The sequence below is a fragment of the Hypanus sabinus genome, chromosome 9, assembly GCF_030144855.1.
Source record: "Hypanus sabinus isolate sHypSab1 chromosome 9, sHypSab1.hap1, whole genome shotgun sequence".
NCBI classification, from domain to species: domain Eukaryota; kingdom Metazoa; phylum Chordata; class Chondrichthyes; order Myliobatiformes; family Dasyatidae; genus Hypanus; species Hypanus sabinus.
Window position 1 is genome coordinate 75,208,274 of NC_082714.1, and position 144,179 is coordinate 75,352,452.

At 44.3% G+C, this 144,179-nt stretch overlaps 16 non-coding genes across 16 annotated transcripts; 12 read left to right on the top strand and 4 right to left on the bottom strand.

Moving 5' to 3' along the window:
- Nucleotides 1–6,359: 6,359 nt before the first annotated feature.
- trnav-aac (transfer RNA valine (anticodon AAC)) lies at nucleotides 6,360–6,432 on the top strand. Its single transcript has one exon. It is a non-coding gene; the product is annotated as a tRNA-Val (tRNA).
- A 1,397-nt stretch (nucleotides 6,433–7,829) lies between these two features.
- On the top strand, nucleotides 7,830–7,902 carry trnav-aac (transfer RNA valine (anticodon AAC)). The gene has a single exon. It is a non-coding gene; the product is annotated as a tRNA-Val (tRNA).
- Nucleotides 7,903–23,309: 15,407 nt separating this feature from the next.
- trnav-aac (transfer RNA valine (anticodon AAC)) lies at nucleotides 23,310–23,382 on the top strand. The gene has a single exon. It is a non-coding gene; the product is annotated as a tRNA-Val (tRNA).
- A 9,689-nt stretch (nucleotides 23,383–33,071) lies between these two features.
- trnaw-cca (transfer RNA tryptophan (anticodon CCA)) lies at nucleotides 33,072–33,143 on the top strand. Its single transcript has one exon. It is a non-coding gene; the product is annotated as a tRNA-Trp (tRNA).
- Nucleotides 33,144–37,778: 4,635 nt separating this feature from the next.
- trnav-aac (transfer RNA valine (anticodon AAC)) lies at nucleotides 37,779–37,851 on the top strand. The gene has a single exon. It is a non-coding gene; the product is annotated as a tRNA-Val (tRNA).
- A 2,106-nt stretch (nucleotides 37,852–39,957) lies between these two features.
- trnav-aac (transfer RNA valine (anticodon AAC)) lies at nucleotides 39,958–40,030 on the top strand. Its single transcript has one exon. It is a non-coding gene; the product is annotated as a tRNA-Val (tRNA).
- A 5,510-nt stretch (nucleotides 40,031–45,540) lies between these two features.
- trnav-aac (transfer RNA valine (anticodon AAC)) lies at nucleotides 45,541–45,613 on the top strand. Its single transcript has one exon. It is a non-coding gene; the product is annotated as a tRNA-Val (tRNA).
- A 16,987-nt stretch (nucleotides 45,614–62,600) lies between these two features.
- Nucleotides 62,601–62,691, bottom strand: trnar-ucu (transfer RNA arginine (anticodon UCU)). The gene is given in 2 exon segments: nucleotides 62,601–62,636; nucleotides 62,655–62,691. It is a non-coding gene; the product is annotated as a tRNA-Arg (tRNA).
- Nucleotides 62,692–72,285: 9,594 nt separating this feature from the next.
- On the top strand, nucleotides 72,286–72,358 carry trnav-aac (transfer RNA valine (anticodon AAC)). The gene has a single exon. It is a non-coding gene; the product is annotated as a tRNA-Val (tRNA).
- A 1,774-nt stretch (nucleotides 72,359–74,132) lies between these two features.
- On the top strand, nucleotides 74,133–74,205 carry trnav-gac (transfer RNA valine (anticodon GAC)). Its single transcript has one exon. It is a non-coding gene; the product is annotated as a tRNA-Val (tRNA).
- A 1,320-nt stretch (nucleotides 74,206–75,525) lies between these two features.
- trnav-aac (transfer RNA valine (anticodon AAC)) lies at nucleotides 75,526–75,598 on the top strand. Its single transcript has one exon. It is a non-coding gene; the product is annotated as a tRNA-Val (tRNA).
- Nucleotides 75,599–80,875: 5,277 nt separating this feature from the next.
- Nucleotides 80,876–80,948, top strand: trnav-aac (transfer RNA valine (anticodon AAC)). Its single transcript has one exon. It is a non-coding gene; the product is annotated as a tRNA-Val (tRNA).
- Nucleotides 80,949–95,049: 14,101 nt separating this feature from the next.
- On the bottom strand, nucleotides 95,050–95,122 carry trnav-uac (transfer RNA valine (anticodon UAC)). Its single transcript has one exon. It is a non-coding gene; the product is annotated as a tRNA-Val (tRNA).
- A 19,158-nt stretch (nucleotides 95,123–114,280) lies between these two features.
- On the bottom strand, nucleotides 114,281–114,352 carry trnaw-cca (transfer RNA tryptophan (anticodon CCA)). The gene has a single exon. It is a non-coding gene; the product is annotated as a tRNA-Trp (tRNA).
- A 19,574-nt stretch (nucleotides 114,353–133,926) lies between these two features.
- On the top strand, nucleotides 133,927–133,998 carry trnah-gug (transfer RNA histidin (anticodon GUG)). Its single transcript has one exon. It is a non-coding gene; the product is annotated as a tRNA-His (tRNA).
- Nucleotides 133,999–137,675: 3,677 nt separating this feature from the next.
- Nucleotides 137,676–137,748, bottom strand: trnav-cac (transfer RNA valine (anticodon CAC)). Its single transcript has one exon. It is a non-coding gene; the product is annotated as a tRNA-Val (tRNA).
- Nucleotides 137,749–144,179: the final 6,431 nt, after the last annotated feature.

Sequence of the window (144,179 nt, forward strand, 5' to 3'; positions counted from 1 at the left end):
CATAGAGCCCCCATTCTGTGTTGTTGGTCAAGAGTTGAGTGTGAGTCTTATCCCTGTATGGTTGTTCCGTTGCCTTGATGACTTTGCGCACATCGTAGCGGCATTTCTTGAGTTCCTACGGATTACCGGCAATGTAAGCTATGTGTCGCGCGGTAAGAGCTGCTCGCACGGAAATATTGACCCAGGGTTTCTATTTTGGATAGATCCTGATCGGATTTCTGGGGGACAACATCCTCGATGCAATACAGGGATAAGATCCACACTCAACTATTGACCATCAACGCACGTAGCTTGTGGCAATGTGTACACACCATCGCAGATTCAAAGCTAAACACAGCGGAGTTTCCAGCATTGTCCCCTTTCTCCCAGACCAGCTAAATATTTTTTACGCTCAATTCGATGTCACTAGCACTGTTCTCCTAAGACCTACAGCTGATGAGACCTGCAGCTTGGTCATCTCTGAGGCCGAATTACGTAGGTGGATAGTCGCACGGCGGGTACACAGGGTGTGCGCGGCACAACTGGCTGGTGTGTTTATAAACATTTTAAATCTCTCCCTCTCCCAGTGTAGAGTGCCTTCCTGCTTCAAAACATCCGCCAGTGTTCTGGTACCTAAAAAGACCAAGGTAAAATTTCTGAATGACTGGTGTCCAGTCGCACTCACCTAAATAATAAGCGAATGCTTTGAGAGGCTAGTCAAGGACTACAACTGCAGCATGCTACCACCCACACTGGACCCCTTGCGATTGGCCTACCGACAGTAGCCACAGCTCTACACATCGCCCTTACACACCTGGAAAAGAGGGATGCTTATGTGAGAGTGCTGTTTTTGGATTACAGTGGACCAATCCACACCATAATTCCCTCCAGACTGGACAAGAAGCTCAGAGTCCTTGACCTTCACCCTGCCTTGTGTAGCTGGATCCTGGACTTCCTGTCAGAACGCCGGCATGTGGCAACAGTGGGGTCCCTCATCTCTGCCTCTCTGACCTTCAACACAGGTGCCCCTCAGAACTGTGTACTAAACCCCCAAATTTACTCACTGTACACCCATAATTGTGTCGTCACCCACAGCCCCAATCTGCTAATTAAATTTGCTGACGAAGCTACATTGATTGACCTAATATCAAGCAATAACGAGGCAGCCTACAGAGAAGTCATCATCCTGAAACAGTGATGTCAAGAAAACAAGCTCCCCCTCAATGTCGCAAAAACAAAGGAGATGGTTGTGCACTGGATGAGGAATGGAGACAGACTAACCTCGACAGACATCAATGGATCACGGTTTAAGAGGGTGAACAGCTTCAAGTTCCTCAGCATAAACATCAGCGAGGATCTCATGTGGTCTGTACACAATAGCGCTCTTTCACCTCAGACGGTAGAAAAAGTTTGGTATGGGCCCCCAAACCCTAAGAACGTTCTATAAGGCCACAATTGCGAGCATCCTGGCGGGCTGTATCACTGCCTGGTATGGGAACTGAACTTTCCTCAATCGCAGGATTCTGCAGAGAGTGGTGCGGACAGCCCAGCACATCTGGAGATGTGAACTTCTCACTATTCAGGAAATTTAAAAAAACAGGAGTGCAAAAGGGCCCGAAGGACCATTGGAGACCCGAGTCACAACAACAACAAACTGTTCCAGCCGCTCCCATCCGGGAAACGTTACTGCAGCATAAAAGCCAGGACCAACAGGGTCCGGGACAGCTTCTTCCACGAGGCCTTCAGACATCTTAGTTCTTCCTGACGTAGCTGTATTTCTATGCTATTCTGACTATCCTGTTGTACATAATATCTATTATAAATTACTAAAAATTGTAGATCGCACATTTAGACGGAGATGTAAAGATTTTTACTTCTCGTGTCTATGAAGGATGTAAGAAATAAAGTACATTCAATTCAAAGTGCCAGGCAGACTTGAAGGTCGTAAGGTGCATAAGTCACCTGATTCAGATGGAATACATCCTAGAGTCCCGAAATGGTTGCTGAAGAGATAACGGACAAATTGGTCATGATCTTTCAAGAATCACTTGACTCTGGCATGGTTTCGGAGGACTGGGAAATTGCAAATGTCACTTCAAGAAGGGAGGGCGGCAAAAGAAAGGAAATTATAGGTCAGTTAGCCTAATCTCAGTGGTTGAAAAAGTGTTGAGGTTTCTTATTCAGGATGAGGCTTCTGAGTGATTGGAGACTAATGATAAAATAAATCAATATCAGTGTGGTTTCTAAAAAGGGAAATCTTGCCTGACAAATATGTTAGAATTCTTCGAGGAAGTAACAAACTGTCATGGACCGGTTTGTAAAATCTGCATTCTGATTCATGGTCCAGTCCATGTTCCTTACTCCAGGTTTCCCAGCTTTCCCCAGTTTCTGTTGAGGCAGCTGATTCTCGTTTGGACTGGCTGCATAAATAGTTTCAGGATTCAGCCTCTGGATGCTCGATTGTTCCTGTCCAAACCCCCTGTCTGTATCCCTTTCCTTCACCTTCCCCCTGGAGCCTTGCCTCGCCTCGCCTTGCCTGTAACCCTTGTCTTCACTGCTGTCAAGTTCAACCACCAAAGCAAGATAGGAACTGTCTTTCGTTGTTTTGAACTGTTTCTGTGTCCACGTCTTCGCTTGGTAGATCCGGCGGTTTGCCGCTACCTAGTGTTGAGAACTGTCTGTGTCCAGGCCTTCGCTAGCTAGGTCCGGCCGTCTGCCGCTGCCTTGTGTTGGGAACCGTCTGGTCGTCCTCTGTGAATGAGTCCCGGCCCCTCGTCCTGTACCCAAGGAGGGGTCCCGGCTTTGTTTTCTGTGTATGCGTCCTGGGCCTACATCCTGTTCCCGTAGGTCCCGGCTTTGTGTTCCATGTTCCTGTCTCTCCCTCGACCAAATATCTTGCGTTCCTGCCTCTTCCTTGACCAAGACAAGGCTTCAGGGGTCACATCCAGTCCTAGCCACGTCCAAGTACCTTGTCCTGTTCAAGCCACGGCTTTGTATTCTCGTCTTCTCTATGTGCCTCGGCCAAGCGCAGGAGCTCCTTGCCCAGCCCGGTGCTGGGGTCCCCTCGTCCTGCGCTGGGGTTCCCTTGTCCTGTCCAGGAGTCTCACGTCCAGTCCTGTTGTCTCTCCTCGTCCTGTATGACTTCATGACTTCCTCCTTTTCTGCAGTAGTGATACAATCTCTGATCGGCAGTGCCGCGCCCCCATCTGTCCAGTCTCTGGCTCGGAGTCCAAGCCCAGGCTTCTAGTTACCAGTTCCATGTCCTGGTACCGCTATCCTAGTCAAGTCCTAGCCCACGCCCAGAATTGTTCTCTCGTCCAGGGCCTGTGTCAGGTCCAGCGTCGTTTCTTCCCCACTTTCCTTGCTTCCTTCTCTCGCCTAGTCCTGTTCCTGGTAGTTCAGTGTCTGTGTCTTGCATTTGGGTCCGTTCCCATCGCCCACCGTATGACACAAGTAGGGTGGACAAAGGATAGGCAGGGGTGTAACTTTCTTGGATTTTCAGAAGCGTTTAACAAGTTGGCACAAATGAGGCTGCTTAACAGGATAAAATTCTATGGCTTTGCAGGAAAACCTGTGCTGAAAAGCAGGAGGCAGCGAATGGCAATAAAAGGGGCTTTTCTGGTTGTCTGCCAGTGACTAGTGGTTTTCCTCAAGGGTCAGTATTGGGATCATTACTTTACATATTGTTTGTTAATGATTCATATAACCATATAACAATCACAGCACGGAAACAGGCCATCTTGGCCCTCCTAGTCCGTGCCGAATTCTTAATCTCACCTAGTCCCACCTACCCGCACTCAGCCCATAACCCTCCACTCCTTTCCTGTCCATATACCTATCCAATTTTACCTTAAATGACACAACTGAACTGGCCTCTACTACGTCCACAGGAAGCTCATTCCACACAGCTATCACTCTCTGAGTAAAGAAATACCCCCTCGTGTTTCCCTTAAACTTCTGCCCCCTAACTCTCAAATCTTGTCCTCTCGTTTGAATTTCCACTACTCTCAATGGAAACAGCCTATTCACGTCAACTCTATCTATCCCTCTCAAAATTTTAAATACCTCGATCAAATCCCCCCTCAACCTTCTACGCTCCAATGAATAGAGACCTAACTTGTTCAACGTTTCTCTGTAACTTAAGTGCTGAAACCCAGGTAGCATCCTAGTTAATCGTCTCTGCACTCTCTCTAATTTATTGATATCTTTCCTATAATTCGGTGACCAGAACTGCACACAATATTCTAAATTTGGCCTTACCAATGCCTTGTACAATTTTAACATTACATCCTAACTTCTGTACTCAATGCTTTGATTTATAAAGGCCAGCGTTCCAAAAGCCTTCTTCACCACCCTATCTACATGAGACTCCACCTTCAGGGAACTATGCACTGTTATTCCTAGATCTCTCTGTTCCACTGCATTCCTCAATGCCGTACCATTTACCCTGTATGTTCTATTTGGATTATTCCTGCCAAAATGTAGAACCTCACCCTTCTCAGCATTAAACTCAGCATTAAAGCATTAAAAAACAGAATTGATGCCTTTGTGGCACAGTGTTCGGATGATATGCAGATAGGTTTGTGGGCAGTCAGTGTTGAGGAAGCAATGCGATCACAGCTAAATTTCGACAAATTGGAAGCATGGGCAAACAGGTAGCTGGTGGAATACAGTGTTCAGAAATGCACGATATTATGCACTTTGGTAAATAGAGAAATAGTGCAGACTATAATCTAAATGGGGAGAAAATGTCAGCATAAAAGGTGCGTGGATCTTCTTGCAAGACTCCCAGAAGTTAAATTTACAGTTTGAGTCTGTGGTAAAGAAGGTAAATACAAGGTTGGCTTTCATTTCAAAGGGAATAGAATATAAAAGCATCAGATAACGCCCAACCTTTATGAGACACTACTCAGGCTGCAGTATTGTGAACATTTTAGGGCTCAATATCTCAGGAAGGATGTGTCATCATTGGTGAGAGTACAGAGGAGTTCACGAGAATGTTTCCAGGATTGAAGGGACGAACATATGAGGAGAGTTTGGCAGCTTTGGGCCTGTATTCACAGTAATTTAGAAGAATACGGGTGATCTCGAAAAAAAAGGCAAGATGGATGCATGTGGACAGAATGCTTTATTTCGTGAAGGCATCCATAAGTAGAGGGCACAGCCTCAAATTTGAGAAACGACATATAGAACAAAGATAAGGAGGATCTTGGATGACCAGAGGAGTTACTCCACTATTGTGTGCGTATTGTGACAGGAATTCGCAATTCACAAGATTTCGTAATCTGGATCGGGGAGTAACACGTTGAAACATTCCACCAGATTCCTCTTTTTCTCACAGTCGGCAGATTCACTGAAATGGCATTCTTCCCCTTACTCTTCAACGCCCAGAAAGTTTCCACGCTCTGTGTAAATAGGTCTTGTTTTTTACACACCGGTGATTTTTATAGTGCGCTGGTTATCAAAGTGACATTACACGACAATAGTTCCCAATTCGATAGAGGACGGCAACGTAACGGCAGGAACAGTTCAATACGGCGCATATGATATGAACAGAATTACCACCGCTATTTACTCTGTGACTGAATCTCTCGTTCAGTCTACGTTGAAGCTTTCGCCTTCTGGGGCGGCTGTCTGTATCTTCGCCTTTCCCCCATTTTCTCAGTAACGGCCGTTGTTGACAATTTGATTGTGTTTATTTACTTTCTTCGCGTTGAAAACTCTATTTCGCACACACGAGTGAAGTCACAGGACGATACGAGGAATTTTTGTACATCCTCATATGGACTCAGCAGGAGCCAGTTTCAGTTCTGGCGGCTTCATGAGGATTGTCACGACTTATTCTTCGTTATATTCACTATGGAATTTAAGTCACAGCTGCATCCCCTCCCCACACCTCAGTTTGTACCGCCTAGTTTGTATGTAGCAAGAAACACAAAGTGCTGGAGGAACTCAAGAAAACAAGAAATTCCGCAAATGGTGGAAACGTGAGGGGAATTCAAGATGTCAGACGGCATCTCCGGAGGAAAATGAACAACTCACAAATCATACCAAGACACTTGTTTGATAGTTTCTTTACACTGATACTGAGGTCTCTGAATCGCAGCGGGGCTGTTTCTGTTCTGTTCGTTCTGTTTCACCGGCTTAGCTTGATGAACTTCAGCACCGGACTGCTTGTTTAAAACTACCTCGCACCCATATTGAAAATATACGGTGAGTTTGTTGTACCACTGATCTCTTCTCTTCAGGCGCTGTCAAAACCACCGACGGATTCTGTGGTGCGGTGGTTAACGGTTCGACAGATCGTTGCTCGGATAAAGAATGTTTAGTATAGGTCCATTTGTATCCCCTGCATGTGGTACATGATACGCAGCCGTAGCGTTTCTGTAGTGTAGTGGTTATCACGTTCGCCTAACACGCGAAAGGTCCCTGGTTCGAAACCAGGCAGAAACATTTTCTCATATTTTTGCATAAATCAAATCTCTGGAAAGGGACGCAAACTGAGCATGACCGCACCCAGAAAACGCTGGACAAAGAGAAGTCAGCATTTCTGTCGTGACCGTTTAACAGGAGTAGAAAAGATGGGGTACGGAGCAGAAATAGAAGTTTGTATGTTAAAAACAGTGCTAGAGGAACTCAACAACACAGGAAATTCCGCAAATAGTGGAAATGTAATCAACAAGTCAGACGGCATCTCCGGAGGAGAATGAACAATTGACAATTCATGCCAAGACACTTGCTCCCTACTTTATTTACACTGATACTGAGATCTCTGGAATGCAGCGGGGCACTCGGCCTTCGGCCCCGCCAAACTGCGTAACTGCGTTTGTGTGAATGTTGTGTAATGTATCCCCAGTTACAAACACACAACGCAAAATATCAGACAGTACACCATATGCAATTAAATGATTGACTTTATGTATCCTGACATGAATATAAAACAAGGCCCCAAGTCAAGTCAAAGTCACGCTGGACCTCACACCATCCTTCTTCCACCATCGGTCTCGTCCGAGCGTCGACGACTTTCGGATCTCAGATCCCAGTCCACGCCTTCCGGTTGTCTACCAGCTCTCTCCACACGCGTATTCCCTCTTGATTTCTCCTCGACAAAGACCGCGAAAAAACATCTATCCAGCCTCACAAGGCACAGCAGCAATCTGTTACTGTCTAATATGCATCCTGTTATCTCCAGCCATCAACCATGCTGCTGCAGCGAAACCGTTACCTCAGAAGAGAACATTACAAAGAAGCCATTGCATTGGCAGTGAAATCTTACAGCGCTTTACATATGTAAATTGGTCTTGTTTTTTTACACCCCAGCGGTTTTTATACGGCAATGGTTATCGCGGTCAGATTAGACGCCCATGGTTCCAGGTTCGATAGAGGACGGCAAAGTAAATATTGCTCGTGGCCCAGTTAGTCAGTAAAAGCGTGATTACTGAAAGCTAACGGCCTTCCCCCTCTCAGGCCCTGTCTCCATCTTCGTTTCTGCCCCCATTTTCTCAGTATCTGCCGTTATTGACAATTTTGTAATTATTTGTTTTCTTCGCGTTGAAAACTCAATTTGCACCAAACATGATGGAAGCGAAAGCGCGACACGCTGATTTTGAAATACGCGGTGCGTTCCTACAGCCCCAACTGGAGTCAGCGGGAGCCAGTTACAGTAGGCGCGGGATTCGTGAAGATTGTTAGATGTTTAAATGAGACCTCCATTTTTAATTGATATGATATCTGATTTTAGTATATAATTCAGTCGTTGCTGTCGAGTTTCTATTAGTTGGAAGTGAATGCTTTGTATAAGTCCATTCCTATCAGGTGTATGCGGTAAAGGCTAGCTAGGCCACCGTAGTGTTTCTGTAGTGTAGTGGTTATCACGCTCGTCTAACACGCGAAAGGTGTCTGGTTCGAAACCAGGCAGAAACATTTTGTCATGGTTTTGTATAAGTCCTTCGAAAGGACGCAACCACACGTTTATTCAATGGCGTACTTCCGTTACTCGTTAAATAAACAAAACATCCCCTCACCCCCTAAACGCTGAAGACAGAGCAGTTAACATTTATGTCCTGACCATTCATTAGGACTGGAAAAGAAGGGGCACGAACCAGAATGAGAAGATTGCTGAAGGTGTGTACACGCTGGCAGGTGATAGCCAGAGACAATTGAGAGGGAAAGAATGATGTAGGGAGCCTTGAGTGGAATTGTGTAAATTTCTCAGCTGAGACGCTGTTAGCGGTGAGACACTCTGTCCCACGCTGTGATCTCTTCTGAACTGCGACTCTTCTCATCCCAGGTACGTGCATTCGATTAACTCAGCACCCAGTTTGTCATTTCATCCCCAGTCTTCCGCAATATTCAGGGGAACAGACAGGAGGATCTATCAGCGTGATAGAGATACTCGCATGGTGTGTTGCCACCCAAGTGCCAGGGTAGGGGATATCTCGGATCGGCTGCAGAGTATTCTGAAGGCAGAGGGTGAAGAACCAGAAGCCTTGGGTCAGGTTGGTACCGATGACATTGGGAGAAAAAGGGAAGAGGCCTTAAGTGAGATTTCGGGAAATTGGGTAGGATGCTGAAAAGCTTGTATGATATGATCAGGCATATTAATGCGTGGCCGAGAGAGCGGTGTAAGGGGCAGGGCTTCAGTTTCCTGGATCCCTGGGGTCTCTTCTTCGGAAGGTATTATATGTACAAAAAGGGCAGGTTACATCTGAATCCAAGCGGTTTGATATCCTAGCAGGCATGATTAATAGAGCTGTTAGGGAGGGTTAAAACGTATTTGGCAGGAAGCCGGAGTGATAGGGCTGAGGAAGGGGGAAATGGATTAAATCAAAGATAGCGTGCCACAGAGATGATGAAGGACAGGCAGGACATGAGACATAATCACATCTGGTGGGATGATTTACAGGAAACAGAGGCATGTTGCAGTTAAAACAGAAAGCAACTAACACTGGACAGAAAGTTTTATATTTGAACGTATGCAGCAAAAGAAATAAAACGTGCGATCTTGAAATTCAGCTACAGATTGGAAAGCACGACGTTGTGGCCATCTCTGAAACTTGGCTAAAGGATGGCTGCATGTCCAAGGATATACGGTGCATTGGAAAGATAGGTTAGTAGGCAGAGGGGGTGGTCTGGCCCTGTGTATAATAACAATATTAAATCATTAGAAAGGTATTACATTGCATTGGAAGGTGCAGAGTCCCTATGAGCTGACTTAAAAAATGACAAGGGTAAAAGGATCCTAATGCCAGTTCTATACAGGCCTCCAGACAGCAGCCTGGGTGTAGATTACAAATTACAGCAGGATATACTTAGAGCGTGTCAGAACGGCAATGTTATGATAATCGTTGGAGATTTTAACATGAAAGTGGATTGGGAAAAGCAGGCCTGTACTGGACCTCAAGAGAGAGAATTTGTAGAATGTCTGAGGGATGGCTTTTTAGAAAAGCTTGTTGATGAGCCCACTAGGCGATCGACTGTGCAGGATTGGGTGTTGTGCAATGATCCGGAGGTGATAAGAGTGCTTAGGGTTAAGGAACAGTGATCACATTTCCTCAACACTACCCGCTCCTCCACCTATCTTTGTATCATCGACGAACAAGTCCATTAATCCCATAGCCCAAAGCGTTTACATACATCGTAAAAAGTAGCGGCCGCAACACCGACCCCTGTGGAACTGCACTCGGTTAAGGAGCAGTGATCATATTATCATCGAGTTCACTTTGAAATTTGAGACGGAGAAACTAAATTCCAATGTTTCGGTATTTCAGTGGATTAAAGGAAATTACAATAAATGGCCAAAGTTTACTGGAAAGGAACACGAGCAGGAAGGACAGCACAGCAGCAATGGCTGGGGTTTCTGCGAAAAATGAGGGACCTGCAAGACAGATATATTTCATTTAATAAGAAATTTTCAAATAGAAGAAGGACACTACCGTGGCTGACAAGTGAAGTCAGACCCAAAGTAAATGCAAAACAGAGGCATACAAGGAAACCAATGATAGTTGGAAGATAGGGGAAAGCTTCTAAAAACTTGCAGAAGGAAATTAAGAAGGGCATCCGGAAGAAACAGATGAATTATGAAAAGAAGCTGGTGACTAATATCAAAGAAGATAGTAAAAGTTTTTTTTATTTCAGACCTCTTTCAGAGTCGATGCCTCCAGAAGACACAATACATCATTAAAAACCCCTCACACCCTCTCCATGAACTGTCTGCTCTTCTGCCATCAGGTATACGTTACAGAAGCATCAAAACTAAAACCACAAGGCTACTAAACAGCTTCCTGCCACAGGCTGTCAGACTGCTAAATAGCTGTTCTACCTGACTCTGCTTTGGACACTTTTAACTTGCACTGGACACTTATAACCTGTTTTTAACAGACATGTGGCTGTTGTGTTTTACTATTTATTGTTATGTTTACTATTTAGTGTTGCGTTTGTTATGTAATGATTACACTGCTCCTGCAAAACGCTCTCATTCTGCCCTGCAGAGCTGATGTACGGTTAGAATGGCAATGAAGTTTTTGAATCTTGAATCTTATGTATAGAAAGGGTAAAAGAGAGTTGCGGATAGATATGGGATCAATAGAAAATGGCGCTAGAGATATTATAATGAGCGACGCTGAGACGGCAGAGGAACTCAATGTGTATTTTCTATTGGTCTTTACAGTGGAAGTCCTCTGCAGTATACTATATATTCAAGAGTATCAGTGAAGTAAAGTATGTGCAGTGAAAATTACGACTGAGAAGGTGCTCGGGAAGATTAATAGTCTGAGGGTGGATAAATCTCCTGGAGCTGGTGGAATTGACTCTCGGATTCTGAAGGGAGTAGCTGGAGAGTTTGCAGAAGCATTCACAATAATCTTTCAAGAATCGTTAGATTCTGGCATTGTACCAGATGGCTGGAAAATTGCAAATGTTGTTTCGCTATTTAGGAAGGGTGTGAGGCAGCTGAAAGGACACTATAGACCTGTTAGTCTGACATCAGTGTTCAGGAACATTTTGGAATCCATTGGGATTATGGAGCACCTGGAGGCACATGACAAGTTAGGCCAAAGCCGGCATGGTTTCTTGAAAAGAAACTCCTGCCTGACTAACCTACTGCAATCTTTTGAGGCGGTTATGGGCAGGGTAGACAAAAGAGATGCAGCGGATGTTCTTTACTTGGAATTTCGGAAGGCCTTTTGTAAGGTGCCGCACATGAGGCTGCTTAGCAAGATAAGAGCCGATGGAATAACAGCGGAGTATTCAGCATGTGTGAAACATTTGCTGATCGGCAGAAAACTGAGAGTGGAAATACAGGGATCTTATTCTGGCTGGCTGCCAGTTACCAGTGCAGTTCCACAGGGGCCGGTGTTGCGACCGGTGCTTTTTACGATGTATGTCAATGCTTTGGACTAGGGGATTAATGGACTTGTTCGTCGATTATGCAAAAATAGGTAGAGGAGCGGGTAGTGTTGAGGAAACAGAGACCCAGCAGAGAAACGCAGATAGTTTAGGGGAATGGACAAAGAAGTGGCAAATGAAATAGACTGTTGGAAGGTGTATAGTCATGCACTTTCGTGGAGGAAATAAACGGGTCGACTATTATTTAGAGGGGTAAAGATCCAAAATACAGGGATGGAAAGCGACTTGGGAGTCCTTGTGCAGGGCACCTTAAAAGTTAACCTCCAGGTTGAGTCGGCTATGAAAGGAGAAAGCAATGTTAGCATTCATTTCTAGAGGTATAGAAGATAAGAGCAGACATGTGATATTGAGGCTCAATAAGGCCCTCGTGAGACCACACGGTGTATTGTGTGCAGTTTTAGGCTGCTTATTTTAGAAAAAAGATATATTAACATTGGAGAGGGTTCAGAGAAGATTGGCGGGAATGATTCTAGGAATGAAACGGTAAACGTATGAGGAACGTTTGGAAACACTTGGACTGTATTCCCTGGAGTTCAGAAGAATAAAATGGGGTATCTCATACAAACACTTCGAATGTTAAAAGGCCAGAAGAGATTAGATATGGCAAAGTTATTTTGCATGATAGTGTAGCCAAGGACAGGAATTCACGATTTCATGATTGAAGAACGCGCATTTAAAACAGAGATGCGGAGAAATTTAATTTGTCAGGGTGGTAAATCCGTGGAATTTGTTGCTACGAGCGGCTATGGAGGTCAAGTCATCTAGTGTATTTCAGGGAAAGATAGAAATGTTCCTGATTAGCCAGGGCATCAAAGGGCATGGGCCCAGCCTACTTCTGCTCTGGTGTCTTGTGGTCTTGAGAAGTAGTTCTGTTACTCGTTCTATAATGAAAAGCATCCGCTCATCCAGACGCTGGAGGAAGATTTGTCAGCATTTATGCCGTGACCGTTCATCAGGACTAGAGAAGAAGCGCCACGAAACAAAATAAGAAGTTTGGTAAATGTGTCTACACGCTGACCTGTGATAGGAGGAGATGAGAGCGAATGTAAGGTGTAGGGAGCGTGGAGAAGAATTGTGCAAAAGTCTCGTCTCAGACCACTGACACTGGGACACACTCATACTGTCCCCCACTGTGATATCTGCTGAGCTACGACTCTTCTCATCACAGGTACGTACAATCGATTCACTCACCAGCCATTTTGTCATTTCAACCCCAACCTTCCCCTATCTATGTGCCTTCTAGTAGCTGGCGTAACTGATCGTCAAATGGCAGGAGAAGGATTCGGATGTTGCAAATGCACTATTTAGCAAATCAGGAGTAAATTCCACTGGGAGGAATCAGTCTCTGAACAGGGTTATGCAACTTTTCACGTCAGATGAAATAAGGAATTCGAGGAAATTAGCAGAAGCGGAAGCAATTCCATCTCTATCGGAGGATCAGAGCAAGTTTCATCTCATCAGTACAGCTCGAGGACGGTGCGAATGCCAGGTAGCATAACTGATCAAGACGTCTGTCCAGTGAATCGTAGACGGCGGTTTGGAACCCCCAGAGTCGCTGTTAGTTTATAGAGGGAACCTCATTTTTAGGGGGTTCCATGCAACAATCACCATTCCCTGATTTGTCACACTGGTGTTGCCGTAGGGAGGTGACCTATCCCTGCCTCATCAGCGCAGGGAACCTCTTTTCCTTTTCTGACTCAGTCCATCCGATTATGGCAGCCAGTATTTTTCTGACATGACTTAATCTCCATTATAATCCGCAAATTGAATTTAACTCAAAAACGCATCCCCTCACCCGACCCCCGTTCGTTCCGCCTAGTTTGTAACTAACAAGAAAGACAACGTGCTGGAGTGACAATTCATGCCAAGACATTTGATCGATACTTTATTTACACTGATACTGAGATCTCTGGAATGCAGGGTGGCGGCTACTTATAATTCACCAGCTGGGCCTCAGGAACCTCAGTCCCCGGCCTGCTTGTTTGAAACTGTCTCCCAATCCGCACTGAAAAATTACGGTGAGTGTGTCGTTCCTCTGATCCCTTTCCTTAAAGCGCCGTCAGCACCACCAATGGATTCAGTGGAGGGGTCATGAACAGGTTCGCCAGATCGTTGCAGGGATAAAGGTTCTTCTCCCAAAACATTGCCGGCGAATTCCTCTCTCTCGCTGCTGCATGACCAGAGGAGTTAGTCCACATTCGTGTGTGTATTGTGACAAGAATTCACAAGATGGATCGGAGAGAAACATTTCACCAGATTCCGTTTTCTCTCACAGACGACATTCACTGAAATGGTATCATTCGATTTCCTCTTCAGCGCCCAGCAAGCTTCCACGTTCTCTGTAAAATGGTCTTGTTTTTGACACCCCAGCAGTTTTAATACGACAGTCGTTATCTCGGTCACGTTACACTCCAATAGATCCCAGTTCGATGGAGGACGGTAACGTAAATATTAGTCGTGCTCCAGTTTCTCAGTAAGGACGTGTATACTACTACTGAAAGGGAAACCTGCTGCCCAAGTTATTTTTTGTACTTTGCAAGCAACAGGCGGGATGAACGGCAAGACCATTTAAAATGGTGCACATGGGATGAACAGAATTGCCATCGCTATGTACGCTCTATGTCTGAATTTCTGGTTCATTCTACTCTGAAGCCTTTCCCGTCTCGGGCGCCTGTCTGCATCTGCATTCATTTCCCCACTTTCTCAGTATCGGCCGTTATGGGCAATTTTGACAATTTTTCCTCCGCATTGAGAACTCTATTTGACGCAAACACATGAATGAAGTCACAGGACAATAGGCGGATTTTGAAATACGTGGTTCATTTCTCCATCCTCATCTGAACTCTGCGGGAGCCAGTTTCAGTTGTGTCGAGATTCGTTTAGATTATTACGAAAGGAAATGAATACTTGCATTCATTTTTATTGATATTCTGGGTGATGTTGAAATATAAGTCAGTCGTTAGTGTTTTATTGCCACAGGTTGCAAGTGTGTGCTGTGTAATGTATCTGCCTTATGTGCTACATGCTAGGCAACTGCAAGGTTTCTGTAGTGTAGTGGTTATCACGTTCGCCTAACACGCGGAAGGTCCCTGGTTCGAAACGACGCAGAAACATTCGCTCATGCTTTTGTATAAATCAAATCATTGGAAGGGACGCAACCATGTTTATTTAACTCGTCTATAAACTGAGCATAACCTTGCCCACTTAACGCTGGACAAAGATAAGTCAGTATTTATGCCCTGACCGTTTATCAGACTTAAAAAGATGGGCCACGAACCATAATAAGAAGTTTGTTAAAGCCGGCTGCTGGTATAAGGAGGCAGATAAGAGGGAAGATAACATGTATGGAGCGAGGAGAAGAATTGTATAACATTCTCATCTGAGACCACAATGCACGGCGACACGTGCCCTCTGTTACACAGTGTGATCGCTTCTGACCTGCGACTCTTCTCATCTCAGGTACGTGGCGTTTGATTCAATCATCGGCCAGTTTGTAATTTCGTCTCCAATCTTCCCCTCTTTACGTGCCTTCTAGCACCTGTCTTCACTGATCTACAAATGGCGGGAGGAGGATTCGGATTCGGATTTTGCAAATCAGGAGAACATTGCACTAAATCGGATTTTGAACAAGGTTATGCAACATTTCATATCATATAACCATATAACAATCACAGCACGGAAACAGGCCATCTCGGCCCTCCTAGTCCGTGCCGAACTCTTAATCTCACCTAGTCCCACCTACCCACACTCAGCCCATAACCCTCCACTCCTTTCCTGTCCATATACCTATCCAATTTTACCTTAAATGACACAACCGAATTGGCCTCTGCTACTTCTACAGGAAGCTCATTCCACACAGCTATCACTCTGTGAGTAAAGAAATTCCCCCTCGTGTTTCCCTTACACTTCTGCCCCCTAACTCTCAAATCATGTCCTCTCGTTTGAATCTCCCCTACTCTCAATGGAAACAGCCTATTCACGTCAACTCTATCTATCCCTCTCAAAATTTTAAATACCTCAATCAAATCCCCCCTCAACCTTCTATGCTCCAATGAATAGAGACCTAACTTGTTCAACGTTTCTCTGTAACTTAAGTGCTGAAACCCAGGTAACATCTTAGTAAATCGTCTCTGCACTCTCTCTAATTTATTGATATCTTTCTTATAATATGGTAACCAGAACTGCACACAATATTCTAAATTTGGCCTTACCAATGCCTTGTACAATTTTAACATTGCATTCCAACTTCTGTACTCAATGCTTTGATTTATAAAGGCCAGCGTTCCAAAAGTCTTCTTCACCACCCTATTTACATGAGACTCCACCTTCAGGGAACTATGCACTGTTATTCCTAGATCCCTCTGCATTCCTCAATGCCCTACCATTTACCCTGTATGTTCTATTTGGATTATTCTTCCCAAAATGTAGAACCTCACACTTCTCAGCATTAAACTCCATCTGTCAACGTTCAGCCCATTCTTCTAACCGGCATAAATCTCCCTGCAAGCTTTGAAAACCCACCTCATTATCCACAACACCTCCTACCTTAGTATCATCGGCATACTTACTAATCCAATTTACCACCCCATCATCCAGATCATTTGTGTATATTCTTTATGTATATCAGATGGAATAATGAATTTGAAGAAATTAGCAGAAGCTGAAGCAATTCCATCGCTATCAGAGGACATTACACTAAGGAGAATCCGTCCCTGATCACGGTTATGCAACATTTCAAATTAAATAGAATACTGAATTTTAAAAACTTAGCAGAATTTGAAGCAACACCATCAGTCAGACGGTACAGAACCAGTTCCATCTCGTCAATACAGCTCGAGGACGGTGCCAATGCCATGTAGCTTAACTGGTCAAGAAGTCTGTCCAGAGAAAAGGAGAATGTGGTTTGGATCTCGCAGAGCCGCCTTTAGCTTTCAAGGTGAACTTACTTTATTGAAGGGCCGTTACTTGCAATAATCGCCATTCCCTGACTTGTCACGCAGGTGTTGCCGTAGGAGAGCGACCTATCTCTGCCCGAGCAGCGCTGGGAAACTCTTTTCCTTTTCTGACTCAGACCATCCGAAGGTAGTAGGGCGCATTTTTCTGACACCACTTAATCTTTGTTACAATTCCTGACTGGAATTTAACTCAAAACCGTACCCCATCCTTTGGTCCTGCCCAGTTTGTATGTAGCAAGAAACACAAAGTGCTGGAGGAACGCAACACAAGAAAATCGGCAAATGATGGAAACATGTCGACAAATTGACAAGTCAGACGGCATCTACGGAAGAGAATAGACAATTTGCATTTCATGCCAAGACACTTGATCGTTACATTAATTACACTGATACTGAGCTCTCTGGAATGCGGCTAATTATGATTTCCACGGCATGACTTGAGGAACTTTAGCACCCGGCCAGCCTTGAGGCTGTCTTCTAATCCGCACTGAAAATATACGGTGATTGTGTAGTTCCTCTGATCCATTCCCTTAACGCGCCGTCAACCCCACCGGCGGATTTAGTGGAGCGGTGATGAACAAGTTCGCCAGATTTTTGCACGGATAAAGGGTCTTCTTCCAAATCATTGACGGCGAATTCCTCTGTCCGGATGCTGCATGACCAGAGGAGTTGCTCCACTATTGTGTGCATATTGTGACAGGAATTCACAATCTGGATCGGTGAGAAACACGATGAAACATTTCACCATATTCCACTTTCTCCCACAGCCGACAGATTCAGGGAAACGGTATCTTTCCATTTACTTTTCAACGCCCAGCAAGTTTCCACATTCTGCGTAAACTGGTCTTGTCTTTTAAAATTCCAGTATATTTTATACTGCAGAGGTTATCACGGTCAAATTTCACGCCATACTTTACAGTTCGTTAGAGCAAATAACGTAAATATTACTCGTGGCACCAGTTTCTCAGTAAGAACGTGTGTACTGAAGGTTACTACTCAAGCGGACAACTGCTGCACCAAGGTATATTTTGTGCTTTGCAACTACTCGGTCAATTTTGTTTGCCCATCGCAGGCGGGAAGTGAGCAGGACCGGTTCAATACGGCGCACATGTGATGAACAGAATTACCATCGCTATGTAATCTGAGTGTCTGAATCTCTCGTGCAACCTACATTGAAGTTGTCTCCCTCTCGAGCACCTGCCTGCATCTTCCTTTCTGTCCCCATTTTCTCAGTATCCGCCATAATAGGCAATTTTGAAAGCGTATATTTTTTCTTCGCGTTGCAAACTCCATTTCACACAAACATGAATTAAGTCAAAAGACGGTAGGCGAATTTTTAAACGTCTGATGCATTACTACATCCTCATCTGGACTCAGCGGGAGCCAGTTTCAAGGAAGACATTTACATTCAATTCAGAACAGAGTAGATATGGGAAGGAGTAGGGGGAGTCAAGCGGAAGGAGCAGGTAATTATAAGTAGACTGAGAATTGGGCAGAGCAACCTTAATGGTACTCTGGCCATCATTGAAATTTATGTCAGGAGATTGAAACAGTAGAGAATATCCGTATTTCATGCAGGACATTTGCACAGGAAAGACAACAAATGAAACAATTACACAAAATAGGACTGGTAGAGAACAGTATTAAAGGTTTATTGGAATGTGGGGAGAGTGATCAGGGAAGGAAATGGTCGTTTAGTTTTTTAAGGGCGACAGGACTGGAAAGACGTCCTTAAGCAGTCAATTGAATGGACAACGAGGGACAGAAAATCCTGAAGATGGCAGTAATGCAACAGTGTGGATGCCAACTGCCGTAAAAACTCAAGGAAGAAGAAGAAGAAGAAGAAGAAGAAGACGAAGAAGAAGAGCCAGTTTCAGTTGTGGCGGGGTTCGTTAAGATTATTATCAGAGGAAATGATTCATTTTATTAATTCTTAATTGATATTGAGGTTGATGTTAGAGTATAATTTAGTCGTTATTGTTTGGTTTCTATTGGCTGGAAGAGTGCGTTGTTCGAAAGTTTCTGTAGTGTAGTGGTTATCACGTTTGGCTAACACGCAAAAGGCCCCTGTCTCGAAACCAGCGAGAAACAGTTTCTCATACTTTTGTATAAATTAAATCATTGGAAGGGACGCAGCCACATTTATTCAATAGAGTGCTTCTGTTATTCGTTCCATAAACTGAGCATAACCTCATCCACAAAACGCTGGACATAGAGCACTCGGCATTTATGCCTTGACCATGCTTTATGTTTTTCAGGAGTAGAAAAGATGGGGAACGAACCAGAAAAAGCGGTTTATTAAATCTGGTCGGTGATAGGAGGAGGCAGATTACAGGGAAGGGAAGGTTTAGAGTGCGTGGAGAAGAAATGCGTTGTGAATCACTTCAAATGAGAGGAAACATTGAATTTGAAGAGGTCAGCAGAAGCTGAAGCAATTTTATCGCTATCAGACGATGCAGAGCAAGTTCCATCTCATCAAAACAGCTCGAGGACGGGCCAATGCCACGTAGCCTAACTTGCCAAGAAATCGGTCCAGTGAAAAGGAGCCGGGTTTTGGAACTCCCAGAGGCGCTTTTAGTTTATTGAAATGGCGTTACTTGCAAGAATCGTCATTCCCTGCTTTGTCACACAGATGTTGCTGTAGGACAACGGCCTATCTCAGCGCTAGGAAACTCTTTTCCTTTTCTGATTCAGTGCATCCGCAGGTAGTAGAACGCAATACGGCTTAATCTTCGTTATATTCACCATGGAATTTAAGTCACAGCTGCATCCTCCCCCACACCTCAGTCGTTCCACCTAGTTTGCATGTAGCAAGGAACACAAAGTGCTGGAGGAACTCAACAGCACAAGAAATTCCGCAATGCTGGATATGTGAGGGGAATTCAAGATGTCAGACTGCATCTCCAGAGCAGAATGAACAATTGACAATTCATGGCAAGACACTTGATCCGTACTTTATTTACACTGATACTGAGATCTCTTTGAACGCAGCGGGGAGACTAGCTCTGATTCACCGGCTTGACTTGAAGAACTGCATCACCGGAATGCTTGTTTGAAACTGCCTCGCACCCCTTACTGAAAATATACGTTGAGTGAGTCTTAACTCTGATTCCTTCTCTTCAGCCGCCTTCCACTCCACCGATCGTTGTTCGGATAAAGGGTGTTCGCCCGAAACGTTGACGGCGTATTCCTCTCTCTCACTGCTGCATGACCAGTGGAGTTACTGCACATTTGTGTGCATATTGTGACAGGAATTCACAATCTGAATCGGGGAGAAACACGTTGAAACATTTCACCAGAATCCCCTTTCTCTAACAGCTGGCATATTCACTGAATTGTTATCTCTCCATTTAATAGATAGATCAATAGACAATAGGTGAAGAAGTAGACCATTCGGCCCCTCGAGTCTGTACCGCCATTCTGAGATCATGGCTGATCATTCACTATCAATACCCAGTCCCTGCCTTGTCCCCATATCCCTTGATTCCCCTATCCATCAGATATCTATCCAGCTCCTTCTTGAAAGCATCCAGAGAATTGGCCTCCACCGTCTTCCGAGGCAGTGCATTCCACACCTCCACAACTCTCTGGGAGAAGAAGCTCTTCCTCAACTCTGTTTTAAATAACTGACCTCTTATTCTCAATCCATGCCCTCTGGTACTGGACTCTCCCAACATCTGGAACATATTTCCTGCCTCAATCCTATCAAATCCTTTAATTATCTTAAACGTTTCAATCAGATCCCCTCTCAATCTCCTCAATTCCAGCGTGTACAAGCCCAATCTCTCCAATCTCTCTGCGTAAAACAGCCCTGCCATCCCAGGAATCAACCTAGTGAATCTACGCTGCACTTCCTCAATTGCCAGAATGTCCTTCCTTAAACCTGGAGACCAAAACTGTACACAATATTCCAGGTGTGGTCTCACCAGGGCCCTGTACAAATGCAAAAGAACATCCTTGCTCTTGTATTCAATTCCCCTTGTAACAAAGGCCAACATTCCATTTACTCATCGACGGCCAGCACGTCCTGTGTAAACTGGTTTTGTTGTTTACACCCCAGCGATTTTTATACTGCAGTGGTTATCACGAGCAACTTATACGCCAATGGTGTTCCCAGTTCCATAGAGGACTGCAACGTAAATATTTCTCGTGTTCCAGTTTCTCAGTAAGAGTGTGTATACTGTGGGACTCTATTCAAAACGCACAAACTGATGCCCGAAGGTATCTTTCTACTTTTCAAGAATTCGGACGTATGTTTGCTCATCACAGATGGACAGTAGGGCAGGACCGGTTGAATACGGAGCAAATGGGATGAACAGAATGACCATGGCTATGTACTCAGTGTGTCTGAATCCCTCGTTCAGTCGACTTTGAAGCCTTCCCCTCGACCTTGTCTCCATCTTAGTTTCTGCCCCGGTTTTTCAATATCGGCCGTAATTGACAATTTTGAATTTGGTTGTTGTGTTCCTTCGCGTTGAAAACTCTACATCGACCACACACGAAGAAGTCAAACGGCGACAAGCGTATTTTGAAATACGTGATGCGTTCCTACAACGCTAACTGGACTCAGCGGGAGCCAGTTACAGTTGGGGCGGGATTCGTGAAGGTTGTTAGGAGTGGAAATGAGCAATTGCATTCATTTTTTTATTGATATTGAGTTTGATTTTAGAATACAATTCAGTCGTTAGTATCGGTTTTTCATCAGCTGGAAGTGAGTGCTTTGTATAGGTCTATTCGTATCCGCTGCTTGTGGTACATGATATGAAGTTGAAGGTGTAACATGCTTCCGTTTCCCATTCCATAAACCAAGCATCCGCTCACCCTCAAAACGCTGGAGCAAGGGCAATTATGGTTTTTGTCGTGACCGTTCATCAGGAGTGCAAAAGAAGCGGCACGAACCTGAATAAGAAGTTTGGTAAAGGTGTTTACACGCCGACAGGTCATTGGAGGAGGCAGTTGATTGAGAAGTTAAGATGGAGGGAGCGTGGTGAAGAATTGTGTAAAATTCTGATCTGAGACACTGTTAGCGGTGAAACACACTCTCGGTCCCACACTGTGATCTCTTTGATATGCGACGATTTACTCAGCACCCAGTTTGTTATTTCAACCCCAATCTCCCCAATATTTATGCGAACAGGTAGGAGGATATATCTGTCTGGTAGAGATATCCGCACGGAGTGTCGTTTCCCAGGTCCCAGGATGCGGGATGTACCGGATCGGGTGCAGAGTATTCTGTAAGCAGAGAGTGAACAGCTAGAAGTCTTGGTACACGTTGGTACTGCCACGTGATAACAAGCCCAAGAATAGTATGACCAAGCATATTAATGCCTGGTCGAGAGACTGCTGTAAGGGGCGGGCTTCGGGTTCCTGGATCACTGTGACCTCTTCTGGCGGAGGTATGACCTGCACAAAAAATGAATGGTTTGCACCTGAACACAAAGGCGTCCAGTATCCCATCAGGAAGGTTTAAAGGAGTTGTTAGGGAGGGTTTAACCTAATTTGGCAGAGGGGTGGGAACTAAGGTGATAGGGCCGAGGAAGGGGAAAATGGAACTAAATCAAAGATAGCGTGCAACAGAGAAGATATAAAGCACAGACAGGAGATGAGGAATAATCACAAACTGTGGGATGATTTACAGGACAACAGAGGCGTTGAGCAGTTGAAAAACTAGCAACAAGTAGTGCACTGAAAGTGTTATATTTGAATACACGCAGCTTAAGAAATAAAATGCAGGTTTTCGAAATTGAGCTACAGACTGGCAGCTATGACGTTGTGGCCATCTCTGAAAAGTGGCTAAAGGATGACTGCCATTGGGAGCTGAGCTTCCACGGATATCCGAGGTATCGGAAAGATAGGTTAGTAGGCAGATAGAGTGATTTGGTCCTTACTTACACTGATATAGAGATATTTGGAATGCAGAATGACGGCTACTTATAATTCACAGGCTTGACTTTAAGAACTTCAGCATCGGGCCTGCTTGTTTGAAACTGTCCGCCAATCTTCACTGAAAGTATACTGTGAGTGCGTTGTTCTTCTGATCCCTTCTCTTCAGGAACCGGCAAAACCGCCGAGGATTCAGTGGAGCGGTGATCAGCAGGTGCCAACCATTGTTGCTCAGATAGAGTTTTCGCCCGAAACGTTGAGGATGTATTCCTCTCTCTCTCTCACTGCTGCAAGACCAGAGGAGTTACGCCACTATTATGACAAGTATCCACAATCTGGATCGGGAAGAAACACATTGAAACATTTCACCAGATTCCCCTTTCTTTCACAGCCGACATATTCACTGAAATAGTATCCTTCGATTTACTCTTCAACGCCCAGCCGGTTTTCACCTCCTATCTAAACTGATCTTATGTTTTTCTTATAGCCCAGCGGTTTTTACACTGCAGTGGTTATCACGGTCAAATTACACGCCAGTAGTTCCCAGTTCGATAGAGGACGGCAAATTAAATATTTCTCGTGTTCCACTTTGTCGCTACGATCGTGTATACTGTGGGTTTCTATTTAAACAGACAACTGTTGGTCGAAGGTATCTTTGTACTTTGGAAGCATTCCTAAAAGTTTGCTGCCCATCGCAGGTGGGAAGCAGGGCAGTCCCGGTTCAATACATCCGACGAACATAATTACCATCGCTATGATCGAATCTCTCGTTCAGTCGACTTTGAAGCCTTCCCCCTCAATATGCAAACTCTATATCGACGACTCATGAAAAAAGTCAAAGGCGGAGAAGCGGATTTTGAAACACGTGGTTAGTTCTTACAGCCCCAACTGTACTCAGCGAGAGCTAGTCACAGTTAGGGCGGAATTCGTGAAGATAGTTACGAGTAGAAATGAGCGATTGCATGCATTTGTTATTGATGTTGAGTTTGATATCAGTATACATTTCAGTTGCATTCACTGGGAGTGAGTGTTTTATATAGGTCCATTCGTATCCGTTGGATGTGGTACATAACAAGCAGCCATAGCGTTTCTGTAGTGTCGTGGTTATCACGTTCGCCTAACACGCGAAAGGTCTCTGGTTCGAAACCAGGCAGAAACACTCTGTCATACTTTTGCATAAATCAAATCTCTGGAAAGGGACAACAAGCCTTGGAAAAGGAGACAACCACACGTTAATTCGTTAGAGTATTTCTGTTACTCGTTCCATAAGCAGAGCATCCCCTCACCCACAAAACTCTGGAGCAAGAGCAGTTAGTATTTATGCCGTGACTGTTCATCAGGACTGAAAAAGGCACAAACCAGAATAAGAAGATTGGTAATGATGTGTACACACAAGTGATAGGAGGAGGCAGTTGAGAGGGAAGGTAAGATGTAGGGAGCGTGGGGAAGAATTGTGAACTGAAACAGTGCTAGCGGTGACACATACTCTCTGGCCGACACTGATATCCTTTCTCATCCCAGGTACATGCGCTCGATTCACTCAGCACCCGGTTTGTCATTTCACTCCAATCTTCCCCAATATTCAGGGGAACAGGTAAGAAGTTGTAACAGCCTGATAGAGATACCCGCATGGTATGTTGCCTATCAGGTGCCAGGGTGCGGGATGTCTCGGATCTGCTGCAGTGTATTCTGAAGCCATGAGGTGAACGGCCAGAAGTCTTGGTACACGTTGGTACCAATGTCATTGGTAGAGAAAGAGAGTTGGCCAGAATAGAGAATTCAGGGAGCTGGGTAGGAAGCTGAAAAGCAGGACCTCCAGGGTAGTAATCTCAGGATTGCTGCCTGTGCCACGTGCTAACGAGCGCAAGAATAGTATGATCAGGCATATAAGTGCGTGGCTGAAAGACGGTTGGAGGGGGCGGGCTTCAAGTTCTTGGATCACTGGGGCCTCTTCTGTGGAGGCACGACCTGTACAAAAAGCTTGGGCCCAGACGGGTCCAGTATCCTAGCAGGCAAGTTGAATAGAGCTGTTAGGGATTGTTTAAATGAATTTGGCAGGGGAATGGGAACCGGACTTAGAGGGCTGAGGAAGGGGAAATAGAAATAAATCAAAGATAGCTTCCAACAGCGATGATAGAAAGGACAGGCAAAAAATAAGGCATCATCACTGCCAGTGGGATGATTTACAGGGCAACAGAGGCGTGATGCATTTAAAACAGAAAGCAAAATCTATTGGACTGGAAGTATTATATTTAAAAGCACGGAGCATAAATAAAATGGACAAGCGTGAAATTCAGCTACGGATTGATAAGTATGACGATGTGGCCATCTCTGAAACTAACGTCCAAGGATATACGGTGTATCGGAAAGATAGGTTAGTAGCCAGAGAGGGTAGTGTGCCCCTGTGTACAAGAAATAATATTAAATCATTAGAAAGGGATGACATATGATCGGAAGGTCTGGAGTCTCTATGCGTTGAGTTAAGAGATGGCAAGGGTAAAAGGACCATATGGCAGTGGTATGCAGGCCTCCAAACAGCAGCCGGGATGTGCATTACAAATTGTAGCAGGAGATAGAAAAGGCGTGTCAAAAGGGCAATGTCACAATAATCGTTGGGGATTTCAACATGGAAGTGGACTGTGAAAACCAGGCCAGTACTGGACCTCAAGAGAGAGAATTTGTGGAAGGTCGAAGGGATGGTATTTGCTATCTTGAGGCAAATCAGAGTAGATAAATCCCCAGGACCTGACAGGGTATTCCCTCGGACCTTGAAGTAGACTAGGGTTGAAATTGCAGATGGAGTTGAATACAGGCAAGTGTGAGGTCCTTTATTGCACTTTAAAAGGAAAAGCAAGGTAGATCATACAAGGTAAATGGTAGGGCACTGAGGAGTGCAGTAGAACTGTGGGATCTGGAAATACAGATTCCAAATTCCCTTAAAGTGGTGTCACAGGTAGAAAGGGTAGGAAAGAGAGCTTTTGGTACATTGGCCTTTATAAATCAAAGTATTGAGTATAAGATTTGGAGTGTTATGGTGAGGTTGTATAACGCATTGGTGAGGCCGAATTTGGAGTATTGTCTGCATTTTTATCACTGAATTACAGGGAGGATATTAATAAGGTTGAAAGAGTGCAGAGAAGGTTTACAAGGATGTTGCTAGGACTTGAGAAACTGAGTTACAGAGAAAGGTTGAACAGGTTAGGACTCTATTCCCTGGAGCGTAGAAGAATGAACAGAGATTTGACAGAGGTATATAACATTATGATGGGTATAGATAGGGTGAAGGCAAGCAAGCTTTTTCCACTGAGGCTAGGGGAGATAAAAAAACAAAGGACATAGTTTAAGGGTGAAGAGATAAAAGTTTAAAGGGAACATGGGGGCGGGGGAGCTTCTTCACACAGAGAGTGGAGGGATTGTGCAATGAACTGCCAGATGAAGTGTTAAATGCAGCCTCTCTTTTAACATTTAAGAAAAACCTGGACAGGTACATGAATGAGAGGTGTATAGAGGGATATGGTGCAGGTGCATGTCAGTGGCACTAGGCAGAAAAATGGTTCTGCACAGCCAAGAAGGGCCAAAAGACCTGTTTCTGTGCTGTAATGTTCTATGGTTCTCTGAGGGCTTTTTAGAACAGCTTGTTATTGAGCCTACTAGGAGATCGAGTGTGCTGGATTGGATGCTGTGCACTGATCCGGAGGTGATAAGAGAGCATAAGGTTAAGGAACACTTAGGGAACACTGATCACAATATGTTCGAGTACACTTTGAAATCTGAGAAGGAGAAACTAAATTCCAATCTGTCAGCATTTCAGTGGAATAAAGCAAATTACCATAACATGAGAGGGGAACTGACAAAAGTTCACTGGAAAGGCTGGAATATCTTTCACTGAGGGTCCGAAGACCCAAGATCTTTGCGATCTTCGACACAAGAGTTCGTAAAAAGCAACAAAACGGACTTTTTAACGTTGCTGTTATGTCTCCCGTTCGCTGCGAAAATGGGGAACAACTCCCTCTCCCTTATTAGGGAGGGAGAGAACCTGGTGGTTGGCGTATGTCGGATGAATGGCGATAGTCTTTGGGGTAACTGCAAGGTCTAAATATTTTGTTTTGCCTGTGGGGGGAGGGGGGATTGTTGACCGCCGCCAATTGTTGCCTGGCACTTCCCTGTTGTCTTGGATGTTTTGCGAAGAAGAAAAAGCATTTCAGGATATATATTGTATACCTTTCTTTTGACGTTAAATTGAACCTTTGAACCTTTGAATCTTTGATCTTTGCGGTGGGGACAGGAACGTTCACAAGCCAAGAAGCAATTTACACTCCAAGGTGCCTACGTATGTAACACAGAGCGAGACAGAGAATGAGGCGGGACTCATTTCCGCAGATACAATCCTGAGCTCGTCCCAGCAGAATGCCAATCAGTTGCGGACACCCGAAACAATAACGGCGACAGAATAAATAAAGAGGCGTTTCTCCCCTTTCCTGCTTCTTCCATTTCCCACTCTGGGCTCCTTCTGACCTCCTCTCCTCCTCAGCTGCCTTCTCGCATCCCCCTGGTCCTCCTCCTCCTCCCCTTTCTCCCATGATCTACTCTCGTGACCTATTAGATTCTTTCTTCTTTAGCTCTTTACGTTTTCATCTAGAGCCTCGTTACTTCCTCTAAGAGGACCACGCCCATGTAGTTGTCTAGAGGCTTCCGTGCCTGAATTACTCTGGGAACATTGCTGGCCGGTTAAGAGCTTTTATTTTGGCTCTTGGAAAGCTCACCGTGCCAAATGGGTTAAAGGACAGAGGCCAGGCTAAAAGTGGTGTACCAGTCCTCCAGGTTAGGGGGTTCATCACAAGGCTAAAGACCCTGACTGGTCAAACAAAATCGTTATGAAAACGGCAAAGAAGAATTCTTCTCCATCTGATCAGTCAGCAGATATACTGCTCTCTGGCAAGTACATCTCTCCCACTACAGCAAATCATCGAAGTTCCTTCTATGCTTGTACCTCGTGTCGCAATGGTAGTGCGGCTAACTCCAGAACATTGACAGCATTTTCAGTAATCACGTCTTCATTGGAACTATGCACGGAGGGAAGATCGAGAAGGACTAAACATTCAGCAAACATGAAGGTTATGGGAAAATGGAAGTAGATCCAGGTGAATCACAACACAATAGTCTTAGCAACGATTGCGTAAATAAACCGCTGTTCTAGCTTCAAACATTTTTTCGCATTTTCCGTCTTTGCACTAATAATTATCACGTCGGGATGCCAATTGAAGTGATAAATTCGAGAAAGTACTTCATTGCAGAGATCTTAACTGAGGTTTCACTAAAAAATTAATCAATCGAACTCTGACAGAGACCGGGACCATAAGCAGCGATGCGCTGGGTGTTCTGTTTCAAATGTTATACTGCGGAGTTTGAACTGATTCCCGAATTCTGCCGTCAAAGTGCAAGATGACAGTGTGCTCACAGCAACATTAATCGGAGTGCCCCGGTCTGTTCTGATTCTGGAGATGTTCAGCTCGCTTCCCTCGGCAGGCGAAGAAGTGTTTGCAGGTCTCTCGAAATAGAAATTCAGGGCGTACATTCGCTTTCAAATGTTTATTTTTCATCATCTAGAGATACAGCACGTCCTTCCGCCACAAAGAGCCGCGGCGCCCAATTCACCCAGTTGACCTAAACAATAACTAACCTTGCGACTTGGAATCGTGGGAGGGATCCTACCAAGAGCACGCCGTCACGGAAAGAACGTACAATGGCCTTACAAACCATGACGGAACTGAACGTAGGTCCGCAGCACTGGACACCACCGTGTCACCCACCGATAGTCCCCAAATCAAGGTCTCCCGACGAGGGTAGGATTCCTATCCATGCGTAGAAATCACAATGGCTTAAAAATCCGTCGTCTTAACCAATCCGTCAAATAATCTGGCCCAAATATTGTATAGAAATCTACTGCGGCAATATGGCGGGTACTGATGGACTAGTTTTGTCGGTTGAAGAACGATTGAGAGTGGACGAATGCCTACAATGGATAAATTACAATTTCTTGTGAAATAATTTTTCCCAACAGTATCGACTACAGGCTCAGTGGCGCAATGAATAGTGTGTTGGACTTCTAGAATTGTGTGAAGAAGTACAACAAAGATTGTGGGTTCGAGTCCCACCAGAGCCGGTTCCGTCTGGATTCAATTATCTAGCGATAAAGGACTTCAGAATTCCAGTAAACGATGGCGGAGAAGGCATCAATGAATCAATAATATATCAATATTATTGATAAATAATCAATAGCGTATCAATATAATCAATAATGTATCAACAATATATCAATAAATTAGAGAGCGTGCAGAGACGATTTACTAGGATGTTACCTGGGTTTCAGCGAAAGAGAAAGGTTGAACAAGTTAGGTCTCTATTCATTGGAGCGTAGAAGGTTGAGGGGGGATTTGATCGAGGTATTTAAAATTTTGAGAGGGATAGATAGAGTTGACGTGAATAGGCTGTTTCCATTGAGAGTAGGGGAGATTCAAACGAGAGGACATGATTTGAGAGTTAGGGGGCAGAACTTTAAGGGAAATACGAGAGGGTATTTCTTTACTCAGAGAGTGATAGCTGTGTGGAATGAGCTTCCTGTAGAAGTAGTAGAGGCCATTTCAGTTGTGTCATTTAAGGTAAAATTGGATAGGTATATGGACAGGAAAGGAGTGGAGGGTTATGGGCTGAGTGCGGGTAGGTGGGACTAGGTGAGATTAAGAGTTCGGCACGGACTAGGAGGGCCGAGATGGCCTGTTTCCGTGCTGTGATTGTTATATGGTTATATGGTTATATGGTAAGTAAAACAGGTCATTGTTTGAAATACTCAACTCCTTCAGTCGACACGTGAATCAATTACTTTAATGTCCTAATTGTGACAAGCCCTTTGCATCATCTTCATGTGACTCAACCACTCTCTGGACAAGATCTATACATTTGTTCTCTATATTTCAGAAATAATTTCGCTTTTCTACCTGGAATCTGTCGCCTCAATAAATATGCAAGAGTCTATTTGCAAGAGCCCACTTTCACTGGGATCTGGACCCCGCATAAACCTTCCTAGGAAATGGTCATGTTTATACTTCAAGTGAAAAGTCTGCTCTTGATATATGACATCCATTCGAGTAATTCAATTGAAAACAGTCATAGACAGCTGATGTGAAATCCAGTGGAGTTTCTGCACACAGATTCAAAACACTGCTCGCAGCTGGTTTCCATTTACCTTAAACTGAAGATTTAGGCTTCCACAAAGCACTTACCCATCAGATTACGTTGCAGTTCTAAACACCGGAATCATCAGGCGATTTTTAATCATTGTAACATATAAGCAGATAAATTGTCAACGTAATTCACACCTGTTGGTGTGAAGATCGATTATGACAGGATTAGGGAACTACGGTTGACGAGGGACATGAGGAGTGTCGTAAAGGGAAAATAAAATGCATGTATGATGAACTGGCATAAATAATGTCCCACTTTTCAGGACTTTTACAGAGACAGATGCGTAAAAAGGGCCCGAAGGATCATTGGGCACCCAAGTCATCCCAAGCACAACCTGTTCCAGCTGGAAAATGTACCGCAGTATAAAGGCCAGGACCAACAGGCTCCAGGACAGCGTCTTCCACCAGGCCATCAGACTGAGTAATTCACACTGATACAATTGTATTGCTATACTGTATTGACTGTCGTGATGTACATACTATTTATTACAAATTGTAATAAATAGCATATTGCACATTTAGACGGCGTCGTAAAGTAAAGGTTATTATTCTCACGTGTGTGAAGGACGTAAGAAATAAAGTCAATTCAATCCTACAGAAATACCTCACAGCATTAGCAACAAAATCTTAGCGGTAAAATCTGACCAATGGCGTTACATGTATATGAATTACTGTGAATTAATGTTCAAAGCTTTAGAGATTGTAGAAAATAAAGATTTCCAGAACGATTTTAATGAAGAACATGACCAGAAGATATTTGACAAAGTAGCTACTTCAGTTTTACATCTATCGCAATAGTTACCTATACTAGGAAATACTTTAGATAGTCTGTCCTTGGTTAAGTAATAACGGTGTACAATTTTAAATTGAATTAAAGAATGGTTGGCACATACAGAAGAATAAATTACGTTTTTCAGAACTCGAAGCCAATCTTCATTAACAAATGTCATATTCAGTTCTCTCTCCCAATCGTGTTTAATCTTTGGTGATACGTTTTCTTTTTGTAACAAAAATAAATTATAAATTCTACTAATGGAACCTTTCACTAAGGGATTCAATTTCAAAATGGAATCCAACAAATCAGATTCTTATAAATATGGAAACAGGTAAATATTGTTGTAAAAAATGTCTAACCTGAAAATATTGCAAAAAATGTGTATGAGCGAGAGAATATTTGTTAATTAACTCCTCAAAAATCATCAACCGACCATCACAAAACAAATCGGTAAAAGAATGAATTCCTTTATTTTTCCATAGAAGAAAAACGGGGTCATTTGTTGAAGGTTTAAATGAAAAGTTTCGATATAAAAAACTAGATAATTTAAATTGTCTAAAAATTTTTTTTAAATGACGAAACTGAACCCAAATCCGTAGGCATTGTTTGATTACCGGATAGAGACTTAAATCTGGAATTTTAGAGAGCTGTAAAGGTAATGGAGCTCCTAAAATTGAAGTTTAAAGAAATTGTTTCACAGCTTTTAATTCCAAATCAACCCATAATGGTTTTTGGTTCTTATCAAGCCAATATAACCAAAAACATAATTGTCTAATATTCACAGTCCAAAAATACAGTCTTATATTAGAAGTGCAAGTCCACCATCTTTTCTTAGATTTTTGCAAATGATACTTATTAATTCTTGGTCTCTTATTGTTCCAAATAAAGAAGAAATAAGAGAGTCAATTTGATCGAAAAATTTTTTAGTTAAAAAGACAGGTATATTTTGGAAAATGTATAAAACTATCCACTTCCGTTGCATATTTTCAGATAGTTTATTTTCAAATTCATTCCTTCACTTTCAGTTTCTTCTATATTATTCGAGCATCGCTTCGGAATTTATTTCGGGTTTAACTTCGCTAAATTACAAATTAGTTTACGCACACCTCTCCGTTATCGATCATAGTAAGCACCACTTCCATTATGGTATGTGACCTCTATTTAAATATTTCAGTGCGAAGCTGTGATGTCCGAGTGTTTAAGGCGTTTGATTCGAAATCCAATAGGCCAGGTTCGAACCCTGCTTCTATCCGGTTTCCATTTACCTGGGGAGTTGCACTGACAGAATAAGCTGGAAAACATCGGTTTGTGCTATTAATCCTCGTGCCTTCTTCTGTTCCTGTGAGGTGAGGGGGTGGGGCGGCAGGAAATACGGTCTACAGATGATCAGACTCTGTGATTCCATTTACATATTAAGAGGAATAGGATAATCAGGAGAGATGGTTACCCGACAAGGAGCATCGCAGACCTCTTTATGTGGAGCTCAGAAGAAGGGCGAGATTCCGAAGAATGAAAAAAAGCGGGGAAATTCACTTGTTTCCTGACACCGAAAGAAAACGAGGAATACGATTTTGCTCAAGACAGTGATTTACCACATAACCACGATCTCTGATAGTTCAGTAACGCTAAAGTTGTTTATATTTATACTGGCTGTCGGTCTGTGACCGTATTGCACTTTAATTTTTATTTCAGTGCATTTCCACATTTGATCTGGCGTACATGGCTGTTGGTTCCTTAATGGTGTGCGAGCCAGAGAAGGTAGTGGGGGCGAGCTCTCATTATCTGCTGCATGCATCTGAAATAGCCTCTGTCAACGAAGTGCAAGTAAGTCCCGTTCTTCAGACGTGGTTCAACTACTCCCAGCGGAACTGTTCCTACTGACAGGATAAGGGGCAAAACTGGCGCCTTAAAACCTATTGCTTCGGTATTATAGGGCTCGAAGGACGGGCTTGGCAACTCATCTAGGAGGATGCAAATTCTAATCTCAATCTTCCTCTGCCTTACGGATATAAACATTCATGGGCGAAATCTTCTGGACTAAACCCGAGGAAAGATCCGGAATAATGTCCCACGTACGCGCACTGAAACGGCGGGAAGTAGGTGAAGAAACGTTGATGGTAGTGGAAGGATCAAAAGCTGCATTTAATTGAATATATGTCTGGTGTCAACCTTTCCTGGTACTTGAATTAGAAAAAAATCGGGATAGTTCTGTTGTATTAGCAGGAAAATTTCACATGTGAGGCGAACGTGATTACCACTGCACTACAGAATGAGTCCTGACGAAGGGTCTCGGCCCGATACGTCGACTGTACTTCCTCCTACAGATGCTGCCTGGCCTGTTGCGTTCCACCAGCATTTTGTGTGTGTTGCTTGGAATTTCCAGCATCTGCAGATTTCCTCATGTTTGCTCTAGAGAAATACTGACCGCCGATTATCCTGTACCGCTTGAGCAGACGCGTACATCCATTGTCCAAAGCACACTGCCGATGTTTGTCCAGCTCTCCAGCATGAAAGGACGGCTAAAATATCTTTAAAAGTCCGAAGGTCAAAGGAAAAGAAACAGAAATTATCAATATAGGCCGTACTGTGTAAACGGAAAGAAATAAACGGTGAGAGAGCTACTCCCGATGAGACGAAGTGGGGATTGCAGGCGGGTCTAGAGACTCAGGCACAATGCGAACACAGTAGGATTAATTGTGTACATTTAAGATTAATATATTTGTCATTACACTAGTCCAGTACTTCGTCCAGCCAAAGGTGGTCGTAGACGTTTGAAAGTTTGTTGGAATGTTTTGAAACTGTAAGTGTGTTTGCAATGTTCTAGTATCGTTTGACTTCGTGGCGCAATGGTAGCGCGTCTGACTCCAGATCAGAAGGGTGCGTGTTCGAATCACGTCGAGGTCACAAGCGCTGCGACGAATTTTGTAATTAAAATGTTTGCTGCGTTTACGCTCAGTTGATCTTCCCAAAATTAAATGCACTTTACCCTTCGGAAAACGGAAGTGTGTCTAAATTGAAGTACTGTGTCGAAATACTAAATCTTCTTTCTTTTATTCCAAAAACTACGTTGCCCAAAATTTGAAATAAAAGAAGAAAATTATGCAAACATTCAGAAGGTCATTCAGCATCGCTGGTAAGGAGCTACTTTTTCAAAACATTCAGCGTTCCCATCATCTCTACATTATTAATTTTCTTTCTTCATAAAGCGGAATGAAGCCACCGCCTGTCCCAAAGCAAATTTCCCAATGTAACATATCACAGAGAACAGTACAGATCTGTAACTCGGCCGACAATGTTGTTCTAATCTTTTCTGCTACTCTAGGATCATTCTACGTCTTCCTTCTGACAGAGCCCCATTCTGTGTTGTTGGTCAGAGTTGAGTGTGGGTCTTATCCCTGTATTGCTGTTCTGCTGCCTTGATGACTTTGCGCACATCGATGCGGGATTTTTTTTTAGATCCTGCGGATTACCGGCAATGTAAGCTATGTGCCGCCCGGTAAGTGCTGCCCGCACGGAAATGTTAACCTAGGGTTTCTATATTGGATTGACCCTGACCAGTTTCTTGGGGACAACTTCCTCGATGCACTTCCAGATGAAACAATACAGGGATAAGATCCACACTCAACTCTTGACCAACAACACAGGCAGCTTATGGCAACGTGTACACACCATTGCAGAATTCAAAGCTAAACGCAGCGGAATTTCCAACGTTGCCCCCTTTCTCCCAGACCAGCTAAATATTTTTTACGCTCGATTCGATGTCACTAGCACTTTTCTCCTGAGGAGACCTACAGCTGATGAGACCTGCAGCTTGGTTATCTCTGAGGCCGAATTACGTAGGTGGATAGTCGCATAGTTCTGGTACCTAAAAAGACTAAGGTAACATGTCTGAATGACTGGTGCCCAGTCGCACTCACCTAAATAGTAAGCGAATGCTTTGAGAGGCTAGTCAAGGACAACATCTGCAGCATGCTAACACCCACAATTAACACAATTAACACCCCTTACAATTCGCCTACCGACAGTAGCCACAGCTCTGCACACCATACTTACACACCTGGAAAAGAGGGATGCTTATGTGAGAATGCTGTTTCTGGATTACAGTTGGACATTCCACACCATAATTCCCACCAGGCTCGACAAGAGGCTCAGAGTCCTTGACCCTACCTTGTGTAGCTGGATCCTGGACTTCCTGTCAGAGCGCCGGCATGTGGCAACAGTGGGGTCCCTCACCTCTGCCTCTCTGACTCTCAACACAGGTGCCCCTCAGGGCTGTGTACTAAACCCCCACCTTTACTCACTGTACACCCATAATTGTGTCGCTACCCACAGCTCCAATCTGCTAATTATATTTGCTGACGAAACTACATCGATTGGCCTAATATCAAGCAATAATGATGCAGCCTACAGAGCAGAAGTCATCATCCTGAAACAGTGATGTCAAGAAAACAAGCTCCCCCTCAATGTCGCAAAAACAAAGGAGATGGTTGTGCACTGGATGAGGAATGGAGACAAACTAACCACTACAGACATCAATGGATCACGGTTTAAGAGGGTGAACTGCTTCAAGTTCCTCGGCATAAACATCAGCGAGGATCTCATGTGGTCTGTACACAACTGCGCTCTTTCACCTCAGACTGTAGAAGTTTAGAATGGGCCCGCAAACCCTAAGAACTTTCTATAAGGGCACAATAGCGAGCATCCTGGCGGGCTGTATCACTGCCTGGTATGGGAACTGAACTTTCCTCAATCGCAGGACTCTGCAGAGAGTGGTGTGGACAGCCCAGCACATCTGGAGGTGTGAACTTCCCACTTTTCTGGACATTTAAAAAGACAGGTGCGTAAAAAGGGCCCGAAGGATCATTGAGGACCCGAGTCACCACAACCACAAACTGTTCCAGCTGCTCCCATCCGGGAAACGTTATCGCAGCATAAAAGCCAGGACCAACAGAGTCCGGGGCAGCTTCTTCCACGAGGCCTTCAGACCTCTTAATTCATGCTGACATAGCTGTATTCCTATGCTATATTGACTATCCTGATGTACATAATATCTATTATAATTTGCTATAAATTGTAGATCGCACATTTAGACGGAGACGTAACGTAAAGATTTTACTTCTCGTGTTTATGAAGGATGTAAGAAATAAAGTACATTCAATTCAAAAGTGCCAGGTAGACTTGAAGGTCTTAAGGTGGATAATTCACCTGGTTCAGATGGAATACATCCCAGAGTCCCGAAGTGGTTGCTGAAGAGATATCGGTCATGATCTTTCAAGAATCACTTGACTCTGGCATGGTTTCAGAGGACTGGGAAATTGCAAATGTCACTTCAAGAAGGGAAGACGGCAAAGGAAAGGAAATTATAGGTCAGTTAGCCTAACCTCAGTGGTTAAGAAAGTGTTGAGGTCTCTTCTTCAGGATGAGGCTTCTGAGTATTGGAGACTAATGATAAAACAATTCAATATCAGTATGTTTTCTGAAAAGGGAAATCTTGCCTGACAAACCTGTTAGAATTCTTCGAGGAAGTAACAAGCAGGGTGGACGAAAGAGAAGCAGAGGATGTAACTTTCTTGGATTTTCAGAAGCGTTTAATAAGGTGGCACACATGAGGCTGCTTAAAATCCTATGATAAATCATAGGATAAAATCCTGTGGCGTTGGGAAATCCTATGCTTACAGGCAGGAGACAGCGAACGGCAATAAAGGAGGCTTTACTGCCAGTGACTAGTGGTGTTGTTCAGGGGTCGGTATTGGGATCACTACTTTTCATATTGTTTGTCAATGATTTAGATAATAAAATCAATGGCTTTGCGGCAAAGTGTGCGGATGATATGCTGATGTGAAAACGGGTAGATAGTGTTGAGAGGCAATGCGATTACAGATTGATTTCGACAAATTGGAAGAATGGGCAAAAAAACTAGCAGGCGGAATACAGTGTTCGGAAATGGACGATACACTTTGGTAAAAAGAACAATAGTGCAGAATATTGTCTAAATGTGGAGAAAATTGCAACGTCAGAGGTGCGTGGATCTTCGTGCAAGACTCCCAGAAGTATAATTTACAGCTTGAGTCTGTGGTAAAAAAGGTAAATACAAGGTTGGCATTAATTTCAAAAGGAATAAAGTAGAACAGGTCAGATAACACTCAGCCTTTATGAGACACTACACGTGGCGTATTGTGAGCAGTTTAGGGCCCAATATTTCAGGAAGGATGTGTCATCATTGGTGAGAGTACAGAGAAGTTCACGAGAATGTTTCCAGGATTGAAGGGGGCGAGCATATGAAGAGCGTTTGGCAGCTTTGGGCCTGTATTCACTGTAATTTAGAAGAATACGGGTGATCTCGTTGAAACCTACAGAATGATGAAAAGGCAAGATGGATGGATGTGGACAGAATGTTTTCTTTTGTGGAGAGCACAGCTTCATAATTGAGGAACGACCTTTTGGAACAAATTTAAGGAGGACCTTGCATAAGAAGAGGAGTTACTCCTTTATTGTGCGTGTCTTGTGACAGGAATCCACAATTGACAAGATTTCGCAATCTCGATCGGGGGTTAACACATTGAAACATTTCACCAGATTCCTCTTTTACTCACAGCCGACAGCTTCACTGAAATGGTATCCTTCCATTTACTCTTTGACGCCCAGCAAGATTCCACGTTCTATGTAAACTGGTTTTTTACACACCAGCGGTTATTATAGTGCAGTGGTTATCAAGGTGATGAACGGGTTCGATCCATCGTTACTCAGATGAAGGGTCTGCACCCGAAATGTTGACAGCGAATTCCTCTCGCTCGCTGATGCAAACCAGTGGAATTACTCCACTATTGTGTGGGTCTTGTGACTGGAATTAACAATCAGAGTCGGAGAGAAACACAGTGAAAATTTTCACCGGATTCCACTTTCTCAAACAGCCGACAGATTCACTGAAGTGGTATCCTTCTACTTTCTTTTCAACGCCCAGCAAGTTTCCACGTTCTATGTAAATTAGTCTAGTTTTTTACACGCCAACGATTTTTATAGTGCGGTGGTTATCAAGGTCACAATACATGCCAATAGTTCTCAGTTCGATAGTGGGCGGCAACGTAACGGCAGAACCAATTCAATACGGCGCACATGATATGAGCAGAATTACCATCGCTATGTGAGTCTGAACCTCTCGTTCCATCTATGTTGAAGCTTTCGCCTTCTCGGGCAACTGTCTGTATCTTCGCCATTTTCTCAGTATCGACCGTTACTGACAATTCGACTGTGTTTCTTCTCTTTCTTCAAGTTGAAAACTATTTCGCACACACATGAGTGAAGTCACAGGACTTTTAATACAACCTCAGCGAGACTCAGACGGAGCCAGTTTCAATTCTGGCAGGTCCATGAGGATTACCATAACCGGAAATGATCCATTGCATTGATTTTTTTATTTACATTGATACGATTTTAGTAAATAAATCCGTCGTTAATGACCGGTTTTTATTAGCCAATGGTGCGTGTTTTGTATAGATCCGCTCGTATCCGCTGCATGTGGTACATGATACGCGGCGGTGCGTTTCTGTAGTGTAGTGGTTATCACGTTCGCCTAACACGCGAAAGGTCTCTGGTTCGAAACCAGGCAGAAACATGCTCTGATAATTTTGTACAAATTAAGGAACCACACGTTTAATGGACTACTTCCGTTATTCGTTCCATAAGCAGAGTGTCCTCTCATGTACAAAACGATGGAGCAAGAGCAGTAAGCATTTATGCCGGGACCGTTCATCAGGATTCAAAAAGAAGGCGGAAGAACCAAAATAAGAAGGTTGTTAAAGGTGTCTACACGCCGGCAGGTGATAGGTGAAGGGAGTTGAAAGCGGAGCTAAGGTGTAGGGGAAGTGGCGCAGAATTGTGGAAGATACTTATCTCAGACGACTGTTTACGGTGACACGGTCTCTCTGCTGCCACACTGTGATCTCTTCTCAGCTGTGACATTTCGATCCAAGGTACGTGCGTTCGATTCACTCACCACCCAGGCTGTCATTTCGTCCACCTTTTTTACCACCACCACCACCCCCCCCCCCCCCCCGAAAATACGGAGAATAAAGAATTGACAATTCATGCCAAGATACTTGATCGATACTTTATTTACGCCGATAGTGAGATCTCTGGAATGAGCGGGGCGGCTAGTTCTGATTCACTGGCTTGACTTGAAGAACTTCAGCACCGGACTGCTTGCTTAAGCTGCCTGGCACCCCTTATTGATAATATACGGTGAGTGTGTCGTACCTCTGCTCCCTTCTCTTCAGGCACCGTCAACACGACCGACTGATTCTGTGGTGCGACGGTAAACAGGTTTGACCGTTCGTTGTTCGGATAAAGAGTGTTCACCCAAAACGTTGACGGTGAATTCCTCTCTCTCGCTGCTGCATGACTAGAGGAGTTACTCCACTGCTGTGTGCGTATTGTGACAGGAATTCACAATCTGGATCGGAGAGGAACATGTTGAAACATTTCACCAGATTTCTCTTTCACTCACAACCGACAGATTCACTGAAATTGTATCCTTCCATTTACCCTTCAGCGTTCAGCAGGTTTCCACGCTCTATGTGTAACCCTCAGGCTTGCCCAGTTCGTGTTCGTCTGGGGAAACAGCCGTCGCCCCCGCCAAACTGGGTAATCGCGTTTGTGCGAATGCTGTGTAATGAACCCCCAGTTAGAAACCCACGAAGCAAAATATCAGACATTAACCCATATGCAATTAAATGACTGAACTTTATGAATCTTAATATGAATATAGTGTTATTAAAGAAATTTTTTTTAAAAAACCCAAGTCAAGTCAAAGTCACGTTGGATCTTACACATAGTCTTTCTTCCAGCAGCGGTCTCCTCCTAGCGTCGCCGACCTTCGGACCCTCAGATCCCAGTCGACACCGTCCAGTGGTCTACCAGTTCTTTCCACATGCGTCTTCCCTCTTCTTCTCTCCTCTACAAAGACCACGAAAAAACATCATTCTAGAATCACAAGGTACAGCAACAATCTGTTATTGGCTAACATGCATCCTGTTATCTCCAGCCATAACCCAAACATCGCTGCTGCAGCGAAACCGTTACCTCAGTAGAGAACATTACAAAGAAGCCATTGCATTAGTGGTGAAACCTTACATATGTAAAATGGTCTTGTTTTTTACACCCCAGCGGTTTCTACACCCCAGTGGTTATCGCGGTCAGAGTAGACGCCCATAATTCCCAGTTTAATAGAGGACGGCAAAGTAAATATTGCTAGTGTCCTAGTTTGTCAGTAAGAGTGAACAGAATTACCATTCTGTGTACTCTGTGTGTCTGAGTCTTCCCCTCAGTTGACTTATTAAACTTCCCCCTCTCAGGCCCTGTCTCCATCTTCGTTTCTGTCCCCATTTTCTCAGTATCTGCCGTTATTGACAATTTTGAAATAATTTGTTTTCCTTTGTGTTGAAAGCTCTATTTGGACCAAGCATGAAGGCAGGTAAAGGGCGACACGCTGATTTTGAAATACGTGGTGCGTTCCTGCAGCCCCAACTGGAGTCAGCGGGAGCCAACTACCTTTGAGGCGGGAATCGTGAAGATTGTTAGGAGTGTAAATGAGCCATTCATTTTTAATTAATTTTGGTATATAATTCAGTCGTTACTGTCGAGTTTCTATTAGTTGGAAGTGAATGTTTTGTATAAGTCCATTCCTATCAGCTGCATGCGGTAAAGGAAAGGAAGACACAGTGTTTGTGTAGTATAGTGGTTATCACGTTCGCCTAACACGCAAAAGGTTCCTGGTTCGAAACCAGGCAAAAACATTCTGCTATACTTTTGTATAAATCAAGTCCTTCGAAAGGACGCAACCACACGTTTATTCAATGGAGTACTTCCGTAACTCGTTCAATAAACAAAGTATACCCTCACACTCTAAACGCTGAAGAAAGAGCAGTTAACATTTAGGTCATGACAATCATCAGGGCTGGAAAAGATGGGGCACGATCCAGAATATGAAGTTTGCTGAAAATGTGTAGGCGCTGGCAGGTGATAGGAAGAGACATTTGAGAGGGAACGTAAGAGGCAGGGAGCGTGGAGAAGAATTGTGTAAATTTCTCAAAAGAGACCGCTGTTACCGGTGACACACTCTGTCCCACGCTGTGATCTCTTCTGAACTGCGACACTTCTCATCCCAGATACGTACGTTCGATTCACTCAGCACGTAGTTTTCATTTCATCTCCAGTCTTCGCCAATATTCAGGGGAACAGACAGGAGGTTCTATCAGCGTGATAGACATACCCGCATGGTGGGTTGCCACCCAGGTGCCAGGGTACGGGATGTCTCGGATCGGCTGCAGAGTATTGTGAAGGCAGAGGGTGAAGAACCAGAAGCCTTGGTACAGGGTGGGACCAATGACATTGGTGGGACATTGATGAGGCCTTAAGTGAGAATTCAGGAACTTGGACAGGAAGCTGAAAAGCAGGATCTCCAGAGTAGTAAATCATTAGAAAGGTATGACATAGCACTGGAAGGTGCAGAGTCCCTATGGGTTGAGTTAAGAAATGTCAAGGGTAAAAGGATCCTAATGGCAGTTGTATACAGGCCTCCAAACTGTAGCCGGGATGTAGATTACAAAATACAGCAGGATATACATAAGGCGTTTCAGAAGGACAATGTCATGATAATCGTTGGGGATTTTAACAAGAAAGTGGATTGGGAAAAGTAGGCCCCCACTGGACCTCAAGAGAATTTGTGGAATATTTAAGGGATGGCATTTTCGAAACTCTTGTTGCTGAGCCCATTAGGCGATCGACTGCTGGATAGGGTGTTGTGCAATGATCCGGAGGTGATAAGAGAGCTGAAGGTTAAGGAACCCTTAGGGAACTGTGATCACAATATGATCGAACTCACTTTGAAATCTGAGACCGAGAAACTAAATTCCAATGTTTCGGTATTTCAGTGGATTAAAGGAAATTACAATAAATGGCCAAAGTTGACTGGAAAGGAACACGAGCAGGAAGGACAGCACAGCAGCAATGGCTGGAGTTTCTGAGAAATATACGGGACGTGCACGACAGATATGTTCCATATATGAAGACATTTTCGAAAGGAAGAAGGAAACTACCGTGGCTGACAAGTGAAGCTACACACAAAGTAAATGCAAAAGAGAGGCATACAAGGAAGACAAAGATAGTGAGAAGATAGTGGGAAGCTTCTAAAATTTGCAGAAGAAAACTAAGAAGTTCATTAGCAAGAAAGAAATGAATTAAGAAAAGAAGCTGACAACTAATATCAAAGAAGAGAGTAAAAGTTTTTTTTAAGTATATAAAGGGTAAAAGAGTGTTGCGGGTAGATATGGGAGCAATAGAAAATTGAGATATTGGAATGAGAGACGCTGAGACGGCAGAGGAACCGAATGCATATTTTGCATTGGTCTTTACAGTGGAAGTCCTCTGCAGTACACCGGACATTCAAGAGTATCAGTGAAGTGAAGTATGTGCAGTGAAAATTACGACTGAGAAGCTGCTCGGGAAGATTAATAGTCTGAGGGTGGATAAATCTCCTGGAGCTGATGGAATGGACTCTCGGATTCTGAAGGAAGTAGCTGGAAAAGTTGCGGAAGCATTCACAATGATCTTTCAAGAGTCAATAGATTCTGGCATTGTACCGGATGACTGGAGAAATGCAATGTTTTCCCGCTATTTAAGAAGGGAGGGAGGCAGTAGAAAGGATAGTATGGACCTGCTAGCCAGATATCAGTGGTTAGGAACATCTTGGAATCGATTGCTAGGGGTAGGATAATGGAGGCACCTGGAGGCACATTATAAGTTATGCCAAAGCCGGCATGGTTTCCTGAAAGGAAACTCCTGCCTGACTAACCTACTGCAATCTTTAGAGGAAGTTATAGGCAGCGTAGACAAAAGAGATGCAGTGGATGTGCTTTACTTGGAATTTCGGAAGGCTTTTTGTTAGGTACAGCACTTGAGGCTGCTCAGCAAGATCCGATGGAATAACAGCAGAATTACTTGCATGTGTGGAGCATTAGATGATCAGCAGAAAACAGACAGTGGAAATAAAGGGATCCTATTCTGCTGGCTGCCGGTTACCAGTGGAGTTCCACAGGGGTTGGTGTTGGGACCGCTGTTTTTTTACGATATATGTCAATGATTTGGACTATGGGATTAATGGACTTGTAGCTAAATTTGCCGATGACACAAAGATAGGTAGAGGGGCGGGTAGTGTTGAAGAAACAGAGAGCCTGCAGAGAAACGTAGATAGTTTCGGGGAATGGGTAAAGAAGTGGCAAGTGAAATAGAATGTTGGAAATTGGATGGTCATGCACATTTGTGGAGGAAATAAACGGGCAGACTATTATTTAGATGAGGAGAGTTCAAAATGCAGGAATGTAAAGGGACTTGGGAGTCCATGTGCAGGACACCCTAAACGTTAACCTCCAGCTTGAATCAGTTATGCAGAAGGCGAAAGCAGTATTGGCATTCATTTCAAGAGTTATAGAATATAAGAGCAGGGATGTGATGCTGAGGCTCTATAAGGCACTCGTGAGACAACGCAGAGTATTGTGTGCAGTTTTAGGCTCTTTATTTTAGAAAAGGACATATTGACATTGGAGAGGGTTCAGAGAAGATTCGCGAGAATGATTCCAGCAAAACGCATGGGGAACATGTGGAAGCTCTTGGGCTTCAGGAGAATGAAGAGGGGATTTCAAAGAAACATTTCGAATGCTAAAAGGCCTGAACAGAATAGATATGGCAAAGTTATTTCCCATGGTAGGATAGCCAATGACAAGAATGCACTACAAGGATTGAAGAACTTTGCATTTAAAACAGAGATGCAGAGAAATTACTTCTGTCAGAGTGGTAAACAGAGTGGAATTTGTTGTCAACGAGCGGCTCTGGAGGCCAAGTCATGGGGTGTATTTCAGGTAGCGATAGATAGGTTCCTGATTAGCCTGGGCATCAAAGAGTATGGGGAGAAATCAGGGGAATGGGGATGACTGGAGAATTGGATCAACACAAGATTGAATAGCAGTGCAGACTCGATGGGCCGAATAGTCTACTTCAGCTCCTATGTCATGTGGTCTTGAGAAGTAGTTCTATTACTCGTTCCATAAACAAAGCATCCGCTCATCCAGAAAACTCTGGAGGAAAATCAGTCAGCATTTATGCCGTGACCGTTCATCAGGACTAGAAAAGGAGCACCACGAACCAAAATAAGAAGTGTGGTAAACGTGTGTACACGCCGGCTGGTGATAGGAGGCGATAGATGAGAGCGAATGTAAGGTGTAGGGAGCGTGGAGAAGAATTGTGCAAAAGTCTCATCTCAGACCACTGACACTGGGGCACACTCATACTGTCCCCCACTGTGATATCTGCTGAGCTACGACTCTTCTCATCACAGGTACGTACAATCGATTCACTCACCAGCCATTTTGCCATTTCATCCCCAAACTTTCCCTGTCTACGTGCCTTCTAGTATCTGGCGTCACTGATCGTCAAATGGCAGGAGAAGGATTCGGATGTTGCAAATGCACTATTTAGCAAATCTGGAGTGAATTCCACTGGGAAGAATCTCTGAACAGGGTTATGCAACATTTCATATAATCTGACATATGGAATTTGAAGAAATTAGCTGAAGCTGAAGCAATTCCATCGTTATCAGAAGATCAGAGCAAGTTTCATCTCATCAGTACAGCTCGAGGACGGTGCGAATGCCAAGTCGGTTAACTGATCAAGACGTCTGTCCAGTGAAAAGTAGACAGCGGTGTGGAACCCTCAGAGTCGCTCTTAGTTTATGCAGGGAAACTCGTTTATTGAAGGGGGTTCCATGCAACAATCACCATTCCCTGACTTGTCACACTGGTGTTGCCGTAGGGAGGTGACCTATCCCTGCCTCATCAGCGCTGGGAACCTCTTTTCCTTTTCTGACTGAGTCCATTCGATGATAGTCGAGAGTGTATTTTTCTGACATGACTTCATCTCCATTACATTCACTAAGTTGAAGTTAACTCAAAACCGCAAACCCCTCCCCACACCTCCGTTCGTTCCGCCTTGTTTGTATGTAACAAGAAAGACAACGTGCTGGAGTGACAATTCATGCCAAGACATTTGATCGATACTTTATTTACACTGATACTGAGATCTCTGGAATACAGAGTGACGGCTACTTATAATTCACCAGCTGGGCCTCAGGAACTTCAGTCCCCGGCCTGCTTGTTTGAAATTGTCTCCCAATCCGCACTGAAAAATTACGGTGAGTGTGTCGTTCCTCTGATCCCTTTCCTTAAAGCGCCGTCAGCACCACCAATGGATTCAGTGGAGCGGTGATGAACAGGTTCGCCAGATCGTTGCAGGGATAAAGGTTCTTCTCCCAAAACATTGCCGGCGAATTCTCTCTCGTTGCTGCTGCATGACCAGAGGAGTTACTCCACATTCGTGTGCGTATTGTGACAAGAATTCACAAGATGGATAGGAGAGAAACATTTGACCAGATTCCGCTTTCTCTCGCAGATGACATTCACTGAAAAGATATCATTCGATTTCCTCTTCAGCGCCCAGCAAGCTTCCACAATCTATGTAAACTGGTCTTGTTTTTTACACCCCAGCAGTTTTTATAGTGTAGTGGTTATCTAGGTCACATTTCACTCCAATAGATCCCAGTTCGATGGAGGACGGCAACGTAAATATTAGTCGTGCTCCAGTTTCTCAGTAAGAACGTGTATACTGACGATTACTACTCAAAGGGAAACCTGCTGCCCCAGGTTTTTTTTGTACTTTGCAAGCATTCGGTCAATTTTGCTTGCCCATCACAGGCGGCATGAACGGCAAGACAATTTAAATATGGTGCATATGGAATGAACAGAATTGCCATCGCTATGTACGCTCTATGTCTGAATTTCTCGTCCATTCTACTCTGAAGCCTTTCCCGTCTCGGGCGACTGTCTGTATCTGCATTTATTTCCCCAGTTCTCAGTATCGGCCGTTATGGACAATTTTGAAAGTATATATTTTTTTCCTCCGCATTGAGAATTCCAATTGACACACAAACATGAATGAAGTCACAGGACAATAGGCGGGTTTTGAAATACGTGGTTCATTTCTACATCCTTATCTGGACTCAGCGGGAGCCAGTTTCAGTTATGGTGGGATTCGTTAAGATTATTATGAAAGGAGATGATTCACTGCATTCATTTTTTATTGGTGTTCTGGGTGATGTCAGTATATAAGTCAGTCATTAGTGTTTTGTTTCTATTGGCTGGAAGTGTATGTTGTGTATTGTATCTGCTTTAAGTGGTACATGATAGGCATTCGCGATGTTTCTGTAGTGTAGTGGTTATCACGTTCGCCTAACACGCGAAAGGTCCCTGGTTCGAAACCAGGCAGAAACATTGGCTCAGACTTTTGTACAAATCAAATAATTGGAAGGGACGCAACCACGTTTATTCAATGGGGAGTACTGTACTTCTGTTTCTGTAAACTGAGCATAACCTCACCTACTTAACGCTGGACAAAGAGAAGTCAGTATTTATGCCGTAACCGTTTATCAGGACTGAAAAAGATGGGCCACGTACCAGAATAAGAAGTTTGTTAAAGCTGGAGGCATATAAGAGGGAAGGTAACATGTCTGAAGCAAAGAGAAGAATTGTGTACTATTCTCATCTGAGACCACTGTGCAGGGTGACACACTCCCTTTGTCCCAATCTTCCCCTGTCTACGTGCCTTCGAGCACCTGTCTTCACTGATCGACAAATGGCGGGAGATGGATTAGTATGTTCCAAATGCACTATTTAGCAAATATTTCGTACATTGCACTGGGGAGAATCGGTCCCTGATCATGGTTGTTCAACTTTCAAATTATTTTCCTTTTCTGACAAATTCATTGGCAAATTTACTAACCCATCCCTACACTTCCTCATCCAGGTCGTTTATAAAAATCACGAAGAGTAGGATTCCCAGAACAGATTCCTGAGGCACAGCACTGGTCAACAACCTCCATGCTGAAAATGCCCCGTCTCCAGCCACTCTTTGTCTTCTGTGGGCAAGCCATTTCTGGATCCCCTTGGATCTCATGTCGTCTTACTCACTCAATAAGCCTTGTATAGGGTACCTTATCAAATGCCTTGCTGAAATCTATATACACTACATCTATCGCTCTACCTTCATCAATGGGTTTAGTCACATTCTCAAAAAAACCTATCAGGCTCGTAAAACACGACCTGAATTTGGTAAAGCCATACTGACTATTCCTAATCATATTATACCTCTCCAAATGTTAATAAATCCTGCCTCTTAGGATCTTCTCCATCAACCTACCAACCACTGAATAAGACTCACTGGTCTATAATTTCCTGGGCTATCTCTATTCCCTTTCTTGAATACTGGAACAACATCCGCAAACCTCTAATCCTCCGGAACCTCTCCTGTCCTATTGATGATGCAAAGATCATCGCCAGAGGCTCAGAAATCTCCTCACTAGCATGCCACAGTTGCCTGGGGTATATCTCGTCCTGTCACGCTGACTTATTGAACTTGATGCTTCGCGAAATATCTACATGTTCAAGCTTTTCAGTGCGCTATACGTCATCCCTACAATCGCCGAGATCGTTTAATGAATGTGTGTGTAATGAATGGGGTAGACATACGTAGCCCCAATAAATTGTTAATTCCGACTTTAAGGACCGTTAAAGCATTGGGATCAGTTACGATCATTAAATGGATGTTGATAAAATGGCGGGCAAAGACTTTGTTTTAGTTCAGACTAGCGCTGAACAGAGGTGGCGGAGGGAGGAGGTGGGAGCGCGCGTACGTCGGCTGACAACACTTTCTGGAAGGAAGAGTGGGTAGGCGAGGGTGCCGAATTGGAAGCCGGGTTTCTCATAGCTGCGGGCCGGAGACTTTAAAGACAAGTTGCTCGCATTTTTGCGGAGCGAGAGAAAGGAGATGTCTGACGTGGAAGGTCTAAAGAGTCCTCCAGCGAGGGGTGACAATTCTGGGGTGGTATTGGCGCTTACATCCTGGTGAATAAATAGCTATGTGCCCAGTTCCAAAGTCCCTGTTATCGTAGGCTCAGCAAGCTGCCTGGAATATTGCGCACCCCGAGGGAAAGAAGAAATATGAGCCTTGGGCGCAGCACACCTCTCAGATGCTGGTTGAGTGGCAGTGCTCTGATGACGTAAAAGACATCGATTGGTAGATAGGCTGAGGGGCGGCTGTGACGTATTGAGAATCCTGGAAACTGTAAATCCCTTTGCTACTTCTGCCGATTACATGCAAGCGCTAGAAAATGTTTTTGCCGCGACAGGAAGCCCAATGGAACTTATGACGAGTTTTCGGAATATGTTTCAGGAGAAGGGGGAGAAACTTTTCACCTACATTTTTCGGCCAGAGAGGCAGCTGACTTGCTTAGGGGGTGGGGGGTGGGGGGTGTCATTCAAACGGCTGAGGTGAATCAGTTAAGAAAGGACCATGTGGCGAAAGGCGCACAGTCACAGGTCAAGATCGCTGGGATCTCCGAATGTCTCGTAAGACGCGCTCCCCTCCCTAGTTTGTCGAGCTGATCAGAGAAGTAAGAGTGAAGGAGAATGCGACGGAAGCGCGGGTGGCCTCCGTTGGCACGGTAGAGTCCTCGGTTGTAGCTGCCTTGGCTGAAGTGGCCACTGATAGCTCACCCCGGGGAGTGGTAAATGAACTTGTGGCAGAGTTCAGAACTGAGATGTGCGGCCACCTCGCACGACTAAGCGGACATGGAATCGGAGCACCTGAGGGCTGCTATGAACGGCATCCCGCGAGAAGGGGAGCGACTGGTGCTGGCGACAGTTATACTAGCGATTGTCATTGAAGGCTCGGAGTGATCGGAGGCAGTTGTGGGAGTAGCTGAAGTCCTTGATTCATCAGTGTTGGTTTGTCCAGACTCGGTTCAGAAGAGCGAAGCATCAATTTTTGTGAGAACAAATACTCCTTTTGTGAGGAGGCTAATGGGAGCCTGCAAAGAGAGAGTTGCAGAGAGCTTGCCTATTCACCCTGTGTTCCGAGCCGCTTTTGAGGAAATTCATGGCCACTGAGCTGAATGATGAGCATAAGCGAGGAACCGTGTTGTACACCCAGTCCAAACCTGTATAAGTAGCTAGCCTAACGGGGAACCCCAAATTTCCCAGAATGCCTGATTCCGATGCTCTCTTGCCGAATGCTCCGGCCGACCACGAGAAGGAGTCATGAGACGTTAATGACTAGTGCTCCTGTGAGTAAAACCGGGAAGACACTATCTCCGAAAATGGGAAAGCTGACTGCTAAGTCATTCAATTTTAGGGACTCCCCGGAGGTTGGAAGAGGAGCCTGATAAGAGAAGATGTTGAAGCTGGAAGGTGCCTTTTCTACTGACGAGTTTATGTGGGTTGCTCCAAGTCTACTTGCCACACCATCATCCCGTTCAGAGGAAGTTCACGCCGACCAGCGGATGCAGAAGTGGAAGACGTTCGGCAGCATCTGCAAAAGCTGAAGGAAATTGGGATTATCACTGAGTCCAGAAGCCCCTATAAGTAATAGTGGTGGACAGCATGAAGAATGGGGAAGTACGAATGTGTGTGAACTATTCGATTCTAAGCAGCCATTCAGTCCCCGATCGAGGACGCACTGGCCTATCTAGGTAGTGCGAAGTGGGTCAGTGTGCTGGACATGAGAAGTGGATATTATCAGATCCCCATGAGTGAAGACGGCATTCATATGTCCACCGGGATTCCTCCAGTTTGAAAGGGTGCCCCAGGGTGTATCGGGTGCCCCGGCGACTTTCCAGCGCGTCATTGAGAAAACGGTGGTAGATATGAATTTGCTAGTGGTGTTGGTGTACCTAGACAATCTCATAATGTTCGGGTCCACCTTGAAGGAAGATGAAGCGAGGCTACTGAACAGGCCGCCTGAAAGTTGAAGGGATAAAACTTTCCCTGAATAAGTGCCAGTTTTGCAAAACGTCTGTCAATTATGTCGATCACATAGTCTCGCGAAATGGAATAACTTCAGTGCCGTCTAAGATAGAGGAGGTGGCCACATGACTGTGAGTGTCCTGTGCTCGTTCCTTGGGCTCTGATATAATCGGAGGTTCGTTAAGGAATTGTCTAAAGCGGTTACCCTCCCTTGGGAAGGAAAGGGTAGAGGACAAAATGAGAGGAGGGTAAAGAGTGTCGTAGCCTTTCAGAGCCTTTTTGACCGAGGTGGGATGCGAAATGTGAAGAGGTCTTCAAGTTGGTGAAGGAGCTGCTGACGAATGCGTCTGTGCTGTCCTTTACAGTCCCCTGTTTGCCATATGTATTGCTTATAGATGCCATCAGAGAGCGCTTAGGGTGTGCATCAGGACCAGCGCATAGGGTAAGACCTGTCGCATTTGTCAGCCTGAGTCTTTCGCCCTCTGAGCGAAACTACGCCAACGACAAATTGGAGTTCCTGGCATTGAAATGGGCTGTGGTGGATAAGCTAAGTGATTATCTATATGGTGTCAAGTTCGAGGTGAGGACGGACAACAACCCATTAACGTATATCCTGACCTCGGCAAAATTGGATGTCACAGGCTATCGGTGGTTAGCGGCGTTGTCTGCGTAAGATTTCAGACCAAGTACCGGCCGGAGGAGTCGGAACGTTGATGCTGGTGCTTTGTCCAGACGTGTACATGAAGGGCTGGCAGGGGCAGAGAGTGGGAGGGCAATCCTGTAGGTAAAGTGATGTGCTGGATTTCCGTCATGCAAAAGGCACAGGAAATACAAGGGCAGAATCAAGCAGTAGATCATTTGTGAGCTTTTGATGGTGTCATTCCACAAGCTTAGTACAACCTGACAGCTCTCGAAACAAAGTAGTTGCCAGAATTGAGTCCCGGGGAAGTGGCAGCCGCTCAACGAGATAACCCAGACCCTCGCTGACCATCGTATCCTTCGGTCAGCGGTTGCGAAAGGGTACTTGGCCCAAATGCACAAGCTGAAAGACTGCGCTGTCTGAGTGAGTGGCCCAGACTGGAGTTGAGGAAACAGATTTTATACCGTGCCACGTCGCCTCCAGACAGGTCTCGGCGTTCCCAGTTGGTTCCGCCTGAGAAGAGTCCGAGGATTGTGTTGAAGGCACCTCATGATAATTCCGGCCATTTGGGGGGTTGACAAGACTTATCGATTGCTCAGAGATCGGTTCGATTGAAACCGAATGAAGCTGGAGGTCGAAGAGCACTGTAAATCATGTATTCGATGCATAGGGATGAAGACGCTACCGACGCGGGCAGCTCCGTTATCCCATTTGCAGAGTGCGGGGCCACTTGATCTGTTGTGTATGGATCTCCTATCAATAGAGCCTGATGTCAGCAACAATGCGAATGTCTTGTTTTTCCTGATTACTGCAGATATGTGCAAGCCTGTCCCGCCAAAGATTAGAGGACGTCCAGGGTGGCCAAAGTGTTATGGGTTAGGTATTCAGTTTATTTTGGCCTCCCCAGGTGGATACATAGCGACGTGGGACGGAATTTCTAGAGTAGGCTCATACATATGATACTGAACATGGTTGGAGTCGAGAAGTGCAGAATTATGCCCTATCAGCAGCATGGTGATACCCAGCCCGAGGTTCCATCGGACTTTGCTAGATATGCTCAGAACCTTGGAGATCAGTAAAAAGAGAAAATGAAGTCAACACTTTGGATATCTGATCCACTGCTGCAACTGTACACAGAATGAAAATACCGAGTACTACCCGTATTATCTGATGTTTGGGCACGAAGCGAGGTTGCCCATTGACCTCTGGTTTGGGACTGGCGGGGGAAGATCTACAACAGAAGATTTATCTGAAGTTTATGGCTGATATGAGGAGGGAACTGTAAAAGGCTACTGAATTAGCTGAGGTTTATGCTACGTAGCAGAATCAAGCAAATAAGAGCAGGCATAATCAAAAGGTTAAGTTATTCCAATGTCATGAAGACATGACTAATTTTACTGGGGGGGGGGGAGAGTGGAACACCCTGGGAGAGCTTCACTGCTGACGTAATGGTCTTACTGTAGAAGCTGTGTTTCTGTTATACTAGAAGTAATGGTCGCTTTGGGCTGCGAGCTGCGTCTTTTCTTAGGCGACATATGAAGAGAAAAGACCCTGCAGAGAACCTGTCGTAAGTTGCTTCCCAGTGAGGGACCGTGATTCGATAGAGCCGGGCGCCAAGGTCGACTGAGGATCGATGAATATGAATTTTGGAAAGAGTTGAACTCCAGGTTGTGCGCATTTGACCGTTCAAATATAATGGGCCCTTTTAGGTTTTTTTTTTGTTTTTTAAACTAACCCTTTAATATAATTCCTTTAATCGTATGCAGTGTGCTGTCGGTTATTTCGTGGCACTGAGTTGTAACAGAGTAGCAAATTACACAGCACCCACACAAATCGGGGTTTGCGGTGGGAAAGCCGTTTAAGTCTCACGGGCTTGGCGGGACTGGAGGGTTTCCTCACTAGACTTACGCAGCTAAAGAAATCAGCGGGGTTTTAGAAAGATGACACAACCGTGGCTAACAAGAGACATCAAAACCATCATTAATGCCAAAGAGAAGGCATATAATACAACAATATTAGTGGGAAGTTAAGGATTGGGAAGCTTTTAAAAACCAACAGAAGGCAACTATAAAGTTATTAAGAGTGTAAACGTGGAATAAAAAGTATTCTAGCCAATAATATTAAAGCTGGTAACAAAGGTTTCTTCAGATACATAAGGTGTAAAAGAGATGTGAGAGTGATATCGGAACGCTTGTATAAAGTATGGTCGGTCGTATGGTCTTATGGTAACTCATAAGCAGATAATGTGTAAAATTAAACAGACCTATTGAGAATCACAGCTGCCGGGGGATATTGTGCATGTAGGGAAGAAAAAGGGCACTTATGTCAGGTATAGTGAACTGGCGTAAGCAAACTGACCGAACTTGGCCTGCTGAGTTCCTCCAGCATTTTGTGTGTGTTACTTTAAATTAAGACTGCGCTTACATAGTAAAGGCCAGGGCTCTGCAGAGTGTTGCAGATCAGCGAGACCTTGGGTTGAAGGACCCGTTGATAGTAAGGCGAAGAAGACGGTTGGCATTCTTGGTGAGATATCGTGAGATATCGGGCCATGACATTGATGAGATAACTTTGTAGCCAGTTGAACTGAATTCAAACAGTTCTGCAGCCCTCTTCGACACATTGCAAAAGGATTCCACAGAAACAAATGTGCCAATCTTGTATTTTAAAAAAGTGCAGACAATGCCCCTGTTTGTAATCTATATCAACATTCTGGAAGATGCTGCCGTATACTGGATCAGCAAGTTTACAGATGACATCAGTATTGGGTGTTGACTGGACACCCACAGCATCATCTAGAAAAAATGGGCTGAAAAAATGTCAGATGGAATGTGATGCAGAGAAGTGTGAAGTGTTGCGCTTTAGAAGAATCAACCAGGGTACATCTTACACTTTGAGTGGTAGAGCACGGAAGAATGCGGTAGAACAGATGAATCAGTGGCGTCACATGAAACAGGTTCGTAAAGAAAGCACTTTGGCCTTATAAATCAATGTTTTGAATACTGGGGTTGGAATGCTATGTTGAAACTGTATACGACATTGGCGATGCCTAATTATAGGCAATAGACAATAGGTGCAGAATTAGACCATTCGGTGCTTCGAGCCTGCACCGCCATTCTGAGATCATGGCTGATCATCTACTATCAATAACCGGTTCCTGCTTTCTCCCCATATCCCTTGATTCCCCTATCCATCAGATATCTATCTAGCTCCTTCTTGAAAGCATCCAGAGAATTGGCCTCCACCGTCTTCTGAGGCAGTGCATTCCACACCCCCACAACTCTCTGGGAGAAGACGTTTTTCCTTAACTCTGTCCTAAATGACCTACCCCTTATTCTTAAACCATGTCCTCTGGTATTGGACTCTCCCAGCATCTGGAACATTTTTCCAGCCTCTATCTTGTCCAATCCCTTAATAATCTTATATATTGCAATCAGATCCCCTCTCAATCTCCTTAATACCAGCGTGTACAAGCCCAGTCTCTCTAACCTCTCTGCGTCAGACAGTCCGGACATCCCAGGAATTAACCTTTTGAATCTACGCTGCACTTCCTCTACAGCCAGGATGTCCTTCCTTAACCCCGGAGACCAAAACTGTACACAATACTCCAGGTGTGGTCCCATCAGGGTCCTGTACAAATGCAAAAGAATTTCCTTGCTCTTGTACTTAATTCCCTTTGTAATAAAGGCCAACATTCTATTAGCCTTCTTCACTGCCTGCTTCACTTGCTCAGTCACCTTCAGTGACTGAAGAACAAGGACTCCTAGATCTCTTTGTATTTCTTCCTTACCTAACTCTACACCGTTCAGATAATAATCTGCTTCCTGTTCTTACTCCCAAAGTGGATAATCTCACACTTATTCACATTATACGCCATCTGCCAAGTATCTGCCCACTCACCCAGCCTATCCAAGTCACCGTGAATTCTCCTAACAACCTCATCACATGTCACACTGCCACCTAGCTTAGTACCATCATCAAACTTGCTGATGTTATTCTCAATGTCTTCATCTAAATCATTGATGTAAATCGTAAACTGCTGTGGTCCCAATACCGAGCCCTGTGGAACCCCACTAGTCCATGTCAATATCTTCCCCCCAATGCCATGAGCTCTGATTTTACCCACCAATCTCCTATGTGGGACCTTATCAAATGCCTTCTGAAAGTCGAGGTACACTACATCCGCTGGATCTCCCTAGTCTAACTTCCTGGTTACATCCTTGAAAAACTCCAATAGATTAGTCAAGCATGATTTAACCTTGATAAATCCATGCTGGTTCGGCCCAATTCTATCACTGCTATCCAGATATGCCTCTGTTTCATCTTTAATAATGGACTCTAGCATCTTCCTCAGTACTGATGTTAGGCTGACAGGACGATAGTTCTCTGTTTTCTCCCTCCCTCCTTTCTTAAAAAGTGGGATAACATTAGCCATTCTCCAATCCTCAGGAACTGATCCTGAATCTAAGGAACATTGGAAAATGATTACCAATGCATCCGCAATTTCCAGAGCCACCTCCTTTAGTACCCTAGAATGCAGACCATCTGGAACTGGGGATTTGTTAGCCTTCAGTCCCATCAGTCTACTCATTGCCGTTTCCTTCCGAATGTCAATCTGTTTCCTTTCCTCTGTTACCCTATGTCCTTGACCCATCCATACATCTGGGAGATTGCTTGTGTCTTCCCTAGTGAAGACAGATCTAAAGTACTTATTAAATTCTTCTGCCATTTCTCTGTTTCCCATAATAATTTCACCCAATTCATTCTTCAAGGGCCCAACATTGTTCTTAACTATCTTCTTTCTCTTCACATATCTAAAAAAAGCTTTTGCTATCCTCCTTTATATTCCTGGCTAGCTTGCGTTCGTACCTCATGTTTTCTCCCCGTATTGCCTTTTTAGTTAAGTTCTGTTGTTCCTTAAAAATTTCCCAATCATCTGTCTTCCCACTCACCTTAGCTCTGTCATACTTCTTTTTTTCTAATGCTATGCAATCTCTGACTTCCTTTGTCAACCACTGTGGCCCCTTTCCCCCCTTTGAAACCTTCCTTCTCCGGGGGATGAACTCATTTTGCACCTTGTGCATTATTCCCAAGAATACCTGCCGTTGCTGTTCCACTGTCTTTTCTCCTAGAATATCCGTCCATTTAACTTTGGACAGCTCCTCCCTCATGGCACCATAGTCTCCTTTGTTCAACTGCAACACTGATACCTCCGATATGCCCTTATCCTTCTCAAATTACAGATACAAACTTATCATATTATGGTCACTACGTCCTAATGGCTCCTTTACTTCAAGATCGCTTATCAAATCCTGTTCATTACACAACACTAAATCCAGAATAGCCTTGTCCCTGGTCGGCTCTTGTACAAGCGGTTCCAAGAATGCATCCCATAAGCACTCTACAAACTCCCTATCCTGGGGTCCAGCACCAACCTGATTCTCCCAGTTCACCTGCATGTTGAAATCCCCCATAACTACTGCGACATTACCATTGCCTTTGCCACATGCCAATGTTAACTCCCTATTCAACTTGCACCCAATATCCATGCTACTGTTTGGAGGCCTGTAGACAACACCCATTAGCGTCTTTTTGCCCTTACAGTTCCTCAGTTCTATCCACACAGGATCTACTTCTCCTGATCCTATGTTCCCCCTTTGCAAAGGACTGAATCTCATTCCTCACCAACAGGGCCACCCCACCCCCTCTGCCCGCATTTCTGTCCCTACGATAGCACGTATACCCTTGTACATTCATTTCTCAGGTCTGTTCTCCCTGCAGCCATGTCTCCGTTATCGCAACAACATCATAGTTACCCATTCGCACCCGAGCTTCACGCTCATCCGCCTTATTTCTGACACTTCGTGCATTCAGATATAGAATTTTTAGCCCATTTCTCCTCTCTCTGTTTAAACCGCTGCCTATTGTGCTTAACCCAGCTCCCCGAACTCCCATCGGGCTATACGCCCCTTGAATTTTGTTGTCCTTCCTAAATTTACTTATTCTTTCTGCACATTTAACTCCATGTTCCGTCAGACCATCCTTCTGTACACGAGTCCTCCTTATCACTTGTTCCGCCTCACCTTTCTCTACTGCACACTTAATATTCCGGAACCGTGTAGTCCCCACCTGTCCCTTATTCTTCCTCCCGCTATCCTCTCTCACATTCTGGATCCCTGCCCCTCGCAAATTTAGCTTAAACCTCCCCGAGCAGCACTGGCAAACTTTCCTGCAAGAATGTTAGTACCGCTCCAGTTCAGGTGTAAACCGTCCCGTCCGACCAGATCCCACCTGCCCTAGAACTAAGCCCAATTATCTAAAAACCTGAAGCCCTCCCTCCTGCACCATCCTCTCAGCCATGTATTAATCTGTATAATCCTTCCGTTCCTTGCCTCACTCGCACGTGGCACAGGTAGCAATCCTGAGATTGTTACCCTGGAGGTCCTGCCCTTCAACTTCGCACCTAACTCCCTGAATTCACTACACAGGACCCCCTCACTCATCCTACCCACGTCGTTGGTCCCTACATGGACCACAACATCTGGGTTCTTGCCCTCCCTCTCGAGAATAACCTACACCCGATCTGAGATGTCCCGGACCCCGGCACCAGGGAGGCAACATACCATCCGAGACTCCCGATCTTCCCCACAAAATCTGCTATCTGCCCTCGTGACTGTAGAATCCCCTATCACTACCGCTCTCTTCTCTTCCTCTCCCCTCCCCTTCTTAGTCGAGGGTCCAACCTCAGTGCCAGAGACAGGACCACTGCAACTTGTTCCTGGTAGGTCATCCCCACCAACAGTATCTAAAACGGTATACTTTGTTGATGGGAACGTCCACAGGGGTGCTCTGCTCTCTCTGTCTGCTCCCCCTGCCTCTCTTGACTGTCACCTATTTGCTACCTCCTGTCTTTTCGGTGTGACTACCTCCCGATAACTCTTATCTATCTCTGTCTCTGCCTCCCGAATGATCCGTAGTTCATTCAGCTCCTGCTCCAATTCCCTAACTCGGTCTGATAGGAGCTGCATCTCCCACACATAGTACCTCCCACATACTGCATACAGAGCACACCACTGCTCTAACTGTCTCCCCAATTACCTGATCCCAGATTAGTCAGAATAAATGAAAAAAGTACCTACCGACCTTACCTTTTTACCTCAGCAAGCACGTATTCAGGCTCACTGATTTCCTCTCACCGAAGTCCCCTTGCGCCGAAGCCCGCTGAGCCAAAGCCCTGCAATCTGCTCCCGCGCAGTCCGCTGCCCGCTCCAAAAAGTGGGCCTCTTTTTAAACTCCGCGCTCGCCGCTGACGTCACCCGCGCCTGCGCAGTTTTACCTTCCTCCTCAGGTACTGTCCAGGTAGGTCCGACAGTCTCGGCCTACCTACAACGGCTGATCCTCCGATCCTCCGATCTCCAGTCGTCTGTCGACCTCGAGCACTCCTTACTCCCGCTCCGCTGCCCACACCGACGCCCGCACCGACGCTGCCTGCTCCTAAAAGTGGGCCTCTTTTTAAACTCGTAGTAATTTTAAATTTGTAGTACTGTATCAAGTTTTGATCACCATTCTACAGGAATGATGTAAATAAGATTGAAAGAGTGTAGAGAATAAACACAATGAAGTTTCCGGGATCTGAGAACCTGAGCAAGACGGGAAGATTGAATATGTTAAGACTTTATTCCCTGGAACGTAGAGAATTAAGGGGAGATTTGATAGATGTATACACATTTATTAGGTGTATAGCTATGGTAGATGGCAGCAGGTTCTTGCCAGTGAGGTTAGAGAAGACCACAACTAGAGGTCATGGGTTAAGAGTGGAAGGTGGAATGTTTAAGGGAACAACTCTTTGTTCAGAGGTTGATAAGTGTGTTCACTGTGTTGCTAAAGCCAGTGATGGATTCGGTTTCTATTACAACATTATAAAGAAAATTGGATAGGTACATAGATGGCAAGCTTATGGAGGGTTATGGTCCGGGTGCAGATCGCTGGCAATAGGCAGATTAGTGGCTGGGTATGTAGCTTGCTGACTACAGCCTCTTTTATCTTGTGCCTCCAAGTACACCGAAGCCACAGACTAATAAATCGACTCAAGCGTCTTCCCAGCCTCTTGAGGTCAGACTATATAGCCTATAATTCCCTTTCTTCTGCCTCTTTCCCTTCTTGAAGACTGGAGTGACATTTGCAGTTTTCCAGTCTTACCAAGCCATTCCAGAATCTAGTGATTCTTGAAAGATCAATTCCAACGCTTCACAATCTCTTTAGCCACCTCCTTCAGAACTGTGCGGTGTACGGCATCTGGACCAGCTGACGTGTTGACCTTCAGAACTTTCAGTTTCCCAAGAACATTCTCCTTAGTAATGGTAAGCTGACACTCTGCAGAAACTTACTCCATACTGACACATACAACATCCTCCATACTGCTTGTGTCTTCCACAGTGAAGACTGGTGAAAATTTTTGTTCAGTTCGTTCGCTATTTCCTTCCCTCGAATTACTATCTTTAAAAAATCGTTTTCAGGCGGTCCGATATACACTCTCGCATCTCTTTTACATTTTATTTATCTGCATAAATGTTTTGTACACTTAGTAATATTATTGGCCAGCTTACTTTCCTATTGCATCTTTTCCCTTTTAATGAACTTTTTAGTTGCCTTCTCTTAGTTTTTAAAACCTTCCCAATCTGACTCCCAACTATTTTTTGGCTTATTCTATGCCCCTCCTTTAGCTTTTACGTTGTTAGCTTGTTAGCTTGTTAACTTCTCTTGTTAGCCTCTATTGGGTAATTTTGCCTTTAGAATTCCTCTTCCTCTTTGGGGTGTACATATCCTGTGCCTTCTGAATTGCTGTCAGAAATTCCAGCCATTGCTGGTCTGCCCTCATCCCAGCCAGTATTAGTTTCCTGTCAATTCTGGTCAACTCCTCTCTCATGCCTCTGTAATTCCGTGTACTCCACTGTAATACAATACATCTGACTGTATTTCCTTCCCAAATTTCAGGGTGAATTCTATTATGTTATGATCACTTTTCCCTAAGGGTTCTTTTACCTTGAGCCCGCTGAACAATTCCGGTACGTTGCACAACACTGAATCCAGAATAGCTGATCCCCTAGTAGGCTCATCCACGAGCTGGTCTAAAAAGCCATATGGTAGGCATTTCAGAAGTTCCCCCTTTTGGAATCCAGCTCCAGTAAGACGTTCTCAAATCTACCGGCACATTGAAATTCCCTTTTGAGTATTGTAATATTGCCCTTTTGGCATGCATTTGCTATCTCCCGCTGTAATTTGTAATCACATCCTCATTACTGATTGGAGGTCTACAAACATCTGCCATCAGGATCGCTTTACCCTTGCAATTCCTTAGTTCTACCCACCATGCCACCTCTTTCTAATTCTAATAATTGATATTCTTTTATTATTATCAACAGAACCACGACAACAACCACCCTCCCACTGCCCACCTCTCTGTCCTTTCGATACAATATGTATCCTGGGAAGTAAGCTCCCAGCTGCAATTTTCTTTTAGCCATAATTCAGCGATGCCTACAACATCATACATGCCAATAACCACAGGTTTTCCGATAAAAGAAGGATAATCGAGTTTTTCGAGACAGCATTTCATTGCTAAACTTGGCCATCTGCGGGTTGTTTTCTAAGAACAATGCTAAGTTTTTAGTGAGTGAATGATAGGGGAAAGTGCTTTTAATTGCGGAAAAGAACGACTGTGCGGAATCGTCACAAACCCTTTTGATGCCGACGTGATAATTTGAACACTCAGCCTTCTGATCTGGAGTCGGACGCGCTACCATTGCGCCACGAGGTCAAACAATGCCAGAAGGTTGGGAATGCACTTACAGTTTGAAAACACCCCCACAAACTTTCAGAAGTCCATGACCAGCTCTGGCTGGACGTAGTAATGGACCAGTGTAATGCCTCATATACTAGTGGTAAATGTACGCAATTAATCCGATTGTGTTCTCATTGTGCCTGAGTCTTTAGACCTACCTACAATCAGCACTTCGCCTCATCGTGAGATTCTCTCTCACCGTTTATTTCTTTCCGTTTACACAGTACGGCCTATATTGATAATTTCTGTTTCTTTTTCTTTGCCTTTCGGATTTTTAAAGATATTTGAGCCGTCCTTTCATGCTGGAGAGCTGGACAAACATCGGCAGTGTGCTTTGGACAAAGGATGTACGCGTCTGCTCAAGCGGAACAGGATAATCGGCGGCCACTGTTTCTGTAGAGCAGTGTCATCAAGTTCGCCTGCAAGTGAAATATTCCTGCTTCGAATGCAAACAGAACTACTCTGATATTTTCTAATTGAAGTGCCAGGAAAGCTTGACACCAGACAAATATTCAATTAAATGCAGCTTTTGATCCTTCCGCTACCATCAACACTTCTTCACCTACTTCCCGCCGTTTCAGTGCGCGCACGTGCGACATTACTCCGGATCATTCCTTGGGGTTTAGTCCCGAAGCATTCCCCATGAGTGCATATAGCCGCAAGGCAGAAAAGGATTGAGATCAGAATTTGCCTTCTCCTAAATGAGTTGCCAACACCGCCCTACCTTCCCGTAGCAATGGGCTTTACGGCGCAAGTGTTCTGCATTTGCTCCTTCTCCTTCCGTATTCCTCGTTTTCTTTCGGTGTCAGGAAGCAAGTGAATATCCCCGTTTCTTTTCATTCTTCTCCCTTCTCCCTTCTTTCGCCCTTCTCCTGAGCTCCACATAAAGAACTCTGCGATGCTCCTGGTCGGTAACCATCTCTCCTGATTATCCTATTCCTCTTAATATATAAATAGAATCTCAGACTCTGATCATCTGCAGGTCGTATTTCCTGCCGCACACCCCCTTCACGTCACGGGAACAGAAGGAGGCATGAGGATTATTGGCAAAAACTGATGCTTTCTAGGTTATTCTGTCAGTGCAATTCCTCAGGTAAATGGAAACCGGCTACAAGCAGGTTCGAACCTGTTCTATTGGATTTCGAATCCAGCGCCTTAAACACTCGGCCATCACAGCGTCGCGCTGAAATATTTAAGTGGAGGTCGCATACCATGATGGAAGTAGTGCTTACTATGGAGACAACGAGAGTGATGCATCTGTAATTTAATTTGTAATTTAGCTAAGATAAACCCGAAATTAATTCTGAAGCGAAGCTAGAATAATATAGAAGAAATCGAAAGTGAATGAATGAATTTGAAAATAATCGATCTGAAAATATTCATCGGAAATGTATATTTGCTTTTCCTTAAGTAACACAGTAATTCATATACATGTAAGGCCATGGGTCAGATTTTACTGCTAAGATTTTGCTGCTAATGCAGTGAGGTATTTCTGTAGGATTGAATTGACTTTATTTCTTACGTCCTTCACATACATGAGTAATAATCTTTACCTTATGACGCCATCTACGTGTGCAATATGCAATTTATTCTCATTTGTAATTAATAGTATGTACAACACGAAAATCAATATTGTATCAGTGTGAATTAATCAGCCTGATGGCCTGGTGGAAGAGGCTGTCCTGGAGCCTGTTGGTCCTGGCCTTCATACTGCGGTACATTTTCCAGCTGGAACAGGTTGTGCTTGGGATGACTCGGGTGCCCAATGATCCTTCGGGCCCTTTTTACTCATCTGTCTCAGTAAACGTCCTGAATAGTGGAACATTATTTATGCCAGTTCACCATACATGCATCTTTTTTTTCCTTTACGAGACTCCTCAATATCCCTCGTCAACCGTGGTTCCCTAATGCTGTCATAACCCATCTTCACATCAACAGGTGTGAATTAGGTTGACAATTTACCTGCTTATATGTTACCTTAACTAACGATCGCCTGATGATTCCGGTGTTTCGAACTGCAACGCAACCTCATGGGTAAGTTTCGACTTGGACAATATATGATCAATCCGTTTTCTTTCGCAGAAACAATTCATTCATCGCTGGTTGTCTATTCATCGCTGGTTGTCTATTCATCGCTGGTTGTCTAATTTCAAATAAAGTTGAATCATCCTCAATCTCCTTGAATGCTGCTCGATGTGTTGAACATCCTGATATTGATGAACATCGCACAGGCCGTGTTGCACACTCTCCTTCACGTCAGTGTCGCAGATGAGACACTCAGTTCAAGGGTAAAAACTGGTACTTTTCAATCTAAATCTTCAGTTTAAGATAAATGGAAACCAGCTGCGAGCAGGTTTCGAATCTGCGCGCAGAGACTCCATTGAATTTCGCATCAGTTATCCGTGACTGCTTGCTTTTCGAATGGATGTCATATATCAAGAGCAGACTCTTCACTTGAAGTATAAACATTACCAGTTCCAAGGAAGGTTTGTGCGGGGTCCCGATCCCAGTTAAAATGGGCTCTTGCAAATAGACTTTTGCATATCTATTGATGTGACAGATTCCAGGTAGAAAAGTGACATTATTTCTGAAATATAGAACACAAACTGATAGATCGTCGTTCAGAGAATGGTTGAGTTACAAGAACATGATTAAAGTAATGAAAGAATTTAAGGAATTTGAAGGCAACCATTGGTATAAAATATATTCCTACCCACAAACGTCCGTGCCCTTTGGTAAGACTGACAAATCAGAATCAGAATGTTTTGCGGCAGCTGTATATTGCAATACATAGTATATATTTTTAATATATAGCCGATGATATACTATAATATATAGTGATATATCTATATACAGTATATCACTTATAATATACTATAAGTGATTCACGTGTTGAGTATTTCAAGCAATGTTTTTCATACTTTCTCCGCCACCGTTTAGCGATCTATATATCGCTAGAAAATTGAATCCTGACTGAACAGCGACTCTGGTGGGACTCGAACCCACAACCTTTGAATTACTTCTTCCCACAATTGTAGAAGTCCAACACGCTATCCATTGCGCCACAGAGCCTGTTGTCGATTCTGTCGGAGAAATTATTTCACTGTAAATTGCAATTTATCAACTGTAAGCGTTCGTCCACTCTCAATCGTTCTTCAACTGAAGAACCGACAAAACCAGACCATCAGTACCCATCATATTGCAGCAGTATATTTCTCAAAAACACTTGGGCCATATGATTTGAAGGATTGGTTAAGACGACGGGCTGTTAACATTTACATATCGTTCGGGTCAAATTTGGCCCTTTTTGACATTTGACAGTAATAAAAACACCCTAAAAGCCATTTTTTTAGCCGAAGTTTGATGTCTTTCCGTAAAGTGATCCAAAATGCGCAAAAATGAAAAATTTTTAATTTTATACTTTTGTACAGGTGCTGCAAAAGTTTGTACATCGAGGCTGTTCCGGGTCAAATTTGACCCGTATATATCGAAATGGATTTTAGATCTCTGAAACATTAATTAAGGATTAATCACCCATTTAGTAATCTCAGATAGGCCATTCTAAACAGATTTGTGGTTCGAAATTTGGTATAGACACTTGTTATGAGGGTATTCTTAGGCCGGGTCAAAATTGGCCCGGATCATACTGTGAAGGTGTAGAATATGAACAGGTTGCCTGGGGTAAGCCGTTGTGATTTGTACGCGTGGATAGGTATCCCACCATCGGCAAGAGACCTTGATTTGGGGACAATCGGTGAGTGGCACAGTTGCGTCCAGCGCTACGGACTGATGTTCAGTTCTGCCACGGTCTGTAAGGTCATTGTCCGTTCTCTCCGTAACGGCGTGCTCTTCGGTTCCCTCCCACGATTCTAAGTCGCAAGGTTGGTTATTGCATTAATAACATCAGATGTCTCTGATCACGTGCACAGCATTCTGAGGTGGGGGGGTGATCAGCTAGATGTCGTGGCACACATCGGTACCAATGACATAGGTAGAAAGAGTCGGGAGGTCCTGAAGAGTGAGTACAGAGAGCTTGGTAGGAAGTTGAAAAACAGTACCTTGAGAGTAGTAATCTCCGGATTTCTGCCTGTGTCACGTGCCAGTGAGGGTAGACAATAGACAATAGACAATAGGTGCAGAAGTAGACCATTCGGCCCCTCGAGTCTGCACCGCCATTCTGAGATCATGGCTGATCATTCACTATCAATACCCAGTCCCTGCCTTGTCCCCATATCCCTTGAGTCCCCTATTCATCAGATATCTATCTAGCTCCTTCTTGAAAGCATCCACAGAATTGGCCTCCACCGTCTTCCGAGGCAGTGCATTCCACACCTCCACAACTCTCTAGGAGAAGAAGTTTTTCCTCAACTCTGTTTTAAATAACTGACCTCTTATTCTCAATCCATGCCCTCTGGTACTGGACTCTCCCAACATCTGAAACATATTTCCTGCCTCAATCCTATCAAATCCTTTAATTATCTTAAACGTTTCAATCAGATCCCCTCTCAATCTCCTCAATTCCAGTGTGTACAAGCCCTATCTCTCCAATCCCTCTGCGTAAAACAGACCTACCATCCCAGGAATCAACCTAGTGAATCTACGCTGCACTTCCTCAATTGCCAGAATGTTCTTCCTTAAACCTGGAGACCAAAACTGTACACAATATTCCAGGTGTGGCCTCACCAGGGCCCTGTACAAATGCAAAAGGACATCCTTGCTCTTGTACTCAATTCCCCTTGTAACAAAGGCCAACATTCCATTTGCCCTCTTCACTGCCTGTTGCACTTGCTCATTCACCTTCATTGACTGATGAACTAGGACTCCTAGGTCTCTTTGCATTTCTCCCTTACCTAACTCTACACCGTTCAGACAATACTCTGCCCTCTTGTTCCTGCTTCCAAAGTGGATAACTTCACATTTATTCACATTGAATGACATCTGCCAAGTATCTGCCCACTCGCCCAGCCTATCCAAGTCTCCCTGTATTCTCCTAACATCCTCTTCGCATGTCACACTGCCACCCAGTTTAGTATCGTCAGCAAACTTGCTGATATAGTTTTCAATGCCCTCATCTAAATCGTTGACATAAATCGTAAAGAGCTGTGGTCCAAATACAGAGCCCTGTGGTACCCCACTAGTCACCTCCAGCCAGTCCGAGAAACACCCATTCACTGCTACCCTTTGCTTTCTATCTGCCAACCAGTTTTCTATCCATGTTGAAACCCTGTCCCCAATGCCATGAGCTCTGATTTTACTCACCATTCTCCTATGTGGCACCTTATCGAATGCCTTCTGAAAATCTAGGTACACTACATCCACTGGCTTACCCTCGTCTAACATCCTTGTTACACCCTCAAAAAACTCCAACAGATTAGTCAAGCATGATTTGCCCTTGGTAAATCGATGCTGGCTCGGCCTAATCCTATTACTGCCATCAAGATGTGCCACTATTTCGTCCTTAATAATGGACTCAAGCATCTTCCCCACGACTGACGTTAGGCTAACAGGGCGATAGTTCTCCGTTTTCTCCTTCCCTCCCTTCTTGAAAAGTGGAATAACATTAGCCATTCTGCAATCTTCAGGAACTGATCCTGAATCTACGGAACATTGGAAAATGATTACCAATGCATCCGCAATATTTCCTGAGCCACCTCTTTTAGAACCCTCGGATGCAGACCATCTGAACCCGGGGATTTATTAGCCTTCAGTCCTATCAGTCTACTCATCACAGTTTCTTTCCTAATGTCAATCTGTTTCAATTCCTCTGATATCTTATGACCCTGGCCCATCCATACATCTGGGAGATTGTTTGTGTCCTCCCTGGTGAAGACAGATCTAAAGTACGCATTAAATTCTGTTGCCATTTCCCTGTTTCCCATAACAATTTCTCCCAATTCATTCTTCAAGGGGCCAACATTGTTCTTAACTATCTTCTTTCTCTTCACATAGCTAAAAAAGCTTTTGCTATCCCCTTTTATATTCCTTGCTAGACTGAGCTCATACCTAATTTTTTCTCTCCGTATTGCTTTTTTAGTTAAGATCTGCTGTTCCTTAAAACTTTCCCAATCATCTGTATTCCTACTCATCTTAGCCCTGTCATACTTTTTTTTCTTTAATGCTATACCATCTCTGACTTCCTTTGTCAACCACTATGGCCCCTTCCACCTCTTTGAATCCTTCCTTCTCATTGGAATGAACTGCTTTTGCATCTTTTGTATTATCCCCAAGAATATCTGCCACTGCTGATCCATTGTCTTTCCTGCCAGGGCATCCGCCCATTTAACTTTGGCCAGCTCTTCCCTCATGGCTCCGTAGTCTCCTTTATTTAATTGCAACACTGACACCTCTGATCTGCCCTTATCCCTCTCAAATTGTTGATAAAAACTTATCATGTTATGATCACTACTTCCTAATGGCTCCTTTACTTCAAGATCACTAATCAATTTCTGTTCACTACACATCACTAAGTCCAAAATAGCCTCGTTCCTGGTTGGCTCAAGCACAAGCTGTTCCAAAAATACATCCCTTAGACACTCCACAAACTCCCTATCCTGGGGTCCAGCACCTACCTGATTCTCCCAGTTCACCTGCATGTTGAAATCTCCCATAACGACTGCATTACCTTTAGCACATGCCAATGTTAACTCCCTAATCAACTTGTACCCAATACCCACGCTACTGTTTGGGGGCCTGTACACAACATCCATTAGGGTCTTTTTACCCTTACTGTTCCTCAGCTCAATCCACACAGACTCTACTTCCCCTGTTCCTAAGTCACCCCTTGCTAAGGACTGAATCTCATTCCTCACCAACAGGGCCACCCCACCCCCTCTTCCCATATTTCTGTCTCTACGATAGCACGTATACCCTGGTACACTCAATTCACAGGCCTGATCCCCTTGCAGCCATGTCTCCGTTATCCCAACAATATCGTAGTTCCCCATTTTCATTTGAGCTTCAAGCTCATCTGTCTTATTTCTTACACTAAGCGCATTTAAGTATAGGATTCTTAGCCCATTCCTCCTCTCTTTACTTAAAACACTGTCTATTGTACCTAACCCAGCTCCTTGAACTTCCATCGGGCTAATTGCACCTTGAATTTTGATGACCTTCTCAAGATCACCCAAACCTTCTACACATTTAACCCCATGCTCCTTCTGACCAACCCGCTGTACATGTAACTTTTCCAACACATGTTCTGTCTCACCTTTCTCCTTTACACAATTAATATTTGGGAAGCGTGTATTCCCCACCTGTCCCTTATCCTTCATCATATTATCTTCTCTCGTATTCTGGATCCCTGCCCCCTGCACATCTAGTTTAAACCGCCCCGAACAGCACTGGCAAACATTCCCGCAAGAATGTTAGTACCCCTCCAGTTCAGATGTAGACCGTCCATTCGAAACAGATCCCAACGTCCCGGGAACAAAGACCAATTATCCAAAAACCTGAACCCTTCCTTCCTGCACCATGCTCTCAGCCTCATATTAAAGAGGCATAATCATTCTATTCTTCGCCTCACTCGCACGTGGCACAGGTAGCAATCCCGAGATTGTCACCCCGGAGGTCCTGCCTTTCAGCTTCACTCCTAACTCCCTGAATTATCTAAGCAGGACCCCCTCACTCACCTTACCTACATCGTTGGTCCCTACATGGACCACTACATCTGGGTTCATGCCCTCCTTCTCAAGAATAGCCTGCACCCTATCTGAGATGTCCCGGACCCTGGCACCAGGGAGGCAACATACCATCCGAGATCTGCCCCACAAAATCTCCTATCTGCCTCCCTGACTATGGAATCCCCTAAAACTGTCGCTCTCTTCTCTTCCCTCCTCCTCTTCCTAGTTGAGGGTTCAACCTCTGTGCCAGAGGCAGGACCACTACAACTCATTCCTCGTAGGTCATCCCCATCAACAGTATCTAGTACTTATTGTTAATGGGAATGGCCGCAGGGGTGCTCTGCTCTCTCTGCCTGCTCCCCCTGCCTCCCTTAAAGAGTAAGAGTGAGGGTAAGAGTAGGATGCTCTGGCAGATGAACACGTGGCTGTGAAACTGGTGTAGGGGCAAGGTTTCAGATTTCTAGAACATTGGGAGTTCTTCTGGAAAAGGTGGGACCTGTACAGGAATGACGGGTTACACCAGAACTACAAGGGAACCGATATATTTGCAGAGAGCTTTGCTAGTGCTATTGGGGAGGGTTTAAACTGGATTTGCAGGGGATGGGAACCAGAATGCCAGAATAGATAATGGAATGGGGTAAAGATAAATGATGTTAGTAGTTCATGCAAAATCACAGATAGTAAGGTTGTGTGTGATGGTAATAATCTTCAGAGGTGTGTATATTTCAATGCGAGGAGTATTGTGGGAAAGGCAGACGAGCTGAGGGCCTGGATCGACACATGGAATTATGACATCATAGCCATTACTGAAACTTGGCTACAGGAGGGGCAGGCCTGGCAGCTCAATGTTCCAGGGTTCCGGTTTCAGACGTGATAGAGGCAGAGGGATGAAGGGCGGGGGTTGCTTTGCTGGTCTGGGAAAATATTACAGCAGTGTTTCGGCAGGACAGGTCAGAGGGCTTGTCTACTGAGGCCATATGGGTGGAGCTGAGAAACAGGAAAGGTATGACCACATTAATAGGGTTGTACTATAGACTACCCAGTAGTCAGTGAGAATTGGAGGAGCAAATCTGCAGAGAGATAACAGACAACTTCAGGAGACAGAAAGTTGTGATTGTAGGGGATTTTAATTTTCCACACATTGATTGGGACTCCCATACTGTTAAAAGTCTAGATGGGTTAGAGTTTGTAAAATGTGTTCAGGAAAGTTTTTGAAGTCAATATATAGATGTACCAACTAGGGAGGATGCAATATTAGATCTCCTATTAGGAAATGAGTTAGGCCAGTTGACAGAAGTGTGTGTAGGGGAACACTTTGGTTCCAGTGATCATAACGCCATTAGTTTCAACTTAATCATGGATAAAGATAGATCTGGTCCTCGGTATGAAGTTCTAAACTGGAAAAAGGCCAAATTTGAAGAAATGAGAAAGGTTCTAATAAGCGTAGATTGGGACAGGTTGGTCTCTGGCAAGGATGTGATTGGTAAATTGGAGGCCTTCAAAGGAGACATTTTGAGAGTGCAGAGTTTGTATGTTCCTGTCAGGGTTAAAGGCAAAGTGAATAAGAATAAGGAACCTTGGTTCTCGAGGGATAATGGAACTCTGATAAAGAAGAATAGAGAGATGCATGACATGTATAGGCAACAGGGAGGAAATAAAATGCTTGAGAAGCATAAAAAGAGTAAGAAAATACTTAAGAAAGAAATCAGGAGGGCTAAAAGAAGACATGAGGTTGCTTTGGCAGTCAGGGGGAAGGATAATCCCAAGAGCTTCTACAGGTATGTTCAGAGCAAAAGGATAGTAAGGGATAAAATTAGTCCTCTTGAAGATGAGTGGTAGGCTATGTATGGAACCAAAAGAAATGGGAGAGATATTAATTGAGTTTTTTGCATCTGTATTTACTAAGGAAACTGGAATGGAGTCCATTGAAACAAGGCAAACAAGTAGGGAGCTCATGGAACTTATAGAGGTTAAAGAGGAGAAGGTGTTTGTTGTCTTGAGGCAAATCAGTATAATCAGGACCTGACAGGGTATTCTCTCGGACCTTGAAGGAGACTAGTGCTGAAATTGCAGGGGACCCGGCAGAAATATTTAAAATGTCGATATCCACGGGTCAGGTGCTGGAGGATTGGAGGATAGCTCATGCAGTTCCGTTGTTTAAAAAAGGCTCAAAAAGTAAGCCGGGAAATTATAGGCCGGTAAATTTGACATCGGTAGTAAGTAAATTATCTGAAGGAATACTAAGAGACAGGATCTACAAGTATTTCGATAGACAGGGACCTTTTAGAAAAAGTCAGCATGGCTTTGTGCATGGTAGGTCATGTTTAACCAATCAATTAGAGTTTTTCGAGGAAGTTACCAGGAAAGTGGATAAAGGGAAGGCAGTGGATGATGTATACATGGACTTCAGTAAGGCCTTTGACAAGGTCCTGTTTGGGAGGTTAGTTACGAAGATTCAATCGCTAGGTATACATGGTGAGGTAGTAAATTGGATTAGACATTGGCTCAATGGAAGAAGCCAGAGAGTGGTAGTGGAGGATTGTTAATCTGAGTGGAGGCCTGTGACTAGCAGTGTGCCACGGGGATCAGTGCTGGGTCCATTGTTATTTGTCATCTATATCAATGATCTGGATGATAATGTGGCAAATTGGATCAGCAAATTTGCTGATGATACAAAGATTGAAGGTGTAGTGGACAGTGAGGAAAGCTTTCAAAGCAGACTTTTTCCATTGAGGCTAGGGGAGAAAAAAAAAGAGAGGACATGGGTTAAAGGTGAAGGGGGAAATGTTTAAAGGGAACAATGGGGGGGGGGTTCCTCACGCAGAGAGTGGTGGGAGTGTGGAATGAGCTGCCAGATGAAGTGGTGAATGCGGGCTCACTTTTGACATTTAAGAAAATCCTGGACAGGTATATGGATGAGAGAGGTTTGGAGGGATATGGCCCAGGTGCAGGTCAGTGGGACTAGGCAGAAAAATTGTTCGGCACAGCCAAGAAGTGCCAAAAGGCCTGTTTCTGTGCTGTAATGTTCTATTATTGTTTTATGGTTCTAATAGGTCACCTGAGTGAATTGGGCTTCGCAGCTCGTCGGGGCGGAAGGACGTTCTGTATCTCTGGATGGTTTTAAAAAACACACATTTGAAAGCAAACGTACGCCATGAATTTCTACTTCGAGAGACCTGCAAATAGTTTGTAGTTCTTCGTCTGCCGAGTGAGGCGCGCTGAAAATCCCCAGAATCAGTGGGAAGGAACCGAATCAGAACAGACCGGGGCATTCCGATTAACGTTGCTGTGAGCACACTGTCGTTTTGCACTTTGACGACAGAATTCGGGAATCAGTTCAAATTCCGCAGGGTAACATTTGGAACAGAACACCCAACGCGTCGGGGCTTATGGTCCCGGTCTCTGCCGGAGTTTGCTTGTGATAGTGGAGTGCCGTCAATTTCCCGCCAGTAGAGGTCATGTGACAGGTTTTTTTACAGGGTACAAAAGGAGGACCCCTCCCTGTGAGGAGGGGTAGTTCGAGACTGGATTTGCCATTTTGACTCCATGCCACTGCGTGGTCCAATATTACGACGCAGTTTGGTTGAAAGATGGAGTTTTATTTCATGCCTAAAGTTTAAAAGGTCATTGCCAGCAGTTTCTTTATAATACTGCCAGTTGAAAATCAGTGGAGAGTAACGATCGGTGTTCGGGAGCTAAAAGATCGAGGAAAGTCGATTTCGACGGAGAAAAGGGTTCGACCTTGTTTGATCCTCATCCGGAAGGAATTCGTTGGCTGTCCCCATGTTAATCCCTGCAAATGGTAGCAGAAATAGATTGGGGACAGTTTTGTAAAGGAAAGGTCAGTGCCTTTAAGCCATTTCATGTTCATCTTCGTAAATTCTCCGGAAAAAGTGGTTCGACTGGGAACCGCAACAACACGACGTGAAAGAGAATTTAAATCGTCTAAAAAGTCTCTCCTTTAATGGACTGTAAGCATTTTGAACTTTTGCAGTACTACTTTGAAGAACTGTTTTTGCAACACCGCTTTAAGAACTGTTTTCGCTTTATGCTTTAAGAGCTGTTTAAGCTGCAGCACAGCAGCTGACTTCCGGTTACGTCAGTTGTTTGTTTACTTTTGGGGGTTTGTTTTTCAGTGTTTAATAAACGTTTTGTTTGTTATAAAAGTCCTGCCTCACTTACATATTTATTGTTGCTGAATCCATAACAGATCGATACTTTATTTACATTGATACCGCGATCTCTGGAATGCAGAGTGGCGGCTACTTATAATTCACCTGCTGGACCTGAAGAACTTCAGTCCCCGGCCTGCTTGTTTGAATCTGTCTCCCAATTCGCACTGAAAATTTACGGTGAGTGTGCCGTTCCTCTGATCCCGCTCCTTAAAGCGCCGTCAACCACTCCGACGGATTCAGTGGAGCGGTAATGAACAAGTTTGCCAGATCTTTGCATGGATAAAGGTGTCATGGGGTCGGCGTTGAGAACGGACCCAAATGCAAGACACGGACACTGAAGTACTGGACGTGGCAAAGCAACAGGACTGGACATGGCGGCAAGACGCGGGACTCCAGGGCTGGACGAGGACATGAATCTCAGAATTGGTCTTGATAGAGGGAGGGCAGGAACGCAGAGCCTAGGTCGAGGGAGAGCAAAGCAGAAGAGGGGAGAGGCGTAGCTGGACACGGACACTGGCCCTAAACGAGACCAGGACTCAGGGCCTAGGCTACGACTTGGACTTGGACACGGACTGGAACCTCTTCGGAGCCTTGGACACGGAATGAAGTCAAAAGACAGTAGGCGGATTTTTAAATGCCTGGTGCATTTCTACATCCTCATTTGGACTCACTGGGAGCCAGTTTCAGTTGTGGCGGAATTCGGTAAGATTATTATTGGAGGAAATGATTCATTGTATTAATTCTTTATTGATATTGAGGTTGATGTTAGTACAGTATATAATTTTGTCGTTAGTGTTTGGTATCTATTGGCTGGAAGAGTGTATTGTGTGTAGTTTCATTGGTATCCGCTGCATACCATACACTGCTGCAAAGTTTCTGTAGTGTAGTGGTTATAACGTTCGCCTAACACGCGAAAGGTTCCTGGTTCGGAACCAGGCAGAAACATTCCCTCATAGTTTTGTAAACATCAAATCATGGGAAGGGACGTAACCACGTTTATTTAATGGAGTACTGCCGTTAATCGTTCCGTAAGCTGAGCATAACCTCACCCACAAAACGCTAGACAAGTAGAAGTCAGCATTTATCCCGTGACCGTTTGTCAGCAGTAGAAAAGATGGGGCACAAAAGGAAGTTTATTAAAGCCGGTCAATGATAGGAAGAGGCAGGTCAGAGGGAAGGTAAGGAGCAGAGAGCGTGGTGAAGAAGTGTGTAAAATTCTCATCTGAGACGAATGTACACAAGGACATTCTTTCTGTCGGACACCGTGAGCTCCCAGAGTTTTATAGAGTGAACTTCCTTTATCGAGGGGCAGCTCCTTGCAAGAATCATCCAGTCCATGATTTGTCACATTGCTGTTGCCGTAGGAAAGTGACCTATCTGCCTCAGCAGGACTGGGGACATCTTTTCATTTTCTGACTAACTGTATCCTAGAACGTGACATGAATTAATCTTCGTTATATTCACTATGGAATTTAAATCACAACTTCATTCCCTCCCCACACCCCAGTTCGTTCCGCCTACTTTGTATGCTGGTGGAACACTGATACTGAGATCTCTGGAATGCAACGGGCGGATACTTATAATACACCGGCTTGACTTGAAGAACGTCAACATCGGGCCTGCTTGTTTGAAGCTGTCCGACAATCAACACTGAAAATATACGGTGACTGTGTCGTTCTTCTGATCCCTTCTCTTCAGGCACCGTCAATACCACCGACCGATTCAGTGGTGCCGTGATCGGTAGGTGCGCCCCATCGTTGCTCGGATAAGGAGTGTTCACCCAAAACGTTGACGGCGTATTCCTCTCTCTCACTGCTGTATGACCAGAGGAGTTAGCCACTATTGTGTGCGTATTGTGACAAGTATTCACAATCTTCATAGGGAGAAACACGAGGGAACATTTCACCAGATTCCCCTTTCTCTCACAGCCGACATATTCACTGAAATAGTATCCTTCGATTTACTCTCCAACACCCAGCCGGTTTTCACGTCCTATGTAAACTGATGTTATGTTTTTCATACCCCAGCGCTTTTTATACTTAAATGATCACGGTCAAATTATACACCAATAGTTCCCAGTTCGATAGAAGACGGCAACGTAAATATTTCTCGTGTTCCAGTTTGTCACTATGAGCGTGTATACTTTGGGTTTCTAGTCAAACAGGCAACTGCTACCTGAAGGTATCTTTCTACTTTACAAGCATTCGGACAAGTTTGTTTGCCCATCTTAGGTGGGAAGTGGGCAGGACCGGTTCAGTACGGCGCACATGAAATGAACAGAAATGTACTGTCTGAATCTCTCATAAGTGGACTTTGCAGCCCTCGCCCTCTTGGGCCCAGTCTCCATCGTGATGTATTTTCTCCGTGTCGTTATTTCTCAGCCGATATTGACATTTTTACTTTGTTTATTGTTTTCCTTCTCGTTGCAAACTCTATTTCGACGACGACACATGAAAAAATTCAAAGGGGGACAAGCGGATTTTGAAATACGTGGTGCGTTCTTACAGCCCTAGCTGAACTCAGCGGGAGCTATTCATAGTTAGTTCCTGAAGATAGTTACGAGTATAAATGAGCGATTGCATGCATTTGTTATTGATGTTGAGTTTGATTTTTGTATACATTTCAGATGTTAATATTAGTTTGCCATTAGCTGGAAGTGAATGTTTTGTATAAGTCCATTCTTATCCGTTGGATGTGGTACATAACAGACAGCCGTAGTGTTTCTGTAGTGTAGTGGTTATCACGTTCGCCTGACACGCGAAAGGTCCCTGGTTCGAAACCAGGCAGAAACATTCTATTAAACCTTCTACTACAAGTATTTGGAAAGGGACGCAACCACACATTAATTCACTGGAGTACTACTGTTACTCGTTGAGGGCCCACAAAACTCTGGAGCAAGAGCAGTTAGCATTTATGCCGTGACCGTTCATCAGGACTGCATAAGAAGGGGCACAAACCAGAATAAGAAGATTGGTAAAGGTGTGTACACGCCGGCGGGTGATAGGAGGAGGTAGTTGAGAGGGAAGATAAGATGCAGGGAGCGTGGAGAAGAAATGTGTAAAATTCTGATCTGATGGACTGTTGGCGGTTACACACTTTCTCTGCCCCACACTATGATCTTTTCTCATCCCAGGTACATGCGCTCGATTCACTCAGCACCCAGTTGGTCACTTCAACCCCAATCTTCCCCAATATTCAGGGGAACAGATAGGAGGTTCTATCCGTCTGATAGACATACTCGCATGGTGTGTTACTGCCCAGGTGCCAGGGTACGGGATGTCTCGGAGCGGGTGCAGAGTATTCTGAAGGCAGAGGGTGAACTGCCATAAATCTTGGTATCCGTTGGTACCGATGATATTAGCGGAGAAAGTGGAGAGGCCTCCAGGGTTGTAATCTCAGGATTACTGCCACTGCCACGTGATAACGAGCGCAAGAATAGTATGATCAGGTATATTAAAGTATGGGCGAGTGACTGCTGTAGGGGGCGGTCTTCGGTTTCCTGGATCACTGTTGCCTCTTCTGGAGAAGGTATGACCTGTACAAAAAGAATGCGTGGCACCTGAATCAAAAGGCGTCCAGTATCCCAACAGGCATGTTTAAAGGAGTTGTTAGGGAGGGTTTAACCTAATTTAGCAGGAGGGTGGGTACCGGGGTGGTAGGACTCAGGAAGGGGAAAATGGAACTAAATCAAAGATAGCGTATGGATTACAAATTATAGCAGGAGATAGAAAAAGCGAGTCGTTGGGGATTTTAACATGAAAGTGGATTAGGAAAAGCAGGCCAGTACTGGACCTCAAGGGATGGCTTTTTAGAACAGCTGGTTGTTGAGCCCACTAGGCGATTGACTGTGCTGAATTTGTTTGTCCACCACAGGCGGGATGAAGGGCAGAGCCAGTTCAATGTGCCTATCTGCATCGTCTCTTCTGCCCCCATTTTCTCAGTATCAGCCGTTATGGACAATTTTGAAAGTGTATATTTTTTCTCTTTGATACTGAGTATGATGTTAGTATATAATTCAGTCGTTAGTGTTTGGATTCCATGGGCTGCAAATGTGTGCTGTGTGCAGTTCCATTGGTATCCGTTACACGTGGTACATGGCAAGCTGCGGTAAGGTTTCTGTAGTGCAGTGGTTATCACGTTTGCCTAACACGCGAAAGGTCCCTGGTTCGAAACCAGGCAGAAACATAACGTATATGTTCCTTATACAGAAACTTTTGTATAAGTCAAATCCTTTGAAGGGGACGAAACCATTGTTATTCAATGGAGCACTTCTGTTATTCGTTTCAAAACCTGAGTGTAATCTCACCCACAAAATGCTGGACAAAGACAAGACAGCAATTATGCCGTGACCGTTTCTCAGGGCTAGAAAAGGTGGGGCGCGAACCAGAAACATAAGGTTGGTAAAGCCGGCTGGTGATAGGAGGCAGATGAGAAGGCAGTTAAGGTATAGGAAGTGTGGAGAAGAATTATATTAGATTCTCGCCTGAGACACACTCTCTCTGTCGCACATGTGATCGCTACTGATTGGTGACTCTTCTCATCCCAGATACGATTCACTCACCAGCCAGTTTGTCATTTCATCCCCAGTCTTATCCTATTTAGCAACTCGCTTCATTTACTATCAAATGGCGGATGATGGATTCGGATGTAGCAAATGCAGTCTTCAGAAAATCATGTGTACATTGCACTGGGGAGAATCCATCCCTGAATACAGTTATGCAACTTTCCATTTAGATGGAATGCCGAATTTAATGATGCTAGCAGAAGCTGAAGCAATTGCACCGCTATCAGACGATACGGAACAAGTTCTATCTCATCAATACAGCTCGCGGACAGTGTGAAGGCCACGGAGATAAACTGGTCAAGAGGTCTCGCCAGTAAAACAAAGAGACTGGTTTAGAACTCCCAGAGGTTCTTTTAGCTTCTAAAATGAACCTCCTTTATTGAAGGGGCCTTACTTACGAGAATCGCCATTCCCTGATTTGTCACACAGGTGTTGCCGTAGGAGAGCGATCTATCTCTGCCTGAGCAACGCTGGATATCTCCTTCCCTTTTCTGACTGAATCCATCCGAAAATATTTGGACGCATTTTTCTGACACGACTTAACTTTTGTTACAATCCCTGAGTGGAATTTAACTCAAAACCACACTCTATCCACACACCTCCGATCGTCCCGGGTAGTTTGTATGTAGCAAGAAACACAAAGTGCTGGAGGCACGCAACAACACAAGAAATTGCGCAAATGCTGGAAATGTGGGGGGAAATCAACAAGTCAGACAGTATCTACGGAGGAGAATAAACAATTGACAATTCATGGCAAGACACTTGATCAATTCTTTATTTACACTGATATTGAATCTCTGAATGCAGCGGGGCGGCTACTATCATTCACCTGTGTGACTTGAAGAACTTCAGCACCCGACTTGCTTGATTGAAACTTCCTCCCAATCAATACTTAAGATATACGGTGAATGTGTCGTTCCTCTGATCCCTTCCCTTAAGGCGCCGTCAACACCACCGACGGATTCAGTGATACGGTGATGAACAGTTCCGCGCGATCGTTGCCGGAATAAAGGGTCCTCGTCCATAAAAGTTGATGGCAGATTCCTCTCTTCCGCCGCTGCAAGAGCAGCGGAGTTACTCCACTACTGTGTGCGTATTGTGACATTAATTCACAATCTGATAGGGACAAAGCACTGAAGTATATTATAGAAACATAGAATACAGCACAATACAGGCGTTTCGACCCACAAAGCTGTGCCGAACATGTCCTTACCTTCCAAATTACCTAGGCTCACCCATAGCCCTCTATTTGCCTAAGCTCTATGTACCTATCCAGCAGTCTCTTAAAAGTCGCTATCGTATTTACCTGCACCACGCCCCCAGTACACGCGCTCACCACACTCTGCGTAAAAAACGTACCTTTGACATCTCCTACTTCCAAGCACCTTAAAAATGTGCCCTCTCCTGCTAGCCATCTCAGCCCTGGGAAAATGTCTTTCGTCATCTTGTACACATCTATTAGGTCACCTCTCATCCTCCGTTGTTCCAAGGAGAAAAAGCCAAGTTCACTCAACCTATTCTCATAAGGCATGCTCCCCAATCCAGGCAACATCCTTGTAAATCTCTTCTGCACCATTTCTATGGTTTCCACATCCTTCCTGCAGTGAGGCGACCAGAACTGAGCAAAGTACCTCACGTAGGGTCTGATCACGGTCTTCTATAACTGTAACATTACCTCTCGGCTCTTAAACTTAATCCCATAACTGATGAAGCCAATGTTTTCATCATTGTATGTTTTCTTAACCACAGAATCAATCTGCACAGCATCTTTGAGTGTCCTGTGGGCTAGGACCCCAAGATCCACTCTTCCAAGAGGCTTACCATTACTACTATATTCTGCCATCATATTTGACCTACCAAAATGAACCAAACCACCTCACACTTATCTGGGTTGAACTCCATCTGCCACTTCTCAGCCCAGATTTTCATTCTAATAATGACCCGCTGTAACCTCTAACAGCCCTCCACACTATCTACAACACCCCCAACCTTTGTGTCATCAGCAAATTTTTTTAACTCATCCCTTCACTTCCTCATTCAGGTCAGTTCTAAAAATCACAGAGTAGGGTTCCAGAACAGATCCCAGAGGCATACAACTGATCACCGACGTCCATGCAGAATATGACCCGTCTGCAGCCTTTTTTTGCCTTCTGTGGGCAAGACAGTTCTGGATCCACAAAGCAAAGTCCCCTTGGATCCCATGCCTCCTTACTTTCTCAGTAAGCCTTGCATGGGGTACCTTATCAAATGCCTTCAACAAATTTCGCTTTCTCTTACACCCGACAGATTATCTGAAATTACACCCTATATTCTATTCCTTCGCGTTGAAAACTCCATTTCGCACATACATGAAGGAGGTCACAGGATGTCACGCGGATTTTGAAATACGTGGTGCAATTGTACATCCTCATCTGGACTCAGCAGGAGCCAGGTTCATTCGTGGTGGGATTCCTGAAGATTGGTAGAAGAGAAAACGATCTATTGCATTCACTTTTATTCGTATTATGTATGATTTTAGTATATAATTCACTTATAAGTTTTGGTAGGCTCAGAGGTGCAATGGATAGCGTATTGGACTTCTAGTAGTATGTTATGAAGCAATTCAAAGGTTGTGTGTTCGAGACCCGCCCAGAGTCAATATTTCTGATGCAGTGTTTCTGTAGTGTAGTGGTTATCACGTTCGCCTCACACGCGAAAGGTCCCTGGTTCGAAACCACACAAAAACATTCTGTCACGTTTGTATAAATATGTCCTTCGAAAGCGACGCAACCACACGTTTATTCAATGGAGTACTTCCGTTACGCTTTTATAAACAAAGCACCCACTCACGACCAATACGCTGGAGTAAGCGTAGTCAGCACCTACGTCGTAACCGTTCATCAGGACTGGAAACGAATGGGTAGGAACCAAAATAAAAGTTTGGTAGACGTGTGCACACTCCGGCGGGTGATCGGAGGAGACAGTTGAGAGGGAAGGTTAAATGTAGGGAGCGTGGAAAAGAATTACGTAAAATTCTCCTCTGAGGCCGCGAGACACTTTGACACACTCTGTCCCACTCTGTTACCTTTTCTGACATGCGACTCTTTTCATCCATTCTATCTGCGTTCGATTCACTCAGCACCCAGTTTCTCATTTCTTTCCCAATCTTCCCCTATCCACGTGCCTTCCAGTACCTGCCTTCTCTGATCGACAAGTGGCGAGAAAAAGATTCGGATGTAGCAAATGCAGCATTTTTTCAGATCAGGCGTATCAGGTTGAATCCGTTCCTAAACAAGGTTATGCAACATTTCAAAATAGATGGAATACTAAATTTAAGGAAGTTAGCAGAAGTTGAAGCAATTCAATCCAGACGATACAGAGCAAGTCTCATCTCATCGGTACAGCTCGAAGTCGGGCGAATGCCACGTCGCTTGACTGATCAATAAGTTTGTTCAGTGAAAAGAAGACGGCGGTTTGGAACTCCCAGCCACGCTTTTAGTTTATATGGTGAGCTTCCTTTACTGAAGCGGCGCTCCATGCAAGAATAGCCGTTCCGTGATATGTCACGTAGGAGTTTGCGTAGGAGAACGACCTATCTCAGCCTGAGCAGTGCCGGGAACCACTTTTCCTTTTCTGGCTCGGTTCATCCGCAGGTAGAAGAACGCATTTTCCTGACACGACTTAATCTTCGTCACATTCACTAAATGGGATTTAAGTCAGATCTGCACCACCTCCCCACACCTCCGTTCGTCCCGCCTGGTTTGTATGGTGCAAGAAACACAAAGTGCTGCAGGAATCAGCATCAAAAGAAATTCCGTAAATGCTCAAATGTGCGGGAAAATCAAGATGTCAGACGACATCTGCGGAGGAGAGTAAACAATTGACAATTCATGCTCAGATACTTGATCGCTACAGTAATTACACTGATACTGAGACCTCTGGAATGCAGCAGGGCAGCTAATTATGATTCACCGGCTTGCCTTGCAGAACTTCAGCACCCGGCCAGCTGCTTCTGCGCACTGACAATATAGGGCGAATGTCCTCAGATCCCTTCCCATAAACCGCCGTCAACACCCCCGACAGATTCAATGGTGCGATGATGAACAGGTTCGCCACATCGTTGTTCGCATAAAGGGTCTTCGCCCGAAACATTGACGGCGAATTCCTCTCTCTCGCATGACCAGAGGAGTTACTCCACTATTGTGCGCGTATTTTGACAGGAATTCACCATCAGGATCCGGGAGAAACACGTTGAAGCATTTCACCAGCTTCCGTTTTGTCTCACAGCCGACAGATGCACTGAAATGGTATCCTTCCACTTACTCTTCAACGCCCAGCAAGTTTCCACATTCTATGTAAATTGGTCTTGATTTTTTACACGCCTGCGATTTTTATAGTGCGGTGGTTATCAGGGTCAACTGACACGCCAATAGTTCCGAGTCCATAGAGGACGGTAAGTAAATATAACTCGTACTCCAGTTTCTCGGTAAGAGCGTGTACAGTATACTGAAGATTACCACTCAAGCGGACAACTACTGTCCAAAGTTATTTTTTGTACTTTGCCAGCATTCCGAAAATTTTGTTTTTCCATCATTGAGGAGATGAAGGGCAGAGCCAGTTCAATACGGCGCACATGGGATGAACAGAATACCATTACTATGTACAGTACTCTGTGCGTCTGAATCTCTCATTCAGTCTATTTTGAACTCTTCCCCCTCTCGTGCGACTGTCTGCATCTTCGTTTCTCAGTATCGGCCGTAATGAGCAATTTTGAAAGTGTATAATTTCCTCCTTGATACTGAGTATGATGTTAGAATATAATTCAGTCGTTAGAGTTTGGACTCCATTGGCTGGAACTGTGTGTTGTGTGTAGTTTCTTTGGTATCCGTTACACGTGGTACGTGGCAGGCAGCGGCAAGGTTTCTGTAGTGTAGTGGTTATCACGTTCGCCTAACACGCGAAATGTCCCTGGTTCGAAACCAGGCAGAAACATAACGTGGTACTTTTACATAAGTCAAATCCTTGGAAGGAGACGAAACCACTGTTATTCAATGGAGTACCTCTGTTACTCATTCCGTAAACTGAGCATAACCTCACCCACAAAACTCTGGACAAAGGGAAGTCAGCACTTATGCCATGACCGTTTATAAGATGGTCTGTGTATGACCTCCATTGGTCGTGGTCGACCATGAGTACTGCGCCTCTGGTAGTCACTGGTTTGTCAAGCAGAGTCAACTGTGGCTATTCAGGCCGATCCTGGAACGGCAGGCTCGGCCACAGTTGCTGCATGTGTAGGGCGTCGTGGAATTGTTGTCCGCTGTCCGCTGTGCTCTCCGTTTACACAAAGTACACTGCAGATGCTGGGGTCAAAGCAAAACGTACAACAAGCTGGAGGAACTCAGCAGGTCGGGTGCATCCGTGGAAATGAGCAGTCTACGTTTCGAGCCGAGACCCTTTGTCAGGACTGAAGAGGGATGGGACAGGGTCCCCATAAAGAAGATGGGGGGAGTGTGGAAAGGAGAAGGCTGGTAGGTGCCAGGTGAAAAGCCAATAAGAGGAAAGATCAAGGAGTGTGGGAGGGGATAGGCAGGAAAGGTGAAGAAGGAATGTAAGGGGAAAGCACTATGTGTAGTAGAAGAAGGCAGAATCATGGGAGAGGTGATAGGCAGCTGGAGGAGGACGCAGAGTGAAACTTGGATAGGGGAAGAGAGAGAGAGGGAATTACTGGAAGTTGGAGAATTCAATGCTCATGCCAAGGGGCTGGAGATTACCCAGACGGTATATGAGGTGTTGCTCCTCCAACCTGAGTTTGGCCTCATCATGGCAGTAGAGGAGGGCATGTATGGACATATCCGAATGAGATCTAGCAACGTTCCTCTTGCCTGTTGCTAGTTATCCGTAGAGGATGTCCTTAGCAGTCTACCATCCTTCATACGACGGACGTGGCCCAGCCAAGGGCATTCTGCGTTGCCTTAAAAGCGTGAACATTGTGGGAAGTCCGGCGCGGGAGATTACCTCAGAGTTTGGGACTTTGTCTCTCCTGGTGATGCCGAGGATGCGGCGAAGGCTGCGCAGGTGAAAACTATCGAGTTTTCTCTCCTGTTTGGGGTAGATGGTCGAAGTCTCGCTACCATACAGGAGGGTGCTGGTAACGCATGCATTGTACACAGCAGTCTTGGTCTTTGTAGCGAGTTTCGGATTCTCCGAGACCCGCGAGGACAGTCGAGCAAAGATCGATTTTGCTTTGCCGATTGATTTCAGCATCGAGGGCGAGAGTCTCGCTGATGGTCGACTCCAAATATGTGAACTCGTGGACCACTTCTAGATTGTAATTGTCGATGGTAATGATTGTTATCTCAACTACGTTCTGGGCAAGGACATTTGTTTTCTTTAGGCTGATGGTAAGCCCGATGTCCTTGCATGCCTTAAAGAAGCGGTCCATGAGAGTTTGTAGTTGCCGTTTGGTGTGCGAGGTTGTAGCAGCGTCGTCGGCAAAGAGCATGTCACGTGTTAAGGTTTTTCGCACCTTTGTTCTTGCTCTCAGGTGCACAGGGTTGAACAGCCGCCCATTAGATCTGGTGTGCATGTAGATACCTTCTGTCGACGTCCCAAACGCGTGCTTCAATAGCAAAGGGAAGAAGATGCCGAATAATGTTGGGACCAACACGCATCTTTTTTTGACTCCACTATGAATAGCGAAGGGTTCTGACGAGTTGCCATCGTACTGAACAGTAGCCCTCTTGTCGTCATGGAATGGCTTGATAATATTTTGGAGTTTCGGGGGACAGCGATCTTGAGCAGAACCTAAAAGAGCCCATCTCTGCTGACAAGCTCGAAAGCCTTCGTCAATTCGATGAAAGCGACATAGAGGGGTTTCTGTTGTTCCCTGCACTTCTCCTGGAGTTGACGCAGTGAGAAAATCATGCCGACAGTTGTCCGCCTTGCGCGAAAACCAAATTGGGACTCAGGGTAGACCCGTTCTGCCAGAGTTACCGACAATACTCAGGAGGGAGATACACGTGTAGTTGTTGCATTCGCTCCTATTACTCTTGTTCTTGTTGAAAGTGATGATTTTGGACTTGCGCATATCCTCTGGTACGGTTCCTTCCTTCCAGCACTGACGGAGGAGTGAGCTCATGCGGTGTTTGATCAGCTCTGCTGGAATCCTGGGGCCAGACTTTCAATTGTCATGCTGGTTCCGAGTCGAGTTCATCCATGACAGATAGACAATCGATGGAATCAATGGCTTGAGTTAACTCAATCAATGAATCCAGTTAAATTCTCATCTGAGACCACTGTACATGGTGACACACTCTCTGTGTCGCACACTGTATTGGCTTCTGACCTGTGACTCTTCTCATCCCACGTAAATGCGTTCGATTCACTCAATAACAAGTTTGTTATTTCATCCCCAATCTTCCCCTATCTAACACCTGGCTTCACTTATCGTCAAATGGTGGGAGAAGGATTCGGATGTAGCAAATGCAGTATTTAGCAAATCAGGCGTAGACTACACATGAGTGAATAGGTCTCTGAACACGGTTATGCAACATCTCAAATTAGACGGAACACTGAATTTAAAGACGTTTGCAGCATTTGAAGCAATTCCATCGCATCAGTACAGCTCGAGGACGGTGCGAATGTCACGTGGATTAACTGGTCAAGAAGTCAGTCCAGTAAAAAGAGGACTGTGATTTGAAACTCCCAGACGCGCGTTTAGTTTATAAGGTGAACTTCCTTCATTGAAGGGGCGTTACTTGCAAGAATCGCCATTCCCTGATTTGTCACGCAGGTATTGCCGCAGGAGAGCAACCTATCCCAGCCCTTTTCCTTTTCTGATTCAGTCTATCCGAAGATAGTAGGGCGCATTTTTCTGACACGACTTAATCTTTGTTACATTCCCTGACTGGAGTTTAACTCAAGACCGCACCCCATCCACACACCTCCGATCGTCCTGCCTAGTTTGTATGTAGCAAGAAACACAAAGTGTTGGAGGAACGCAGCAACTCAAGAAATCGCGCAAATGCTGGAAATGAGCGGGGAAATCAACAAGTCAGACGGCACCTACAGAGGAGAATAAACAATTGGCAATTCTTGCCAAGACACTTGATCGATACATTATTTACAATGATGCTGAGATCGCTGGAATGACATGTGGCGGTTGCTTCCAATTCTGCTGTTTGACTTGAAGAACTTCAGTACCGGACTTGCTAGTTTGAAACTGTCTCCCAATCAGCACTGAAAATATACGGGGAGATAAAGGGAACTGGGTAGGAAGCTGAAAAGCAAGACCTGTAGGGTAGTAATCTCAGGTTTGCTGCCTGTGCTACATGCTAACGAGCGCAAGTATAGTATGATCAGGCATATTAATGCCTGGCTGAGAAACCGCTGTAGGGGCGGTCATCGGGCTCCTGGATCATTGGGGTTTCTTCTGTGGGAGGTATGACCTGCACAAAAAGAATGGATCACACCTGAACCCAAAGAGGTCCAGCATCGTAGCAGACAGAGCTGTTAGGAAGAGTTTAAATGAATTTGGCAAGGGGATGGGAACCGCATTATAGGACTGAGGAGGGGGGAAATTGAAATAAATCAAAGATAGAGTGCAACAGAGATTATAGAAAGGACTGGCAGGAAATAAGGGATCATCACAAACAGTGGGATGTTTTACAGGGCAACAGAGCAGTGGTGCAGTTAAAACAGAAAGCAACAACTACTGGACTGAAAGTGTTATATTTTAAAACACGCAGCGTAAGAAATAAAATGGACGATCTTAAAATTCAGCTGCAGATTGGCAAGTATGACCACGTTGCCGACTCTGAAACTTGGCTAAAGGATAACCGCCATTGGGAGCAGAACGTCTGAGGATATATGGTGTATCGGAAAGATTGGTTAGTAACCAGAGAAGGTAGTGTGGCCCTGCGTATAAGAAATAATATTAAACAATTAGAAATGGTTGACATAAGATCGGAAGGTCTAGAGTCTCTGTGGGTTGAGTTAAGAAATGGCAAGGGTAACAGGAACATATGGCAGTTGTATAGAGGCCTCCAAACAGCAGCCGGGATATGGATTACTTTAAGGGATGGCTTTTTAGAACAGCTTGTTGTTGCGCCCACTAGGCGATCGACTGTGCTGGATTGGGTGTTAAGAGAACTTAAAGTTAAGGAACCCCTAAGGTACAATGATCACAATATGATCGAGTTCACTTTGAAATTTGTGAATGTGTCGTTATTTCAGTGGAATAAAGGGAATTACAATGGCATGAGAGGGGAACTGGCCAAAGCTGACTGGAAAGGGACACGAGCAAGAAGGACAGCATAGCAGCAATGGTCGGTGTTTCTGCGAAAAATGAGCGACGTGCACGACGGATATATTCCATATAAGAATAAACTTATGAATTGAAGAGACTGTACCGTAGCTGACAAGTGAAGTCAGATGCAAAGTAAAAGTAAGAGAAAGGCATACAAGGAAGCCAAAGGTAGTGAGAAGATAGAGGATTGGGAAGCTTTTAAAAACTTGTAGAAGGAAACTAAGAAGGTCATTAGGAAGGAAAAGATGAATTATCAAAGGAAGCTGGTAACTAATATCAAAGAAGAGAGTAAAAGCATTTTAAATATATAAAGGGTAAAAGTGAGTTGAGGGTAGATATAGGACCAATGGAAAATGAGTGTCAGTGAAGTGAAGTCTATGCAATGAATATTACCACCGAGAAGGTGCCCAGAAAGCCATTCCCTGATTTGTCACGCAGGTGTTGCCGTAGGAGAGCAACCTATCCCAGCCCTTTTCCTTTTCTGATTCAGTCTATCCGAAGATAGTAGGGCGCATTTTTCTGACACGACTTAATCTTCGTTACATTCCCTGAGCGGAATTTAACTCAAGGCCGCACCCCATCCACACACCTCCGATCGTCCCGCCTAGTTTGTATGTAGCAAGAAACGCACAATGCTGGAGTAAAGCAACAACACAAGGAATTCCGCAAATGCCGGCAATGTGCGGGGAAATCAACAAGTCAGACGGCATCTTCGGAAGAGAATAAACAAGTTGCAATTCATGCCAATACACTTGATCGATACTTTATTTACATTGTTACTGAGATCTCCGGAACGCAGCGGGATGACTATTCATGATTAACCGGCTTGACTTGAAGCATTTCGGCACCCGGCTTACTTGTTTGAAACTGTCTCCCAATCCGCACCGAAGATATACAATAAGTGTATCGTTCCTCTGATCCCTTCCCTTAAGGCGCCCTCAACCAACCGACGGATTCGGTGGTGCGGTGATGAACAGGTTCGCTCCGTCGTTGCTGGGATAAAGGGTTTGCGCCAGTGATCGTTGACGGCGAATTCCTCTCCTTCTCTCGCAGCTGCATGACCAGAGGAGTTACTCCACTATTGTGTGCGTATTGTGACAGGAATTCACAATCTGGAGCCGGGAGAAACACGGTGAAACATTTCACCAGATTCCGCTTTCTCTCACAGCTGACATATTCACCGAAATTGTATCCTTCCATTTACTCTTCAACGCCCTAGCAACTTTCCACGTTCTACGTAAGCCCGTCTTGTTTTTAACATTCCAGCGTATTTTACACTGCAGAGGTTATCACAGTCAAATTACACGCCAATAATTTCTAGTTCGATGTAGGATATAACGTAAATTTTACTCGTTCTCCAGGCTGTCAGTAAGAGTGTGTACGTGTAGTGAAGATTACTACTCAAATGGACAACTGCTGCCCCAAGTTATTTTTTGTACTTTGCAAGCATTCGGTCAATTTTGTTTGTCCATCACAGGCGAGAAGAAGGTTCAATATGGCGCACATGGGATGAACAGAATTACCATCGCTATGTTCAGTCAACTTCGAAGCCTTTCCCCTCTCGGGCTCCTGTCTGCATCTTCGTTTCTGTCCCCATTTTCTCAGTAGCAGCCTTTATGGTCTATGTTTTCGTTCGCGTTAAAAACTCTATTTGACACACACGTGAATGAAGTCACAGGAAAATAGGCCGATTTTGAAATACATCCTCATCTGGACTTAGCGGGAGCCAGTTTCAGTTGTGGCTTGATTCATTAAGGTTATTAGGACAGAAAATGTTTCATGGCATTCATTTTTGTTGATGTTTAGTATGATTTTAGTATATAATCAGTCGTTATTGTTTGGTGTCTACTGACCGGAAGTGTGTGATGTGCGTAGTTCCATTAGTATCCGCTGCACGCGGAACTTGATAGACAGCCTCAACGACTCTGTATTGTAGTGGTTATCACGGTCGCCTAACACGGGAAAGGTCCCTGACTCGAAACTAGACAGAAACATTCTGTCATACTTGCGTATAAATCACGTCCTTGGAAAGTGACGCAACCACACGTTTTTCAATGGAATACTTCTCTTACTCGTTACGCAAACAAATCTCCGCTCCTCTACAAAATGCTGGACCAAGAGCAGTTATCATTATATGCCGTGAACGTTCATCAGAACTGGGAAAAAAGGGGCACAAATCAAAATAAGAAGCTTGGTAAAGGTGTATACACGCCGGCACGTGATAGGAGGAGGCAGTTGAAAGGGAAGGGGAGGTGTAGTGGAGTGACGAACAATTGTTATAATTTAAGCATATAATTCAGTCGTAACTGTTGGGTTTCTATAAGCGGAAAGTGAGTGTTTTGTACTGTACAGGTTCATCCATATCTGATGCATGTGGTACATGACAGACAGAAGGAGCGTTTCTGTAGTGTAGTGATTTTCATTTTCGCCTAACATGCGAAAGGTAATTGATTTGAAACCAAGCAGAAACACATTGTGATACTTTTGTATAAATCAAATCATTGGAAAGGGACGCAACCACACGTTTATTCAATGGAGTACTTCTGTAACTCGTTCCATGAACGGTATCCCCTCTCCCACAAAACGCCGGAGCAAAGCAGTTAGCATTCATACCGCGACCGTTCATCAGGACTAGAAAAGAAGGGGCATTGACTAAAATGATAAGGTTGATAAAGGTATGTACACGCCAGCAGGTGATAGGAGGAAGCAGTTGAGAGCATAGTGTAAGGTGTAGGGGGAGTGGCGAACAATTGTGAGAAGTTCTTGCCTCAGTCGGTTCCCGCACAGTGATCTTCGACCTGCGATTCCTCGATCCCAGGTACGTATGTTCGATTCACTCACCATCCAGTTTGTCTTTTCATCCCCTTCTTGCCCTAAGTACTGCTTTCCAGTAATTAGCTTCCCTGATCGTCAAATTGCGAGAGGCTTTCGCATGTTTCAAATTCAGTATTTAGCAAATCAATCACTGGGGAGAATCAGTCCCTGAACACGGTTATGCAACTTTGCAAGTTAGAAGGAACACTCGATTTGAAGAAGTTAGCAGAAGTTGAAGCAATTCCATCGCTATCAGATGATGCAGAGCAAGTTCCATCTCATTAGTACAGCTCGAGGACCACGCTGTTTAAGTGATCAAGAGGTCTATTCCGTGAAAAGGAGACAACGGTTTGAAATTGACGACACGCGGATTTTGAAATACGTGTTGCAATTGTGCATTCTCATGTGGACTCAGCGGGAACCAAATTCAGTTGTGGGGTTCGTTCAGAATATTATGAAGGGAAATGATTGATTGCATTCAATTTTATTAATAATATGTATGATTTTGTTATATAATTCAGTTGTTACTGTTGAGTTTCGATGAGTTGGAAGTGAGTACTTGGTATAGTTCCATTCGGATCCGCTGCATGCGGTACATAATAGGCAGCCGTAGAGTTTCTGCGGTCTGATAGTTATCACGCTCGCCTAACACACGAAACCTGATTCGAAACCAGGCAGAAACCAGGTCATACTTTTGTATAAATCAAGTCCGTCGAAAGGGAGGCAACCACATGTTTATTCAATGGAGTACTTCCGCGGCTCGTTCCATAAACAAACCATCTCCTCACCCACAAAACGCTGGAGCAAGAGCAGTCAGCATTTTTGTCTTGACTGTTCATTAGAAAGAAGGGGCATGAACCAAAATAAAAAGGTTGGTAAACGTGTGTACATGCCGGCGGGTGATAGGAGAAGGCAGTTGACAGGGAAGGAACTGCAGAGGGAGTGGCGAACAATTGTGAAAAATTCTTTTCTCAGTCGGCTGTTCACGGTGCCACACTCTCTTTGCTCCCGCACAGTGATCTCATCTGACCTGCGACATCTCGATCCTCGTAGGTGCGTTCGATTCACTCACCACCCTGTTTGTCATTTAATACCCCTCTTCCCCTGCGTACCTGCCTTCTAGTACCTGGCTTCATTGATCGTCAACTGTCGAGAGAATCCGATTCCGAATCAGAATCAGATTTATTATCACCGGCATATGACATGAAATTTGTTAACTTAGCAGCAATACATAATACAGAAAAGAAAAAGTAATATATAAAATTTTAAATGTAATAATAAACAAATAAGTAAATCGATTACAATACACGTGTTTTGAATAGATTAGATTAAAAACCATGCAAAAATACAGAAATACTGTATATTAGCCAAATGTAAGGTAGTATCCAAGGGTTCAATGTCCATTTAGGAATCGGATGGCAGAGGGGAAGATACTCCTGAATCGTTGAGTGTGTCCCTTTAAGCTTCTGTACCTCCCATCTGACGGTAACAGTGAAAGAAGGGCCTGTCCTGGTTGCTGGAGGTGCTTAATAATAGACGCTGCCTTTCTGAGACACCGCTCCCTGAAGATGTCCTGCGTACTTTGTAGGCTAGTACCCATGATGGAGCTGAATAGATTTACAACCCTCTGCAGCTTCTTTAGGTCCTGTGCAGTAGCCTCTCCATACCAGACAGTGGTATTAAATGTTGAGCTATAGTTGATGAACAGCATCGTGACATAGGTGCTTGTGTTGGCCAGGTGGTCTAAAGCCGTGTGGAGAGCCTTTGAGATTGCTTCTTCTGTTGACCAATTGTGGCGATAGGCAAATTGTAATGGGTCCAGGTCTTAGCTGAGGCAGGAGTTCAGTCTAGTCATGACCAACCTCTCAAAGCATTTCGTTACTGTCGATGTGAATACTACCGGGCGATAGTCATTAAGGCAGCTCACATATTCTTCTTAGGCACTGGAATAATCTTTGCCCTTTTGAAGCGTGGGGACTTCCGTCCATAGCAGTGAGAGGTTGAAAATGTCCTTGAATATTCCCGCTAGGTTTTCAGACCTTACTCTTTAAAGACAGCCTAACATCGGCTTCTGAGACAGCGATCACAGGGTCACCAGGGTCAGCAGGGCTTTTCACAGTTGTAATTGTGTTCTCCATTTCAAAGCGGATGTAGAATGCGTTGAGCTCGTCTGGTATTGAAGCATCGCTACCAATCATGCTATTGGGTTTTGCTTTGTAGGAAGTAATTTCTTGCAAGGCCTGCCAGAATTTCCGTGTATCTGATGGCACCTCCAACCTCGTTCGAAACTGTCTCTTCGCCCTTGAATCACAAATCATATCTGGTTTTCTGGTACAGGCCTGGGTCGCCGGACTTGAATGCCATAGATTTAACCTTCAGCAGACGAAATCCCTCCTAATTCATCCATAGTTTTTGATTTGGGAAGGTACAGTAAGTCTTTGTAGGCACACACTCATCCACACAGGTTTTGATGAAGTTGGAACAACTGCAGCATGGTCATCCAGGTTCGTAGATGAATCACTGAAAACAGCCCAGTCCATGGATTCAAAGTAGTCCTGCAGGTACCCCTGTGTTTCCCTTGTCCATACCTTCTTGGTTCTCACTACTGGTGCTGCAGTCTTCAGTCTCTGCCTGCACACAGGGAGAAGTACAGCGAGGTGATCAGACTTCCCGAAGTGAAGGGCGTGGAATAGCAAGGCAGGTATTCTTGATTGTGGTGCAGCAATGGTCCAGTATGTTGTTTCCTCGGGTATTGCAAGTGATCTGTTGATGGTAATTTCTTAGAGATTTTTTTTTCAGACTGTCCCAAAACGATCGTGAAGACGGTAGGGTGCGCTGTTTTGTACATGTTAATCCCATAGTTTATATTATCTAAAGCCTGCTTGACATTGCTCTGAAGTGGAATGTATACTGCTACCAAAATGACCCCGGGGAGATCCCGAGGTAGGTAAAAGGAGCGCCACTTAACTGCTAGATATTCCAGGTCTGGTGAGAAGAATTGGGACAGCACTGATATATTTGTGCACCAAGAAGAATTGATCATGAGGCATACTCCTCCACCTCTGCTTTTGAGAGACTCTATAGATCTATCCTGACGGTGTATAGGAAACCCGTCGATTCAGATATTGTAAATGCAGTATTTAGCAAATCAGGCGTACATTGCACTGGGGAGAATCCGCCCCTGAACACGGATATGCAATATTTCAAATTAGAGGGAACACTCAATTTGAAGAAGTTAGCAGAAGTTGAAGCAATTCCATTTATCAGATGATACAGAGCAAGTCCCAGCTCACCAGTACAGCTCGAGGACGGTGCGAATGCCACGTAGCCTAACTGGTCACGAAGTCTGCCGAGTGAAAATGAGACTGCGGTTTGGAACTCCCAGATGAGCTTTTAGCTTTTCGGGTGAACTTCCTTTACTGAAGGGGCGTTCTAAGCAAGAATCGCCATTTCCTGATCTGTCACGCAGCTGTTGACGTAGGAGAGCGACTTTCTCTGCCCCAGCAGCTCTGGGAACCTCTTTTTCTTTTTTCTGAATCAGTCCATCCTAAGATGGTAGAACGCATTTTTCTGACACGACGTAATCTTTGTTACACTCCCTAAGTGGAATTTAACTGAAAGCGCCCTTCCTGTTCCAACTTCCGTTCGTCCCGCCGAGTTTATATGTAACAAGAAACACAAAGTGTTGGAGGAACTCAACTACACAAGGAATTCCGTAAGTGCTGGCAATGTGCGGGAGAATCAACAGGCCAGACAGTATCTGTGGAGGAGAAAAATAGTTGACAATTCATGCCAAGACACTTGTTCGATACTTTATTTACACTGATACTGAGATCTCTGGAATGCAGCGGGTAGCTATTTATAATTCACCTGCTTGACTTGAATAACTTCAGTACCAGCCTGCTGTTAAGATACGTTTAGTGTGTCCTTTCTCTGATCCCTTCCCTTAAGGCGCCGTCAACCAACCGAAGGATTCAATGGTATGGTGATGAACAGGTTCGCCCGATCGTTGTTCGGATGAAGGTTCTTCGCCCGAAACGTTGACGGTGTATTCCTCCTCCGCTGTTGAGTGACCTGAAGAATTACTCCATTATTGTGTGCCAATTGTGGCAGGAATTCAGAATCTGAACCCGGGAGAAATACTTTTAGACATTGTCTAGAGTAGATTACAAGGTCGGCACAACATTTGTGAGCCTAAGGGCCTGTAATGTTCTGTAAACTTCCGTGTTTCCACGTTCTATGTGACCTGGTCTTGTTTTTCACACTCCAGCGGTTATTGTAGTGCAGTGGTTATCATGGTCAGATTACACGCCAATAGTTCGCTGATGAGAAGAAGCGCAGGACCGGTTCAATATGGCTCCCATGGAATGAACAGAATTACCATTCGCTATCTACTCTGTGTGTCTGAAACTCTCTTTCAGTCTACTTTCAAAGCCTTCCCCCTCTCGGGCGTCTGTCCGCATTTCGTTTCTGTCCCCAGTTTCTCAGTATCGGCCGGTATGGACAAATTTAAATTGTTTATTGTTTTCTTTCGCGTTGAAAAATCCATTTCGCTCACACATAAAGGAAGTCACAGGATGACACGCGGATTTTGAAATACGTCGTGCATTTCTACAGCCTCAACTGGACTCAGTGGGAGTCAGATTGAGCTCTGGTGGGATTCGTGAAGATTGTTATTGATGGAAATGAGCCATTGTATTTATTATTTTATTGATATTGAGTAGGATTTTAGTATATAATTTATTCGCCAGTGTCGGTTTCTACGAACTAGAAGTGAGTGTTACCTATAGTATCTGCAGCATCCGGAACATCCTACACAGCGGAGCGTTTCTGTAGTATAGTCTGTTACGTATCCCGTAACTGGATAACTTACCAGCAAAGATAGAGGGGTCCGTTGAAGTCTGATGTCACTATTTTCAAACGTTTTTATTTATAAAGGGGCACAAAAGTAAGGTTAATACAAACATTCAGATAATGCACGTCGTCAATACTCAATCTAAAACGCGGGTATAGCAATGTTCATCATTAAGAAGTAATCTCGACTGTTGTCTAGGGGATAATATGTTATCCGTTGGAAATATAAAAGTCACTCAGAAGTCTGCAGGCCTCAGCCCTTTTGAGAATCGCTGGGTTTAACGTGGGGCGACCGAGAGAGAGAGAGATTGGGGAGAAGAGAAAAAAACTTGCAGGGTCTTGATGAATCTTCCGTGAGATCGGGGGAGCGTTGGTTCCCTCTCCCCGATGTTAGTTAAAAGCGGTTTTCTGTGATTCCAGCCATAAATTCCAATCTCGGAATCTAACGCACGTGGCTTCCTTCAGAATGGCTTCCCGCTGCTGCGGGAACACTCTCGTGTCTTCTTGGTGCATCTGAAGGGGCTGTCCCCCTGAGACTCTCCTTTATACTTCCTCACGGGGTCGCAGGTGTCAATCAGGTTGGGATGATGCAATCTCTCTCTCAAACAGCCCACCTTGCCTGAGGGCTTTTCACGTGGTCTCCATGAGACAATAGTCGCTGTCGTCTTATTCTACATCCCGGGTGGGACGTGCAATTCGGCACATTTCTCTCTCCCTCTCTCTCTCTCTCTCTCTTCTACTGGGTCTACTGACCCCTCCCCCCGCCCCCCCCCCCCCCCCCCAGACGGGTGCTCTTGCGATTCTCACAAAGGAGGGGCCTGGGATCATAACAAGTGGTTATCACGATCGCCTAACATGTGAAAGGTCCCTGGTTCGATACCAGGTAGAAACATGCAATGATTGCTGTGATACCTTTTTACAAATCAAGTCCTTGGAAAGGGAGCAGCCATACGTTTATTGAATCGAGTACAGTACTTCTGTTACCGGTTCCATAAACAAAGCATCCCCTCATACGCGCAAAGCTGGAGCATCTATGCCGTGACAATTTATCGGGACTGGAAAAGAAGGGGCACGAATCAGAATAAGAAGGTTGGTAAAGGTGTGTACACACCGACAGGGGATAGGAGGACACATTTGAGAGGGAAGGTAAGGTGCAGGGGCAGTGGCGAAGAATTGTATACAATTTGCATCTCAGACGACTTTCACGGTGAACCGCTCTCTCTGTTTTTGTTTACAAAATTATAAAAGTTAATTTTCAAAAAAAATGCACAAAGGTACAAACAATCAATATTTACAAGGCAGTCAGTATACTCAAAATATGGTTATTACCATCTTTAAAACCGTCAATACCGCAGAGCGACCACCGCTCACTTTAAATCCTCCTCCCCCCCCCACCCCCCCCATTACCAGCTCTCTGCTCCCCCATTGCGATTTCTTCCAACCTGCGACTCTTCGATCCCAGGTAAGTGCGTTCGACTCACTCACCAGCCAGTTTGTAATTTCATACCCCATCTTCCCCTACCCATGTCCCCTCCAGTACCTGGTTTCACTGATCGTGAAATGGCGGGAAAAGGATTCGGATGTTGCAAATGCAGCATTTAGTAAATCAGGCGTACACAGCACTGGGGAGAATCCGTCCCTGGACACGGTTATGCAGCATTTCAAATGAGAGGGAACCGTAGATTTGAAAAAGTTAGCAGAAGCTGAAGTAATTCTCTCGCTATCAGACAATCCGGAACAAGATACATCCCAACAGTACAACTCGAGGAGCGTGCGAAGGCCAGGTAGCTTAAGTAGTCAAAAATCTGTCCTGTGACGCCGGCTTGGAACTCTCAGCGACGATTTTACTTTACAGGGTGAACTCCTGTATTGAAAAGGCGTTTCATGCAAGAATCGCCATTCACTACTTTGTCACGGAGGACTTATCTCTGCCTCAGCATTGCTGGGAACCTCTTTTCCCTTTTTGACAGTCCGTCCAAAGATAGTACAACACATTTTTCCATCACGATGCTATCTTCGTTACATTCAGTGAGCGTAATTTTATTCAAATCCGCACCCTCTGCATTTAATTGAATAAATATCTGGTTGTGCCTTTTCTGTTATGGGAATTTTTAAAATTGTTTCTGCCTGGTTTCGAACCAGGGACCTTTCGCGTGTAAAGCGAACGTGATAACCACTACACTACAGAAACATAACGCTGATAGTAATATATTCCACACGTACAGATTCCAGCTGCCCAACGTATAATGCACATGCCTAGGTGGTTGTTAAACTTTGTGACACGACACTGACAGCTAAAACTTTTATTTCTTTAAATTATTCTCATTATCAATAAAAAAGATAATCCTTGGGGCATTTCCTCTGACAACAACCTTAATGACATCTCCGTCGCAATTGTGATTTGCGTTTTGAACTGGATCACACTTTGCACATTGAGCCCCTTTCTGTGTGCGCGGGACGGAGTTTCAAATCCAGAAAGAAAAGGAAAGGAAATAGAAATTAACACATTGCGCCGCGTACTGTGTAAAAGGAGAGAAAATTCGGAGACAGAGAACGAGAGCAAACAAGAAAGATATAGAGAGGGGGGGGGGGGGGGGAGGAGAGAGGCCGAATCACGAAGTGTTAAAATTAGGCGGTACTAGAGACTCAGACAAAACGAGAACACTGTGAAAGTAATTGTGTTCATACCATTGAACTGATCCTTCCCTTCCTCCAGCCAGAGGTGTGCGTAGATATTTGAATGTCTGGTGGCGTGTTTTCAAACTGCCAGAGTGTTCCCATATTTCTGCAGCAAGACTTCGGACACAAAAATACAACTGCAGATGCTGTGGATCAAAGAATACGTCCACAACGCCGGAATAACTCAGCAGGTTAGGCAGCATCCGTGAGAAAAGAGTAGCCAACGTTTCGGGCCGAGACCCTTCATCAGGAATGGCTATTCTTTTCTCACGGATGCTGCCTGACCTGCTGAGTTCTTCCAGCGTTGGTTACGAAGACTTCGGACACCTGTGTCAATATGAACGGACAGAGCTCAGAATCCCCTTAACAACCAGAACATGAGTTACATTTTGAATCTTGACTAGGATCGGAATGGAGACCTTTCGTATGTGATGCAACGTCATAACCTCGATCAAATGAAACTGCCCCGGAGAAACATACATAGAATGGCAACCAATCGGACTGTAAAAACGAAATGAAAGGATGCAACTTCATTTAGCTGATCGGATATGGGAAGGAGCATAACCTATTGTAAGTTTTCAACACGTTTCCCTGGTTTCACATGGTATGAACCACCATGAGGGAGCGAATGCACAACCAAGGAATAATTCCAGCGTAGGTTACGACTCAGTTTAAACACAGCAACTGAAGTTCTGGAAGTTTAGACAGAGAGCTATAAACAACCGGCAATTTGTGCAATTATTAATCCTATATGGATGGCGAATTTCACCCAATCAGGCGGGGCATGGAAACCTTTGATTGACATACACCTGCTGGCTGACCCCGTGGTGCAATGGTATTGTGTTTGACTCCAGATTAACACGCTTGCGCGTTCCAGTTACGTTGGGGTCATAAAAGCATTCACAGGAAGAGACAGGTAGAAACTGAAGAAGAGGCAGACGGTTGCCCAGAATGTTCAAAGTTCAAATTAAATTTATATCAAAGAACACATTGGTCAGCATACACAACGATGAGTTTAATTTCCTTGCGGGCATTCTAAGTAAATATAACACAATGGATTCAATGAAAGACACCATCCAGCAACTATGCAAAAGACAATCAACTGTGTAACTACAAAAAAAAACAAAAAGAAGAAATAATAAAACATCTTTCCTCTCGGGCGTCTCTGAAAACGGCTCGTTAGCCTTCGCTGACAGTCTCCCAACTTTGCAGCGAAAGACTCATGGTTCTCGGGCCGCTTATGTCTCGGGAATGTACACTCCGCTCCCGCCAAATCCGTGAGGTTGGAATATCTATCCCACCCAAACCCCGGCTTGAGTGAATGCTGGGTGATTTGCTACCGTGCTCCAACTCATTGCCAGGAAATAAAAGGCCGCACACTGCATACAATTAAAGTAAGTATATTTTCGAATATTGTATTAACTTAACTAAAGGGGTAGCAAAGAACAGAAAAGAAAAAGAAACAAAAAGTGACCAACTATAATTATTTTAAATGTGCACAGGTTGGACCTCAAGTCTCCCAAAATCCATATTCACTGATCTTCAGTGGATTCCCGCACGTCGCCCCATCGAATCACGGTCCCCAGTGGGTCGAATCCTGCGACCGGTTCCCTCCAGCGTCTTCTCTCTTCATCTCCCACTGAACAAAAACAAGAGCTCACACCGGTGCCAGGCACACACACAAAAAAAAACCGCTCCCCTGATTGGATGGCCCAGATTCCGAAGCACTCATTATTACGAACCATAACCCAAACACCATTACATGAAATGCCCCACAACTTTAGCAGCAGTGAAACCTTTACCAGGGCTTAACACTGATAATTACTACAATACATAAACGTATAAGTAAATAATTAAGCAATACATATTGAGAACATGACATGAAGAGCCCTTGAAAGTGAACCATAGATTGTGGGAACATTCTGTAATGGAATGAAGAAAGCTGAGCAAAGGTAATTGATTCAATCGTTTGATTGTTGATGGGTATCCTGAACCTGATGCTGGGGGACCTGACGTACCTGTTCCTCATTCCTGATGGCCGCAGTAGACGAGAATATGGTCTGGGTGGTGAGGGATAATGGATGTTGCTTTGTGCGACAACTCTCCATATAGATGTGCACAATGGATGGGGAGTGCTTAAACCGTTATGGACTGGACAGAATTTATGATTTTTGTTTACTTTTCGTTCAAGAGCACTACCAATTTCCATACCAACTGTGATGCAATCTATCAATATATACCCCAATGCACATCAGTGGAAGTTTGTCGAAGTCTCAGGCGACATAACGAATCCTCGACATCTACAAAGTAGAAGTGCTGCCATACTTCCTACACAATAGCACTTTCCTGCTGGATCCAGGGCAGATCATCTGAAATGCTAACAACGAAGGACTTCAAGTTACTGGCACTCGCCAGCATTGAATCCCCGATGACAAGTGGCTCATTGATTTCCAGTTTCCTCCTCCTGAAGTCAACAATATGACCTTTGGTCTTGCTGATATTCAGTCAGATGTTGTTTCGGTACCATACAGACAGATCCTCAATCTCCCTCATGTATGCTGACTCGTCACCGCCTGTAATACGGCGAACGAGATTGCTGTTGTCAGAAAACTTAAACATGGCATTGGAGCTGTTGCTTAGTCTCAAAGTTATAAGAATAAGAAAAAAAGCTTAGAAGGAATGATGGCTCCTGACGGCGACTCCTTTGTCTGCATCTTCGGAAACAGCTCCATTTCTACTTTTAATATCTTTTTTTTTCTTTTCAAGGTTCTGGTGAAGACCCTGGCCTGGAGTTACACGCAAGTTTCGGTTCTTTGCAGGAATGGAACCCGTTGTCGGGTTCCCACGACTGGCCGCTATTCGATATGCCAAGGATTTTGCCCGAGAATCTCGATTGTATTCGGAAGCCTAAGTGCTCGGGCTCTGGAGACAGGCGGATCGAGGGTCGGTGTCAGGACCGGAGACGTGTGCGTCGGCGGGAAGGCCGGAAAGTACTTTGCTGGGGGCCCGAAAACCCGAAGTATTTGCGATCTTCGGACACAAGAGCTCGGAAAAAGCGATGAAACGGACTTTTAAGATCGTAGCAACACACACAAACTGCTGGTGGAAGGCAGCAGGCTAGGCAGCATTTATAGGAAGAAATACAGTCGACATTTTGGGCCGAGACCCTTCGTCAGGACGAACTGAAAGAAAAGACAGTAAGAAATTTGAAAGTGAGAGGGGAGGGGAAAGTCAGAAATGATAGGAGAAGACAGCAGGGGGAGGGATAAAGCTAACAGCTGGAAAGGTGATTAGCAAAAGGAATGCACAGCTGGAGAAGGCAAAGGATCATGGGACGGGAGATCGAGGGAGAAAGAAAGTGGGAGGGGAGCACCAGAGGGAGGTGGAGAACAGGCAAAGAGTGATGATCAGAGAGAGAGAAAAAAGTAGAGAAAAAAAGGGGGATAATAATAAATAGATAGATAGATAGATAATAAATAATTAAATAAATAAACAGACAGATAGATAGATAGATAGATAGATAGATAGATAGATAGATAGATAGATAGATAGATAGATAGATAGATAGATAGATAGATAGATAGATAGATAGATAGATAGATAGATAGATAGATAGATAGATAGATAATGGATGGGGTACGAAGTGGGGGAGGGACATTGACGGAAGTTAGAGAAATCAATGTTCATGCCATCAGGTTGGAGGCTACCCAGACGGAATATCAGGTGTTGCTCCTTCAACCTGAGTGTGCCTTCATCTTGACAGTAGAGGAGGCCATGGATTGACATATCAGAATGGGAATGGGACGTGGAATTAAAATGTGTGGCCACTGGGCGATCCTGCTTTCTTTGGCGGAATGAGCGTAGGTGTTCAGCGAAACGGTTTCCCAGACTCCGTCGGGTCTCGCCAATATATAGAAGGCCACTCCGGGAGCACCGGACGCAGTATATCACACCAGCCGACTCAAGTTACTGGCACTCGCCAGCATTGAATCCCCGATGACAAGTGGCTCATTGATTTCCAGTTTCCTCCTCCTGAAGTCAACAATATGACCTTTGGTCTTGCTGATATTCAGTCAGATGTTGTTTCGGTACCATACAGACAGATCCTCAATCTCCCTCATGTATGCTGACTCGTCACCGCCTGTAATACGGCGAACGAGATTGCTGTTGTCAGAAAACTTAAACATGGCATTGGAGCTGTTGCTTAGTCTCAAAGTTATAAGAATAAGAAAAAAAGCTTAGAAGGAATGAAGGTGAAGTGTCACCCCACCTGGAATGACTGTCTAGGGCACTGAATGATGGTGAGGGAGGAAGTGTAAGGGCAGATGTAGCACTTGTTACGCTTACAAGGAGGGAGATCGGAGGGAAGAAATGTGGGGACGAATGGACAAGGAAGTCGCGTAGGGAGCGATCCCCGCGGAAAACAGAAAGGGATGGAGGAGGGGAAGATGTGTTTGGTAGTGGGAAGCCATTGGAGGGGGCGGAAGTTACAGAAAATTATATATTGGACCCGAAGGCTGGTGCGGTGGTAGGTGAGGACAAGGGGAACCCTATCCAAACCAGCGGGTTGTTGTTATGTCTCCCGCCCGCTGTGAAAATGGGGGACACCTCCTTCTCCCTTGCCAGGGAGAGACAGAATCAGGGGTTGTCGAATTCGGATGAAGTGCGAAGCTTTTGGGGTAACTGCAATGCTGGTGTCTTTGCTAGCACTTGGCACACGATTGGGCTCGGTGATTGTACCGATGCACGTTTAATTTTGCTGGTGGGGGAGAGGGATCGTTGCTGGCTGCAGCTTACGCGCGGGAGGGGACTTTGGAGTTCGCACGTTGAACTGTCGTTCACTCTTTGGGGAACGGCTCCGTTTTCGTGGATGTTTTGCGAAGAAAAAACATTTCAGGATGTATGTTGTATACATTTCTCACACATTAAACTTGACCTTTGACCTGTGAATATATCGAGAGAATAAACATGTGTACCTGTGGCGAGGCGATTGTTCAATAGTTAAAAGGTTCCATTTAATATCAGAAAATGTATAGAATATACATCCTGAAATTCTTGCTCTTCGCAGACATCTACGAAAACAGACGTTACCCCAAAGAATGAATGACAGTAAAACGTTAGAACCCCAAAGTCCCCTCTCCCCACTCACTCGCACAAACAGCATTAATGCATCAACACTCACCACCCCTCATTTATTTCATCAAAAAGCATCAGCACCTACCGCCCACCAATCAAGCCTCCAAGACAGTCCATGATCTGTAGTACATGATCTCCCTCTCTCTTCCTTTTTTTTCTTTCTCTCTTCCTCTCCCTCCCTCTCCCTCCCCCTCCTTCTCCCTCTCCCTTCCTCCCTTCCTCCCTCTCCAACCCCCGCTCCAGTCCTTCGGATGAAGTGAGCTATAATCACATCATTACCACAACTGGAAATTTCTTAAGTACGTTTAGAAAATCTGCTTTTTGGTTATCGACTGGCATTTTAACTAAAATCCCTATTACTTCTGACTGTTCACGTGTAGCTATTCCAAAACCAGGTTAGAATAGAAGCATAGTGGTAATCGTTTGCCACTGAAAGCGTGTCATTTTTCAGATGAATCGTGCTCAGCGTCATTACCCCGCTGTCTTTCTCTCTCTGCAATATAAATTGCGCTCACTTCCTTGAAGGCAATTTATGATTTTAGTTCATGACTCAGCTAAATTAATCGGGTTGATAAGGGCCATCTACGCACTAAACAGCACCCAGCAGTCTAAAATATCAAAGAAAAATGGTACTGAAATCTTCCTACTTATCTGCACTTAGCTCTGCAATATACCAATGTCAAAATGACATTTCTAGTCGTGACGCGTCTAGTCTGGTAGTGCAGTGGGTAGCGTTTGTCGCTCCCACTTTCAGCTACAACTGCTGGCTAGCAGTCTCGCGAAAAGGAGGGCCGAATGCAAAAGTCTCCTCCTGCCAGTACGTAGCCTCTCCAACCGCAAGCTTCATGTAATGCCTCCTCGCTGGCGAAAGACGGAATCTGTACTCCTTTCAGTCTTAGGCTGAACTACAGAGAAGATGGAGGGGGTCTGGCCCTGCACATAGCACGCCGTAGCATGCAGGCCTACCGGCGTGTAGACTCGCCCTGGTGCTCGTGAACCAGATTCCCAGCTATGGGTAAATAGACCCACTGTTTGTGGGCAGCCTCCGGAAAACGAAGGCTACGGGATTAAACGCCGACATTAAATCCGGAATGGATTACCTACGGCGGCTGGACGTCTCTGAACATCCCTCCGGCAGCTCCTGCAGCCAAGCTGGTGCCAAGCTTTCCTTTGGACTACACTGGTGAAGCCAAGAGACGGGTCTTGACGACTGGACATCTCAGGATCTCCATATCTTCCGCTCGGCTTGTGATGATGATCATCATCACCCATTGTCATTCGAGACAGAGTGACGCCAACTGTAAGGATATATTTCCAATTTTCACTCAGCCCTTGGTACCTTTCCGTATTTTCTCATCTTTGAGCTTCTCCCCAATGACTTCCCTAAATCAATACAATCATTTTCAAGGGGAAAAGTGAAAATAGGGCTTGGTGACTATGTTCGGGAGGTCACTGGGTGCCTTCCGGTGACCGTCCCGAAGAGGAAACGTAATAGCACAGCGTGCACTGATCTGCACCATGCAAGTTAGAAATAAAATCGATACCATTCCCTTGCACGTCTGCTTTGTGTAATACGCTTCATACTTAAAACGTTACAAGATTCTCAGCAAAGATTGCGAGTTTCCAATAGGCCGAGACACCATGTGAAATGGCATTTGTCAATAAAATTGAACAGCTTACGCGGCACAATCACTGTGAGGTCAAAATCAAACGCAACTCTCTGAAGTCTCAGACGAGCTGCCACCAACAGGTCAGAGCCGCAGCCGCTACGGCACAAAGTCGACATCCGGCATGTTGATGAGAGTCAACGGATGGAGCAGATTTTTGAGAGGTAAGAGTCTTATCAATTGCTGATCGCTGATGCGCCTTCAAAGGGGATTGGATGCTTTCATCTGCAATACAATCCACAAGGGTCATCAAAGAAGACCCTTCCTGTCGACGGAACAAAGAGCATCGATCGGAAGACGTCAGGGAGATGTTTCAAAATGTTGTGCCTCTCTTAGCCGCAAATGGTACTTTCTCCGTGTGAGAACATAGCCGCTGAACTGCAGAATCCTTTGCAATGAATTGGAAAACCAGGTCAGAAGAGTGGATTCTCATCAGCTGTGCCATATATCAGTGAGCTACCAGAGTTGGTCATTCTTCGTTTAAAATACAATGCGCAGCATCCCATCTGTCCCTAAAAAAATATTCAACACGTCGCGGAGACCTTTATGCAGATATGTGGTCAGACGGCAAGAGCTGGAGACACACGGACGGTGAACTGGCTGCGAGGAGAAGAAAACTCTAGATCAGGGCTGTCATTAAGTTCCTTTATTCCAGGCCAGTAACAGTATAATGACTAAATTTGTTTCAGGAGTCCGTTGTGCAGCTTCTGGAAAATACTGAATTCTGGCACCTGTGGAGGCAAACATATTTCCTCTGCATCTCCAACCGTCACTCTTTTTGTCCTTAACACTTTGTCGGTAGGTATTTTGCACCCTTGTTTTTAGTGTGTATGTTTACTGAATTGCCATTTAGAAGATTCAGGACGAAGGATTGTTTAATGTAATTTCCTGTACGCAGCGCAAGCAGAACGAAATAATTGTTACTCCGCATCCGATGCAGCTCAACAACTCCCCCCACCCCCAACCAGTTTTAGAGTCAGAATACCATTACATTATGACCGATCAGTTATTACAGATAGGACAGTCCATAAAACCTTCTGGATATAATAATACCGAATAATCAAGCAAGAATAACTGCACAATAGCATTAAACAATTAGGCCAACACGGTAACATCTACGTAAATCTTCAGAAAGCCACTGTACCAAACACCATTAGAATTGTCCAATAGTTCCTTGCAATTGACAAATGACCGTGCTTGGCTATGCCCATACCTCAGATTTTACCAGCTTGAGCTGAGGAAAAAATATATAATAACAATAATAATATGAACCTTGGATTCGATAAATGCAGAACATTAAACATATAGATGCAATAAATCTAATAGAATACAAAACAGAGCAGCAAGATAAAACACAACTGATGGATGAATATGAAACATAGGAGTATCTGAGATATAAACAAAGGAAGAAGCTAGATCATAGTGCGATAAAATCTGCCAAACATTAGCTCAACAGTAAAAATAAAACAAAGGCAACGAACACTTTCACTATACCTCTACCTGGTTATTCCTTTGGTATAATAACTTGGTTGAAACCAATCTGGAAATTTTACAAAGAAAAATAAGAACTGAAATGACAAATTTCACTAACCATTATGTACACTACCTAGGACAGAAGGAGGAAAAGGAGAGGAAAAGGACATTAAAAATCTACAAAACTGTCAGATAAAACTTACTTTCATCAGCGAAAATTGGAACCAGCACGCCACGCAAGCAAAAGTAATTCTGATAAGAATTAATACACCACGAAGCTTAAATTAGAGCGCAACCTGACGGAACTGAGAAAACATTGAGTGCAATAATAATAGCAACACACAATACATTTAAATGTAGAGGGTATCTTATATACATAGATTAAAGTGACGCTAGGGTGTACATAAGGTGACTGATGTCAAATAATAAAGTAGTGGTGGAGTTAGTAGTTGATCAGCCTTACTGCTTAGGGAAAGTAATTGATTTTGAGATTGGCGGTCCTAGCGTGGATGCTACGTAGCATGTTCCTTGATGGGGGTAGGACAAACTGTCCATGAATAGGATGTGTGAGATCGTTTATGATGTTACAGTCCCTTTTCCGCCATCTTTCTATGTATACATGTCTGTCCTTGATGGTTCATAATCTGGTGTCAATCATGCGCTGGGCAGTTTCCACTGAGCCTTCCCGTGTCGCCGCACTGCAGCTTTCGCACAAGCAGTAATACTGCTTTTTAGGATGAGCATCTGTAGAATAAGAGTGGATGTCAAAGTTTTGCTTTCTTCACCCTCGTCAGGACGTAGAGGCGTTGTGAGCTTTGTTAAAATTTTAATGTGTTCTGTGAACATGAGGGGGTTTGTGTCATGTGCATTCCCAGTCTGCTTTCAGTTTCCGCTGCTGCGCCGCCGTGGTACTGGAGGGTGTGAGTGATGCGAGTTCTCCTCAAGTTGATAAACATCTCCTTTGATTTGGTGACATTAAGGAAGAGGTTATTTGTCTGGCACCAGACCTGGAGCTCGTCAACCTCCTGTATCGCTGGTCGTGATGAGCTTGCTACTTCCTCGTCGTCGGTGTGATTGCTCCTGTGTTTTTCTGTGCAGTCATGTGTGAACAGAGAGTGCAGCAATAGGCTCAGCATGCAACCATGGAGGTTGTGGCCGACCTATGTTGAGGACGCTGGGGAGCAAGAAGCGGTTGTCCATCCAGACTATCCGAGGTCTATTCGTTGGAAATTTCAAAACCCAGTTGCACAGTGGTGTATGTAGACCAAAATGTAAAAGTTGTTCATCAGACTTTGTGGGATAATTGTGTTAAATACCGAACTAATTTCCAGAAAGAACATTCTGACATAAGTGTTGTTGTTCTCTAACTGTGTCAGCCCCGTCCGCAGCAAATATGCTATGGCGTCTTTCGAGGCTTGCTGTTGTCGGTAAGCATAATGGAGAGTTACCAATGTTGCAGAACTGGCTTTTGATATGTACCATTATCACCCGTTCAAAGCACTTCATAATGATTCGTGTGGGTGCTGTTGTGCGGTAGTCTTTCAGTTCTGAAGGTGCAGAGTTCATTGGGACAAGGATGATGGCGGCTTATTTGAAGTACAATATGAGGGAATAGCAGCCTGGTTGCCTGAATTTTTAAGATTTCCGTGAAGACATTAGGAGCTGTTGCGCACACTCCCTGAGTACTCGGCCTGAGATGTTGTTCGGCCCGCCGCCTTACAGGGGTTGACTCTCTTAAGAGTCCTGCTCACGTCTGCTGCTGTTACTGACTGTGGCAGTTAACCTGGAAGGAGGGCAATTTTCGTGGCCGGCATTGTGCTGCATACCTTGAAGCGTGCTTATAAGTTGCTAAAGTGTCAGGGAGGGCGGCGTCACTGATACTGTCAAAGCAGTTTTTCCTTCCATTGTCAGTAATGCATTTTAGTTTACAACTTTCTGTGGCTTTTTCTGATCAGTCTAAAAATCACTGCTATATGCCATGAAATTTGTCAATTTGCGGCAGCAGTGTATTTCAATAAAAAAACACTAAAATTACGAAGAGAAGTAAATAGGCAAAAATAGTAATCAGCAGTGCAAAAAGAGGACAAAAACTAAAAAAAAAGACGTTTAGTTAATGTCCATGAGTTCGTTGTCCATTCAGAATTCTGCTGGCGGATGGGAAGAAGCTTTTCTCGAAAAATCTAGCGTGTGGTTTCAGGGTCTTTTTACATCCACTTTAATTGTCCAATGACAACAGTGTATACGACCATAAGATATAAGAGCAAAATCAGGCCATTTGGCCCACCTAGTCTGCTCTGCTATTTCATCATTGCTGATTCAGTCTTTCCTCAGCCCCGATCTTCTGCCTCCACACCTCCCCACCCCGTATCCCTCTATAATCTATCAACCTGTACCTTAAATATACAGAAACACTTGGATTCCACAGCTGTCTGTGGCAAAGAATACCACAGATTTAATATCCTCTGGTTAAAGAAATTCCTCTTCATCTCATTCTAAAAGGACGCTCCTCTATTCCGAGGCTGTGTCCTCAGGTTTTATTCCACCATAGGAACATCCTCTACCCGTCCACTCTATCAAGGCTTTTCAACATTCGATGTTTCAATTACGTTACCCTTCATTCTTCGAAATTCTTGTGAATACAGGCCCAGAGCCATCAAACACTCTTCATATGACAAGCCATTCAAGCCTGGAATTAATTTCGTGAACTCCTTTGAATCCTCTTCAGTTTCAGCGCACCCTTTCTTTGATAAGGGGCCCAAAACTGCTCAGAATGCATTTGCCTTCTTCGCCACGTACTCAACCTTCAAATTAACCTTTAGGGAATCCTGCAGAAAGACTACCCATTCCCTCTGCGCCTTATTTTGTTGTATTTTCTCTCCGTTTAGAAATTACTTAACCCTTTCATTTCTTCTAACAAAATGCAGAACCTTACATTTCCCGAAACTGCCACCCATCTGCCATTTCATTTCCCATTCTCCTAATATCTTTGTGTCCTTCTGTAGGTTCTCTACTCCCACAAAACTATCTCTCCCCCCGCCTATCCTCATATCGTCTGCAAACAATGCAACACAACAGTTAATTCCATTACTCTACTAATTGACATATAACGTAAAAAGAACCTTTGTGAAACACTGCTAGTCACGTCAGCCAACCAGAAAAGGCTCCCTTTATTCCTACTCTTTGCCTCCCGCTAATCAGCCACTGCCTTTTTAATGCTAGAATCTTCCATGTAATATCATCGGCTCGTAGTTTGATAAGCAGCCTCATGTGTGGCACTTAGTCAAAGGCTTTCTGAAAATCCAAGTACACAACATCAACTAATTCTCCATTGTCTATTCTGCTTGTTATTACTTCAAAGGATTCAAAGGATTCCTACAGATTTCTCAGGCAATATTTTTCATTGAAGTAATCATGCTGACCACAGCCTATTTTATCATGTGCCTCCAAGAATCCTGAGACCTTGTTCTTAGTAATCGATTCCAACGTTTTCCCAACCATTGGGGTCAGGCTAACTATCCTATAGTTTCCTTTCTTTTTGACTCTCCCTCTTCCTGAAAATTGAATAACATTTGCAATCTTCCCATCTTCAGGCACCATTCAAGTACCTAGTGATTCTGGAAAAAATCATTACTAATGATTTCGTAAGCTCTTCATCCACCTCTTTTAGAACCCTGTGGTGTACACCAGCTGGTTCGGATGATTTATCTACCTTCAGACCATCCGTTTCCTAAGAACCTTCTCTCTAATTATAGTAACTTCACACACTTCATGAGCCCTGACACCTGGAACTTCCATCAGACTGCTAATGGCTTCCAAAGTGAAGCCCGATGCAAAATACTTATTTGGTTAGTCTGCCAGTTCCCCCATTACTACCCGTTCAGCATCGTTTTCCAGCGGTCCGATGTCATCCCCCGCCTCTCCTTTGTACTTTATGTATCTGATGAAACTTTTGGAATTCTCTTTAATATTATTGTCTAACTTACCCTTCGTATGCCAACATTACCTCCTTAATGACTTTTGGTTTGCCTTCGGTTGGGTTTTCAAATCTTCTAACTTCCCACAACTATTTGTTCTCTTCAAAGTCCTATCTTTGGCATTTATGTTGGTTCTTTCCTTTAGAATATTTCTTCATTTTGAGTATATAACCTGTGCCTTCTGAATTGCTTGCAGAAATTCCAGCCATTGCCGCTCTTCCATCATCCCTGCCGGTGTTAGTTTCCAACAATTCTGAGCAGATTCTCTCTCACGCCTCTGGAATTTGCTTTGAATGCTGACATGAGTAAGCATGCCTCATGTAATACTTACATGAATACTTACATATTCATGTAAATATGAATACTTACATATTCACAATATGAATTCGATCATATTGTGATCACTTGCCCTTAAGACTTCATTTACCATAAACTCGCTAATCATTTCTGGTTCATTGCGCAACACCGAGTCCAGGATAGCTGATCCCCTAGTGGGCTCATCCACGAGCTGCTCTAAAAAGCCATCTCATAGGCATTACAGAAATTCATTTTCCTGGAATCCAGCACCAACCCATTTTCCCAACCTGCTTTCATATTGAAATCCCCTAGTGACTATTGTAGCATCGCCCGTTTTGCATGCATTTTCAATCACCGAATGAATCGAGTGGGTCTGCTATATCAAGTGGGACACTCTCTTTGGTGTGCGGAATTTACAATGCACTTTTTTTTTTGTTCAAAACTTTAAAGCTTGGATTTATAATCTAAGCGCGTGCGCAGAATATAACCCTGAGGCTCGTCTTCTACACATAGCCATGAATAACAAAAAAAAATAGCATGGAGTCTTTGAAAGAAAAGACATCACCCCATTTCACCTCCGCACGGAAATGAAAAAAATAAATAAAATTCGCACACATTACACGCCCTATCCCTCCCTCACACAAAAATTAACTGATTGCCCACCCCGTACATGCCAGCTAAAACATCAAACCCGTAACCACCAAGAGCCACCCACCCACGCAAAAAACAGCGGCAATAGTATCAAACTTTCAAAACCTTTCTCGCACATGTAAAACTAACAGATCGCTCACACAGAACACAACCAACAAGAACGTTAAGTCCCAAATCCCCAACCCTACTCTCGCCGAAAAAGAGTAATATATTGGCCGGGCACTAATCGGAAATAATAAAGAGAACACGGCAAAACTGAAGGAGGCGAATAAAAACTACTATCCACACCAACACTCACATATATCTCCGAATTTCCAAAACATCCTCCGTCAGCATCGAGGAGAGAGACAGCTTGAACTCAGTTCACCCGTGAAAAGCTACTGCCGATCAGGCCTGACTTACCCTCACGTACACGGCATCAGAGGTTACGGGGATAAGGCCGGGGAATGCGGTTTCGGAGGGGAAAAATAGATCCGCCATGATAGAATCGCGGAGCAAACTCAATGGGCCAGATGGCCTAATTCTGTTCCCATGTCTTATGTCTTATTATCTTGCTTCCGTTCTAAAAGGCCACCACTCAATTTTGGAGCTGTGCCCTCTGGTTTTTGATACCCGCAACATAGGAAACATACTCTCCATATCCACTCTATCGTCCTTTCAACATTCAACAATTTCAGTGAGAACAGGCCAAAAGCTGCCAAAGGCCCCTTCATTCCCGGAATCATCCTCGTTAACCAGCTCTAGACTCTTTCTAATGACAGCACATGCCCATTTGGATACAATATGGTCTTTTAAGAGACTCCTGTATAGGTACACGGAGCTTAGAAAAATAGTGAGGTATGGGTAACCCCAGGTAATTTCTAAAGTAAGTACGTTCGAAACAGCATTGTGTTTCTCTATTTCTGAAATATGGGGGTCAAAATTGTTGACAATATTTCGAGTGAGGCCTGACTAGTACCTTATAAAAGGTCGGCATTATCTAGATGCTAGAAGATACTAGAATATTACAGCACAGTATACGTACTTCAGCCCTCGATGCTGTGCCGACCCATATATCCCTTTAAAGGTAAGTACTAAACCCACACTACTCCGTAACCATCTATTTTCCTTTCATCCATGTGCCTGTCCAAGAGGCTCTTAAATACCCCTAATGTTTTAGCATCCACCACCATCCCTGTCATGTCATTCCAGGCACCCACAACCCTCTGTGTAAAAAACTTCCCCCTGATGTCTCCCCTCAACTTCCTTCCCTTAACTTAGCACATATGCCCTCTGGAGTTTTCTATTCGTGCCCTGGGAAACGGGTACTGATTATCCATCCTATTTATGCCTCTCATAATCTTGTAGACCTCTAACAAGTCCCCTCTCATTTTTCTACGCTCTAAAGAGAGAAGTCCCAGCTCTGCTGACCTTGCTTCATATGACTTGTTCTCCAAACCAAGCAACATACTGGAAAATCTCTTCTGCACCCTCTCCATAGCTTCCACATCCTTCCTATAAGAATTGAACACAATACTCTAAGTTCGATCTCACCAGAGATTAGTAGAGTTGCAACATGACCTCTCTACTCTTGAACTCAGCCCCCCTGTTAATGAAGCCTAGCATCCCAGAGGCCTTCTTAACTACCCTATCAACCTGTGCAGCGACTTTGAGGAATGTATGGATTTGAACCCCAAGGTCCCTTTGTTCATCCACACTCTTAAGTAACTGACCATTAATCCTGTACTCAGTCTTCTGGTTTGTCCTTCCAAACTGCATCGCCTCACACTTGTCCGGATTGAACTCCATCTGTTATTTTTCTGCCCAACTCTGCAGCCTGTCTATGTCTTCTTGTAACCTTCGACAACCTACAGCTCCATCCACAACTCCCCCAATCTTCGTGCCATCCGCAAACTTACTCAACCATCCTTCCACCTCTACATCCAGGTCATTTATAAAAATCACAAATAGCAGGGGTCCGAGGACAGATCCCTGCAGCACTCCACTAGTCACCGACATCCAGGCAGAACTTCTCCTTCTACAACTACTTTCCTTTCTACCTTTAAGCCAATTCTTTATCCAAACAGCCAAGGTTCCACTTATCCCATGCCGCATGACTTTATGTATGAGTCTCTCGTGAAAGACCTTGTCAAATGGTTTGCTAAAGTCCATGTAGACCACATCCACTGCCCTACCCTCATCAATTTCTTTTGTTACCTCTTCAAAAAACTCTATCAGGCTCGTGAGGCACGATCTTCCCTTCCCAAAGCCATGTTAACTATTCATGAGTAGACTGTACTTCTCCAAATGCTCATAGATCCTATCCTTAAGAATCATTTCCAGTAGTTTGCAGACCACCGACGTAAGACTCGCCGGTCTATAGTTCCCAGGATTCTCCCTATTTCCTTTTTTAGAGAAGGGAACTACATTTGACGTTCTCCAATCCTCCGGCACCTCCCCTGCAGCTAAAGAGGATTGAAAGATCATAGTTACTGATCCAACGATCTCTTCTCTCACTTCCCACAGCAACCTGGGTTATATCACGTCCGACCCTGTGGACTTATCAACCTTATTCCCCACATTGTCCAGCCCTAGGCCTCTTCTGTTGAATTCAATCCTATTATGATCATTGCTTCCGGGGGTTCACTTACATTGTTTCCTAATAAGATCTGGGCTATTGCATAACACCCAATCTAAAATAGCCTTTCCTAGATTGCTGGCATTCATCAACTCCCCTCTCCTGCGATCTGACACCAACCAGATTTTCCCATTCCACTTGCACGTTGAAATCTCCCATTATTATTGTCATTATCATTGTCAATATCTGTGTCATTATCATTATTAGAAGTCTTTTCCAGCACCCTTTGCAATCTCAACCCCACATTCGGGCTTGGAGGCCTATAGCTGTATATGATTTTCATAATGTTTTTCCCTTGCAGTTTCTTAACTCCACACACACGGATTTAACATTCGCTAACCCTATGTAATTCCATCTAATATGAACAGAACCACATCAGCGCCTATGCCATCCTGCCTGTCCTTTGATGTTACGCTTCCAATTAGGCCTTCTTTCAGCCACGCCTCAGTGATGTCCGCAACGTAAAACGACCAATCTCTAAATGCATCAGGAGTTCGTTCACCTCATTCCAAATTCTACGCGTATTTAAATACAGCACCTTCAGTCTTGCATTCTTCGCCCTTTTTTGTCTCAGAGGAACAATTTAACTTTTTGCTCTGTCTGCATTTGCTCCCAGTCCTCTGCTTGTCCTTACTTGAATTGATGTTATACCCATCATCTGTTGGCTTGTCCTCAGCTCTATTATAGTGGGTATCAGCACTCTGCCATATGAGTTTAAACAACTTCCAACAGCTGTAGTAATCCTCCCCGAAAGAATATTAATCCCCCTCGGATTCAAGTGCAACCCGTCCCTTTTGTACAGGTCGTACCTGCACCAGAAGAAGTCCCAATTATCCAGAAATCCGAATCCCTGCACCCCGCCCCCACCCCGCTCCAATTCTCACATTTACCGCCACCCCTTTCTGTTCCTATCATCATTACTACCCTTGAGATCCTGCTTCTCAGCTTTCTTTCTAACTCCCTTCATTATTTCTTCGGGACCTCCTCCCTTTTTCTGCCTATGTGGTTACTATTAACATGTACCATGACGTCTGGTTGCTCACACTCACTTTTCAGGATATTCTGGACGCGTTCAGAAACATCGTGGACCCGGGCACCTGGAAGGCAAGCTACCATCCATGTTTGCTTTTCGCATCCACAGAATAGCCTCTGTGTCCCCCTAACTGTAGAGCCCCCTGTTACTGTTGTCATCCTCTTCAGTTCCCTACCTTTCTGAGACGCAGAGCCAGACACAGTGCCAAAGGCACGGCTGCTGTTGCTTCCCCCAGGAAGGTCCCCCTCCACCCCAACGGTACAGAAAATGGAGTAATTGTTCAGGGGACCGCCACAGGCGTGATCTCTACTGTCTGCTGTTCTCCTTCCCTCTCCTGGCAGTCACTCATTACCTGTCTCCTGTAGCCTTGTCGTGACTACCTCCCGTTAGCTCCAGTCTATTACTGCTGCACCTTCCCTAACAACCCGTAGGTCATCAAGCTGCCATCTGTGTGGTTGGAACTCACCTGGAAATCCCACATCGGATACCCAGAACAAAACACTGGATCTGTAAAAACACCGCTCTCTTCTCTCAAGAGATAAGTAAGGAAAAATAAATAAGAAATAAGCAATGAACTCACTAATATCAGATTAGATTAGATTAGATTAGATCAGGTTAGATTCAATTTCATTGTCATTGTGCCGAGTACAGAATCAAAGCCAAATGAAATGCAGTTCGCATCTAATCAGAAATGCAAAGAATAATTATGCAGCTAAACCTCATAAAAGCCAATAGAGGAGGAGTGGAGAGCTGATAACTAAACAGACTGATGGTCTGATGAGCTCACCACAGTAATAAACACAAGCTGAACATTAATTGTCACTCAACCAGACCTGAGTAGCCATGAATACTGCAGACGAAATAGTATTCTGCTGGGATCAATATGCAATACACATCACCAACAGGCATGCACAGTTAAAGGCACATATAGCACATATAAGACAGCATGCGCAGATAGGTTGAGAATATAATATAATTAAACCAAAAGTCGTCTAAATGTCTGAGTTGATGAATATTGCAGCAGTCTGCAGTCGGACACAACATGGCTCGTCTTATTCTGCCGGGCAAGCACTGGGGAATAGTACCAACTCCAGGGTAGACGCCTCGCCACACCGCCTCCAGCATTATGGCGAGCAGTCCGACTCTGACGCCTCCGGCTCTTCTGGGCGGCTGGAAATAGGCGTCAAGCGAGGCCGAGTTCTCGCTACGAGTGAGGTAATGCAGATACTCCGCTGTCCGACAATAAACCAGTGAATCGGACACTGCCTTCCACGTTAACAAGAGTCACAGGACCAGCGACGAAGGCAATCACTCGTTTGACTGCACGCCGCCTTCCAGACCGAACTCCTCCGACGCCTCACTGACCAAGACCAGCTCCTTCAGTTTCTCCGCCAACGAGCAGCTCACTGTTGAAGCAGGTCTGCTGAACCATGAGTTCTTAATGTCCAGCTGGGTCCTGTGATCGTTTACAACAGACAATGACATCCTTGTTCTGAGCGCGCTGCCGTCTTATCGGAAGCAAACAGCAGAACAATAATAGATTCATAAACTCACAGAGGGGTAAAGTACAGAAACAATCCTTCGGGCAATCACCCATGCAGAATGTGAAGCCGCTCTACATTGTTTTCCGTTTTAGAATATCATCTCAACCAAGTACCCGTTCTTTGTAAGGAATAACTAGTCAGCAATGGAAGGTATGATGATAAAAGGAAACATGGAACCTCTCAACGAGGCTGCACTAATGAACTGTGAACATTGAAGTGAAAATGCTCTGAACTGGAGAGTAGCCTCGTCACGAGCACTATAAAACACGAGTCATCCATGACCCCGACGTGATTCGAACACGCAGCCTTCTGATCTGGAGTCAGACGCGCTACCGTTGCGCCACGAGGTCTGAGGAAACTGTTGAAATACTGAAATTAATATGCATCTCAGGAATTTATTTAGATCCATTTGTTGCTCACTTACCCACTCGAATTTGGCGATTTTTCCGTTTCCGTAAATCTGTTGAGGAAACTGTTGTTTTCTCCGACTGTAGCTGTCTCTCCTTTCGTAGTTAATGTAGAACCCCTTTGGATTCTTCTTCACCTTGTATGCTAAGGAAAGTTCATGCCTTATTTTTACCCCTTCTGATTTCATCCTTATGTGTTTCTTTACATTTGTCATAAGCACCTCATCTGTCTTCATCTGTCCTATCTGTAAATCACCTCTTTTTATTCTTAACCAAGGCTTCCAAAGCACTTGAAAACCAAGTTTTACTACACCTAATATCTTTATCCTTTATTCTGACAGGCGTTTTGTACTCTCACAATTTCAATTCTGAAGGCCTCCCGCTTACCAAATACATTTTTGGCAAAAAAAAAGCAACCTTGCCAGATCGTTTCTGATGCTATCAAAATAGTCCTTTCTCCAAGTTAGAATCTCAACCAGCGAACCAGACCTATTTTTTGCATATTTGCTTCGAAACTAATGACATTATGGTATGCAACAAAGAGATCAGCGGCTGACAACTGGCTAAAATGGCACGTTTATCTGAGAACGGCCGTAAGGACAAGCCGGGTAACAAGAGGAGGTGTGATCGGAGTATGTGAGTAATTTTTCGAGGGGATTCTGAGAGACAAGATCTACCTGCATTTAGAAAGGCAAAGACTGGTTAGAGATAGTCAACATGGCTTTGGGCCTCACGTTTTAAGACACAAATGAATGAAATCAATTGTGATTCCAATTCCGCGCTTTCGCTGCTACTGGACGTTACAAAGTTTCGCTGTCCTTACTTCGATGGCAATTGATAGGAAATGATGGGAGATTTTCCCACTGGATCAAGAACTAAAAGAACAAAAAATAATACGTCGAAAAATACTTTCGAAGGCTCACTGCAGTTTTTTTTTGTTTCCTTTAATTGACGATTTGCATATTTCTTTTCATAAGAGTCATTTTGCAATGTGCCGAACAGAGCTGCAGAGCAGTTCGTAATCAGTACAAGTGACTACAAAGGAATATAACCGATGCCACGAACCTGTTTCACGATGTCTCACCAAGCGTGTGAAACACTTTCTTCGCCATCTTGTGTTCATGTGTCACCATAAATCGAAATACCTACTCCCAGATGTCTCACTGATTTGCAACACTCCCCAGAGCTCTGGCTTTACTGTGTACGCGCTGCTCTAGTTTAAAGTACCAGGATGCCGCAAGTCGCACTTGTACGAGCTAAGTTCCATCTTCTACTCATTGGCCCATAATCCCAGTAGAATCAGATCCTTATATGTTCTTACTGTCCACCACATTACCAGCATCTGTGTAATTCGTTACCGCACTCGTCATGCCACTAACATTCTTAACAAAACATTTAATAGAGATGACAGATCACGGGAGGTGCGACAGAGTCCACTGGGGAATGTCACTATTCAAAGGGTTCCAGTTTAGAAGAAAAAGTAGACTCCACTACCATCCACTGATTCCTCCTCAAGTTAGTGCAGTAATCAGTTGACGACCTCACATCGGTTCCCATGTGGTAGGATCTTCCGGACAACAATACGCATGAGTCCTTCTGAAAGGGCTTTCCAAAAGACGGGTAGACATGTATATCGCCCTGTCTCTTCAATCCTGTTTGACGGCTGGAGGTGGTCTTGGAAGTATAAAGTTCGGTGGGGTGTTTTCAAAGTACAGGTGTATTCCCATGCTTCTCCAGCAGGGATTCGGGCAACTGTTGACAATATAAACGGAACAGCCAGGCATTGCATTCCGCTGAAAAACTCGAACAGGAGTAAAAATATTATTCTTGGCCAGGATCGAACTTGAGACATTTCGCGTGCAATGAGAACGTGATTACCTGTGTACCACAAAGCTAGCTAGGGCAATAATACAAATCATGGAAACCAGCTGGATGTAAAAAAAGGAAATGGAAATAAGCAATTTCAGTGAGCTGATTGGTTGACGCAAGAAGCCGAAGCTGTTGAGGTGTTTCAACGCGCTTCTCCCAGTTTCAGAGAGTGAATATCTGGAGAAGCTGTGCCTCTCCGTCCCACATGGTGCTAACAGCGCCATAACAGGCAATTTGCCCCATCATTCCACTCTCTTAACGAGCTACACGAAACCAAGTTACAGGCACAGCAGAATTTTAAATCATGGTGATTCAGTGGGTAGTTTATTATTTTGTACAAAACAATTATTTCCTCAAGAATATGTATCAGGGCAACCAGACACAACCTACTCCGTGAAATCCCTACGGAATTTTAGTAGATTATTCCAGCTGTTCGGAGTTTTTTATTCACAATGCCTAACCCAGAGTGTTCTAAATTAGCCCTGGTGAAACTCAACATTAGTGGCAGACGGAAGAAAGGAAACAACGAAATACCTTATTAGTCACGGTTTGTTTTTATGATAAATGATCACCGCAAACAATGGCGAGGCGAGCGGAGGTGAGGCGGAATGCAGGCGGAACCTGGGTCCGTCCCCAGAAGTAAAGACCCGAGGTTCGGACAGGATCGGCTCGCTGCTCCGCGTCATTTACTCGGCTCTGCGCTGAACTGAGGCCCTGCCACGACTTTCTTTCCCTTTCTGCAAGTTGAATGGTTGACGGTCTTCAAGTCAAGTCAAGTCAAGTCACTTTTATTGTAATTTCGACCATAACTGCTATGTACAGTACATAGTAAAAATGGGACAACGCTTTTCAGGACACAGTACAAAATCTAGACTGAACTACGTAAAAAAACAACAGAGAGAGAGAAAAAGACAACTACGCTAGACTACAGACCTACCCAGGACTGCATAAACTGCACAAAACAATGCAGGCATACAATAAATAATAAACAGGACGGACAGTAGGGCAGTAAGCTGTCAGTCCAGCCTTTGGTTAATGAGGAGTTTGATAGCTTGGGAGAAGAAACTGTTACATAGTCTGGTCGTGAGAACCCGAATGCTTCGGTGCCTTTTCCCAGACGATAAGAGGGAGAAGAGTTTGTATGAGGGGCGCGTGGGGTCCTTCATAATGCTGTTTGTTTTGCGGATGCATCGTGTAGTGTAAATGTCCGTGATGGCGGGAAGAGAGACACCGATGATCTTCTCAACTGACCTCACTATCCGCTGCAGGGTCTTGCGATCCGAGATGGTGCAATTTCCGAACCAGGCAGTGATGCAGCTGCTCAGGATGCTCTCAATACAACCCATGTAGAATGTGATGAGGATGTGGGGTGGGAGATGGACTTTCCTCAGCCTTCGCAGAAAGTAGAGACGCTGCTGGGCTTTCTTTGCTATGGAGCTGGTGTTGAGGGACCAGATGAGATTCTCCACCAGATGAACACCAAGAACTTTGGTGCTCTTAACGAACTTTACCGAGGAGTCGTCGATGTTCAGCTGGGAGTTGTCGCTCCGTGCCCTTCTATTTTTTGTGTTTCTTTGTTTTATGGCTGCCTGTAAGGAGATGAACCTCGAGGTTATATAATGTACACATACTTTGATAATAGATGCACTTTGAACTTTGAACTTTAGATGACCATGTCGTTAATTGACAGTCTAATTAAGTCAAATACTTACGTTCGCCTCCAATAAATGCATATATTGGCCGAACTCTACTCATCTGGCTCATCAGCTTTGACCAGAAACGATTAATATACAGTATATAATATATTATAATACTGTATATTGTTACGTACTCGTAACGTGACAGTGGTACCCTTGTCACGTGACTGGGGTTGAAGCTATACTGGACTTGAGGTATTGGTCTTGTGATGGTGGAGTGACGTCATTTTCCCGCCAGTAGAGATCATGTGACAGGTTTTTTACAGGGTATTAAAGGAGGACCCCTCCCTGTGAGGAGTGGCAGTTAGTGGCGGGATTTGCCATGTTGACTTCATGCCACTGCGCGATTCAATGTGATGACGCAGATTAGTTGAAAGATGAAGTTTTATCTCATGCATAAAGTTTAAAAAGTCATTGCCAGCTGTTTCTTTACAATACTGCTAGTTGAGAATCAGTGGAGAGTGAAGATCGGAGATCGGGAGTTAAATATCGAGGAGAAGCTATTTCGACGGTGAAACGGGTTCGACCTTGTTTAATCCTTATTCGGAAGGATTTCATTGACTGTTCTCGTGTTAATCTCTGCGGGGTAGCAGAAAGGATTGAGGACAGTGTGATAAAGGAAAGGTCAGTGCCTTTAAGCCGTTTCGTTTTGTTTCGTAAATTCTTCGTGAGAAAAGTTCGACGTCGGGGATCGAAGCAAAACGACGTGAAAGAGAAGTTAAATCGTCTTAAAAAGTCTCTCCCTTAAATGGACTGTGAGCATTTTGAACGTGGCAATACTACTTTAAAGAACTGTTTTTGCAACATCGCTTTAAGAACTGTTTAAGCTGCAGCACAGCAGCAGATTTCCGGTTACGTTAGTGTTTGTTTACTTTTGGGGGGGTTTGTTTTCAGTGTTTAATAAACGTGTTATTTGTTATATAAACCCTTGCCTAACTCATATCTTTATTGTTGCCTGAATACGTAACATAAATATGGGGGCTGCGTCTGGATTGGTTCATTTGAGTTTAAATGCTTGTTGAATTTTGAGTCGGTGTTTTGGAAACGGGGGATTCTCAATTCTTTTGTTTGATTGGCTTGTGAGTGGTATTCGGCAACAATGAATATTGATGAGTTTTTGGCTTCGCCAGGCGCGGAGTTGTTAGCGAAGGCGAAAAAACTGAGGTGTCTGAGATAGCTAGTAGATTGCAACTTAAAGGTATTTTGCAGAATACAAAGGCTGTGATACAGAGAAAGATCGCGTCACACTTTGTGGATTCGGGTGTTTTTGATGAATCGATTTTAGAGTCGTTTCCAATAAGTAATCTGGAGATGTAGTTGCAAATCGAACAAACGAAGTTGGAGCGTTGTAAATTGGAGGCTGATCAGAAGAAAAGGGAATTTGAATAAGCAATGAAGGAATTGAGGTCTGGGAATCAGTCTTTTGGTTCTAGAAAGCCGTTCGTTGCTAGTCAAGAAATTAATTTAGTCCCACCATTTAGTGAAACAGAAGTGGAAAGATATTTTCAACATTTTGAAACTATTGCTCGGATGTCAGAGTGGCCGAGAGATAAATGGTCAGTGTTGTTACAGAGTGTAATTAAAGGTAAAGCACAGCAAGTTTACATAGCTTTAACTGCTACGCAAGCACTTGATTATGATATTGTGAAAATGCATATTCTAAAAGCATACGAATTAGTCCCAGAAGCATATAGAGAAAGATTCAGAAGTTTGAAAAATCTGTGGAAAAAACTTATGTGGAATTTGCCTATGATAATGCTGTGTGTTTTGAGAGATGGGTTTCTTCTAAAAATGTAAATGGGGACTATGATACATTGAGAGAGCTGATTTTAATGGAGGAATTTAAAAGAAGCATTCCTGTTGAAGTAAGGACCTACTTAAATGAGCGAGATAGTGTTAAATTGCAGGACGGTGCTAGATTAGCTGATGAGTATGTTTTAATCCATAGGAATAAATTTCCTCAGGGCAGAATTTTCAAGAGGAAAAATAACATGGAGACTCAAGGTAAATCAGAAATTAAATCAGAAGTTAATGAGAAAGGTAAGGAGGAAGGAAAACCTGTGAACGAAAGGCAGTTTGGTCTTATTTGTAACTATTGTAAGAAACCTGGCCATGTAATAGCTAACTGTTTCAGATTGAAAAAGAAAGAGAAGGAAGCAGTTCCAGATGCTTGTGTGCAACATACTGAAGCACCTGTAAACAGGGTATAAAAGGAGGACCCCTCCCTGTGAGGAGGGGCAGTTCGTGGTGGAATTTGCCATGTTGACTTCATGCCACTGCTTGATTCAATGTGATGACGCAGTTTAGTTGAAAGATGAAGTTTTATCTAATGCCTAAAGTTTAAAAGGTCATTGCCAGCAGTTTCTTTACAATACTGCTCGTTGAGAATCAGTAGAGAGTGAAGATCGGAGTTCGGGAGTTAAAGATCCAGGAGAATCTATTTCGACGGTGAAACGGGTTCGACCTTGTTTAATCCTTATTCGGAAGGATTTCATTGACTGTTCTCGTGTTAATCTCTGCGGGGTAGCAGAAAGGATTGAGGACAGTGTGATAAAGGAAAGGTCAGTGCCTTTAAGCCGTTTCGTTTCGTTTCGTAAATTCTTCGTGTGAAAAGGTCGACGTCAGGGATCGAAGCAAAACGACGTGAAAGAGAAGTTAAATCGTCTTAAAAGGTCTCTCCCTTAAATGGACTGTGAGCATTTTGAACTTGTGGCCATACTACTTTAAAGAACTGTTTTTGCAACATCGCTTTAAGAACTGTTTAAGCTGCCGCACAGCAGCTGATTTCCGGTTACGTTAGTGTTTGTTTACTTTTGGGGGGTTTGTTTTCAGTGTTTAATAAACGTGTTATTTGTTATATAAACCCTTGCCTAACTCATATCTTTATTGTTGCCTGAATACGTAACAATATAATATTAGTATACATGATTGGGTGTTGGGGCAACCAAAAAACTGGACATCGGAAGTTCAGGAACAGATTAAAAGATTCAAAGTTTATTTATGTCAGTACCTCCAGTTGAACTCTGTATTTTTGTGCGTTTGCTCCTAGCTCTCAGTCTGTGGTTTTGTATTGCCATATGCTCCTGTACCTATTCCTGCTCTACTACGGCCCATGTATTACTGAGTACTCCATCTCTCATCTGTTTCTCATTATTACTTGTATTGCAGCCACCCGTGTCTCATTGTGCTCCACCTATCATCTGCCTTTCTGTGTATTTCAGTCCTGTGTTTACACCTGTTTGTTGCCAAATTATGCCAGTGAATTTTCCTGAGCCTTTCCAGCATTCGTATCTGTACTCTGTCTGTCTGAATATCGACTCTGCCTGTTTCCCGATACTGGGTTTGGATTTCTCTGGATGTTTAGATCTCTGCCTGAACTTTGACACCGACTTTGTCTGCACCTCAGGATTTGCTGCTCAATTAATACCACTGTGTGCACAATACTGGCTCTGCGGTTGGATCCTTGCTTCAGCGCCCTGACAATTTATTAAGAAAGTAAATATACAGTTAAAATAGACAGCCACGAAACAAAGGAAAACCATCGATTCCGTTCCAAGCAAAATAGCAAATCGGACAAATGGCAAAGAAAATCGGAAAACACAGAATATAAAACACGAAACCACAAATCATCAAAACAGTCGATTCAGTTCAGTTTAGTTCAGTTTAATTTGGTGCAGCTCTGTGTTGTTTGTTAACTTCAGGCCGCAGATGCAGTTGGTCCCCGATCCAAAATCGCTCAAAATAGCAACATTAAGGAGAGACCAAAAACACCGGAACACCGGAACCTCAACTACAGCGTCCAATCCACAAAAAGTGTCGACTAAACCTCGCCGGAGATCGAGGACCTCGACCATCCTCCGCCTGCGTTTAGCGGGAGGAAGACGGTCGGACCTTCCTCCATTAGCATCGAGACGGCGCCGACCACCCTCTCGCTTGGATGATTTCAGTCTTCCTAGACACTTTCACCAGCAAAATCTGCAAGAAGTTAAGTCAACAGTGGGCTTGCGCCCTGGGTGCGCGCTTCTTGGCCTCCAGACCGCACAGTTCGCTCGAAACCTCACGTTACCAATTTGAGGACAGCTCAATCGGCCCGAAGACACGCCACCAAAATGAAGATCACTGTAGCAGAACCCCATTTGAAAGAAAAAGAAGTGAAAGTACTTTCGTGGTTCGCTGGCGTGATCTTCCACAGCCTGATGCAGGATAACCAGCGGTATAATCGTGCTCACTCATAGCAGGCTGGAGGTAAACCGAACATTCCTCAGACAGCGCTTTCTACAAATGTATGTTTCGAAGGTTTCAAAGGTGCAATTTAATGTTAGAGAAATGAATGTAATATACCTCCTCCTTTTTCTTCGCAACCATCCGCGAAAACAGAGGAGTGCCCCTAAGAATGACGACAGTTAAATGTTAGAACCCCGAAGTACCCCCAGCTCCTCCCTCCCTCGCATAAGCGGCAGCGAGCAAAATTCCACCACCCCACCCCCCGCCCCACCACCACCACAGGCAAAAATAAAGCGCACCCGCTACCAACACTCAAGCGTAAGCAAAGCAACAACGAAGACACAGATTTGCAGTTACCCCAAAGACTACATTGTTCACCCAATAATTCGACATACTGCAGGTTCTCTCTCTCTCTTCTAATAAAGGGGTGACTCCATTTTCCAACGAGCGGGGAAACTTAACAAACAACTCACTCGTTTACGATGTTAAAAGTCCGTTTAGTCTCTTTTTTCGAGCTCTGTCCCTGAAGATGGCAAAGATGCCGGGTCCCCAGCCACACAACAGTTGTTCCGACTCCAGTTCCCCGAGACTCCAGGCTTCCAAATCCGAGCCGAAATCTTAGGCCAAGCCTTAGGCATGCCGAATAGCGGTCGATTGTGGAACCCTGAGAGCTCGTCCCATTCCCACAAAGAACTGTAATCAGCGTGCAACTCCAGGTCACTGTCTTCAAAAGAACCCTGAAAGGGAAAAATAGAGATATTAAAGATGGAAATAGAGCTGTTTTCGAAGATGTAGGCAAAGGAGTCGCTGTTGGGCGCCTTAACTACTTCATGCCTGTTTGACAACAGTTGTTGCTCTTCAGTTCGTCGGACCGGATATTCGTCGGATGTGATCTCTTCCGCTACCACTTGTATCTCGTGCAGTACATTTACGGATCGATCTGTTTTTGGTCCGCAGTCAGTATCCTAGCGTATTGATATGCACTGATCTATGTTTAATAATTCCTTAAGTCCACTGTGAGAGATTATTTCAACTGCAAGTCCTTCAGTAAGTATGCAATTTGCCGCGTCCTCAGAGGTTATCGCAGTACTCATCCAATCAGTGTTCAACTTAACTCTGCGAAGAAACAAAAGAAGAGCGATCTTGGTCATCACATTTTAACTCGACTTTCATGTCAATCCCACTGCGCCAAACCTGGTGACAAAATCTAATTGTGAATGTTGGTTTTAATGAATCATAAACCATAACCCCTGCTTCCAAATAACAAATGTTGAAGGCTCGGAAGTTATTTAACTTAAAGCTTAAAAAGTTGGTCCCCCAGTAGAACAACTCACCTCGCGAATCGGTTTCGAAACTGCACGTGAAAAGAAAATAGTGTAGTAGTCCATCGCCTTAACCTCTCCTGCTTCTCAAACAGCAAGATGACTACCTCTCAAAGCATTTCACCACTGTATATGTGTGTGCTACTGGACGATAGTCGTTAAGTCAACCCACCCTGCTCTTCTTAGGCACTGGATGCTTGTGCCACGCACCGGAAATCATAAGAAGAGGATGATTTGGAAGGTGAATACGTTGCTGAGAAATAGTACAGGGGTCAGGGGTTCGGATTTATGGATTATCGGGGTCTCTTCAGGGAAGGGTGAGATCAGCACAAAAGGGACGGGTATGATTGTTGCCCTTTAGAAGCAGGAGGGAACTTCCGCTTGTAGCAATGAAAGATTGAAATGTCTTTGAACATACCCTCCAGTTGGCTGACACAGGCTTTCAGAGCCCTACCAGGTACCCAATCAGGGCCTGTTGCCTTGCAAGCGTTCGCCCTCTGGAAAGACGTTCTGACGTCGGCCTCCGAAACAAAGATCGCAGGATCACCGGGTGTTGCAATGATACTCATAGAGGTAGTTTTATTCTAAACATAGAAACATAGAAAACCTACAGCACAGTTTAGGCCCTTCAGTTAAAAAGCTGTGTCGAATATGTCCTTACCTTAGAAATGATCTAGGCTTACCCATAGCCCTCTATTTCTCTGAGCTCCATGTAATGGTCCAGGTGTCTCTTAAAAGACCCTATCGTATCCGCCTCCAGCACTGTCGGCGGCAGCCCATTCCACGCACTCAACACTGTCTGTGTAAAAAATTCCGTACCTACTTCCAAGCACTTTAAAATTGTGCCCTCTCGTGCTAGCCATTTCAGCGCTGGGAAAAAGCCTCTGACTATCCACACGATCCTTCCTTGAACCTTTTCAAACGTTTTTTGAACGTTTCGTAAGATCTTCTTTTCCTCTTGACTTGATTTACAACAGCCTTTGTACACCACGGTTCTTGTACCCTACTGTCCTTACCCTGTCTCATTGGAATGTATTGAGCAGAAATCCACGCAAATATCCCCTAAACATTTGCCACATTTCTTCCGAACATTTCCCTGAGGACATCTGTTCCCAATTTATACTTCCAAATTCCTGCCTGATAGCCTTATATTTCCCCTTACTCCATTTAAACGCTTTCCTAACTTGTCTGCCCCTATCCCTCTCCAATGCTATGGTAACGGAGATAAATTCTGATCACTATCTCCAAAGTGCTCTCCCACTGAGAGATCTGACACCTGACCAGGTTTATTTCCCAATACCAGATCAAGTACAGCCTCTCCTCTTGTAGGCTTATCCACACACTGTGTCAAGAAACCTTGAACATACCTAACCTACTCCACCACATCTAAACCCTTCGCTCTAGGGACATGCCAATCGATATTTGGGAAAATAAAATCTCCCACCTCAACAACCTTGTTATTATTACACCTTTCCAGAATCTGTCTCCCTGTCTGCTCCTCGATGTCCCTGTTACTATTGGGTGGTCTATAAAAAAACACCCAGAGAACTAATTGACCCCTTTCTGTTCCTAACTTCCACTCACCAAGACTCCGTAGACAATCCCTCCATGACTTCCACCTTTTCTGCGGTCCTGACACAATTTCTGATCAACAGCGTCATGCCCACCTCTTTTGCCCCCCTCCCTGTCCTTTCTGAAACATCTAAAGCCTGGCACTCGGTAACCATTCCTGCCCCTGAGCCATCCAAGTCTCTGTAATGACCACAACATCATAGCTCCAAGTAGGATCCACGCTCTAAGGTCATCCGCTTTGTTCATAATACTCCTTGTGTTAAAATCGACACATCTCAAACCATCGGTCTGAGCGCGTCCCTTCTCTATCACCTGTCTGTCCTACCTCTCGCACTATCTCCAAGCTTTCTCTATTTTTGAGCCAACCTCCTCTTGCTCCGTCTCTTCTGTTTGGTTCTCACCCACAGCAATCCTAGTTTAAATTCTCCCCAATGGCCTTAACAAACCTGCCATGATATTGGTCTCCCTGGGATTCAAGTGCAACTCGTCCTTTGTGTACAGGTCACGCCTGCCCTAAAAGAGGTCCCAGTGATACAGAAATCTCAATCACGGCCCCCTGTTCCAATCCCTCAGCCACGCATTTATCCTCCACTTCACTCTATTCCTATACTCACTGCCATGTGGCACAGGCAGTAATAGCGAGATGACTACCTTGGTGATCCTGCTTCTAAACTTCCTTCTTAACTCCCTGTAGTCTGCATTCAGGACCTCCTCCCTTTTCCTGCCCATGTCGTTGGTACCAGTATGTACCAAGACCTCTGGCTGTTCTTCCCACTTCAGGATATCATGGACGGGATCAGAATCATCCCGGACTCTGGCACCTGGGAGGAAAACCACCACCCGTGCTTCTTTCCTGCGTCCACAGAATCGACTATCCTACCCCCTAACTATAGAGTCCCCTATCACTGCTGCGTTCCACTACCCTTCTGAGCAACAGAGCCAGACTCTGTGCCAGAGACGCAGCCACTGTTGCTTCCCGCAGTGGTGGGCGTCTCCCCCACCCCACCCAACAGTACTCAAACTGGAGTACTTATTGTCAAGGGGTACAACCACAGACGTGCTCTCTAGCTTCTGAATCCTAGCCTTCCCTTTCTTGACTGTTTCCCAATTAGCCCCGGTGTGACTGCTTGCCTATAGCTCCTCTCTATCGCCTCCTCACTTTCCCTGACCAGCTGCATTTCCAGTTCCCGAACACGGTCCCTAAGGAACTGCTGCTCGACGAATCTGGTGCAGCGATGGCCATCCAGGAGGCTGGGAGTCTCCAAGACTTCCCACATCTGACACCGAGCAGTGAACACCGGCCTCACACATATTCTTCCTGTCTGTATTCTGCACAGGCAACCTACCTCGCCCCCACCCGTTATCGCCGAAGCCTCTCTACTCTATCTACCTCTACACCGTCTCCCGCTCCTCTGACGTCAGATCTTATAAATATTTCCTTTTAAACACTTTTCGCTGTTCTCACTGGCTGACATCCTCGCGCTTGTGCAGTCGTGCCCCGATCAAACCGCTGAAGAAATAACCGTCTCCCTTTAAAGATTCTCTCTGAAAAATGTGCGTAAAAGGCATTAAGATTATCTGCGAGTAAAGCATCACTGCCTTTCACAATAACAGTAAGAAGTAATGGCCCACAAACCCTGCCATCCGATTCCGCCTCCAACCACTTCCAAAATTGTTCTTTTGCTCTTGAGATGGTAATTTGCAATTCTTTTTTTAAATCTTTTTATTAATTTTAAACAAACATTGCAGAAACATGGATACATAGAATTTGAGAATACATAATTAATAGGTTAAAGTGTAAATACAAATAGATGATAATCCATATATAATAACCTCCCAAACTCATAGTAATTACAAAAAAAGGAGTAAATAAGAAAAAAAAACCTCCAAAAAAAAACCTAACCAACATGGGTCATTGCATAATGTCAAATATACACAGTAGTGTCCGTAACTCCGTACCTCCATCCAACTAATTAAGGATAATAAAAGTAAGGTTTAGGAAAAGTCAGTTTAGCTCATGTGAAAATGTTGAATAAATGGTCTCCAAGTTTCTTCAAATTGAATTGAAGGGTCAAAAACAACACTTCTAATTTTTTCTAAACTCAAACAAGAAATAGTTTCAGAAAACCATTGAAATATGGTTGGAGGATTAATTTCTTTCCAATTCAATAGGATAGATCTTCTAGCCATTAACGTAAGAAATGCAATCATCCTCCGAGCTGAGGGGGATAAACAAATATTATCCACCATTGGCAAACCGAATGTTACAGTAATAGGATGAAGATGCAATTTAATATTCAGAACTTTTGAAATAATACCGAAAATATATTTCCAATAATTTTGCAAGCAGGGTCAAGATCAAAACATGTGGGTCAATGAAGCAACTTCGGAATGACATCTGTCACAGTTTGGATTAACATAAGAATAAAATCGAGCAAGTTTATCCTTAGACATATGAGCCCTATGTACAACCTTAAATTGTTGTACAATTACAACAATTTTTTGTCCCATTCCTTCTTAATTTTTCCTGATACTTCTGCCTGTATTTTCATGATCATGTTATAAATGATGGCTACTAAACCTTTCTGGCAAGGATTCATAGCTAAAAAAATTTCCGTAATGTCCATTGGACATAATTTCGGAAAACACTGTAACGTATTATTCAAAAAATTTCTAACTTGCAAGTATCTAAAAAAAATTAGTTTTAGGAAAATTATATTTATTAGATAGCTGTTCAAAGGACATAAAACTATTGTCTAAAAAAAGAACACGAAAACAAGTTACACCTTTTGTTTTCTATAATACAAAGGCTTGATCCATAAAAGAAGGCCAAAAAAAAGTTAAATATAATAGTGCTTGATAAGATAAACTTATTCAAGCTAAAGAATTTACGAAATTGAAACCATATTCGTAATGTATGTTTAACTATAGGATTGGTTATTTGTTTATTAAATTTAGATAAAGCAAAAGGAAGAGAAGATCCTAGAAAAGAAAATAATGAGAAGTCTTGTACAGATTTACATTCCAAATTTACGCATTGTGGGCAAGATACTATAAGTGATTCTTGTGTCCAAAATATTGAATATCGAATATTAACTGCCCAATAGTAAAATCTCAGGTTTGGCAAAGCTAAAACCACCCTCTTTCTTAGGCTTCTGTAAATATTTTTTACTTAATCTAGGATTTTTATTCTGCCATACATACGAGGATGTTTTGGAGTCAATAATATCAAAAAAAGATTTAGGAATAAAAATTGGTGATGAGTGGAATAAATGTAGAAATTTGGGCACTACTATCATCTTAATAGCATTAATTCGACCAACCAATGACAAAGATAATGGAGACCATTTGGTAACAAGTTGCTTCATCTGGTCAATTAAAGGTAAAAAAATTAACTTTAAATAAATCCTTATGTTTCTTGGTAGTTTTAATACCCAAATAAGTAAAATGGTCTGTGACAACTTTAAATGGTAAATGTTTATAAATTGGAACTTGCATATTTAATGGAAATAATTCACTCTTATTAAAGTTCAGTTTGTAACCAGAAAAGTTACTAAACTGAGCAAGCAAGGACGAAATAGCAGGAATAGATCTCTCAGGGTCATATGTGTATAGTAACAAATCATCTGCATAAAAGGATAACTTATAAGTTCCTTACCCACGGGTAATACCAAAATATTAGGTGATTCACGAATGGCAATGGCTAAAGGTTCCAAAACAATGTCAAATAATAGAGGACTTAAAGGACAGCCTTGCCTCATACCACGGGATAACTGAAAAAGGAGATCTCTGAATATTGGTAAGAACCGAAGCCAAAGGTTTATAATATATTAATTTAATCCATGATATAAATTTCAGACTAAAATTAAAATTATGCAACGTATTAAATAAATATGGCCATTCAACTCTATCAAACGCTTTTTCAGCATCTAAGGAAATGACGCATTCTGGTATTTTAGATGAAGGAGTATAAATTATATTAATTAATTTTCTATTGTTAAAAGATGAATAACGATTTTTAATAAATCCGGTCTGGTCTTCAGAGATAATTTGAGGTAATATATTTTCTAATCTAGTGGCCAAAATATTAGTAAAAATCTTAGAATCGGTATTCAGCAAGGATATAGGCTGATAGGATGAACATTCAGTGGGGTCTTTACCTTTTTTAAGAATTAGAGAAATTGAGGCATCATAAGAAGATTGGGTAATTTACCTACAGTTAACGCATCCTTAAAAATTTTACAAAGCCAAGGAGAGAGTATAGAAGAAAAGGATTCTGCAGTATAACCATCCGGACCAGGGGCTTTACCTGAATTCATTGAAAAAAATAGCCTCTTTTATTTCGGTTTCCGTAATAGGTGCGTCTAGAAGTACACTGTCTTCTGTTGTTAATTTCGGGATATTCAATTTTATTAAAAATTCATCCATTATGGAAGAATCTTCAACAAATTCTGATTGATATAAAGAATTATAAAAATCTTGAAAGGCTTTCCTTATCTCTTTATGATCAGTCGTCAAAGTGCCATCTCGTTTACGAATCTTGATGATTTGTCGTTTAACCGAAGCAGTTTTCAATTGATTAGCCAATAATTTGCCAGATGTAACTCCATGTACAGAAAATTGGGTTCTAGATTTAATTAACCGATTTTCAATCGAAGAGGATAATAACAAATTATGTTCCATTTGAAATTCAACTCTTTTTTTATAAAGTTCTTTACTAGGGGGTCACTGAATAAATCGTATCAATTTCTTTAATTTTATCGACCAAAGTTAGTATTTCAGAATTAGTTCGTTTCCTAACTCCAGCAGAGTATGAAATAATCTGTCCGCGAATAAATGATTTAAAAGTGTCCCATAATATTCCAGTAGTCTCTTCTGTAGAATTTATTGAAAAAAGAAACAAATCAATTCGTTGTTTAATAAAGTTAAGAAAGTCTGAGTCCTGCAGTAGAGTTGAATCTCCAATGTTTAGCATTAGAAGATGAATCCATTGTCTTAATAGATAGCTTCAAAGGTGTATGGTCAGGTAATTTGCAATTCATACTTGGCTTTTCTGAGTCGTCCTGGCTCTTGAAAACCCCAGATTTAGCCCTCAACAGACTGTAGGCCTGCAGCTCCTCAGAGAACGTATAAAGGAACTGGAGCTGCAGTTTGATGATCTCCGACTGAGAGGGAGAAGGACGAAGAGGTAGATTGGACCTATATCGGGGTAGTCAGCCCGAGAGTGCAAAAGAGGGGAATTGAGTGAATGTCAGGGTAAGGAGGGGAAATGTACATCCAGTGCAGAGTACAGAGACTGTTCCCCTCAATAATCATACAACTTTAGATACTATTGAGGGAGTCGACCTATCAGGGCGGGGATCCACAGTGACCGGGTCTCTGAAAACGAGTCTTGTGTTGTGGCTCAGAAAAGCAGAGAGGTTAAGAGGGCTGCAGTGTTGATGGGAGATTCCATAGTCAGAGGAACAGACGAGATTCCTTGGGCGCAATAGAGACACCCGGATGATACGTTGCCTCCCTGGTGCCACGATCAAGAATGTCTCAGATTTGGCCCACGGCATTCTCAAGAAAGTGGGTGAGCATTCAGTTTCAGGGCGTTTGGGTAGTATTCTCGGGATTCTGCTTGTGTCACGCTCTAGTGAGGGTAAGAATAGGATGATATGGCAGGTGTGTACGTTGCTGAGAAACTAGTGCAGGGAACAGGGGTTCAGGTTTATCAATCACTGGGATCTCTTCTGGGGAGGGTACGATCTGTATTATATTTCAGAGCGTGCAGTACATGGAATAAGGTAGATGAACTTGTAGCACAGTTACAGATTGGCATATATGATCTTGTAGGCATCACTGAATTTTGACTGAAAGAAATTTGTAGCGGGGAGCTTAACGTCTATGCATACACATTGTATCGAAAGGACAGGCAGGGGTGTGTTGGTAAAAAAAAAGAAATCAAATCATTAAAAAGAGCGAAGGAATTCAATAGTAAAATGTCCCTGATTGGAGTTGCATAAAGACCCCAATCAGCAGCAGGAAGGTGATCTATAAATTCCAAAAGGAGCTAAAAATGCATGCCAAAAAAATCAATGTTATGGGGGAATTAAAATATACTGGTAAATTGAGAAAATCAAGTTGGTGTTGGAATCCAAGTGGGGTTATTTCTAGAAGGGCTCCAAGATGGCTTTTAGAGCAGTTCGTGGTTGAGTCTACTAGGGGATCAGCTAGTCTGAATTGGGTGCTGTGCAATCAACCAGAATTGATTAGAAAGCTTAAGGCAAAGAACCCTTAGGTGCAAGTGATCATAACATGATCGAATATTCGCTGAAATTTGAGGAGAAACTAAGGTTTGATTATTAGTATTACAGTAGGGTAATGGAAATGACAGAGGTATGAGAGATGAGCTAACCAAAATTAACTGGAAAAGAACACTGGCAGGATGAAGGCAGAGCAGCAATGGCTGAAATTTCTGGAAGCAGTTCGGAAGGCACAAGATATATACACCTCAAAAATGAAGAGGTATTCTAAAGACAAAATGACATAACCGTGGCTAACAAGAGAAGTTAAAGTCACAGGGAAGGCACATAATACAGCTAAATTTGTGGAAAGTTTGGGGATTGGGAAGCTTTTAAAAATAAAAAGAAGGAAAATTTTAAAAGTTAACAAGAAGACAAGGATAGAATGCATAAGTAAGCTAGATAATCATATTGAAGAGGATACTAAACATTTCACCACATACATAGAGCGTAAAAGAGTCGAGAGAGGATTTGGGATCGCTGGAAAACGATTCTGGAGAAGTAGCAATGCGGGACAAGGAAATGGTGGACGAACTGAAGAAGTATTTAGCAACAGTAATCACTATGGGAGACACTAGCAGTATGGTGGAAGTTCCAGCTGTGAGACATCATGAAATGTTTGATGTTACCATTACTAGTGGGAAGCTTCCTGGGCAACTGGAAGGACTGAAAGTAGATACGTCACCTGGACAAGATGGTATTCGATCGACGGTTCTGGAAGAGGAGACTTACGAGATTATAGAGACATTAGTGATTACCTTTCAAGAGTCACTCAGATTCTGGAATGCTTACGGAAAATTGCAAATGCCACTGCACCCTTCAAGAATGGACAGAGTCAGAAGAAAGAAAATTATAGGCTAAGTAATCTGACCTCAGTTGTTGGGGAGATATTATAGTTGATTGTTGAGGATGTGGTTTCGGGATACTTGAAAGCACATGATAAAATAGGCTGCAGTCAATATGGTTTTCGCAAGCGAAAATCTTCCCTGACAAAGCTGTTGGAATTCTTTAAGGAAATACCAAGCAGAATAAACAAAGCAGAATCGGCTGATGTTGTGTACTTGGATTTTCAGAATACCTTTTACCAGTTGTCAGAAATGAAGCTGCTAAAAAAATGTGGGGTGGCCTAATTGAACCCTATTCAATGGTGAAAGGCCTTGGTGGAGTGGATTGGATGTTCGCCATGGTGGGTAAGTCTAGGACCAGAGAACACATCCTCAGAATAGAGAAGAGTCCTTTAAGAACGGAGATAAGGAGGAGTTTATTTAGCCAGGGAGTGATTGATCTAGGGAGCTCGTTGGAACTGGCTGCTGTGGAGGCCAAGTCTTTCGGCATAGATTGATAGATTACAGACTGGTGAGGTCATCAAGGGATCCGAGGAGAAGGCGGGGGTTTGGGGCTGAGAGGGAAGTTGGATCAGCCATAATGAAATGGCGGAGCAGAATTGATGAGCCAAATGACCTAATACTGCTTCTATATCTGGTGGCCTTGTGATCTTGTAATCTCCTGGTTCATCCATGGCTTTTGATGTAGCTATGTACAGTATTTTGTCGTTAGCACACACTCACGTACACAGGATTAATGAAGTCATTCAGAATCGAAGATGAATCTCTGAGTACGTTCGACTCCACCGGCTCAGACGAGATCTGTAATCGCTTCTGCACCGCCTTTGTCCATAACTTCTTGGTCCTCACTGCTGGTGCTGAGGTCTTCAGTCTCTTCCTATACTCAGGGAGTCGAAGTACAGCTAGGCGCTCAGACCTTCCAAAGTGTGGTCATGGGAAAGCACATGAAGGTAGTCTAACAGTGGTCCAATGTGTTGGTTCTACCAGTAATCCGCTGGTAATAATCATTTAGAGACTTTTTTCGAGATGACCTTGCTAAAGCCCCCCCAGAATGATTTGGAAGGCTACTTAGTGCATGTTGATTACGTCGCCCAATTTGTCTAGAGCCTGTTTGACACGGACCTAAGACAGGATGTACAGCGCTAAAAAGAAAATGGCTAAAAACTTCCGCGGCATATGAAATAGATGACACTTGATTGTGAAATGTTCCAGGCTGGATGAGCAGAACTGGGACAGCATCGCCACGTTTGTACACCACAAGGAATTGATCCCAAAGCATATTCTACCTGCCTTTGGAAGCTTATCAGCCCTGTCTTGGCGGTGAATTGTGAAGCAGTATCGTTGCGTCAGCAATGGCGGGAAAGAGAAAAAGACTCCGTAAAACAAAAAAAAAGCACAGCAGGTAGTACTGTCCTTCTGATACAGAAATCTTTATTTCATTGATTTCATTTACTAGAGGCTGTGCATTTGCCAGCTGGAGAGTCGGTACTGCTACCGGAGACCATTGTCTCTTTAAGCGAACTTTTATAAACCAGTGGGGCATCCACTCTTCCGCTGTCTTAAAGGGGAACCATACCAGAGACCGCGCGAGTTGTATAGAAGTGTCGCTGGGCAACGCAGACCACTGATGTTCTATTGGTCAGCTGAGAGGCAGAGGATAAGGCACAAAGACAACGCGGGCCGGCAGAGCTGAAGTGTTTCGCCGTGATCGTATAGTGGTTAGTACACTGCGTTGTGGCCGCAGCAACCTCGGTTCGAATCCGAGTCACGGCAAGCGACTTTTTTATATTCAGTATTTGACTTTCAGCAGCTCTTGTGGATGCAGATCTCTGCTTTGACTGAACTTTCCGCTTTTCCCGGGAGTGGGCTAGTATGGGCGAGATTCCTCTACCACCGCCAGCGTTCTCCTGGATTCCCACTGGCTCTGATGTACATGGAACCGGAAGGGTAATTTCCAGCTGATCGTTATCTTCAGCTCAGAAAATATTAGCATGTTAAGTGGCTCTCTGGATATATACCATCACTAAAAGAACACGCACCGTCAACCGGTCCCACGGAGTGCATAAGGCAGAACTATCCTGGTGGCCTTTAAAACCAGTGCGGTGTCCTCCAGTCCGCTGTCTTAAAAGGGAGCCGCAGCAAAGACCAGAGACGGCGTGAGCTGCATTGAAGCGTCACCAAGCTTCTATACAAAAGAACTTCAAAATCCCACTCCCCGATTCAGTTTCTGCCGTGGGTCAGTGCCGATGCGGCTCTTACACTGACCCAGGACATTTTGTTCAGTTAATCTTTGCTAAGCTCTGTGAATGGCTGGTGACAAATTATTTCTGATTATCTTCCCATTGTACCTCTTTCTTGTTCCCTTGTCACTTGAAATTAAGTGCCCAATCCTGGGAACTGGGAAATATAAATGGCCTTTCAAAAATATTTTCCAGCTTGATATCAGTAAGGGTGTACTAAATCAAACACATAGAACATAGAAGCCATGGAACAATACAGCATAGAAACAGGCCTTTTGGCCCTTCTTGCCTGTGCCGAACCATTTTTCTGCCTAGTCCCACTGACCTGCACCTGGACCATATCCCTCCATACACCTCTCATCCATGTACCTGTCCAAGTTTTTCTTAAATGTTAAAAGTGAGCCCGCATTTACCACTTCATCTGGCAGCTCATTCCACAATCCCACCACTGTCTATGTGAAGAAGCCCCCCCTTCATGTTCCCTTTAAACTTTCCCCCTTCACCTGTAACATGGAAGAAGCCTTCACCACTAACACATGGAAGAATCGGAAGTGGATTTCAATGTGAGTAGTGAGTCAAGATTAAAGGTACACAGACCTCATTTGACAGGTGTTACAACAAGATCCACGATCAATATCAATGCCTCCCGATGGTCCGAACTACACTGCGTGATCGGTTCATAATAACGACACAGGAAGGGACGGACTATCATCTATTCAGAGAGTCGAAGTACGTACCGGACGTGCAGAATTCCTGGGTTACCGCCATGATACTCTGTACTGGGGTGTCACTATGTCTCGGGCTGTGTGCACATGGACAACCTCCATCTTTTGGATATAGTGCTGATCAGTGCATTCTCGAATCTTTTCTAATTCCATTTCCGCCAAAACCCACATATTCAACGGCTCCTCCTCCCTACCGCCATTCCAAGTGGTACGAACATTTAGTCAATAAACACGGAAAGACAATGGTGCCGCAGTTTGCCGTCTTGCTGTGGGGAGCGTTAATGTGGCTTGAGGGAAAAGAGATCTCCGTGACTATGAGGTATCTCAGTTAATCATATGATACCGTAACATCCCTGAATTGGCGTTCCTTTTATAAAGCACCGAAGTCTGCAGTGAATTTTGTGCACTGGGCGAATCGAGGTTTTGCTCCCCGTCGGCCTCTCGAGTGAATCCATTCTCTCCGAGTGGTGGCACTGTAGTTCACTTTAGCATAGCTGCAGCAAGTTGTGCTGTAACAATACTGGTGTAATTTGAAGTGTTGGGATGACGTTTACAGGCCGTTACGGGGACAGAATAAAGAGCGGTGCTCCTGGACCCACTGCACTGCTGATATGCAGACATCATTGTAGTATATTTCCTGTAATTGTTCAGCGGTCACAGTCAGTCCCAAATTACCGAGGCTGAATCTTGCTCAATAATGCGCTTGTGATTAATGGATGCCATAAGCTCACTCTTGTTTGAGCCACGTGTTCCAGAAGAACTAAAATCAATGACCATCTCAGTGACGGTTCAGTTATAAAATGCTATTGAGCCCTATCTACTTGAACTTTGCCTGCGGCCAGATCGAAGTTCTGCTACATTGGAAGAGAACAAGGACGCAATGAGAAAAAGAGGGACAACAGGGCAGAGCGACGCTATTAGAGCACGGGTCATCGGAGGTCAATTCCGGCACCGTCTGTAAGGGTTTTGTACGCTTTCTCCGTGAACGCGTGTGTTTTCTCCGGACGTTCCAGTGCCCTCCCACGTTCCTAGAACATACCGGCCAGTAGGTTAATAGCTCATTGTAAATTGCCCTATCATTAGGCCACGGTTAAATAAGTGTGTTGCAGGACTGCGCAAACTAATGGGCTGGGAGGGCTGCATCTCTAAATAAGCAAAATAAACACTTGAACGACAGAAGCGTGTGAGAGCGTGTTCTGTGTGTGTCTGTGTATCTGCGCCACTTTCAACTCGGTGTATGAGACTGGAGTGGGTTGAGATGGTTCCGAGCTTGCGATTAAGCTGTGACAAGAACTAAATGAGAACTGCGTCAAAATCTTTCTTTCTCTCTCTCTTCCCCCCCCCCCCCCGTGTCTCTCTCTCTCTCTCTCTCTCTCTCTCTCTCTCTCTCTCTCTCTCTCTCTCTCTCTCTCTCTCTCTCTCTCTCTCTCTCACTCAAAACATAGATGAAATACCTATAAATTACAATAAGAAGTATGTATGAAAATAAATTTATTAATTTGTGCGAAAAGAAAGCAAAACGTCGACTGTACTCTTTTCCACAGATGCTACCTAGCTTCCTCCGCCATTGTGAGTTTCTTGAGGATGTCCCTCCACAGCTTTCTGCTGGTACGGGGATCATCTTCCACAGGTCACGGTGTCGACTGTTTCCAACGTTCTCCGATTTTCTCTTCCTTCCGGCAATGACGATAGCGGCAGGGCAGTCAGGAACGATGAACATAGAGATGTTGACTACGTGATATACAGAAGTTTAGAAACGTCCGCAGAGGGAAAATTAGAGAGTGAATGGGGACAGAACCCTGCGCTGTAGAGGCCGCCCCGAGGACGTTACATGAAAAAAAGACGCTATGGCGAAAGGAGGACGTCCTGATCAGCAACTTGTTGCAATCTCAGTGCGACAGCAGCAGCGTCTCTGCAGAGATCCTTCCTTCGATAATGTCCCACGAAAAGCAAGGCAGACGGCCGCAGGACGTTGAACACGTGAAAGCTACACACTCTAACTCTGGATCGGAACTGGAAAAGTTTCGAACACGGGTCCAAATTATTCTGAATCATGGCGGATCATTTGCGTTCGCCGGGATTAATAAGGGCGGCAGAACGAACGCAAAGGCTGAAAGCTCGACGAGTCAGACAGCATCTATGGAGGGAAATAAACTGTTAACATTTCGGTTGCTAGATTAAGAGTCTCAATCCGAAACGTAAACTGTTAGCTCCCCACCATAGATACCGCTTCACTTCCACATTTCCTCCAGCATTTTTATTATGTGTTGTTCAAAATTTCCAGCACCAGCAGAATATCTCGTGTTTACGCAAGGGCATTATCATATTCACAAGAATATGAGATTCGGTAACGTTTAATAAGTGTTTTGTGAAACGCTGGGAAGGAGATAAGGGAGTGCAGTCCGTTATGGAAGGATCAAAAGATGCATTAAATTGAATAAACATCTAGATGTGCCCCTTTGCCATTAACTGAATTTAAAAGAAATGTTTCTGCCTGGTTTTGAACCAGGGACCTTTCGCGTGTGAGGCGAACGTGATAACCACTACACTACAGAAACATCTCTAAAAATAATTCCCGGTACAGTATCAATGAAAAAAATCTATCCAGCGGGCTATTTCCACTGACAACTTTAACAGCAAATTCGCCGCAATTGAAAGTGCCTTCAAGGCCAGGAGTTTGAAATGCACCCCACATTTTACAATCCGCGTGCGGTCCTGGTACTTCCTTCCTGTGTGTCCGAGAAGGAGTTTTCAATCCGCCTCAAAAAAATTTAAAAAAAGAACAAAAACAGTAATCAACAGTAACGGCTTGTAGTTAGTAAACGGGGAGAAAGAAGTTTGTGGGGGTGAAGAGAAAGAGAAAGAGAGAGAGAGTGGGGGCGAAGAAGGCGACTTGGTCAAAGTGGGTGGGACTAGAGATTCAGCCACAGCGAGAACACGCGAGGGGTAATCGTGTTCATGCCAGCTCTGCGGCAATGAACTGGTCCTGTGCTTCGTCCATTTTGAGGTGTGCATAGAAGAGTAATCGTGTGTTTTCAAATTTCTGGCATAGTCCTATGTTTCTGCAGCAAGATCTTCGGGGAGTTGTTGTCAAGGTGAATGGGAACAGCCAGTACAGGCACTTTCATGGAAATTTGGAAAGCCAGTCAAATATTATTCTTGATGAGGATCGAACTAGGGTCCTTACGGGTTTGATGCGAATGCTACAAAGGCAACTCTTCAAAATCGGCTAGAAGAAAAATACTGACCGGCTAGGAGAAAAATAATATGTGGAACATGGAAGCCGTTGAAGAGGGAATGGAAAGACTTCCTTTCAGGGAGATGGAGGAAGCGGAGTCCGTTGGATGGTTTCAACACGTTTCTCACGATTTCACTGAGGTTCTGTCGAACGTGTCCCCATCTCTGCACCACTTGGTACTGACGGCGCCATGACTTTGCGAAATTATACACTCTAGGCGTAATTCTCAGCGCGGATTGGAAGTCGTTTTAAACTCAGTACATCGGCAAGTGAATTTTGCAAGCCGAGTCGGTGAAATACAAACAGCCGCCACCTGGTACAATCATCAACGCTGGATGGCTGGTGAATCTCACCCGAACCGGAGGACCTTGAAAATTTGTTGTACGACGTAAAGCCTGTTGCCTGACTTCGTGGCACAATCGGAGCGCGACTGCATGCTGTGGTCGCATCGGATTTTCTTAACGTCCGCGCAGAGACTCCTGTCTCAACTCACAGCACTTACCCCTTCAGCAGATCTGCAGCTCTTTCTCCTTTGGCCAAGTTCAGCAAGAAAATATGGATATTTAGTGCTGTGTCGGAAACAGTCATCCTTTTAATGAAAAACCTGCTGGTGCTGGAAATTCAGAGGCTCATTCAGCACTTGTAGAAGGAAGGGGCTACATTTCCACCACATTCTGCATTCCCTCCACCTCAACGATTTTTAAATCTTCTTTCGAAAAGCGGTTGAAGCCTCCGCTTGGCCATTGGCAGATTTTCCGATATAAAAGTACAGCGCAGTAAAGGCCCCTCAGTCTACAATGTTGTGCTCGTCTTTTCCCCTACACTAAGGTCAATCAAAGTCGTACCTTCCATATTGCCCTCTAATGTTCACATTTTCACCAAAAGGGTTTAAGGAACAGATTCTGAGAAAATGAGAAGGTTGTTGTGCGCGAATGAAAAGGGAGACATCCCAGCTCCCTGGGCTAAATGTACGTTTGCACAGTATTTCTCTTCAGTGCAGGAAGAGTTGTCCACGCCATCAGATCTTGGGTTTCGTTCATAAACCAACAGGTCACACTGGTTTCCAGGAAGTAAATGTCTTTTAATATGTAGTGAGAGAAGATGGGAATTTGATGCAGAGGGTTGTGGGGAATCGGAGCGATTCAAGATTTCACATGAGATTGGTTTATCGTCGTGTGCACTAGGGTACAATGAAACTCACAGACTGAACAACGTGCATTGCAATGATAAATACGACAACAAAAGTAATAAAGGCAAAAGAGAAAAATTGTCCAATTATTGTGGTGCATTCTGAAGCAGTGCAAGAAAACAAATGCTGAAGTGCCGGTAATGGAACAATTGAGACAGGGAGAGTCCAAATGCGGGGCAGCATCGCCAGGAAAGATGTGTGAATTAGGTGGTTAGTTCAGAAGGCTGACAACAGTGTAGAAGAGGTTGCTCCTAACTCTTTCGTCCTGCATCTTCTCCCAAAACGCAGAAAGAAGTAAGAGGACTGGCCAGGGTTGCATGCATCCTTTAATATCCAAACAACGCATGAGCGAACCCCAGTAGAGAAAATTCAACCCTACTGGAGCATAAGCCGTAGACAGTAGCTTGCCAGAATCCTCGGTCTGGGCCACTTTTTAGGTTGTCCCCAAGTGTAGCCCATTTAGTAAAGTCCTTCCTCTCCTAGGATGCGGTATTTGGCGTTTCTGCAGCTCTGGCTTTTTACAGGATGGGTTTGTTAGCCACATGTCAAACCCTCCTCCTTTCTCAGCCGGGCTTGAGGAGGTCCATGGCGGAGTTATTTCACACTTAGTATGATCCTTATTGACAACGGGTTGAGTTGTGGCTGGGTGGAGGGTGAAGGAGTTTAGGGGAGTGTGCTTGGCTCTGGATTAGCTTGTGATTAGGCTACCATATCGCCAATTGTTTCCCTCTCAATATCACATGAGCGAGGCACTATCGACACGGAAACTGCAATCCAAATACTGTGATTTTTTTTTATGGAAGAGGTTCTGACAAGGTATATATTAGCAATAGATATAAAGAAAACATTCTAAATTGTCTTAAATACCAGAAACTGGATCCTTTTATAAACGAAAGTGGAGGAGGCCTACGAGCATACATGGACGATTTCGGCACTCACCAAGGCTTGTACTGTACGCCTGCCGAGAAAGCCTCAAGAGAACATCGAGCAGGTTCGGCTGAAGATCAAGCCGAGCAAGTCCAGAAGCATCTCCATCGTCAAGGGGAAGTTGGTACACCAACGCTTCTACATGGCGATGAGACGATTCCAGCAGTCTTCGAGAAGCCTGTGAAGAGCATAGGTCGGTGGTATAACCCATCGCTCAAAGATAAAGAGCAAGTAGATCAGCTCAGGAAGGATGCCGTCAGTGGCCCCGAGAGCGTCGACAGAACCACGCTCCCTGGCAAGTTGAAGGAGCAAAGGCCGTCGCTCAGGCAAGGCAAGGGCAATAGTTGAGGTGGCTGGGAGTGGAGTAAAGAACGATCTCCCGGAGAGAGCTCTGGGAGATGGAGATATTCAGAGCGAGCTTCACTTTCAGGGCTGCCTGCGATGTCTTGCCGTCTCCCATGAATCTCAGCCAGTGATATGGAGAGGACCCCACATGCTCCCTCTGCCCGACTTCAGCAACACTAAAACACATTCTGGTTGGCTGCAAGACCAGCCTCACTCAAAGCCGATACACCTGGCGGCACAACCAGGTGCTACGGTGTGTTGCAGCAGTGCTGGAATGTCGGCAGATGAGCGTCAACACTCTCCCTCCCCCTTCATCCCACTGGCCATTAACAGCATTTGTCCGGGAAGGTGAGGGTCAAGACAGACTCGCCACATCGAGACCAGACACCGGGCGGCATAGATGGCGGAAGATGGTGGCAGACATAGGTCAGAGGCTCAGCTTCCCAACTGAAATCGCGGAAACCGGCCGCAGACCACACCTTGTGCTATGGTCGTCCTCATTCCATCTCGTTTACATCATCGAGCTTACAGTGCCCTGGGAGGATGCCGTGGAGGAGGCCTACGAGCGCAAGAGGCTGAGGTGCACTGAACTTTCAGCCGATGTGCAGCAACGTGGCTGGAAAGCAAAGGTCCCACCGGTTGAAGTAAGCTGCAGAGGATTTGCAGCCACATCAACATCAAAGCTACTCCGGGGGTTGGGAGTGTGAGGGAAGACACACCGACAAGCAGTCGAAGACCTCTCCAGAGCTGCTGAGGGTAGACAGTGGCTCTGGATGAGGAAAAGGGATTCCATCTGGGCCCTCAAGTGAGTGAATGGTATCTAGGGGGTGAGCCCGGGACACCGGAATTCACTGCTGAACCCTCTGGAGGTGTCGTGGGCCTATCAGCGAAACACTGAGGGAAGAGGGCGCCCACTTGATAACCCAGAAAATGCCACCACTCACTTGGCCACCTCGCAGAGTCTAGGCAGCGTGTCTCCGGAGTGAAAATAAGGGATGTTAACATCTAGTCCTACATATCATACCATATTGACAGCAAAGTATTTCCTTCTCTAAAAACATTCGAGGTCAGGATTACCCAAGTACATTAAGTTGCCATTTTATTAGGTTCACCTGCACAACTGCTCGTTAATCATCCAAACACATGGCAGTAACCCAATAAAAGCATGCAGATATGGTCAAGATGTTCAGTTGTTGTTTAGACCGAACATCAAAATGGGGATAAAACGTGATAAGTGACTTTGACAGTGAATTGTTGGTACCAGACGGGGTGGCTTGAGTATCTCAGAAACTGTTGATCTGGGATTGTCACGCACAAGTTTTTGGTGTTTACAGCGAATTCTGCGAAAAACAAAATAAAACCATCCAGTGAATGGCAGGTGAGGGAAACGCCTTGTTAATGAGAGAGGTCAGAGTGGAATGGTTCAAGCTGACAGGAAGGCTACAGTATCTTAAATAACCACACGTTACAGCAGTGGTGTGCAGAAGAACATCTCTGGATGCAGAACAGGTCGAACCTTGAAATGGATGGGCTACAGCAGCAGAAGACCAAGAATATTCATTCAGTGGCCACTTTATTATGTACAGGATTTACCGAATAAAGTGGTCATTGAGTGTATTTCTTTTTACCTTGAAACAGACATTTTATATCAATCCCATCATTTTATGAGATCATTAAGGAGGCAATATCAGAAGTTCTGTAGTAAGGCAGCATTTACTGTCAGAATTTCAGTCCTGTGGAAATGTCTCAGCATCTGGTGTGGGGCGTGGGAGTTTGTGATAAGGGAATGTTGCATTGTCGGAGAGATGGTGTTGGGGAAAGTACTGCACTGGCAGAAGGGAGGGACTGAGAGCGTAGTGTACATCGGAGAGACAGCACTGGGACATCACTGAGTATTCCTTCTGCAGAGTGAGCCTGGTCTGTGGGAATGTTGAAGCCACACTCTCGCCTTTTTGTATATTTACGTTCGCCTCGCCAGCGCTGACTGAAAAGAACGGAATAATAACCTGAGCCGTAGTTGCAAGTTTTTCGTCTGTGTTTTATTTGACTTCTGCATTGTTTATACTGGTCATTGTCTATTTGTCATGGACTATGATGAGGTTTGGGATCTGTAAGCATCCTCAGTATGTGGCATTCCTATCTCCAGCTCTAAGGATCTCCCTCTTCAAACCAACATCCACTTGACTACAATTCTCGGAGCTCCAAAATGCGTCTACACAAATAGTATTCAAAAGCGTGGGGCCTTGCCGAGCTCCTTGCGCAACCTCGACACCCTGAACCTGGAGAGTGATGAGGCATATCCCATTTGCCTCTGACCTCACACGCTCCTTCTTTATCCACATTCTGCCTGTCACTGTGCCCCGTGGCTGCGTTCCCTGAGAGTATGTTGGACAGTGGTGTGGCTGAACTCTAAATTGTCAGTCGAAAGGGCCATATCACCTAGGGCAAAAGAAAGGAAACAACTTAACAGGAGCAGGGTGCTTTTTAGCAGGTAATGGCACCGGGCAAGGAGGCGGGCAGATATAAATACAGAGCCAATCACACAGAGAGACAACTGCACGCGTATTCAGAGACGTACCGAGCCTCACGAAAGACACTGCCTGCTTCTGTGTCTTTTTCTGACTCTGCCTCACGTGGGTATCTCAGCCTTTGCCTGTCACTATGTTCTTCGCTCTGTGGATTGTACCTCAGTTCGTGTCCCTGAAGGCCAACACATAAAGAGAAATTGAAAGACATGGAGAAGGGAGAGAGAAAGGCAAAGAGAGAAGGACAGTGAGAGCCAGAGGCAAAAACACTCAGAGTGGAAGAGACGGGATCTCCATGAGAGTGGTGGAAGAGTCCAAGACAGAAAAGTGAGAGAAAATAAACTGAGAAAGAGGAATAATGAGATACAGATGCAGGCATACTACTGAACGAGGCAGGAACTCCCTCAGAATAGTGAAAGGCGCAAAGAGAGCATGCAGGCAGCACATTGCGAGGAATGGAGGAGGACGCCAAAAATACTGGCCGCGGTCTGGAAATTTGAAAAACAAGCATAAAATGCTGGAAATATGTGATGTGCTCTCTGTGAAGAGAAAGGCATTGCCACAGATTCCAGAACTGTCAGTCAGTTTCGATTAAACACTCAGAAGCAGTCATGTGAATATAGATTCTAACATTGTGGAGCCAGAGATATTCATACACCGACACAGGTATTCTCACGTTCTTAAACCGGAATACTCCATGACACATTATTCAAATAGAGGCAGAACCAGACAGGCTCAGGAAGACACAGACACTGATCGAAGGAG